Here is a 144179-nt window from a genome sequence, read left to right on the forward strand (position 1 = left end):
AGAAAATGACTCTCAGTCCCTACATGGGTCATATAGATGGCCATCACCACTCACTGGGTCTAGGGTGTTGAGCCATTCTGGTTGATCAGCCTGAGTCATCTTTGCACCCTGCCCCTAAACATTGATATTGACATTCTTACAGGACACATAGAGTTGGAGAAGAATTCTCTAAAGGCACCAGGAGAAGGGGGTTGGGAAGTACATGGAGCAGATGAAGCTCTAGCAAACAGATTTTTTGGGGATCCACCATTCCCCAGATTCTCAAGGGAACTGTTTCAGAAAGGTCAACAAAAGTTTTCTTAGGAGCAAAGGCTATGTTATAGATCTCCTAGTAGATTGCATGAAACACTCTCCTGGCCTAACTCAAGAAGGCAGAGTACTTGGTTTTCACACAGTAACATATTTTTTCATCTGTACAAGTGTGCTTTGAATACTCCCTCTGCAATATAAATGTGTTTGGCCTTTGGGCTCACTTCATCTGCATAGCCTACTGATAGGAAAGTTGTCAATTTACTTGGAACAAATAAAGACAATTCTGTTTTCTGTAAAATATAATTTGCACATGATATGATTTGATCACGGCTGCCCTTCTGTGAATGTGCGTTCCTGAATGACTGTCACGAATTTTATCAATCAGAACTCAGGAGAGTACTAATCCAGAGAGATGTCCAATCCACAGTTGTTTGTTCTTGGCCTCAATCTCAGTGCCTGGGAATTCTTCAGTAGCAGCACATGCACCATGGCTTAATATCTTTACAGAATTACGTGAACACACAACTTTTTTGTCTTTCTTTTTAGAATTAAAATAAGTAATATTTTAGGCCATTCTAAAGTGGAGACTAATATTTCCCAGGACTGATAGAAAACTTCTCACCAGGAAAATAGAAATGAGATGATAATTTGTGCAGAGGGGGCCTTCAAAGAAAAAAGAGTAGGCTTCCATTGCTTTTAATTAGGGAGTCTATTTTAATGCCCCATTGAGGATCTTTTTGATGGCACATTAGGGTCCATTGGGAAGGATATTAATTAAGCTCCAGGGTATTCTGTGTTGGAGGTCAAATGGGATGAGCTGGCATTATCGAGCAGCAAGGAAGAGAGGAAAAGTGGGAAAAGATCCCGAAAGCCAGGTGTACTGGTTCCAGTGCTGGCCAACCACTTTGTCTGAGGGGAGCAATGTTGTATCGATAGCTCACCAGCTGTCCAGTCCTTCAGGGAATAGAATTCTACAACTGGGAGAATTCTACCTGCTATTTCCTCAGGACAACTGTAACATTCAGGGGACCTGTGCATACCTAGGTGATAAAAGCTATATTTCTCACCTATGGGTGGAAACTTGGCTTTTGGGCTTACCCTGAACTGTGATAATAGGGAAGGAACTTTACTTTCCATATGCAACATTTTCAATTGAAAATTGCTGGGATGGTACAATTGACTGTGAAGGAGAGTCGAATACCAATGTCAGCACCATTCCCACTCATCTGGGATAGACTCCATGCCCTTCCCTAAATCACAGGGGCTGAAGCCTGCGAATGGTATTTTCCAGAATTTCTTGCAGCAAGGTTTCAGATTAGATTTAATCCATGATGGGCACTAAGGTGTGGTTAGAAAGTGGGCAGATGAGATCAGATGGGTTCAGGGTGATGGGGAGAGATCTGTGAAAGGATACAATGTACAGCTAGATAGGAGGAATAAGTCCTAGTGTTCTATACCACTGTAGGATGACTATAGTAACAAAAATATATAGTTTCAAATAGCTGCAAGGAAGATTTGAGACAATGAATTTGCTAATGACCCTGATTTGGTTGCTGTACATTATACATATGGAAACATTACTGTGTACCCCATGAATATGTTCAATTAAAAGTAGTTTTACAAAATAGTCCAAAAAAAGAAGAAGAAGAGTGGAAGCAAAATCAATATTATTGCTCCTCTGGCAGTTGTGGGCAGATGCATGGGTTTTGGCCTTTGCTTGTGAGCCTCTGCAGTGGCCTGCAGGTGTTAACCTTGAATGATCTGTCTCTTGCTGCTGGCAGTTGTTCTATCAGTGATTGTTCTGAGACTTCTTTTTGTATAAAAATGGCATATTCTTTATTTTGCATACTTTAATTTCAGAACAAAATGAACAAAATAAACAAAAAACCCCAGAATATATAACATCCAATTCTGCTGTCAGAGTAGGGAGGGAATGGGAACTTGACACCCTTGTTTCCTGCCTTCAACGCAAGGACAGGAGAAAAAAAAAAACAATAGACATCAGCAGGAGGAACCAAGTGGGGCTGCCATGGGATCCGTGGGGACACTACACAATGGTGAATTTTCCAACTATGAATTCCTAATCTACTTCTTCCATGCGAGACACATCCTTGTCACCCTCAAGAGGGGCGATCTCATCAGGAACCACAGCACTGTGTTCCTCTGCTGCCACTTAATCTTCATTGATACCTAGACCTAGCTTGATCATGCAGTAGATGCGGTTGGAGTGGGTCTGGGGATCCTCAGGGGAAAAGCCAGAAGAGAGCAAGGCAGTTTCTAATGGCAGCACCACCAGGTCCTTGACTGCCTTGTCATTCTTGTCTACCTCAGCCTTTTGCTGCAGCGTCTCCACAATGGGGTGGTCAGGGTTGATCTCCAGGTGCTTTTTGGCCATCATATAGCTCATGGTGGAGTTGACCCGAAGTGCCTGGGCTTTCATGATCTGCTCCATATTGGCTGTCCAGCTGTAGGTGCTGGTCACAATGCAGCAGGGTGAAGACACAAGCCTACTGGAGATTGTCACCTTCTCAACCTTCTTATCTAAGATTTCTTTCATGAGCTTGCAGAGGTTCTCAAACTTTGCCTTCCTCTCTTCCATTCTCTTCTTCTCTTCATCCTCAGGTAGTTCCAGACCCTCCTTGGTAACTAAGTCCAGGCTCTTCCCATCAAACTCCTTGAGTTGCTGCACACATAGCCATCAATGGCTCAGTCATATATACCACCTAGAAGCCCTGCTTCCACACTACCTCCACAAAAGCTGAGTTGGCAACCTGCTCTTTGCTCTCACCAGTGATGTAATAGATGGACTTCCGTATCTTCTTCATGCGAGAAACATACTTGACAAAGAAGTCATCTCATCTCCAGACCAGGAGCTGTGATAGCACAGCAGCTCAGACAGGCGGCATAGGTTAGTGGAATCCTTGTGGATCCTAAGCTTGAGATTTTTAGAGAATTTCTCATAGAATTTCTTGTAATTGTCCTTGTCTTCCACTGTAGCTCAGCAGCAGCTCAAGGCACTTTTTTTTATTATTATGGCTATACTTTGAGTTCTAGGGTACATATGCATACCTGCAGGTTTGTTACATATGTATACTTGTGCTATGTTGGTGTGCTGCACCCATCAACTCGTCAGCACCCATCAACTCGTCACTTACATCAGGTATAACTCCCAATGCAATCCCTCCCTCCCTCCCCCCATGATAGGCCCCGTGTGATGTTCCTCCCGGAACCAAGTGATTCATTGTTCAGTTCCCACCTATGAGTGAGAAATACGCGGTGTTTGGTTTCTGTTCTTGTGATAGTTTGCTAAGAATGATATCAGCTGCAACGTCCCTACAAAGGACACAAACTCATCCTTTTATGGCTGCATAGTATTCCATGGTATATGTGCCACATTTTCTTAATCCAGCGTCTGTCACTGATGGACATTTGCTGATTCCAAGTCTTTGCTATTGTGAATAGTGACGAATAAACATACGTGCATGTGTTCTTTATAGCAGCATGATTTATAATCCTTGGGTATATACCCAGTAATGTATACAAGGTCATGGTACATCAGTTCTAGATCCTTGAGGAATCGCCATAAATGTTTTCCATAATGGTTGAACTAGTTTACAATCCCACCAACAGTGTGTGCAGTTCTATCTACAACCCTCTCCAGCACCTGTTGTTTCCTGACTTTTAATGATCGCCATTCTAACTGGTGTGAGATGGTATCTCATTGTGGTTTTGATTTGCATTTCTCTTGATGGCCAGTGATGCATGAGCATTTTTCATGTGTGTTGTCTCTTTGAGAAATGTCTGTTCATATCCTTTGCCCACTTTTAGATGGGGTTGTTTGTTTTTTCTTGTAAATTTGTTTGAGTTCTTGTAGGTTCTGATATTAGCCCTTTGTCAGATGAGTAGATTGGTGAAAAAATGTTCTCCCATTCTGTGGTTGCCTGTTCACTCTGATGGTAGTTTCTTTTGCTGTGCAGAAGCTCTTTTAGTTTAATTAAATCCCCATTTGTCAATGGCTTTTGCTGCTGTTGCTTTTTGGTGTTTTAGACATGAAGTCTTTGCCCATGCCTATGTCCCAAATGGTACTCAATTTGTGGTTTTCTTTCTAGGATTTTTATGGTATTAGGTCTAACATTTAAGTCTCTAATCCATCTTGAATTAATTTTCGTATAAAGAGTGTAAGGAGGGATCCATTCAGCTTTCTACTTATGGCTAGCCAATTTTCCAAGCACCATTTATTAAATAAATCCTTCCCTGGCTTCTTTTGTTTCTCTCAGGTTTGTCAAAAGATCAGATGTATTGTAGATGTGGTATTATTTCTGAGGACTCTGTTCTGTTCCATTGGTCTATATCTCTGTTTTGGCACCAGTAAATTACGCTGTTTTGCTACTGTAGCCTGTAGTATAGTTTGTCGGTAGCTGATGCTCCAGCTTGTTCTTTTGACTTAGGGATTGTCTCTATGATGTGGGCTCTTTTTTTGCTTCCCCATATGAACTTTAGCAGTTTTTCTAATTCTGTGAAGAAATCATTGCAGTTTGATGGGATGGTATTGAATCTATAAACTTTTAAGTAGTATGGCCATTTTCACTATTATTGACTTTCCTATGCTTTTAGTGCGTGTCTCATTTGTTTGTGTCCTTTTATTTCCACTACAGTGGCTTGCAGCTCCTTGAAGAGGTCCCTTACATCCCTTGTGTTGGATTCCTAGGTATTTTATTCTCTTTGGAAGCAATTGTGAATGGGAGTTCATTCACATCAGCCTCTTGTTTGTCTGTTACTGGTGTATAAGAATGCTTGTGATTTTTGCACATTAATTTTGTATCCTGAGACTTTGCTGAAGTTGCTTATCAGCTTAAGGAGATTTCAAGGCACTTCTTAACAATGTTTCTGTGAATGACTTTCAAGATTTTGTTCTGCTGGAGCATTTCTTGGGAGATGTTCAGGGGCAAATTCTCAGAGTCAACCACACCACGGATAAAGTTGAGACACTCTGGTATCAACTCATCACAGCTGTCCCTGATGAACACACGATGGACATAGAGTTTGATGTTGTTCTTTTTCTTCTTGTTCTCAAAAAGATCAAAGGGAGTCCGATGAGGAATGAATAACAGTGCCCTGAATTCCAACTGACCTTCTACAGAAAAGTGCCTGACTGCCAAGTGGTATTCTCAGTCATTGGTGAGGCTCTTGTAGAATTCTCCATACTCCTCTTGGGTGATGTCTTCAGGGTTTCTGGTCTAAACAGGCTTGGTCTTGTTTAGTTCTTCTTGATCAATGTATTTCTCTTTGATCTTCTTAGTTTTCTTCTTCTTACCCTTACCACTGTTATCCTCCTCATCTGAACCCACATCTTTGATCTTGGGCTTTTCTTCATCATCTTTATTTTGCTGCCTTATCATCCTCTTTCTCTTCCTCTGCCTTATCATCACTAATTTCTCTCATTCCTTCTCCAGATAAAGGGTGATGTATCCCAGCCTAGCAACTGAGAGTGCTTCTTCACTACTTCTTTGACCCGCCTCTCTTCTAAGTACTCTGTCTGATCTTCTTTAAGGTGGAGGGTCACTTTGGTACCCCTGCCAATGGGTTCACAGTGAAGGAACCTCCAGCAGAAGACTCCCAGGCATACCATCATCATTGGGCTTTGTGATCACAACCACTTTCTCTGCTACCAGGTAAGCAGAATAAAAGCCAACACCAAATTGCCCAATCATGGAGATGTCTGCACCAGCCTAAAGAGCCTCCATGAATGCTTTGGTACGAGACTTGGCAATGGTTCCCAAATTATTTTTTGTGATTTGTGAGATCAGCTTTGGTCATGCCAATGCCTGTGTCTACCAAAGTCAGGGTACGTTCCTGAGTGTTGGGGATGATGTCAATTTTCAGCTCTTTCCCACTGTCCAACTTGGAAGGGTCTGTCAGGCTCTCATAGTGAATCTTGTCCAAGGCATCAGAAGCATTAGAGATCAACTCCTGAAGGAAAATCTCCTTGTTGGAATAGAAGGTATTGATGATGAGAGACATGAGTTGGGCAATTTCTGCCTGAAAGGCAAAAGTCTCCACTTCCTTCTCTCCATGGTGCACTTCCTCAGGCATATTGAAAAGAAAAGGCTTGCACATATTAGAGAGTAAGGTGGGCTGGTTGTCCAACACACAGGCAGCACAAACGCTGTGCCAGAGTGACTCGAGAGCCATTCTGTGACTTTTTCAACTTCCGGGTCCTCCAAGAGCTGGGGAGAATCTGAGAGCTGGAGGGAGCTCTCTCTAGTTCTTTCCTCCTCGTCTCTTCTAAGGATTTTGTTAGCATCTCTTTCCCTTTTTATGTGAAATACCTGGAGTATATTTTTCTGACTGATGCTGACTACCCCTAATAAGATTTTACATAAGTAAATGTGTCTATGAGTGAGACAGAATGTAAAACATGAGATGTTTCAGACAGAAGCCTGAGGAGGGCTTTGGAAAAATATAAACTGCCATAAATATTGCTTTTGATTAGGCAGCTATTTGGGGGACAGAGAGCCTATCAGCATTTCTAGGCAGTCACTGTTTCATGTGAAAGAATGTACCCAATATTAGAACGTAATTCTATATTTGGAGTGCTACAAAAACAAACAAAACATCTCAGGATACTATTTTGTTAATGGAAATTCCTGAAAACAAAGCTCAACAAAATCGTGGGAGGTGGTGACACTTGAAAAACAGAAATGATTCTAGAGGATTTTAAGGAGAGAGGGCCAAGAAGGAACTTTACAATCTCCGCTGGTCTCGGGATGCTCCCCTTTTCAGGCCCATGTGCAACTGCTATCTTGTCAGCAGGGTCCTTGCTGAACGTTGTTTGCTATAGTACTCACCTTTCCCCTACCTTCACATCTGGCCCCAGCTTCCATCTCAGCTTCATGTCTCTCCATGTTATTGGTGAGTGTCTTGACTATAGGTTGTCCAAGTTCTTGATGTTTTGAACAAAGAATTGGACAAAACACACAGGAAAGCAAGGAGAGAATGAAGCAATGAAAGCAGAGATTTATTGAAAATGAAAGTAAACTCCACGGGGTAGGAGTGGGCTGATCGACAGCTCAAGGACCCTGGTTACAGGATCTTCTGAGGTCCAAATATTCTCTAGAGGTTGTCCATTGGCCACTTGACGTACACCCCAAGCAAATGAAGTCGTGGCCCGAGATCAGTCTGATTGATTGTGGAAAGCAACCAATCAGAAGCTGAAGTGAAGTTACAAACTTATACCCATGCAAATGTCTAATTGCCAATTAGAGGCTAAATTGAAGTTACAAAGTTACATGCCTATGCAAATGAAGACTTGGCACACAATTAGTCTGACTGGTTGTGGAAAGCAACCAATCAGAGGGACTTTCAATTTTCCATCTGCCACAAAGCAAAAGGGGAGGGAGGGATTTGCAAAGGGAGTAGCCTCTGGTCCTTTTGTTACTTAGGCATGAAAAGTTGGTGTTTTCCTTTCAATTTATTTCTAGGAAGTCAGTGTGAATCGGCCTTAGGTTCCCTGCCACCAGACCCTATTCTCCTGCCTCAACCATGGCATATGGAACAATCTGATACCTTAACTATGTATTTTACTGTTTGTCTCTCCCCACTGAATTCCATAAAGTTAGACATGTTGGTCTGTTGTGTTCACTGCCATATCCTCAGTAACTTAAATTGTACTTGGCACCTAGAAGGCACTCAATAAATACTTGTCGAAAAATTGAACCCCACTACCCAAGATACAACCACAGCTAATTTGTTTTCTTTCCTTCTTATATAAATGTATATTTAACAGTTCTATATGGAGGGAATCTTAGATTCTTAGTTTGTTTCTATATATTTTTCCCCCACTCAGCCTGAAGGAGTGCCCCTCAATGGAAAAGAAAATGAAAATGCTCATTATTTTTCAAGGACTTTAGGTGTGGAGTGGACGGGTGAGTGTAGCATGGTACGTAGCACTTGTTTAGTCTTCTCGCCCTATTTCTTGCTGGGCTGTTATGCTGGTGTCTGAAAAGAGAAAGATACAACAATTAAAACTAAAGTAAAATTACGCGTCGCTGAAATGCCTGAAAGATATTGCTTACTGAGACAAAGCCGTACAGATAGTAGATATTTCTTCTACCTTAGGAGGCAGCAGTCTGTCTTCTCCAGGCTGGGGTTAGGCACAGGGGCCTGAGTGTGAGCCAGGGGATCCATCGCCTGGAGCAGGAAGTGGCAGAGGGTGTCACCTGAGCAGGTCCAGCAGGGGAAGACAGCAAGACAGGCTCTGTCCCACAGCCAAGAGGACTTGGTTTCCAAACAACAGCCTGTATGTTTTCAGGCACACAGGAGACACTCCGTGGAGACTTTCAGAAGGGGTTGAGAGGAATTTAGGAGGCAGGGGCTCCCACAGAGCCTGACAGTCCTGTTTTCTCACTATTATTGTAGACTCTATTTTGCTGTCAGGCTCGGGTGGCTTGAGAAGCCACAGATGATACCTTTGCTGCTGCTGCTGCTCCTACTGCAGTGGTTGCAGATACTGTTACCATGTCCCTTCCCCCACCTGGTGTCACCCCTGTTCTCCCACAAATATGGTACTATGGCACCTTTTAATATGGCTGCTGAAGGGAATGTATTATGCTAATTAGATACTTGGTTCTCTTTAAGGTCTTTGTCAAAGTGGTATTATTGGGCTCTAATTTGTCAGTGAACACGAATCCTAATTGGAGGTCTGAAATCTTATGGTAACACGTGTTGTCCAAACAATCCAGATGACTGAGAACAGCCCTGTCTGATAGGACTTTCTGCACTGAGGGGTGCAGGAGCCACCAGCCACGTGTGGCTATTGAGCCCTTGAATTGTGGCCAATGGGATAGAACTGGAATTTAAACTTTATTTATTCATAATTTTAAATAATATGAATTTAAAATGGTAGTATCCACATGTGGTAGTGCAAATCTAGAATATATATTTATGTTTTAAAGACTATAATCTAAATGAAAACACAAAATTTAAATGCAATTGTAATTCTTGGAGGACAGTAGTCTAGGCGACATCTGGCTTAAGACCTTCTGTACCTTTGTGCTCATGACCATTGATGATTTTGATGGCTGATCCTTGATATTTAGGAAAGGGATGCTTTTGTCTCATCCCAGTAAAAGGATAAGCTTATTTGCAAATTAAGAAAATGACCACAAGGTAATCCCAGCACTTTGGGAGGCCAAAGTGGGTGGGTCACTTGAGGCCAGGAGTTCAAGCCCAGCCTGGGCAACATGGAGAAACCCTGTCTCTACAAAAAATGCAAAAATTAGCCAGGCATGGTGTTTTGCTCCTATGGTCCCAGCTACTTGAGAGGCTGAAGTGGGAGGATTACTTGAGCCGGGGTGGTGGAGGTTGCAGTGAGCTGTGATTGTGCCACTGCACTCTAGCCTGGGCAACAGAGAAAGACCCTGTCTCAAAAAAAAGAGAAAGTGACCACAGGATAAAGACATTGTTATTAGTCGAGGTTCTCCAGAGAAACAACCAATGGGACACACACACACACACACACACACACAGATTTATTATGAGGTTGGCTCACATGATTAGGGAGACTGAGAAGTGCCATATCTGCTGTCTGCATGCCTGGGTCCAAAGGCCTGAAAACCAGAGAAGTCAATAGTGTAGGTTTTAGTCCAAGGGCAGGAGAAGACCCACGTCTAAACTTAGACACACAGGAAGCAAAAGGGGCAAATTCCTCTTTCTTCTGCCTTTTTGTTATTAACACATTGGATGATACTGGCCCACATTGGGGAGGGCAATCTACTTTATTGATCCACCAATTTAAATGCCAGCCTCATTCAGAAACCCCCTCACAGGCACACCCAGAAGTAAAGTTTAATCTTGGCACCCCATGATGCAGTCAAGTTGACAGGGAATTAACTTTCATACCATTCATCCAGTGTATCAGCAAGAGATGGATTCTCTGGATGTGCTGAACCAGTTTCTAAACCTCAAAGACTGATGACCAGAGCCAGGATCATGATGCATTCCAGAAGGAGATGCCCCATGAGGGCCCGCAACTGGCTGGTCACCCTCTGAAGTCACCTTGACTTCACTGCCTATAATGTTTTTAAAAAATCAGGCTGGGCGCGGTGGCTCATGCCTGTAGTCCCAGCACTTTGGGAGGCCGAGGCGGTGGATCACGATGACAGGAGATCGAGACCATCCTGGCTAACACAGTTAAACCCTGTCTCTACTAAAAATACAAAAAATTAGCCGGGCATGGTGGCAGGTGCCTGTAGTCCCAGCTACTCAGGACGCTGAGGCAGGAGAATGGTGTGTACCCAGGAGGTGGAGCTGCAGTGAGCCGAGATTGCACCACTGCACTCCAACCTGGGCGACAGAGCGAGACTCTGTCTCAAAAAAAAAAAAAAAAAAAAAAAAAAAAAAATCAGTGATAATCACTGTACCTAAGAAGACAATTACTGCATATTGAATTGTCACTATAGACCAGGTGTTTCACTATGTGTCATTTTATTTTTCATTTAATTCAAGTTTACAGTGAGCAGTAATTTTACCCTTATTTTATACATGGATCAACTGAACCATTTTGCTCTGGTCTCATAGCTAGAGTGAAGCACTTGGCCTTGAACTTGGGACTTTGGTTCCTAAAGACAGGATTCTTCTTCTGTGCCACCTAGCCACCAAAGATACACTGAAGGTAGCATGAGGAAGTCAGGAGATGTAGTTTTATGCACTTGCATTGAGATGAACCAACTCTTCTAAAGCAACAAAGAATAAACTACCATAGTTCCCCTAAAGCATACACCCACTTAGGTTTTTGGCTTCCATTTTATAGAGCATATGTTTAAAATGAGATCTTCTGCAGAGTCCTCTTGTGAGTACTTTCATTGTCTTTGAGAGATTTATCAAAAGTTATTCATTTCTACCAGGCTCTTGTCTACAAAGAAACTATTTGTTGTTCACAGAGGCCCTCCAGTTGCAGGACTGGGAAACAACCACAGCATTTTCTGGATAGTCTGAGTGAGCAGAAGTGAGTCCTCTGGACACACAGGTTACCTTTGGTCTTGGACTTTGCTCAAGCGTCAGAATGCCAGAGCAATGATGCTGCCTTTTGCAGCTGTACAATAAAAGAGACACAAACCAGAAATTTTATATGACTAGAGGTAAGGGAACAGAGTGGTTGACGTTTTCCCAGCAGTCCTGGCCCCAGGAATTGTGGGTGGGTTATTGACAATAAGCAGAGAATGCTGCTGAGAGGAGCCATTCCCAGAGCATCTGACGTGATGTTTTCGTTCTGAAGACATGGTCAAGTCACCTTAGTGTTCAGTCTGGGGAGAAGCCTGATATGGTTTGGCTGTGTCCCCACCCAAATCTCATCTTGAATTATAGCTCCCATAATTCCCATGTGTTATGGGAGGGGTTGGTGGGAGATAATTGAATCATGGAGGCAGTTTCCCCCATATAAGTCCCAGATCTGATAGTTTTATAAGTGGTTTCCCCTTTCACTTGGCTCTCATTTCTCTCTTTGCTGGCTGCCATGTAAAACTTGCCTTTGCTCTTCCTTCCTCTTCTGCCATGATTGTGAGGCCTCCAGCCATGTAGAACTGTGAGTAAATTAAACCTCTTTCCTTTATAAATTCTCAAGTTTCAGGTATGTCTTTGTCAGCAGTGTGAAAAAGGACAAGAATAATACAAGGCCCTTCTGTGCTGTGCCGTGTGTGATCACGTTCCTTTGAGCTTCCTCTGAACAGATTCTGGATAGTGCTCTCAGAAGTGCTTCTGACTCAGATTTTACTCAGCAACCATTTGGATCTGAGAGGAGCTTTCTTTATTTTCAAAAGAGTCCTTTCTGGCAGAGTGGGTTGTGGTGGAGAGAGTGTGGATTTTGGAGTTGGGCAAACCTGGTGTCCATCCTGTCAATATCCTTGGTTAGTCCTATGACTTTGGGGAAGTCATTCCTCCTCAGCTTTACTGAGGTGTAACTGACACATAAAAATTGTATATATTTAAGATGTACAATGTAGTGACTTCATATATGTATACATTATAAAATAATTATCAGGCCGTTTAATTAAATACATATATCACCATTTTTAAAATTTTTTTATTTATTTATTTCCAAAACATATTATACTTTAAGTTCTAGGTACATGTGCATAACGCAGGTTTGTTACATATGTATACTTTGAAAGCTATGTTGTTGTGCTGCACCTTATCAACCTGCCAGCACCCATCAACTCTGTCATTTACATCAGGTATAACTCCCAATGCAATCCCTCCCTCCTCCCTCCCCTCCCCCTCCCCCATGATAGGCCCCTGTGTGTGATGTCTCCTTCCCGAGTCCAAGTGATCTCATTGTTCAGTTCCCACCTGTGAGTGAGAGAACATGTGTTTGGTTTCTGTTCTGTGATAGTTTGCTAAGAATGATGGTTTCCAGCTGCATCCATGTCCCTACAAAGGACACAAACTCATCCTCTTATGGCTGCATAGTATTCCATGGTGTATATGTGCCACATTTTCTTAATCCAGTCTGTCACTGATGGACATTTGGGTTATTCCAAGTCTTTGCTATTGTGAATAGTGCTGTAATAAACATACGTGTGCATGTGTCTTTATATAGCATGATTTATAATCCTTTTGGGTGCAATATACCCAGTAATGGGATGGCTGGGCCATATGGTACATCTAGTTCTAGATCCTGAGGAATCGCCATACGGTTTTCTCTATAATGGCTGAACTTAGTTTACAATCCCACCAACAGTGTAAAGTGTTCCTATTTCTCCACATCCCTCCAGCACCTGTTGTTTCCTGACTTTTAATGATCGCCACTTTAACTGTGATGGTATCTCATTGTGGTTTTGATTTGCATTTGATGGGCTACAAAGTGATGATGAGCATTTTTTCATGTGTCTGTTGGCTGTATGGATGTCTCTTTCAGAAATGTCTGTTCATATCCTTTGCCCACTTTTTGATGGGGTTGTTTGTTTTTTCTTGTAAATTTGTTTGAGTTCTTTGTAGGGTTCTGATATTAGCCCTTTGTCAGATGAGTAGATTGCAAAAATTTTCTCCCCACCCTGTAGGCTGCCTGTTCACTCTTGATGGTAGTTTCTTTTGTTGCAAAGAAGCTCTTAGTTTAATTTGAGATCCCATTTGTCAATTTTTGGCTTTGCTGCCGTTGCTTTTGGTGTTTTTAGACATGAAGTTCTTTGCCCATGCCTATGTCCTGAATGGTACTCACTCTAGGTTCTCTAGGATTTTATGGTATTAGGGCCCTAACATTTAAGTCTCTAATCCATCTTGAATTAATTTTCGTGAGCAAAGAGTAAGGTTGTGCTGATCCAGTTTCAGCTTTCTACTTCTATGGCTAGCCAATTCCTTCCCAGCATCTACTATTGGGGCCATTAGGGAATCCTTTCCCCATTCTCTTTTGTTTCCTTCCCAGGTTTGTCAAAGATCAGATGGCTGTAGATGTGTGGGTATTATTTCTGGAGGACTCTGTTCTGTTCCATTGGTCTATATTCTGTTTTGGTACTCAGTACCATGCTTTGGCACAGCCTTGTAGTATAGTTTGGAAGTCAGGTATGATGTTCAAGCCTTTGTTCTTTGACTTAGGATTGTCTTGGTGATGCGGGCTCTTTTTGGTTCCATATATGAACTTTTAAAGCAGCTCTTTTCTAATTTCTGTAGCAAACTCATTGGTAGCTTGATGGGGATGGTAATAATCTATAAATAACTCTGGGCAGTATGGCCATTTTCAATGCATATTGATTCTTCCTATCCATGAGCATGGTATGTTCTTCCATTTGTTTGTGTCCTCTTTATTCTCAATTGAGCAGTGGTTTGTAGTTCCTCCTCTGAAGAGGTCCTTTACATCCCTTTGCTATTGATTCCTAGGTATTTTATTCTCTTTGAAGCAATTGTGAATGAAGTTCATTCATGATTTGGCTCTCTGTTTGTCTGTTACTGGTGTATAAGAATGCTTGTGATTTTTGCACATTAATTTTGTATCCTGAGATTCTTTGCTATAGTTAGTTAACAGCTTAAGAAGATTTTGGGCTGAGACAATGGGATTTTCTAAATATACAATCATGTCATCTGCAAAGAGGGACAATTTGACTTCTTCTGTTCCTAACTGAATACCCTTGATTTCTCTTGCCTGATTGTTCTAGCTAGAACTTCCAACACTATGTTGAATAGGAGTGGTGAGAGAGGGCATCCCTGTCTTGTGCCACTTTCAAAGGAATTTTTCCAGTTTTGCCCATTCAGTATGATATTAATATTGTGGGCTCTATTTTCAAGTAAATAGCCTTATTATTTGAGGTAATGCCTCCATCAATACCTAATTTATTGAGTGTTTTTAGCATGAAGGGCTGTTGAATTTTGTCAAAAGCCTTTTTCTGCATCTATTGAGATAATCATGTGGTTCTTGTCTTTGGTTCTGTTTATATGCTGGATTATGTTTATTGGATTTTATAATGTTGAACCAGCCTTGCATCCCAGGATGAAGCCCACTTGATCATGGTATGCTTTGGATGTGCTGCTGAACTGGGTTTTGCCAGTATTTCATTTGAGGATTTTTGCATCGATGTCTTCTACTTCAGGGATATTTTGGTCTAAAAATTCTCTTTTTTTTGTTGTGTCTCTGCCAGGCTTTGTATCAGGATGATGTTGGCCTCATAAAATGAGTTAGGAGGATTCTCTCTTTTTCTATTGATTGGAATAGTTTCAGAAGGAATGTCACTAGCTCCTCCTTGTAATTCCTCTGGTAGGAATCTAGCTGTGAATCCATCTGGTCCTGGACTTTTTAAGTAGGCTATTAATTATTGCCTCTCAATTCTGAGCCTGCTATTACCTTATCTTAGGGATTCATCCTCTTCCTGGTTTAGTCTTGAAGAGTGATAAGCGCCCAGGAACATCCATTTCTAGATTTTCTAGTTTTATTTCATAGAGTGTGTTTTATAGTATTCTCTGATGGTGAAGTTTGTATTTCTGTGGGTCGGTGGTGATATCCCTTTATCATTTTTTATTATGTTTATTTATCTTTCTCTCTTTTCTTCTTTATTAGTCTTATACTGGGTCTGTTAATTTTTTGAAAGATTTTTCTAAAACCAACCTCGATCACTGATTTTCGAGGCTTTGTGTCTCTATCTCCTTCTAGTTCTGCTCTGATCTTAGTTATTTCTTTTGCCTTCTGCTAGCTTTTGAATGCATTTGCTCTTGTTTCTCTAGTTCTTTAATTGTGATGTTAGAGTGTCAATTTTAGGTCTCTTTTCCTGCTTCTCTCTCTCTTTTAGGCATTACTTAGGTGCTATAAATTTCTACACACTGCTTTTAAATGTGTCCCAGAGATTCTGGCATGTTGTATCTTTGTTCCTATTGCTCTTAAAGAACATCTTTATTTCTTGCCTTCATTCTGCTATGTACCCAGTAGTCATTCAGGAGCAGTAGTTGTTCAGTTTCCATGTAGTTGAGCCGGGTTTTGACTGGAGTTTTAGTCCTGAGTTCAGTTTGATTGCACTGTGGCCCAGAGACAGCTTGTTATAATTTCCGCTCTTGTACATTTGCTGAGGAGTGCTTTACTTCCACTATGTGGTCAATTTTGGAATAAGTGCAATGTGGTGCTGAGAAGAATGTATATTCTGTTGATTTGGGGTGGAGAGTTCTATAGATGTTCTATTAAGTCTGCTTGCTGCAGAGATGAGTTCAATTCTGGACATCCTTGTTAACTTTCGCCCCTGCTGATCTGTCTAATGTTGACAGTGGAGCATTGAAGTCTCCCATTATTGTAAGGGAGTCTAAGTCTCTTTGTAAGTCTCTAAGGACTTGCTCTATGAATCTGGGTGCTCCTGTATTAATGCATATGTATTTAGGATAGTTAGCTCTTCCTGTTGAATTGATCCTTTTACCATTATGTAATGGCCTCTTAGTCTCTTTTGATCTTTGATGGTTTGAAGTCTGTTTTATCAGAGACTAGTATTGCAACTCCCTGCTTTTTTTTGTTCTCCATTTGCTGCAATCTTCTCCATCCCTTTATTTTGAGCCTAAGTATGTCTCTCTGCATGTGATATTGGTCTCTGAATACAGCAGACTGATGGACCACTCCCCATCCAGTTTGCCAGTCTGTGCCTTTTAAATTGAGCATTTAGTCCATTTACATTTATTAATATTGCGGTCCTGATCCTGCCATTATGATATTAACTGGTTATTTTGCCTCTTTAGTTGATGAAGTTTCTTCCTAGCCTAAATGGTCTTTTACATTTTGGCATGTTTCTTTTGCAATGGCTGTTACCGGGTTGTTCCTTCCATGTTGAGTGCCTTCAGGGTCTCTTTGTGGGCAGGCCTGTAGGACAAAATCTCTAAGCATTTGCTTATCTGTAAAGGATTTATTTCTCCTTCACTTATGAAACTTAGTTTATTTTGGATATGAAATTCTGGGTTTAAAATTCTTTTCTTTAAGAATGCTTATCATTGGCCCCACTCTCTTCTGTTTGTGTAGGAGTTTCTGGCCGAGATCTGCTGTTAGTCTGATGTATTTCCCTTTGTGGGTAACCCGACCTTTCCCCTCTATTGCCCTGATTTTTCCTTCCACTTCCAACTTTGCGGACCCGCGCAATTATGTGTCTTGATGCTCCTTTCCGAGGAGACCTTTGTACGCTCTGCATTTCCTGACTTGAATGTTGGCCCGCCCTACTGTTGTAGTTCTCCTGGATGATATCCTGGAAGAGTGTTTTCCAACTCGGTTCATTTTCCCTCACTTCAGGCACCCTAATCAGACGATTTGTCTTTACATAATCCCATACTTCCTTGTGGTATTTTGTTCCGCTTCCTTTTTCTTTCTTTTTTCTTTTGGTTTCTTCATTCATTCTTTGCCTGACTTGATCCTAATCGCTGATAATTTTCCAGTTGATCGAGTCGTTACTGGAAGCTTGCATTTTGTCACGTATTTCTTGTGTCATGGTTTTCATCTTTTCATTTCTCATGAGGATCTTTCTCAGACATCACTTGAAGCCATCAATTCTTCCACTCTTTTCCAAGATTTCAGCTCTCAAGCTTTGCACAATTCTCCTTTAGCTCTTGAGAAGTCTGATGACTGAAGCCTCTTCTCTCATCTCACAAGTCATTCTCCATTAAGTTTTGATCTGTTGCTGGCAATGAGCTGCAGCCCTTGCCAGGAGATGCTCTTATTTTTTTGAATTTGCTTCTTTTCTCTGGCCCTGCCTTTTCCCCCATCTTGTGGTTTTATCTGCCTCTTGGTCTCTTGATGATGATGGTGGATTCTCCTCGATGGGAAACTTTTAGTGTAGGTGTCCTTCCTGTTTGATAGTTTTCCTCTTCTAATAGTCAGGACCCTCAGCTGTAGGTCTGCTGAGATTGCTTGAGGTCCACTCCAGACCCTGTTTGCCTGGGTGTCAGTAGCAGAGGCTGCAGAAGATAGAATACGCTTGAACAGCAAGTGTACCTGTCTGATCTTTGCCTTGAGGCTTCCCTTTCAGGGGTGTACTCCACCCTGTGAGGGGTACACCTGCCCCAGGGGGATGTCTCCCAGCTAGGCTACCTAGGATCAGGGACCCACTTGAGCAGGCAGTCTGTCCCTTCTCGTGATCCCAACCTGCTGGGAGATCCACTGTACTCTTCAAAGCTGCTGTGACAGAGTCGCTTGCATCTGCAGAGGTTTCTGCTGCTTTTGTTGTTTACTGCTCTGTCCCAGAGAGGTGAAGTCTTGGCAGAGACAGCAGGTTTCTTGAGCTGCTGTGAGCTCCCACCGCCCCAGCCTCCCAGCTGCTTTGTTTACCTACTTGCCTCTGTGCACATGGGCCTCCCCAGCCTCGGCCAAGCTGCCTTGCCGAGATCGCAGGACTTCAGATAGCAATGGAGGGAGGCCCTGTGGCGCGGGAGCTCCCCGCCAGGTGTGGATATAATCTCCTGGTGTGTGCCTGCTTGCTGGGCAAGTGCAGTATTGGTGTGGTGCTATCCGCATTTTCCAGGCGTTGTGTGTCTCAGTTCCCCTGGCTAGGGAAAAGGGATTCCCTTTCCCGGCGCTTCCTAGGTGAGGTGATGCCTCGCCCTGCTTCAGCTCTCGCTGGTCGGGTTGCAGCAGCTGACCAGCACCGATTGTCTGGCACTCCCTAGTGAGATGAACCCAGTACCTCAGTTGAAAATGCAGAAATCACCGGTCTTCTGTGTCGCTCGCGCTGGGAGTTGGAGACTGGAGCTGTTCCTATTCGGCCATCTTGCTCCGCCCCTCGCTTTTGGTTTCTATATCACCGTTTTTTGTGTATGTTACGATAATGGTTAAGATCTACTCTCCAGCAAATTATTAGTGTACAATACAACATTATTAAGTAGAGTCATGCTGTACATTATAGTTATGCTGTACATTAGATCCTCAGAACTTACTCATCTTCTTTCTGCAAGTAGGAAAGTCATTTCTGAATGGACAACTGTAGTAGAGCCTTCTGGTGTTATCCATATCTAGGTATTAGACCATGAGGGGAAACAAACACTGAGAAGCCATGTGGCTCCTGGGAAACTCCACTGTACCCTTGTGAGAAGATGAGAATGAAAAAGGCAAATAACATGTCAGAAAGAGTTTTGACCTTGCAGACTCTGAAAGGATCTTCAGCACCCTGAGGAGTCCCCAGATCACACTGAGAACCACTGTTGTAATATTTCAAATCTGTATTTTAAACACAAATCTGTATTTAATTTAAATAATTTAAGTTAAATACAAATCTGTATTTTAAATACAGATGTTCTCTCTGTCTGCAACACTCTTCCTCACACATTTTCATCTCTCACTCCCTTAGCACCTTTGCATAAGAAAGGATCTTTGCTACCTTTCTTAATAAAGTTTATCCTGACTACCCCATTCAAGTTGCAATCACTGCCCCCCCACCATCACTACTCAAATTGTTCCTTATTCTGCTCTATTTTTTCCACAGCACTTATCACCTTCTAATAGTATATTGTTTATTTATTTATTTACTGTAATATTATATAATTTACTTATTTACTGTCTATTCCCGTTAGAACATGAGTTTCATGATGGATTATTTTGTTCATAGATCTATTCCCAGCAACTGTAACCATATCTGGCATGTAGTAGGTACCCAACAAATATTTCTGGGAAGGAAAGAAGGAAGGAAGAGAAAAAATTCCATGAGATTAGATATGTTTAAAAATATTTTACTTTTATTGATGAATAATTATATATATTTATTAAGTATAATGTGACATTGTGATATATGTATACACTGTAAAATGTTTAAATCAAACTAATCTACATACCTATCACTTTACCTACTTACCATCTTTTTATAGTGAGAACATTTAAAATCTACTCTTTTAGTAACTTTTAAGTGTGAATACATTATTATTAACTATAGTTGACATGCTGTGCAGTAGATCATGAAAACTTATTCCTCTAGGCACTTTTATTTTATTTTAAGTTCTGGGATACATGTACAGAATGTGCAGGTTTGTTACATAGGTATACATGTGCCCTGGTGGTTTGCTGCACCTTTCAACCCATCATCTAGGTTTTAAGCCCCGCATGCATTAGGTATTTGCCCTAATGCTCTCCCTCCCCTTGACCCCCACTCTCTGACAGGCCCCGGTGTGAGATGTCCCCTCCCTGTGTCCGTGTGTTCTCACTGTTTAACTCCCACTATGAGTGAGAACAAGCAGTGTTTGGTTTTCTGTTCCTGTGTTAGTTTGCTGAGAATGATGGTTTCCAGCTTCATTCTTGTCCCTCCAAAGGACACAAACTCATTCTTTTTTTATGGCTGCATACTATTCCATGGTGTATATGAGGCACTTTGTTTTATTTGGTGCTGTTATCTCCATTGGCTAGAACAATTCTGTGAACATATTGGTGAATGAATGAACAAAGTGAAAATCCAGCCTTTTTAGGTTGTCAGATCCCATACTTAAAACCTCTAGACCTTAGAGATGATTCAGAAAGTTTTTACTGGGCCATGTTTTACTAGTGGTGAGATAAAAACAAGAGTTTCTGCATGCTTTTAAGTCTCATTTTACTTACTCATTTATTATCAAAGGAAGCATAAATTGAATGAGGATGAAAAACCAACAGATGCACCTGGCCTGTAGGTAGCCTGGAACCCAGCAATGTTAGTTCCCTTTCTTTTTCTTAATTTAAAAAAATTATTCATTTTTAATTTTTATATGTTCTATTTTTTTGAGACAGTCTTGCTCTGTCACCCAGGCTGGAGTGCAGTGGCGTGATCTCGGCTCACTGCAACCTCCACCTCCCAAGTTCAAGCGATTCTCCTTCAACCTCCCAAATAGCTGGGACTTCAGGTGAGTACCACCATGCCTGACTAATTTTTGTATTTTTAGTAGAGACAGAGTTTCACCATGTTGGCCAGGCTGGTCTTGAACTCCTGGCCTCAAGTGATCTGCCTGCCTTGGGCTCCCAAAGTGCTGGGATTACATCTGTGAGCCACTGCACCTGGCCCAGTTCCCTTTCTTCTTCTTCTCATTTTCCTCTTTGTTTTTTGTGATCTTAGTGCTAAGAGGGCCTGCATTCCAAGGTGTTCAGGCTTTCTTAGAAGCGAATGCCTTTGAAAGCTGATCAGCAGGGCAAGTTGAGTCTTGAGTATAAATCCTGTTGCTAAAAGCCCATTAAATTTGGCCTGAGAACTGTGGCATGAGGTGCCTTAAAAGAGCAAAAGGCCTGCCACTTCCAATCAAACCTGATTTTCCCTTTGACCTCTCTCACAGTTCACTTCTTGGCACTTCCCTAGGGCATGTGTGTCAGAAGCCAGTGGCAGCCAAGCAGTAAGTGTTAGGAGTGAAGTCTTATCAGTTGTTAGCAATTGCTATGCAAATATACAAGGTTGGCATTGTCATTTCCACATATGTTAGGTGCTAGAAACAAGGGCTCTTTGAAAAAGAGCTCTTTAAATGCCAATGTCTAAATTAGACACTAACTTTAATGGTCCTTAGACTTTTTTATGTTTATCATAATTATTTTGGTACATTCTTCCTCTGGAGTCATTCTTTTATTTCTATTGTAACTCCACATTAGACTTGCATCGTTCATTCAGGGAAGGGAGAATGTAGAAGAAAGAGTAGGCGAGACTCGTACCTAAATGATGAAAGATCTGTGCTGTCACTGCTGCTCACAGGGACCACTCCATGGGAGCTTACTTTGTGTCAGACCCTGGTCTAAGCCTTTACACACATTAATACTGTACATTTATATATATATATATATATATATATATATATATATGAATAACTTTAATGCTTATAACAAGGCAACTGGAAAAATATTATTATCATTTCTCTTTTACAGATGAAGAGAGTGAGCACAGACAGGTTAAGTAAATTGTTCAAGGCCACACAGCGTGTGAGTAGGGAAGAGGTTTCCAGCCAGGATTCGGAGCCTGGATGCTTAACCAGAAGAGACAAAGAAATGAAAGATTCTGGAATTCTATTATATCGAGGACTTTCATGTGGAAAGAATGAGGCAGTTAAGATGGTGACCTGAAAGGACAAGGAGTATTGGACAGGTAGAGATGGGAGAAGAAAGGGCACTTTAGAGAAGTGTTGTCCAGTAGCACATTCTGCAGTGCTGAAATTGTTCAATATCTGTGTCATCCCATATGATAGCCACATATGCTGCTTGAACACTTGAAATATGGCTGGTGTGACTTAAGAACGAACTTCTAATTTTGTTTAATTTTAATTAATTTAAATGTACACAGCCACATGTGAATAGTGGTAGTCATATTGGGCAGTGTAGCCGTAGGAAACACCAGCACAATGATCATATCACAGAACACCAAGAGACCTTCGTTTGTAGGTGTGAGTAGGCCGAGTGAAGGATAGTAAAAGAGCTGCGGGAGAAAGGCTGATGGTTGTCTGATGGCAGATGTCACAAGAGGAATCAGATTTATTTTGAAGACAATGAGGGACTGGTCAAAATTTCAGATGTGGAAAATAACTTGATAAACCTTGTGCTTAGGGAAGAAACAGAGGGCAGGATACATTGACAGATGAACAGGTGGGAACCTGGGTGGCCAATTTTGACAGTATTGCAATCAGAATTCTTTATGAAGAATTTTAGTATGATTTTTAGATTTATTATACAAACCAGGGAAAATAATTGGTAAATAGGTAGCATCTTACTTTTCATTCTTTTGGGTAGTGTAGCCTTATTTGCTCAACTGTAACTATAATGTTTAATTCTTAGCACAAACTGTTTATTGTAAGTAACCAGCATGAGTGGGCTTAAGCAAAAATGCGTCATCATTAAAAAGACTGTTACGTAGCTCCTGGAACCCAGCAGCAGTGGGGCTCTCAAGGGACTGGAATTAAGAATTGGAAAGTGAGCAGGAACCTAGGCAGTCCTTATTCTCCCTTCGTTTTTGCCTTTTTGTACATCTGTTTTTATTCTCTCTCTGCCAATTGCTTGCCTTGCTTCTCTCTACTCCAGTGGGAATATGATGACTATTTTCAAGGTCTTGAGTTTACATCTCCCCGGTTGCAACCACATGCAAAGACTGTCTCAGAATCCTAGTTCAAATATAAGGAGCTTGGGTCAGGCATCCATTTTGGTTCCAGCAACCACAGAGAGAGATATAGAGTCAGAAACACAAACATGTTTGCCAGGGCAGCAGGTGAGGAGATGAATTCTCAGAAATGGAAGGTCTTTGTGACTTGGGCAGTAGCATAAATGGTGATTATTACAGTTCCCTATTGCTATGAAAATGTTGACTGAGCTTGGATCCCAGTTGAGAAACACAGAGCTAATAGGCATTTGGGCCTACAATAATTACAGACAGGAGTTCAAACCACAATGAGAGCTGGCAGTCAGAATTTAAACAGAACCCTGACTGATCAGCTTTGCTAATTTTTCTTTCCTGCTGAGCCCATTAGCTTATCTTTGGTCTAATTTTTGTAACACGTGCTCCAGTCTTAGAAAAGCATTTTCCCCTGGTTAGGATAAAGACGACTTCTGCTGTTTCACAAGTTACACAGAAAGTTTCTGAGCACTTAATAGTACAAGAAATAAGATCTGAGAGATTGGTCCTTATTTTGCAACATAATGGAATAAGTATAGAAATGACTGCCACACGTTGATAATCACCTCTAATATTTGAAACACCTTTTTTAAAAGGTACTGAAAATTATTATATATTAATAGTAGTAAATGCAAGTAGAACTATTTAAATAGAATTTTGGAGAGAGTAGAGACCATGGTGGTGTCGTAATATATCACAACCTCATGTTATTTTGAGAGGGACAATAACTCTGCCATTTTGGCCATCCCTTAATCCTTTAAGAAACCAGGTGACAAAAGTGCTACATTTACCACTTGTAGAGCAACAAGGTATTTTTTTATTTAATATAAAACAATGTATATTTTTAGGGTGTGGACTCTGTAAGCATTAGGTCAATATTGGAAGGAACAGGATCATCAAGATGGCTGACTAAAGATGCCAACACTCACCTACTCCATAAAGAAGAACCAAAACAACACATAAATAACTGCACCTTGAGTAGAGTATCTAAGGGAGAACACTGTAACTCAGCAAGGAAGAGATGAAAACCCTCTGAAGCACAGAAACTCGAGATGACAGCATAGAAAGAAGCAAAAACACCCAGCTGAAATTGGCTTGGAACCAAGGAAGACTTTCCATTGTGGGAAAAAGGTATTCTGGGGAAAAGGCCTCCAGAATTACCCCATTACCGGTGTGAATACTTGCAATTCCAGCTACAGCAGAGCCCCATAATCTTGGCAGGCCTTGAGCCCAGTGCAGGAAGCTGTCTGGAGTTCATGTGGGTGCATTACTCCAGAGAAGGAACTCATGCTAGGTCCTCCTCACACTCCACCACAACACACTCCCTGGAATGCAAGTTTTTATGGTTTGGTGCCATTTTAAAAACAGAACCACTGCTGGAATCCATTCTATTCTGGAGCCAAATACCATCTGCATCTCCACATTCTTGGGGCTGTGCTATCATTTCACCACACCCTCACAAAAACCTGAAATGCCATGGACCCAGCTAGACCCAGCAGTACAGCTGCAACATTGGTACCTGAATACACACAGCACCCTATGCTCCAAGTAATGGGCAGCTCAGCACAGTGAAGAGGATGCCCCTAAGACTGAGAGAGCTGACACATACTTTCCACAAGGCCTGAGAACTGGCACAAGAACTTGTCCAATGCCTGCTACTGCCAGCATTCTCACTGTCTGAATTGCCTGAGCCACTGTGCATTGTTTGTGCTCTTCAGTGACTTGGATATGAATTCTAAAAAGTCAAAGAGAGAATTATAAAAACAACAAAGAAAAGCATCAAGTCACATGCAAGGAAATATCCATTTGACTCACAGCAGCTTTCTCAGCACAAACCTTACAGGTCAGTAGAAAATGGGATAATATAGATGATATATTTAAAGTGCTGAAAGAAAAAAAATACTTAGCCAAGAATACTATGCCCAGCAAAGCTATCATTCATATATGAAGGAGAATTAAAATTTTTCAGACAAGTAAAACTGAGGAAATTCATCACCACTAGACCAGCCTTGCAGAAAGAAACCCTACATTCAGAGATGAAAGGGTGATAACTACCATTATGAAAATACACACAAGTATAAAACTTACTAGTAGGGAAAATATATAAATGAGAAAGAAGAAGGAATAAAATCTTATCACCATAGAAAACCACCTAACCATAAAGATAAAATATAAAAGACCAAGAAAGAAACAAGAGATATACAAAACAACCAGAAGACAACTAACTAACTGAAAGGAGTAAGTCCTTACCAATTAATAATAACCTTGACAATAAATGGATTAAATTCCTTAATTAAAAGTTACAGACTAGATGAATAGATTAAAAATACCCAACTATATACTGTCTACAAGAAACTCACTTCACCTGTAAAGACACTGAAAGAACGTACTGAAAGAGAAGGAATGATAAAAGGTATTTCATGAAAATGAATACCAAAAATGAACAGAAGTAGTTATACTTAGATGAAATATACTTTAAGACAAAAATTGTAAAAACATACAAAAAGGTCATTATATAATGCTAAGGGGGCCAATTAAATAAGAAGGTATAACAATTGTAAATATATATGCACCCAACATAGGAGCACCTTGATATGTAAAGCAAATGTTATCAGATCTAAAAGGAGAGATAGACTCTAATACGATAATAGTTGGGGATTTCAACACCCCACTCTCAGAATTGAGCAAATTATCTAAACAGAAATCCAGCAAAGAAACATCAGGTTTAAATTGCACAGTAGACCAAATAAACCTAACAGACATCTACAGAACATTTCATCCTCTGGTTGCAGAATACATATTCTTCTTATCAGCACATGGGACATTCTCCAGAATAGACTGTAAGTCAGCTTACAAAACAAGTCTCAACAAATTGTTTAAAAATTGAAGTCATATCAAGTGTTTTTTCTGACAAATACCGAAATAAAGCTAGAAATCTATAACAAGCAGAACTTTGGAAATTGTACCAAAACATGGAAATTAATGGCCAGTGGGTGAAGGAAGAAATTCACAGAAAGGAATTAAAAAATTTCTTGAAATAAATGAAAATAGAAACACAACATGTCAGAACTTATGGGATAGAGCAAAAATAGTATTAAGAGGGAAGTATATAGCAATACATGCCTACATTAATTAAGAAAGCTTTCAAATAAAAAACCTAATAATGGATCTCAAGGAATGAGAAATGGAAGCATAATCCAAACCCTGAATTAGTAAAGAAACAGCAATGATCAGAGCAAAAGTAAAGAAAATAGAGACTAAAACTACAGAAGATCAAGAAAATAAAAGGTTAGTTTTCTGAAAAGATTAAAACATTGACAATACATTTTCTAGATTAATTAAAAAGACAGACAATCCAAGTAAATAAAATCAGAAACAAAGACATTACAAATTATATCACATAAATACAAAGAATAATTAGAGACTATTATGAGCAATTATATACCAACGACTTGTGAAACTAGAGAAAACTGATACATTCCTGGACACATACAAACTACCAGCATAGAACCAGGAAGAAATAAAAAATTTGAACAGACCAATAATGAGTAACAAGATTGAATCTGAAATAAAAAGTCTCCTAAAAAAGAAAAGCCCAGGATAGAAGGGCTTCATTGCTGAATTCTACCAAACTTAAAAAACAAAACAAAACAAAACAACAACAACAAAAAACTTTTCTCAAACTTAAAAAAAAATGAATGAAGGAAGTTATTCCTAATTTGTTCTACAAGGCCAGCATTACCTTGATACCAAAACCAGGCTAAGACACAATGTAAAAATAAAACTACAGGCTGATATGTATGATAAACATAGATGCAAAAATCCTCAAGAAAATGCTAGCAAACCAAATCTAACAGCACGTCAGAAAGATTATATGCCATGATCAAATGGGATTTTTCCCAGAAATGCAAGGAGATTTCAACATATGCAAATCAATAAACATGATACATCACATCAATAGAATAAAAACCAAAAACCATATGATCATCTCAATAGACATGGAAGAAACATTTGATAAAATTTGACATTTATTTGTGATAAAAATCCTCCAAATTTAGGTATAGGGGAAATGTAGCACAACACAATAAAGGCCATATATGACAAACCTACAGCCAACATCATGCTGAACAGGGAAAAGTTGGAAGCTTTCCCTCTAACAACTGGAACAAGGCAAGGATGCCCACATCAACACTTTTATTCAAGATAGTATTGGAAGTGTTAGCCAGAGCAATAGGACATGGAAAGAAATAAAGGGCATCCAAGTTGAAAAAGAAGTTAAATTGTTCTTGTTTGCAGACGACATCATCTTATATTTAGAAAAACCTAAGACTTCAACAAAGAACTTGTTCAACTGATAAAAAATTCAATAAAGTTGCAGGATATGAAATCAACATAAAATAATCAGTAGCATATCTATACACCAATAATGATCTAGCTGAAAAAGCAATTAAGAAAGCAATCCCATTTACAATACTACAAAAAAGTCTAGTAATAAATTTAACCAAGGAGGTAAAATATTTCTATAATGAAAACTAAAAAACACTGGTGAAAGAAATTGAAGAGGGCACACCCACAAACAAATGGAAAGATATCCCATGCTTATGAATTGGAAGAATTAATAATGTGAAAATGAGCACTATACAGATTCAATGTAATCCTATTAAAATATTGGTAACATTCTTCACAGATACAGAAAAGAAATCTTAAAATTTATATGGAAACACAAAAGGCTTTGTATAGCCAAAGTAATCCTGAGCAACAAGAACAAGGCTGGAGGCATCACATTACCTGACTTAAAAATATGCTATTCTACAAAGCTATAGTAACCAAAACAGCATAGTACTGGCATTCAAAAAGATACATAGACCAACAGAACAGAATAGAGAACACAGAAATAAGTCCGTATGTTTACAGCCACTTGAGTTTTGACAAATTCACCAAGAACATACGTTAGGGATAGGCCAGTCTCTTCAATAAATGGTACTGGGAGAATTGGACATCACAGAAGAATAAAAATAGACTCTTATCTTTCACCATAAGCAAAAATCAACTCAAAATGGATTAAAGGCTTAAACTGAAGACCTGAAACTGTGAAACTACTAGAAGAAAACATAGGAGAAATGCTTCAAGACATTGGTCTGGGCAAAGATTTTTATGGATGAGACATCAAAAGTGCAGACAACAAAAGTAAAAAATAGACAAATGGAATTATATCAAATGAAAACCTGCACAGCAAAAGAAACAAGCAACAGAGTGAAGAAATAACCTGCAGAATGGGAGAAAATACTCACAAACTATGACAAAATATTAATATCAAGAATACATAAGGAACTCAACTCCACAACAAAAAATCAAAAATCTGATTAAAAAGGCAAATGAACTGAATAGGTATTTATCAAAAGAAGATATACAAATGGCCAATGGGTTTATATAAATGGTCAGCATCACTCATTATCAAGAAAATGTAAATCAAAACCACGATGAGATATCATCTCATCCCAGTTGGCATAGCTATTATTAAAAAGACAAAAAATATCAAATGCTGACAAAGATATGACAAAAAGGAAACTCATATACATGGTTGGTGGGAATGGAAATTCATGCAGCCACTGTGAAAAACAGTATGGAGATTCCTCAAAAAACTGCAAATACATTACCATATGATCCAGCAATGTCATTAGGGGTATGTGTCTAAAGGAAAGGAAATCAGTGTGGCAACAAAATATCTGCAATCCCATATTTATTGTAGCCCCTTTGCGGGACTATGAAACTACTAGAAGAAAACATAAGAGAAATACTTCAGGACATTGGTATGGGCAAAAATTTTTATAAATAAAATCTTGAAAGTACAGATAACAAAAGCAAAAAATAGACAAATTGTATTACATCAAACAAACACCTCTGCACAACAGAAGATACAATCAACAGAGTGAATAAATAACCTGCAGAATGGGAGAAGATATTTACAAACTATGCAAAGTTTGTGCATGTGCATTGTAGCATGTGGATTGTGCATGTGGATTGTAGCACAATAGCCAAGATATAAATTCAGCGTAAGTGTCCATCAACAGTTGAGTAGGTAAAGAAAATGTAACACATACACACACACGCACACACACACATACACACAATGAAATACTTTTCAGCCATAAAAATAATGAAATAATGTCATTCACAGCAATATAAGAAAGTCTGGAGGACATTAGGTTAAGTGAAATAAGCAAGGCACAGAACAGCAAGTACCACACAATCTCACTTATATATGGAAGTTAAAACAAGCTGATCTTATAGAGAGTAGCATAGTGGTTACCAGATCCTGGGAAGGGTAGAGGAGCAAGCAGGATGGCAAGAGTTTCATTAATGAATACAAAATTACAGCTAAATGGGAGGGATAGTTCTAGTGTTCTAAGCACCTTGGAGTGACTATAGTTAACAATAATTTATTGTGTATTTTTATATAGGTAGAAGAGTGTATTTTTAATATTCCCAACGCAGAGAAATGATAAATGTTTGAGGTGATGGATATGCCAATTATTCTGATTTGACCATTACCCTTTGTATACATGTGTCAAAATATCACACTGTATCCCATAAATATGTGCAATAACTATGCGTAAATTAAAAATAATTTTTAAAACATGAGAAGGAACAGAAACAAGGAGTGAATGCCAAGGGTAAAGGACCAGCATTTTTAACTCTACCATATTTATATGAAGGTTACATATACTTTGCTCCAATTTGATGATCTTCACAACCTTTATCTATGGTTCATTTACTTATTCAGCAAATATTTCTTGAGCATCTACTATGTGTCAGGTGCTATTGTAAGCAGGTGAGAAATATCAGTGAGTAAAACAACATTCTTACCTCCTGTATGCTTTCATTCTAGTATGTGTTGACACCGTGAGGGAATACATACAACAAACAATAAGCATAAAGAATAGGTAAATTATGTCATATTTCAAGGTAATGCTGTGGGAAAAAAGTAGGGTGGGTTAAGGGGATCAGGAGTCCTTTTGGTAGAAAGGGGAGTGGGTTGCATTTTAACATAGTCATCAGGCCAGGTGTGGTGGCCCATGCCTGTAATCCCAGCACTTTGGGAGGCCGAGGTGGGTGGGTCACCTGAGGTCAGGAGTTTGAGACCAGCCTGACCAACATGGTGAAACCCTGTCTCTACTAAAAGTACAAAAATTAGCTGGGCATGGTGGCGGGTGCCTGTAATCCCAGCTACTCGGGAGGCTGAGGCATGAGAATTGCTTAAACCTGGGAGGCCGATGGATTTTGCAGTGAGCCAAGATCACGCCACTGCACTCTAGCCTGAGTGACAGAGCGAGACTCTGCCTCAAAAAATAATAAATAAATAATAAATAAAAATAAACATGGTCATCAAGGTAGAACTTATAGAGAAGATGACTTTTAGCAACGATTTATAAGAGATAAAGGAGGAAATGATTTGAGTACCTGAGTAAAGACGGTTCCAGGCAGAGGGAACAGCCAGGCCAATGCCCGGAAGAGGGAGAGTGACTGTAATCTTCAAGCAACATCAAGGAGACTGATGTCGTTGGAGTGCAGTGAACAAGAGGGAGTGTCTAAGATGTATTCAGATAAATGAAAGGGTGGGTGGACAGCACTGAAGTGGGGCAGATCATTTAGGGATTTTGAGGCCACTAGAAAGTCTTTTTTACTTGACGTGAAATTGAGAGCCATTGAAAAGTTATGAGCAGAAGAGTGACGTGATCTGACCTATGAAATTTTGGAGGCATATTTTAGCTATAGTAAAACGCACAGGTCTTCAGAGTATCATTTGACATATTTTGAAAAATGTGAAATCTATGAGACCATTATGTAAGTCAAGATATAGAGCATTTCCCTCACTCTAAATTTCTCTCATTACCCTTCCTATGGTCTGAATATTTGTGTCGCCCTAAAATTCATATGTGGAGGCCTAATCACCCAATTAGATAGGAATAATAGGTTTGGCCTTTAGGAGGTGATTAGGTCATGGGGGCAAAGTTCTGTTGTAAAGGATTAGTACTTTGAAGAAGAAGCTAGCGAGAGCTTATTCACCCTTTCTGCCTTTCGAGGATGCAGGAATTGCCATTTATGAAGAATGGACCCTCACCAGACACTCACTCTGCTGGTACCTTAATCTCCCCAGTCTCTAGAACTGTAAGCAATAAATTTTTGTTATTTATAAATACCCAGTCTAAGATATTTTCTTATACCAGCAGGAATGGACTAAGACAATCCTTTATTGTTTTGATTATTTCATTATGTGTGTTATTTCCTTCTATTTTCTTTGTGTTGAATTTGCTCTTCTTTTCTAGCTTCTAGAAGTAGTGGTTTAGATTAGGGTTGACAAACGTTTTTTATAAAGGTCTAGATGGTAAATATTTTAGGCTTTTGGGGTCATACACTCTGTTGCAACTGCTTAACTCTGCCATTGTAGTGCAAAGCTGTCATAGACACTGTGTAATCAACTGAGTATGGCAGTGTGCCAATAAAACCATTAACAAAAATAGGCAGCAGACTGAATTTGATTTGGAGGCCATGGTTTGCTGACCTCTGGATTAGATCATTGGTTTCTGAATCTTCCTTCTTTTTTATTTTGGCCATTGCATTTTTTTAGTTCTAAATTTCCATGTAGTTTTTCTATTTCCTTATTTATCTGCTGAGATTCTCATTTTTTTTTCAGGAAAGTCTGTAATTGTTCATTGAAGCACATTCATAATGGCTGATTTAAAATCTTGGTCACATAATTTTATCATCGGTATTCATTTTGATGTGAGTATCTGTTGTTTGTCTTTGCTCATTCAAGTTGAGATGTTCCTGGTTCTTGAAACAGGGATTTCCTAGTGAAAAGTTGGACATCTTAAGTGTTATATCATGACAGTCTGGATCTTAATTAAATCAGTTATAGTTAAACTCTTCTGACACCACTCTGGTGGGAGAGGCGGCAATCGACCTTCTTCTCTCCACCATTCAGAGTTTTCTCATTTTTTTTTTTTAATATAATATCCAGGGGTTTGGCTGTATTTAGTGGGAGAAATAGGGAAGAAGACACATGCTGCATCTTAAGAGAATGCATTTAATGTATCCATTTGTTTATTTATTTTGAATTAAAATTTTAAATCTTTTTTAAGTTCAGGGGTACATGTGCAGGTTTGTTATACGGGCAAACTTGTGTCATGGGGGTTTGTTGTACAGATTACTTCGTCACCCAGGTATTATGCCTAGTACCCATTAGTTACTTTTCCTGATCCTCTCCCTCCTCCCACCTTCCACACTCTGAAAGGCCCCAGCGTGTGTTGCTCCCCTCTGTGTCCATGTGTTCTCATCATTTTACTCCCACTTAAAAGTAAGAACATGCAGTATTTGGTTTTCTCTTCCTCCAAGAGTTTGTTTTTTTTTTTGTTTGTTTGTTTGTTTTTTAATTATACTTTAAGTTCTAGGGTACATGTGCACAACGTGCAGATTTGTTACATATGTATACATGTGCCATGTTGGTGTGCTGCACCCGTTAACTCGTCATTTACATCAGGTATATCTCCTAATGCTGTCCGCGCCCCCCCCAACAATAGGAGCTGATGTGTGATGATCCCCTTCCTGTGTCCAAGTGATCTCATTGTTCAATTCCCACCAATGAATGAGAACATTTGGTTTTCTGTTCTTGCAATAGTTTGCTGAGAATGATGGTTTCCAGCTGCATCCATGTCCCAACAAAGGACATGAACTCATCCTTTTTTATGGTTGCATAGTATTCCTTGGTGTATATGTGCCACATTTTCTTAATCCAGTCTGTCACTGATGGACATTTGGGTTGATTCCAAGTCTTTACTATTGTGAATAGTGTCGATAATGGCTTCCAGCTCCATCCATGTCCCTGCAAAGGACATGATTTCATTCTCTTTTATAGCTGCATAGTACTCCATGGTATATATGTACCACATTTTCTTTATCCAATCTGTCACTGATGGACATTTAGGATGATTCCATGCCTTTGCTATTGTGAATAGTGCTGCAGTAAACATACATGTGTGTGTATTGTTATAATAGAACAATTTATATTCCTTTGGGTATATACCCAGTAATGGGATTGCTGGGTGGAATAGCATTTCTCTTTTTAGGTCTTTGAGGAATTGTCACACTGTCTTCCACAATGGTTGAACTAATTTCCACTCCCACCAACAGTGTATAAGTGATTCTTTTTTCTGCAACCTCACTAGCATCTGTTTTTTTGTTTTGTTTTGTTTTGTTTTTTACTTTTTAATAATAGCCATTCTGACTGGTGTGAGATGGTATTTCATTGCAGTTTTGATTTGCATTTCTAATAATCAGTGATATTGAGCTTTTCTTCATATGCTTGTTAGCCGTATGTGTCTTCTTTTGAAAAATATGTGTTCATGTCCTTTGCCCCTTTTTAATGGAGTTGTTTGTTTGTTTTTTCTTGTAAATTTAAGTTCCTTATAGATGCTGGATATTAGACCTTTGTCAGAGGCATAGTTTGCAAACATTCTCTCTCCCATTCTGTAGGTGGCCTGCTCACTCTGTTGATAGTTTCCTTTGCTATGCAGAAGCTCTTTAATTAGATCCCCTTTGTCAATTTTTGCTTTTGTTGCAATTGCTTTTGGCATCTTTGTCATGAAATCTTTGCCAGTTCCTATGCCCTGAATGGTATTGCCTAGATTGACTTTCAGGATTTTTATAGTTTTGGGTTTTACACTTAAGTCTTTAATCCATCTTGAGTTAATTTTTGTATATGGTGTAAGGAAGGGGTCCAGTTTCAATCTTCTGCATATCACTAGTCCATTATCCCAGCATCATTTATTGAATAGGAAATTCTTTCCTCATTACTTATTTTTGACAGATTTGTTGAAGATCAGATAGTTATAGGTGTGTGGCCTTATTTCTGAGTTCTCTATTCTGTTCCATTGGTCTAAGTGTCTGTTTTTGTACCAGTACCATGCTGTTATTTGTTACTATAGCCCTGTAGTATAGTTTGAAGTCAGCTAGCATGATGCCTTCAGCTTTGTTCTTTTTGCTTGGGATTGCCTTGGCTATTTGGGCTCTATTTTGGATCCATATTAATTTTAAAACAGTTTTTTTCTAGTTCTGTGAAGACTTTCAATGGCAGTTTAATAGGAATAGAATTGAATCTATAAATTACTTTGGGTAGTATGGCCATTTTTATTATATTGATTCTTCTTATCCGTGGACATGGGGTGTTTTTCTATTTGTGTGATCTGTGATTTCTTTGAGTAACATTTGTAGTTCTCCTTGTAGAGGTCTGTCACCTCCCTAGTCAGCTGTATTCCTAGGTATTTTATTTTATTTTATTTTTTTTGTGGCAATTGTGAATAGGATTGTGTGCTTGATTTGGCTCTTGGCTTGACTGTTGGTGTATAGGAATGCTAGTGATTTTTTCACATTGATTTTTGCATCCTGAGACTTTTTAAAAGTTGTTTATCAGCTTAAGAAGATTTTGGGCTGAGACTATGGGATTTTCTAGATATAGGATCACGTCATCTGAAAACAGGGATAGTTTGTCTTCCTCTCTTCCTATTTGGATATCCTTTATTTCTTTCTCTTGTCTGATTTTCCTGTTTAGGACTTCCAATTCTATTTTGAATAGAAGTGGTGAAAGAGAGCATCATTGTTTTCAAGAGGAGTGCTTCCAGCTTTTGCCCGTTAAGTATGATGTTGGCTGTGGGTTTGTCATAGATGGCTCTTATTATTTTGAGGTATGTTCCTTCAATACCTAGTTTATTGAGATTTTTTTTTTTTTTTTTTTTAACACGAAGGGGTGTTGAATTTTATGGAAAGGCTTTTCTGGATCTATTGAGGTGAAAATGTGGTTTCTGTCTTTAGTTATGTGTATGTGATGAATCACATTTATTGAGTTGGGTATGTTGAACCAACCTTGCATCCTAGGGATAAAGCTGAGTTGGTTTTGGTGCATCAGCTTTATTATGTGCTGCTGAATTTGGTTCACCAATATTTTGTGGAGGATTTTTGCATCAATACTCATTGAGAACACATGTTCATTTAATGTCATAAATTTCCCTCTAAGGACTGTTTTAGTGGAATCCTATAAATTTTGATAAATTATGTTTTCTTATCATTTAAATGAAAATGTTTTTCCATTTTTTTGATTTCTTGTTAAACCTCTGGATTATCTAGCAATAATTTACAAATATTTAGGGATTTTCTAGATGTCTTTTGTTACTTATCTCTAATTTAATTCCAGTGTGGTTTGAGAATGCACTCTAAATTCATTATTTCTTTTGAATTCATTGAGACTTGTTTTATGATCCAGCATATGATCTATTTTAGTCAGTGTTCCATGTGTTCCCGAAAAGCAAGTATATTCTGATGTTACTGGACATGGTAAATGCCAGTTAGGTCAAGTCAGTTAACAGTGTTGTTCAGCAAATGAAACATTCAAATTTAAACTCAGAGCATAGGGATGATGACATGTTCGTTGTTTACCCAGGAGAATTGCTATATGTTGACTTTGAAGCAGTTTTCACAGTGGTTGAGGGGGTTTCAGGTCTCTAATGCATCACCCCTCAGTTGCCAGGAAACTATCTCCACTTAGCGCCCCACTGCTTAACACTCCCTATGCCTGGTCAATAGATGAAGTTCAAGTCCCCTTAGCTCACCTCCAGGTTGCTATGTGACCAACTTACCTGGATATCTTTAGCCCTCATCATCCCCACCCACCTCCCCTGCACAGAGACCACTGTCCTGATCTTTTAAATGACTCATAGGTCTCTACATGCCTGTGTTTCTGTCTCCTCTAGGTCTTTGCATAGGCTTTTGTCTTCCTGGACGGACTTTCTCATAAGAGTACACCTCATCTTTCAAAAGCCTGCTTAGTAGAGCCTTCTATGATGCTCCCTATAAAGAATGAATCTTTTCACTCTTTCCTGGGAGTACTTTGTAAATATCCCATTGCAGAACTTCAGCAGATAAGCCAAGGGAATCTCCACTATGTGCAGGGCACTGTGCCAGGGGCTAGGACTCACAGGTGAGTAATATTTGGTTTCTGCTCTCAAGAAGTTTGTGGCCTGGTCTTCTTACTATGCCATAATGGAATTTTTAGCATATATGGCTAACTCTTGCTAAATTGCTTCCTGCTACACCTAATGGGGACAGACCTCTGCCTTCTAATATTTTTCTTCTGAGCACCTAGCATCAGACATGACACATAATAGGGGCTTACACACAAGACCAATCAAGTTATGCTAAGAATAAGACCTTCACTCTTAAGTCTTGTTACCATCAGTGGTGGATCTGGTGACTAAATTTATACCCTCACAAATTAGAAGTAGTTCCTCTACATTCTGGAATTATACTTAGAGTCATGTGCTTATAGGAACTTCTTTCAGAAATCAGTTAATTAATCCAATATTTCTAAAAATGTGCTTATGTTAGACTGATGGAATACAAAATAACTTTTGGTAGAAGATGGATTAATTTTTTAATATTTATTTTGAATGTACATTAGAAAAATATACATGGCATACTTATGATTTCACAGACATTTTTTAACAAGTGTGTAAGCATAAAGACAAACATTAGATAATTATGTTTTTAAAAATAGAATGGGTAATAGGAAGGAATGGTAGAAATCATGAAGGCAGTACATGAATGAGAACAGTTTACTTATTTTATAGATGCCCACTAAGGCAAGAAAGAGTTTTACTCAGGGTCCCAGAGCTTGAGAGTGGCCAAGCAGGAATTAAGTCTCTGACCACATCACCCTGGTTTCCAGTTGGAGAACTTTCTGGGACACGGTCCTAGCTCTGGGTGGCTGCAGAGAGAAGGACAGACTGGAGCATAGGAATTTGGGTGTAGGCACCAGGTGTCCCATTTGGAGCTGTGGAAGAGTGTGGGAAAGAAAGAGGAAACCAAAGGGAACAGAGACGACTGGGGTGTGATAATAAGCCTTCAGTTTCAGCTGGACAGCTAACACCGGTGGGTGGCCTCTCCCCTGGTTAACGCTCCTCTCTGCGGGGCTGGGGTAGAAGCTTTGCTTCAAGAGAGGCTGCTGCCCTTACCTGCATATTAATGTCAGTAGACCCCAGTACCAGAAAAGGGCCAAATGAAGGATTTTTTTTTCATTCATATCCAGACAGTGTCTCTTTTTAATTTTGTTACATGATGTAGTACTCTTTGGTGTCTTTGGAATAGAGGTATGTTTTCATCCTGCTGGGGAAACTTTTCTTTGGGGACTGGATTGGAAGGGATACAAGAAAAGAATCCCACTGTCCTTCTGTGTGCTGCACCCCATCCCACCCCTGCCAAAGACTGCAGTGAAGAGCAAACTTGGCCCTACCCAGAACTAGTTTTTGAGAGGCATCTGACCTCATCTGTGGGGATCTGTGAGCTATCTTTGTGCTGGAGTTGGCTAGCTCTTCTTGGAGTGAATGTTGTTTTTGGGTTCCTTGATTTCCTTGGAAGGGTCTCTTCTTGAAGGTAGATCTTTTAAGCCAAGATTTAATGCCAAAAAACCTGCCCTCCAGGCTCTCACTGGAGAGCACTGCATTTTTCATTTGTTCAATAAATCTGTATTAAGTACTTGTACATCAGGTGCTATACTGGGCCCTAGGGATATGATGGAGAGAAAGCAGGTAAGATCCTTATCCTCTTCCATTCTGGTGGGGAGACACCAATACATGGATAAATGCATAAATAGTGTGCAGATTGTCATTGGCCATGACAGGTGAGCTGGAGAGACCTGTTTTAGAGGGGTTGGCAGACTCTTTGGAGGAAGTGATAGTGAATTGTGACCTGCAGAGTAAGGCGGCAGCGACCACATGAAAAGATCAGGATGGAACCCTCTCAGAGAGTGAGCAAGTACAAGGGGTGGGAGGTGGGGAAGAGTTTGGCACCTTTTCCAAAGGCCAGTGTGGCTGGAGTGTGGTGGGAAGAAGACCCTGGAGAGGTGAGCAGGAATTAGACTGTGCTGATCCCTGCAGGCCATGGTAGGGAGACTGGACTTTTGTGAAAAGAGCAGCAGGAAGCCTCCAAAAAAAATCAACACCAGTGCTTATGGAGGAGGAAGTGGGCAATGCAGCTCCACTGGGGCTGACTTAATCCCAAACACCAGGAAGACGGACGTGAGGCTGTGTCATCTTGTCCTGTCTGTCCTGCTGGATTTTGAGTAATATTTGCATCTTTTATAGAGAAACTCTCCAATATTAGCCTTATAGGCCTCATTCTATATAATGAATCATGTTGAAGATTTAAAGCTTTGAAATAAGTCCAATGAGAAATTTCCTTTACAGTCCAATACTAGGAAAAATTATTCCATCTTCTGAAAAACAGTATGTGTTTTTACTTCTCTTTGACATAAAAACACTATAGAACTGCCTTTAGTTTCCTTTCTCCTTTGGTTGCCTGGATGCTCAGGGTAAAATCCATAACCCCTGTCCGCCAAACAACTGTAATATAGCCTTCATGATCTGCATATTTGGATTTTCCTATTTTAGTCTTGACTTCCATTCGGAAAAAAAAAAAATTCTTCCAGTCCTGATTTTTTTTTTTTTCAAACCCCTTCTGTATTGAATCAGGCATACATTTCTTTTCTTCTTTCTTTCTTCTTCTTCTTTTTTTTTTTTTTTAAAGTTCACTTTCCCAAATGGTCCTCTTAATGAATCATGCCGTCCTGCTGTGGCCCAGGCCAGAATCCTTTCCATTCTCTGGCTTCCTAAATTCCCACTTTGAGGGCCAAGGAAGTCCCATGTCCTCCACGAGCCCTTCCGAATTGCTACCGCCCTCCAAACTCCTGCAGCTCCTCTGGTGAGCACCATTCTGCTTAGTCCTGGGCCAAGCCCTGACTTGCATTTTTCTTAAATGGTTTCCTGTATGTTAGTCTTCTCTCTCTAATTAGATTATATTTTTAAAGTCAGGGACCAGAATGTAATAAAACTTCCATTTACTGAGTGCCTATTCAGTGCTAGTCTTTATAAAAATTTGCTTCCTAATGCTCTCAATCTATGAGGGAGGGATTGTTTCTATTTATAGACAAGAAAACTGAAATTTGGAAGTTGACTGTAAATGTGACCAGAATACAAATGGGTAGAGCCGGAAGTCACACCCTGCCTGGCTCCAAAGCCCATATCCCTGGGGCCACAGGATTCTTTACATTTCTGAACTTACTGTGGGCTCCCAACAAAAGCTGCCTCTCATGTCACCATGGGGCCATCTCCTACCTTCTTTCTGTGGCTTGAGGTTCTTCCAACAGACAGTAGATTTTCATTTAGGGTAAGAAATTATATTCTAATGCAAATAACCCTACAAAAAGTCACATTCAACACTTCAACACAGAGTTTTCAGGCACCTAATGGGGACTGGGTCCCATCTCAGATGTTTGGAAGGACATGGAGGTGAATACATGGTCTCTGTCCTCAAGGAGCCCACGGTCAAGGGCTCAGGGTAGGTTCTTTCCTGAGCATTTGCTTTAGGGGCAGTGAGAGGGTGCTGCCCTTGTTAAAGTGACAGAGAGACAGGGGCAGGCAGAGAGGCCACTGGTCAAGTCCTGGGTTATTCTTTAGTTTATTCATTCAAGACATATTTACTGAGTAAGTGCCTGATGTCATCCAGGTTGTTCCTGGCACTCGGGAGATGGTAGGGAACAGTACATTTCCACATCCTCTTGGAGCTGATGGCCTGGAATGGATAGAAAGATCAGGAACAAAACAATTAAACAGACCATATTCTACATGAGGGGTTGATATGTAGTGGAGGAAAATAAAGAGGGAAAGGGCATATATATGTGCATGAATGTGTAAGTGTATAGGGGGATAGGGAGCAGCAATTTTCAGTTCAGGAAGGCCTCACTAAGATGGCATTTGAGTAAAGAACTGAAGGAGGTGAGAAAGCAAGCCACAGGGATCTCTGGAGGAAAAGCATTCCAGGCAGAGGGGAATGATGGTAGGACAGACCTGTGGCAAGATTGTGGCTGGCATGTTGGAGGAACAGGTAGGCAAGTGTGCCTGGACTGGAGGACATAAAGACAGAACAGTGGGAGATGAGGGCAGGGATGAGGGCCAGATGGCTCCATGCCTGGTAGTCCCTTTGAGGAGTTTGGTTTTCACTCAGAGAGTGATTGAGAGTCACTGGAGGCTTTGAGTGGAGGAGGAACATGATATAACTGACTCACTATGGCCGCTGGGTTAAGAATGGACATAAGTGGTTCTATGCAATGAATTATGTCCCCTCAAAAGTCATGTGTTGAAGCCCTAACCTCCAATGTGATAGTTATTGGAAATGGGGCCTTTGGGAGGGAATTAGATTTAGAGGAAATAATGGAGATGGGGTGCCAATGATGGGATTAGTGTCCTTATAAACAAGGGAAGAAAACCAGAGCTCTCTGCCTCAGCCCGGTGAGACAGACAGAAGACGGCTGTCCACAGGCTAAGAAGAAAGCCCACACCAGGAACCAAGGCTGCTGGCACCTTGAGCTTTGACTTCCCAACCTCGAGAATAGTGAGAAACATATGTCTGTTGCTGAAGCCACCCATTTCATCGCATTTTGTTATGGCAGCCAGAGCTGACTAAGACAGTGGGGCAGAGCTGAAAGCACGGAAACCCACGAGGAGATAAATGATGGTGGAATAGAGTGTACCTGGGAGGTGGTGAGAAGTTTCATTCTGGATATATTGGAAGGGAGTGATATGGGTTGTAAAACAGCAGATGAAGGATGACTTTGAGGATTTGGGCTGATACCATGGAAGGATGGAGTTGCCATTAATGAGATGAAGATACCAGGATGAACACATCTGGGGAAAAGAACAGAGGCTTATTTGTGAGTATGTTAAGATTGGACACCTATTAGCTATTTCAAGCAGAGATGTTGAACAGGTTGGGGGTATATTTATGCAGAGTTCAGAGGAGAGGCTCCAGATTGGAGACAGGAACCTGTGCTCGGATTCTAGCACCAGCATTTGGGAGATTCACATACTCTGAGCCTTATTTTCCTCATCTGTAAAATAAACATAATAGTACCCTTAACAGTAGAGAGAAAGAGAGAGGATAGAAAGGAAAGATGGCTGTGATGTTTAAAAAGGTTTTGCTTTGTACAAATGCAAAAGATTGTCATTGTTTCCCCATCTGCCCACTTACCAGTGCAGGCAAGTGAGGTCAATTTAAGGCTCTTCTTTTCTTTTCTTTCTTCTTGCTGTCATACAGGCTAGAGTGCAGTGGCTCAATATTGGCTCACTGCAACCTCTGCTCCTGGGTTCAGGTGATTCTTTTGTCTCAGCCTCTTGAATAGCTTGGATTAAAAGTGTATGCCACCACTCCTGGCTAATTTTTGTATTTTTAGTAGAGATAGGGTTTCACCATGTTGACTAGACTAGTCTCAAACTCCTGGCCTCAAGTGATCCACCTGTGTTGGCATCCCAAAGTGCTGGGATCACAGGCATGAGCCACCACGCACAGTCGAAGCTGTGCTTTTCAAAGTACACCCCAGGTTCTGCCTACATTAGAAATGTAGACTTTTAAAAATTTCTCCACAAGAAATGCAGATGCTTGGCCCATTTTGACCTACAGAATCAGAATTTCTGAAGATAGTATTCAGGAATTCATTTTTCTGCCTCTCCCTGGCTGATTTTCATGCACCCAAAAGCTTAAGAATTATAGGTATATGGAGAAAAACACTTCCACCAACATGAGGACATCTTAAATTATAAAAAGTTTAAGTTGCTTCAGAGTCTAAGGAAAACTTCTTTAAGAAGTGAATATGCTTAGAGGATAATCAGTGTCTTCTACCATGCAAAGGTAACAGGCTAAGTTAGGAATGGGTGGAAGACTTGGGCAGGCTGACCTCTGGGTGGGGGCATAGGAGTGGGTATTAGTCAGGCAAGGGTCAACCTGAGCAGATCAGGGGTGGTAGAACCTGTTAGTGGTACAAAGCATGACCATGGCCAAGTCAAGTAATGCAAATTAAATTTTTAAAAGTGAGCATGAAGCTAGAAACTGAATGGGCTGTTATTAGGATACAGCAAGAAAGCAAAGTCAGGAACAAAGCAAGAAAGTCCAAGAGGGGCCAGAAGGTGGACCTAGAAGGAAGGCAACTGGTGGTGCTTGCACTGACTTCCATTGACAAGATGCACACAAGTGGGGTGGGCTGGTTTCATGATTAGAATGAAAGCTCTCTGAGGGCCAAGTTCTCTCTGCAGTAGATTAGCCCAGGGTGATCATGCTAGAGGTGGAATCTGATCCATCTCATTCTTGTCCAGCCCCAGTGGCTAGGCCTTCTTGCAAGATCAGCCTTTCTTTGTTCTCCTCAGTTCCTGTCCTCTCCTTGCTGAGTACTCCTCACCACCACGTAGGTGGCAATTGATCCATAATAGACATGTTTTTATTATAGTAATAGTACCACTTTCTGCAAAAAAGAGCAATGCAATTTTGTTAATGAAAGTCATGTGTTGAGACAGGGTTGGATGGGAACTTCTGGGTCTGGCTTGGCTCTGGCTCAAAACCTTCCGGGAAAACACAAACTTTCAGGGACACACCCAGAAAGCCCCATTTACCTCTGTCAGGCCCATCTGCTTTGCATTAGAAAAATAGTAACAGCCCTCTCCCAGTGCCCTTTCATAAATATAAAATGTGTAATAAAATAGTTATTAGAAGGTAATCAATGGTGCTTATGTTTTCTTTTGTGAGGACATTGATGGTGAATTCCCACTAATCCCATCAGCAGCTGGGTCTGCAGGGAATCTTTTCTGTGTGACTGGCCAAAGCCCACTGTGCTCTATGGCTCTTGGTAGGTCAGAGGACAGCACCCCTGACATTTCCCTCTTATTTCCAATTCTGTAGATCTTTATTCACATTGGTGAGGAGTGAGAAGATTGACTTCAGGGGTTCCCCAGGGGAAAACCATACCTACTTAATAGCTTTAAGATTGGGATGAAATGAACTAACATTGATAAAGGGTTTAAGCCCTAAATATGAATCGCATTGCCAGGGCATAGTTCCCCTTTCCTCACATCCCCATCTTGCCTTGTTTACATTGTTGGGATAGTTCAGGGCAACTGGAAGAATATTAAATAAATGAAGGGCACTTTTCAAGAAAGTCCAAACCTTCCCTATTGAGGAAGCCCACATGACTTTCCCGTTCTCTCTCAAAGCACTAATTGAAGGTTCCTCACAATTCAAAACTTGATCAGAGAAGATAACCTATGAAGGCTTTTAGAGCTTGATCCATGGTATGTGCTCAGTATGTGTTACTTTAAAAGGCTTTATTAGATTTTGTTTTTGATTTATTAATTTAAAAAATAATGATATTTGTCTTTATCACCAGATTGCAAAATCTTTGGAAATAAAAAACTGTGTATTTTTTTTTCACTTCTTTTTTTTTTTTTTTTTTTCGGTATCCAGCGAGGTATTGGGTGCATAGTACAGATTAATACATGTTTCTTGATTGGTCAGTGATGGCAACAACCATATTTAATTGTTTATATATGTATATTTATTTTAAGTTCAGTAAACCTTTATTGACAGGCACTTTGCCAAGTATAGAAGAAACTTATATAATAATATGAGCTTTGAGAACTTACTCCATGCTAGAACTTTATGGGTATCAACCCTTTAATCCTCACAATAGTCTTACAAGTGTCTGACTCACAGACTAAGGAATGAAGATAATATGATTATGGCACCATGCTCTTCACCATTGCAACACAGCTGTTTGATGAGTACCTGAGGTCTGGTCTTGCCTCTCAAAAAGCTTCCCATCAAATGTGAGTCAGGGCTGGGAGTGGAAGAGATATGTAAGTAGACATATGCCAGTATCATGATGTTTAGTGGGATGGAAGGCTGAAGAGACTGGCAGGGACCATATTCTCAGGGCTTCAAATGCTCAGGGAAAAGTTGGGTCAGCTGGCCTGGAAATTCCATAGAATGAGTTCCACAAGCTTTAGAGCTCTCTTCTTTGTTTGCTAATGATGGGCTTCATTTTTCCCTTGTGAAGTCAACTGGCAAAGTTGAGGGAGTTGTCTGGGTGTCATGTTGGAATCAAAGACTCTCAGATCTATATTTCTTAGAAGCTGTGGTTGGGCTCCCATTCAGTGCACTCATCCTGGGAGAATGACACCTATCTTTGCTTATAAAATGGTTTGGCTGTGTCCCCACCCAAAATCTCATCTTCAGTTGTAATCCCCATGTGTTGGGGGAGGGGCCTCATGGGAGGTGGTTAGATCGTGGGGGCAGTTCCCCCATACTGTTCTTGTGATAGTGAGTGAGTTCTCATGAGATCTGATAGTTTTACAAGGGGCTTTTCCACACTTTGCTCCACACTTCTTCCTGCCTCCATGTGAAGAAGGACATGTTTGCTTCCCCTTCTGCCATGAGTGTAAGTTTCCTGAAGCCTCCCCAGCCATGCTAAACTGTGAGTCAATTAAACCTCTATCCTTTATAAATTACCCAGTCTTGGGTACGTCTTTACTAGCAGTGTGAGAATGGACTAATACAGCTTACATGCTCTCAGTATTGAAGACCTCACTACTTCACCAGATGGCCTATTCCATCACTGGACAGCTCCAATCCTGAGCTAACATAATTTTCTTTCATCAATAACATGATGATGCTCTGCCTTTTCCCATATGTCAGCTCTTTCTGGGTTCCCTGAAGCAAGTCTTCCACAAGACAACATTTACAGATCCTTTTATTGTTTCTCACAGGATGTGGTTTCTAGACTTCATTCATCCCTTTATTCATTCAACAAAAAAACACTGGGTTAGATTCTGGGAATGCAAAGATGGTTTAAACCTTGGCCTGCCATCAAATATTTTATAATAGTTAGAGGGAGAAAGACATCAAAACAATGACTCCCTGGGCAGTTTGATAGGATTGATACAATTGCTGCTCAAGCGAGGCCCTGCAGGAGCACAGAGGAGAAAGTTCTTCTCCTAGGAATGTTATCTTCTGGGCCTTTCTAATGAGAGTGCTCCTCCTGGCTCCTTACTTACAGTGCCTCCATTCTTCTCTTTACATCCTCTTGCCCCTAGATGTCATCACAAAAAACAATGGCTTCAAGGAGCCCATACATGCAAATCAACTCCAAAATCCCTCTCTCTGGTTCAAACACCTCTGCTGAACTCCAGATCTGGTTGTTTATCTGCCTTCTGGATCCCATCATTGGTGATCCTAGAGCCACTTCCAGCTCAACACATCACCAACAAAATTCACGTCCTTTCCCCCAAAACATTCTCAGAGAGGTTAAGGCAACTTGGACTGTCAAAATTCTCAGTTTTTCTGCCACTTGCCACAGACTTTGGGATAGGAAACGAGATGGGAGATACCCAGTCTTTCTCTCTTGTTTTGCGTATTTTCTCTGTGGTGCCCTCTTCAACCAAACTGCATTCAATATTTCAGTGCACCTATCTGGGAGCCTCTTGTGTCAGTAAGAAACCAAAGCTGGTGACGTCTCCTTCCCTGAGGCTTTGGACTTGAAGCCTCAGCTTCTGCATGTGAACCATGACAGCAGAAAGATATATTCTCTGGGCACAGAGGCCCTTTCAACCCTCACTAGATATGCAGTTCTGTTATTCTTTTATAATAGTTTTCCACCAGAGACTGAAACTGTTTTAGTCTCCCATGTATCCCCTGCTTTGGAGCAGCACTTGGCTTATACTTGATACTCAACATCTGCTTAGTGGTTGAACAAATTCTGTCTCTATACCAGGCCATAATGTTTCTTTGAAAGTGCATATATTTAAAAGTGAGCCCTAGAATGCTGAGTTTGAGAGTCAGGCCAATTTTTGAGAATGCAATTCAATTCCCCATCCATTTATTGAGCAATTACAACGTCCCAGACACTGTGCTGTATCTCACATGTCCGTGTGAAGAGATCACCAAACAGGCTTTGTGTGAGCAACATGGCTGTTTATTTCACCTGGGTGCAGGTAGGCTGAGTTCGAAAAAGGAGTCAGCAAAGGGTGGTGGGATTATCCTTAGTTCGTATAGGTTTTGGGATAGGCGATGGAGTTAAGAGCAATGTTTTGGGGTCAGGGGGTGGATCTCACAAAGTACATTCTCAAGGGTGGGGAGAATTACAAAGAGCCTTCTTAAGGGTGAGGGAGATTACAAAGTACATTGATCAGTTAGGGTGGGGCAGAAACAAATCACCATGGTGAGATGTCATCAGTTAAGGCTATTTTCACTTCTGTGGATCTTCAGTTGCTTCAGGCCATCTGGATGTATGCGTGTAGGTCACTGGGGATATGATGGCTTAGCTTGGGCTCAGAGGCCTGACATGCTGGATATGGGGGTTTCATCTAGGAATAAGACACAGCCAGGGGTCTCAGGCAGCTCATAGAGGATGAAGGTAGGAAGTGGCAGGAGAGGTGGGACAGTGCAACACAGTAGCTGTGTAGCAGTGTTATTGGTGCAAGGCATGAAGTGCTGACACAGGGGAGAGGAGGGGGCAACTAACTGTGGGTTTGAGGGGAGGTCAGTGGGCTGGCAGGGTTCAGCTGCACAGACCCCGAGTTCCTCAGTTGACTTTTGGAGCACTGAGGATGCCTTCTTCATCTCTCTTGGGTAGAGATGAAACTTCTTTTAGTTTCATCTTTCACCTTAAAGACAAGTAGAATCTTGAATTAGAATACCTGAGAGAGAAAGAGCTGTGAGAAACATTCAGTCTCCTGGATTTCCATCTTCCTTTTCGTAGCGGAAACTTCAACCTAAATCTTACCAGGACACCCATTTTGTAACATGGATCCAACCAGAGTCTCTCTGACAGCTTGAAATTCCTGATCTAGGCCAACGCTCATTTTTCAGCTGAGAATAACGACCCCTAAAGCCCCAGAGCACACGAGTGGCAACTTTGCAGTGGCCGCGGGTCTGAGTCCAGGGCCCTTGCCCTGCGCCCGGTTGTGGGCGGCTCAGGTTGAGAGCCTGTGGGACAGCCCGTCCCGCCTGAGATTAACCATCAGATGGGAAAAACAATTACATTTTGCACAGGCCAGATCTGCTCGTCCCATTCTCCCTCCCTGCAGGCGATGTCAAAACACGAGGGCAGGATCCTGCTTCTTCTCACGTTTTAAAAACATACAGTGGACTTGTGTTTACAATACTGCCAAGGGATATGACGCGGAACGGCAGAGCGCACCGCCCCCTTGAAGGAGCCACCCTCTCCTCGCCGGGGCTCTCTCCTTCCACGACCACAGCGCTCTCCTTTGGGCTCCAGTTCAGAGATTCTTGCCAGGGGATGTCGCTGAGCTTCAGGACTTAAACAATACTATACGTTGTGCAGACAAGCAGCACCAATAACGATCTGCCCCTTGGATCAGAGCCACGGCTGTCTGGTCACCCAGCCTGGGATTCTTCCGGTGGGGAAAGCAGGTTAGGCCTCAGAATTCCAGTTCCAGACCCCGTTTTGTGCTTCTGTGCGGCTTACACATGGGCTTTTTAGTTTTCTTGGCCTCGGCTTCCCCATTGGAGAAATGGCAGAGCTATGAAGCTTTGAGCTCATCCACTGGTTTTCATATTTGTGTGTGTTGCAGTGAGATTTCTTTTTGAAATGGAGTCATGCAGGCAAATTTAAAATATAAAATTGATGAAAGCCAAACTTTCTGGTGAAGGCAGGAGGAGAGGTCTGGGTTACCATCCCTTCTACTCTGGGGGCTCTTCACATTCTCTGTGGATTTATTGGGTCCTCAGAACATGGTTGAATAGATGAGCTTTCAGATCCTTCTGGCTCAAACATTCTGTGATCCCATATACATGCTATAAATGCTAAGTCACAGTTGTGATTGTAAAAATATGTGTGTGTGTGTGTGAGAGAGAGAGAGATTACAGATTACAATTGGGCATTTTATTTTGATCAAGACATTGTATTTTTAACTTACTTTTTTTAAATTATAAAGGTAAGGCATATTGATTCTTAGAAATCAGATTACTATAAAATAAAAATCACATGAAATCTTGCTCTTCTGAATTGAAATTATGTTGAAATGTGCCTCTGCCACTTACAGGACTTTCCAGGTTAAATGAGTGCAGCTTAAAAGACAAATGGATGAGTCCACTTGGCTTTGCTGTTTGGGAGATGATCATATTTTCCTTCATCTGTGCATTCCTTAACAGTAAACAAATCATGTCTGTGTACTGTGACCCAGTTGATTCTTAAAACCAAAGGGAAAAGAAAAGAGATAAAGGAAGTGTGTTTCAGAGAGAGAGAGCGAGAGAAACAGAGAGAGAGAGAGAGAGAGAGAGAGAGAGAATGCCAGAGATCACACAGTGAGGAAGGGAGGAGTCCAGATGAAACCCCCCAGGTGGCTTCCATCTGAGACAACGAATCCTTCCCTCACTGCTGCTTGGATTCCTTTTCTTTCTCTTCAATTTTCTTTTGTTTTGTTGCAATGCTGGGCAGGAGCTTTGTGTTTTCATCTTGACCTGGATTGCCACCTCTACCCCAAATTTATTCCTACACCAATTCCCTGTCCTCAGTTCTCCAGTTCACATCTCAGACTTTCAGAGTCCAGAAGTAGAGCAGCTTTGAAAGCAAATTCACTGTAGGATAAATGATGAATGTGGTCATTGGCACTCAACACCAGTACCACCCTTCTTATGTGTGCCATCCTGCACTACAGGGATATAAAGAATGACACTTCCCAGACTCCCTTGCAGCTAGAGTGTGAGCTATGTTTCAGTTAGTAGATACACTCGTTTGACATTTGGAAGGTGGAAGTGAAGCAGCAGCTCCATGTAATTGATGGCAAATCAAACACAAGTCAAGAAAGCTTTCTACTTCCCCTTTAAAGTTTATGAATGGACCCTTTGAGGTCAATTCCTTGAACAACCATCCTCTGCCATACACATGATCTCACTGACTTTCCTGAGTTTCAATTACTTGCCAAGCCATAAAGTGGAAGTAAGAAGAATACCTACTTCTAGGGACTTTGAATGTCAAATGAGATTATGCCAGGGAAGTAGTCACTTGTGGTTGACAGTATAGAAGCTGAGATATTTAGTTCCTTTTTCACTTCTTTGCTCCAGGCCTTGGCACACCTTACCCAGGGATCCAGTCCCTGCCTGAAGTAAACTTAAAGCCAATACTGGAACAGTGTTTCCCAAACTGTTCCACAGAAAACATGTTACCATCTCCTCAGATACTAGGCTTCCAAGCACACAGTTTGGGAAACATTATCCAAGAATATTATTCCCAGAGAGAACCTTAGAGATCTTTTAATTTACAATCCCTTATTATAGGGAGACTGAGGCCCCAGAAAGGAAAATGAGCTTTGTAAGGTTACCTAGCACGCAACTTGTAGGAGCATCCTGGTCTTCTAATTTTTGAGTCAAAGGTCAGGTGCAGTGGCTCACTCCTATAATCCCAGCACTTTGGGAGGCTGAGGGAGGAGAATCACTTGAGGCCAGGAGTTTGAGACCAGCCTTTACAACAGAGTGAGACCTTGTCTCTAGAAAAAAAAAAAATCAAATAATTAGCCAGGCATGGTAATGTGTACCTGTAGTCCCAACTACTCAGTAGGTTGAGGTTGGGAGGATCTCTTAAGCCCAGGAGGTTGAGGCTGCAGTGAGCTATGAACATGCCACTATCCTGTAGCCTGGGCAACAGAACAAGATCCTGTTTCAAAAAAAAAAAAAAAAAAGAAATTAAGGTCGAGAGCAAAAGTTACCAAATTTCTCTGAGCCTTAAATTTCCTATCTGTAAGATGGTTATAATAATGCCTGTTCTTCCTACCTCATGTGGGATAAGTGACAATAAAATGTTATTGTGAAAGTGCTTTAGAATATATAAATATACGGGGGGAGAGAGAAGAGCCATCCCCACACACACAAGCACATTTCAAAAGTCTTTATGCAAAAGTATGGCTTTGTTAATGATCTGCATTTCATTTAGATTCATTAATTAATTAACCACAGTTTTACTGAGCACCAGCCAGTTGCTATTTCAGTGCTGGTCATAAGTGGAGAACAAGAGAGACATGGTGGCCACCTTCCTGAGCTGATAATCTGAATAAGGTGGAGCTGGATGGCAGAGGAAGAGACAAAGAGGACAAATATACAACAGATAAACAAGAGAATTTTGGAAAGTGCTGAGTGCTCTGAAGAAGTGAAGTAGGGTGTTGCAATCAAGAGAGATGTGGCGATTTCAGACCAGGTGGTCAGGACGGCCTCTCTGAGTGGGACCTTACATTGGTCTTAGAAGCAGATGGGAGGGTCTAGGAGCAGAGCAGTTCAGGCAGATGGAGGGCTGGAGCAGAGGCTCCAGGTGAGGCAGCAGTGGTGTCAGTTGAGATCCTATAGGGAAAAGAACCCCACATCGCCAAAGGCCATGTAGCCCAGGGCAAGTGGCGTGGAGAAAAGGAAATAGGTAGCAGCTTGGAGATCTAAGTTCTAATCCTAGCTTTGCCACAAAGTAGCTGGGTTGCCTTGGACATGCCATAATATAGCCCTGGCCTCAGTTTCCTTGTCTGTCAAATGGGAATACAAATCCTGTCCTTTCCCAGAGGTATGCTATGAGGGGGCATGGAGTAGGCGTGACCTGCCTGAAACACCCAGCTCCCGTGTGTAGTGATAAAAGCCAATCTGTCTCAGTCCCCTCCAGGAGTCCGTGCTGGAGGGATGAGGGGCCTCCAGGCCATCCACCGACATGCACAATGCAAGCCCTGTGCTGGCCCCATGGACAACAGGCGCATGAGAGAGGGTCTGCTTTTTCTTTTCATGGACTTGAGACTTCAAGCCTTTGGACTGAGTGCCAACAATAATTCATCAGGAACGCTTTACAACTCAGCATTACAAAACCTGTTAGGAGACAGATCGCCCACAGGACAGCCTTTGAGAAGGAAATGTGTTCAGGGCTGGTGACCTCAAGATGATTAATGATTTTTAACAGAGTGAACTCTGTCCTCCCCCTCCCATGTACTGTGTTCGCAGTCCCTGCCTCCTCTGACTTGTTTGCAGGAGAAAGGGGAGGGGGAGAGAGAGGAGGGGAGGGGAAGGAATGGGTAGGAGCAGGGGATGCTTGAAGGCAAAGCCCACCAATCATAAGGAAAATGCAGGAACAAGAGCACTCTGTCAGAAATGCAGAAATGTCTTATTGTTATTGTTTTACTTTTTAAAAATTTATTTATTTTTTGCAAACACAGCAATGGAGGCTTTATATCTTGAGATCTGTGTAATGTGTCACAACTCCAGTAAGCTTTTTTTGTGTTAGGATTTTTGCACAGTGCCTTGTGCTTTCAGCCATTGTTATTATTATTATCACCTCTCCATCCTCACGGACACAAACCTTGATGTTATTGAATATGGGATGTGTTGGAAAAGGTAATCATGATTTTACTTTTTGATTTTTAAAGTCATGGTAACTTGATTTTTATGTTATTAGATTTAAAAAATTACAACAGTGATATATGCAGTTTTAACAAACCAAAAATACAGAATTATTGGAAGAAAATTTCTAATCTTTCCCTATACCCTTGTTTAGTCCCAAACCCCTGAGATCATCAATATCAAATCAGGGCAATCCTTTGTAGTACTGTATACATTATTAATCCAGAGTGATGTCCTCATACATGATCCTATAGAACATGGATGTTCAAACCAAGAATAATGGCAGGCCTATACAATTTTGAGGGAAAAGCAAATTTATGATGATAAGATGATCGCTAATATTTATTGACTATTTATATTAAAAATACTCTTACATTAACAGTATTCTTTAGAGTACCTTTATATTACAGGTACTCTGTTCTAGTGCATTACATGTGTTATTTAGATAATAATTACTGTTTATTGGTTACTTACATTAAAGGTACTCTGTTCTAGTGCATTACATGTGTTACTTAATCCTCATAAGAGCTATTGAAGGTATTTAGAAATATTCTTCCCACTTCACAGACGAGGAAACTGAGCTATGCAGTAAGCTTGGAAGTTGGAGAACCAGGATTGGAGTTCAGGAGGTCTCACTCTCAGCCCTGTGCTCTGCTGGACGAGCTTTTCTTAGTTGTAAGTCTTTCTCATATAATCTTTCTTAAAACTCTGTTTACCTCCCTGAATGTCTGCTTGCAAGTCTTTACAGACAGCAAAATAAATGAGAGGGTAGCAAGTGAATGATTAAGGATGAAGGTTCCACTCCCCCATACCCTCTGTGATTGCTACTTCTTCTGTGGGTCCTCATTCTGGGTGAGACTCAGTTTCATGAACACGTATATTTTTCTCCTCCTAGAACTGTTTGTAAAGTCTCATTAACTGTAAAACCACTTCTTGATATTTTGCCTGACTTTCAGGTGCTTCAGCAACATCCAAATAAGTTTGAGAACCACTCAACTTGACCCTGAGATTTTGTATGAGGTGTGTCAAACTCACTCGTCAGCATGCATCTTGTGATTGTGTTATAAAAGCGGCCAGAAGGTCAATATACAGCAACATTTTTAAGAGCACATTATTTTTTTTAACCATTTATATTTTCAGTTTTTAAAAAAATTTTTTATTTTTTCCTTCCAACTTTTATTTTAGGTTCAGGGGGTACATGTGCAGGTTTGTTACATGGGTAAATTACGTATCATGGGGGTCTGGTGTACAGACTACTTCATCATACAGGTACCTGAGCATAGTACCCTATAGGTAGCTTTTTGATCCTCACCGCCCTTTTACTCTTCACTCTCAAAGAGGCTCCAGCTCACGACTGTAATCCCAGCACTTTGGGAGGCCAAGGCGGGTGGATCACGAGGTCAGGAGATCAAGACCATTCTGGCTAACACAGTGAAACCCCGTCTCTACTAAAAATTTAAAAAAATTAGCCAGCCGTGGCGGCAGGTGCGTGTAGTTCCAGGTACTCGGGAGACTGAGGCGGGAGAATGGCGTGAACCCAGGAGGCAGAGCTTGCAGTGAGCCACTGCACTCCAGCCTGGGTGACAGAGAGAGACTCCAACTCAAAAAAAAAAAAAAAAAAAAAAAAAAAAAAAAGAGACTCCAATGTCTATTGCTCCTTTCTTTGTGTCCATGGTACTCAATATTTAGCTCCCATTTATAAGTGAGTGTGTGGTATTTGGTTTTCTGTTCCCATGTTAATTTTAGGATAATCCTGCTGCATCCATGTTGCTGCAAAGGACATGATTTTGTTCTTTTTTATGGCTGCATGGTATTTCATGGTGTATATGTACCACAGTTTCTTTATCCAGTCCATGGTTGATGGGCAACTAGATTGATTTCATGTCTTTGCTATTGTGAATAGAAGAGCACATGATTTTGAGTTAGGATCTTGTTAAATCATACCTCTTCCATGTAGTAATTATGTGACATTGGGACTCAGTTTCCTCACCTGTAAATTGGAAATAATTGCACAATTTATTTTATAGGGTTGGAATCAGGATTATTGGAAAAAATATCTGTGAGTAAAACACTTAACACAGGGTGTGGCATGTAGCAAGGACTTAATGCACAGTAGCTGCTGTCAATGAAATCAATAATTTATGATACTTGCTCACATTTTTTCCCTCATCTTCACTAATCCAGTTGGAAGAACCATCATCTGGAACTCATTGATAGTTTCACTTTAGACTGAGTTGATATTACATGACCTTTTACAAGTTTTACAGACCTCGATGCAACTTGGCAGACATTATGGAAAAGGAAAACTGGGCAACTTGTAAAGCACATGATTTGTATACTTTTTAATTGGGGAGCCAGAAGCTAGGAGAGAGGCATGGAGATGCTTTCTGACAGCCATCAGAAGGAGCCACTCAGATGACAACTTGACGGGTTACTCTCACATTGGCCAGATCCTGTGAAATGGATCAGTTGAGGTGGTAGCCTTAGTTTAGTTGTTGGATGAGATGTGTTTGTTCTAAAATAAAATTACTAGGCTGGGCCACCCTTTGGAGGATACAAAAGTTCAACCTAAGTCTTAAACATGCATGTTCAGTCTCTGCAGAATAAAGGGCTGTGGGTGAATGAGAGTTTGAACTCAGTTTTCATGGTTTTCGGGGAGACCTATCCAGGTTACTCTGGTAATGGGAGGTTTATTTTAAGGAACTCACAGTGGATAGACTTTCACAGGAATGCTAGTTTAGCCAAATAAGCAAGATATTCTTGATCGCACAGTCCTATCAGTAAAAATATTGAGACTGCATGCTAATATACATCTGTGTGTGTGTATGTGTACACTTAATTATAAATTATGTACTATTATAATGTACAAATGTAGCTATTATCATTAATTAATATCTCAAAGCACATTATCCATGAGTGAGGTCCATCATTAATGATAGAGGGTCTAACTGTATGTTTCAAATAGTCTTTGTATCAGTTTTTTGGGGGGGCTGTCATAACAAAGTATCACAAATTGAATGGCTTAACCAACAGAAATTTATGAAGAAAGGCAGACCCTGCTGGTGGGCTGGAAAGGGATGAGTTGTAGCTGTTTGCCACAGGTATGGTTGCAACTGAGGTGATGGGAGCAAATGCAGGCACCAGAGGTATCTCTTGGAGAGGTCCATCTTTAGTGCATCTTTTTCCTTCATTCCTACCTCTGCTGCTTTGGTAATGCATTCATCTTGTATCTCTTGGTCCCTTCCAGCTGGTGTCTCTATCTCTAGGATTCATGTCCCACTCAGCAGGTTGAGTGATTTTTTTTTCTAAAACAGAGTCCACCACACTAGTCCCTTCTCTTTTGGTGTCCAGTTGTCTGTAGGAGTGGGACAGCCACAGAGATGACAATGATATGGGCTACTGATCAGATATGCCAAGCTGGGGATTAGCTGTACTTTCCTGAGAGCTAAGAAAGAAAGCACATCAGAATGCAAGTGCAAACAATAACATTTTCTGAAGGATGGCCTCAAATATGCTCTCTTATAAAATAAAATAAAAGTAAGAGAAAAGCCAAGATGGCTGACTAGATGTAACCAGGAAGTACCCCCTCCCACCAAGAGACAAGACCATGGAAAAGAACCATACACTCTGAGCAGATCTTTGGAAGGAAGGCATTGAGAGTAGATGGAGGGAGGACACAGACCTTGGGCTGAAGGAAGAGGAAGCTGGAAACTGCACAAAGTTGCTGAGTACCAGAACTTGTTCCTGGCCCCAAGTGGCTCCTGGGGAAGAGGTGAATTAAGTAGGCATGGAGTGGCCCATTCTCACCACAAATCTCTGCAATTACAGCTGCAGATGACTTCATAACCTCCATAGACATTAGAGTTGACAGGGAGAGCTTCTTGGAGAATAAGCAAGAACAGGACTCCAATCCTGTGTGGAGCCCAGTGTTTGGAGTGGGCATGGCTGCAGTGGAGCATAGCCAGGGATGCCCATTCCTCAAGGTTTGCCATGCTATTCTAGGTGGCTTCGGCCTTTGTTGACTGTCAGACATGGACGAAACAGGGCTATCTTGCCTGAGGGGTAAGACCAGTTTGATCTGAGCATCCTCTATCTGCTGGCCCCTCCCAGGGTCCCTGTGATTGACCACACCTGCATGCAGTACAGCCTCAGCTGCCCAACGGGGGTGCTTCCCAATGGCCATCTCCATAGCATCTTCACCAGCAAACTCTGCCTAACCATCAGAGAGCTTTGACAGAGACACCCCTGCTGGCATGTGCTCACCTGCAGCTTCCCCCACTCCTTTGCCAGTGTGCGTAGATCTTGCCACCACTATCCTGCCCTTGCCTTCACAAACATGAATGCGGAGACCCCACAGTGCTGTGGCCCTGCTGCTGTTGGTGTGTGCATCCAAGCATGGATTTTGCTGTCGCTAACCCCAACAAAGCACTTTTGCTGGCACTCCCCATCAGAGTGTTGTTGCCAGTGAACTGGAAATAACTTGGCCCCTCCTTGCTCAACTACAAGGGGCTAGAGAACAAAGCCTTGGGCCTGGTCCCAGTTCTCCAGAGTTAGAGCATGCAGTCCAGGAGTACTGAGCTGAGCCCTGGCCTCCTGAAATCACCCAGAAACAATGGCAGTTGACTGAACTTAAATTATACCACAGTCACACCCTCAAGGGCTTAAAAAATTATAAAAGGGAAAAGCCCCATCCAAAGGAAAGCAACTTCAAAGATTAAAGGAACATCAGCCCACACAGAGCAGAAAGAATCAGTGCAAGAACTCTGGCAACTCAAAAGGCCTGAGTGCCTTCTTTTCTCCAAATGAGTATACTAGCTCCCCAGCAATGGTTCTTAAACAGACTGAAATGGCTGGAATGACAGATGTATAATTCAGAATTTGGATGACAATGAAGATCATTGAGATTCAGGAGAAAGTTGATATCCAATCCAAGGAATCTAAGGATTCCAGTAAAATTATAGAAGAGGTGAAAGATGAAGTAGCATTTTAAGAAAAAACCAAACTGATCTGATAGAGTTGAATTACTCACTGTAAGAATTTCATACTCTAACCATAAGTATTAATAGCAGAATAGACCAAGCTCAAGAAATAATCTCAGAACTCAAAGACCAGTTCTGCAAATTAACTCAATCAGAAAAAAAGGAAAAAAAAAGGAATGAGCAAAACATCAAAGAAATATGAGATTACATTAAGAGACCAAACCTATGACTCACTGGTGTCCCTGAAAGAGAGGGAGAGAGGGCAAGCAACTTGGAAAACATATTTGAGGATATTGCTCATAAAAATTTCCCCAACCTCACTAGAGAGGTCAACATTCTAATTCAGGAAATTCAGAGAAACCCTGCAAGGTACTAGACAAGATGACATCTCCAAGACACTTAGTCATCAGATTCTTCAAGGTCCATGCAACAGAAAAACTACTGAAGGCTGCTAGAAAGGCCTTTATTCAGTATTCTTAAAGAAAAGACTCTAACCAAGAGTTTCACATCCAGCCAAGAACACTACATAAGAAACCTGAGTGTCTTTCTCCTTAGCTTCATAAGCTAAGAAGAAATAAAATCCTTTACAGACAATCAAATACTAAGGGAATTCATTGCCATCAGACCTTTCTTACAAGAGATCCTTGAGGGAGTTCTAAACATGGAAATGAAAGACTATTGCCAGCCACAACAGAAACACACTTAAGTACATAGACTATTGACACTATAAAGCTACTACACAATGAAGTCTATGTAACAACCAGCTAACATGATGACAGGATCAAATTCACACATGTAAATATTAACCTTTAACAAACATTGGCTACCCTGCCTGCCCCCACACTTAGAAGACAGAAAAACTGGCAAATTGGATAAAGAAGCAAGACCTAACTGTATGCTGTCTTCAAGAGACCCATTTTACATGGGTGATGACACTCGTAGGCTCAAAATAAAGGTATGAAGAAAAATCTATCAAGCAAACAGAAAACAGAAAAAAGCAGGAGTTGCTATTCTTATTTCAGACAAAACAGATTTTAAACCAACAGTAATAAAAAAGTACAACAAATAGCATTACATAAAGATAAAGGGTCCAATTCAACAAGAAAACTTAGCCATTCTAAGTATATATGCACCCAACATTTGAGCACTCAGATTACTCAGATTAATAAAACAAGTTTTTCGGGACCTGTGAAGAGACTTAGATAACCATACAATAATAGTGGGAGATATCCACACCACACAGACATTATTAGACAGATCACTGAGGCAGAAAACTAATAAAGACATTATAGACCTAAGCTCAACACTTGACCAAATGGACCTAAGAGATATCTGTAGAACTTTCCATCCAACAACAACAACAAAATAATATATTCTTCTCATTTATACATGGCATATACTCTAAAATCAATCACACATTTGGCAATAAAACAGTTCTCAACAAATTCATACCAACCACAATATCAGACCACAGTGCAGTAAAAATAGAACTCAATACTAAGAAGATCTCTCAAAACTATACAATTACATGGAAATTAAACAATCTGTTCCTAAATGACTTTTAGGTAAATAATAAAATTAAGGCAGAAATCTAGAAATTCTTTCAAACTAATGAAAAAAAAAAAAAAAAAGTAAACATTGCCAGAATCTCTGGGACACAGCTAAAGTAGTGTGAAGAGGAAAGTTTCTAGTGGTAAATATTAACATCAAGATCTCAAATTAATAATCTAACATCATATCTAGAGGAATTAGAGAAACAAGAGTAAAACAACCCCAAAGCAAGCAGAAGACAAGAAATAACCAAAACCAGAGCTGAATTGAATGAAATTGAGGTGTGATAAGTCACACAAAAGATCAGCCTGGTGTGGTGGCTTATACCTGTAATCCCAGCACTTTGGGAGGCTGAGGTGGGCAGATCATGAGGTCAGGAGATCGAGACCATACTGGCTAACATGGTGAAACCCTGTCTCTACTAAAAATACAAAAACTTAGCCGGGCATGGTGGCAGGCACCTGTAGTCCCAGCTACTCGGGAGGTTGAGGCAGGAGAATGGTGTGAACCCAGGAGACGGAGCTTGCAGTGAGCTGAGATCGTGCCATGGCACTCCAGGCTGGGAGACAGAGTGAGACTCCATCTCAAAAAACAAAAACAAAAAAGCATACAAAAGATCAATGAAACCCAAAATTGGTTTTCTGAAGGAATAAATAAAATTGATAGACCACTAACTAGACTAATAAAGTAAAAAAGAGAGAAGATCCAAATAATCACAATCAGAAATGACAAGGGAGACATTACCACTGATCCCACAGAAATACAAAACCCCCTCAGGGACTATTATGAACTAGAAAACCTAAAAGAAATGGCTAAACTCCTGGAAACATACAACCTCCTAAGATTGAACCAGGAAGAAATTGAAACATTGAATAGATCAATAATGAGTTAAAAAATTGAATCAGTAATAAAAAACCTATCAACCAGAAAAATTCCTGAACCAGATAGATTCACAGCCAAATTCTACCACATGTATAAGGAAGAGCTGGTACCATTTCTACTGAAACTATTCCCAAAAGTTGAAGAGGAGGAAAGTCCTCCCTAACTCATTTTATGAGGTCACATTCTGATACCAAAACCTGGCAGAGACACAATGAAAAAAGAAAACCTCAGGCCAATATTCCAAATGAACGTAGATGAAAAACTTCAACAAATTACTAGCAAATCAAATCTAGCAGCATATCAAGAAGCTAATCCACCATGATTCAAGTCGGCTTTATTCCTAGGATGCAAGGTTGGTTCAACATACACAAATCAAAAAAATATAATTCATCACATAAACAGAACCAAAACCAAAAACCATATGATCATCTTAAAATATGCAGAAAAGGTTTTTGATAAAATTCAATATCCTTTCATGTTAAAAACCTTCAACAAACTAGGCATTGAAGGAACATACCTCAAAGTAATAAGAAACATACATGAAAAACCTACAGCCAACATCATATAGAATGGGCAAAAGATGGAAACATTCCCCTTGAGTACAAGAACAAGACAACAATGCCAACTCTCACTACTCATAATCAACACACTACTGGAAGTTCTAGTCAGAGCAATCAGGTAAGAGAAAGAAATAAAAGGCAGTCAAATAGGAAGAGAGAAAGTCAAACTATTTCTCTTCCCAGATGATATGATTCTATACCTAGAAAATCCCATTGTCTCTGCCCAAAGCCTCCTAGATCTGATACACAACTTTGGCAAAGTTTCAGAACACAAAATCAATGTACAAATATCAGTAGCATTTCCATACAACAATAATATCCAAGTTGAGAGCCAAATCAAGAATGCAATCCCATTTATGATAGCTGCGAAAAGAATAAAATACCCAGGAATACAACTGACCAGGGAAGTGAAACATCTCTATAATAAGAATTATAAAACATTGCTCAAAGGAATCAGAGATGACACAAATAAATGAAAAAATATTCCATGCTCATGTATAGGAAGAGTCGATATTTTTAAAATGGCCATAGTTTCCAAAGGAATTTACAGATTCAGTGTTATTCCTTTTAAACTACCGATGATATCCTTCACAGAATTAGAAAAAAACTATTTAAAAATTCATATGGAATGAAAAAGGAGCCTGAATAGCCAAGGCAATCCTAACCAAAAAGAACAAAGCTTAAAGCATCACATTACCCAACTTAAAACTATACTAAAAGGCTACAGTAAGCAAAACAGCATGGTACAAAAACAGACACATAGGCCAGTGGAACAGGTTAGAGAACCCATAAATAAAATCACACACCTTCAGCTACTGATCTTTGACAAAGTTGACAATAATAAGCAATGGGGAAAGAACTCCCTATTCAATAAATGATGCCAGGGTAATTGACTAGTTAAATGCAGAAGACTGAAACTAGATCCCTTCCTTTCACCATATGCAAAAATTAATTAAGATTAATTACTTAAATGTAAAACCTAAAGCTAAAAACCCTAGAAAACTAGGAAATGCCATTCTGGACATAGGCTTTAACAAATATTTCATGACAAAGACTCCCAAAGCAATTACAAAACAAAAATTGACAAGTGAGACCTAAAGAGCTTCTGTACAGCAAAATAAACTATCAACACTGTAAAGAAACAACTTAGAGAATAGAAGAAAATATTTGTAAACTATGTATCTGGCATAGGTCTAATATGCAGAATTTATAAGGAACTCAAACAAATTAATGAGTAAAAAACAAACAGCCTCATTAAGAAGCAGACATGGGACATAAACAGACATTTCTCAAAAGAAGACATACATGAGGCCAACAAACATATGAAAAAATGCTTCAGCATTACTAATCACTGGGAAATGCAAATCGAAACCACAATGAGATGTCATCTCACAACAGTCAGAATGGCTGTTATTAAAAAGACAAAAAATAACAGTGACAAGGTTGTGAAGAAAAGGAAACACTCATTTTCCTCATATTGAGGCATAGGATCTGTGGAATCTTTCTCAGTTCAAGCATTCTGATTTATAACTGTTTTAAATTTAGTGAAATCTTTCTAATCTTAGATTCCACGGACTTAATGTTTCTTACCTCCCATCAATTCATCAGAGAGCTTTTAGGAAAAGATCTGTAGCAGGGATCCTAAGTTGTCAAAGAGAATGTTTTATAACATTAAATAATGATGATATATTAACTATGATATTTTACAGAATCAGGAAATATTTAGCTTATGTAAATGAGTGGAAACACAGACAAAGATTTTTGTAGAAGCCACTTGATAGTGTTATTCATCATCTGGAAAAACCAAAAGTCCCCTACAAGTCCAACTTTAAGGAATGATTGGGTAAGTTTCTAATACATGAATTAACTAAAACTGAGCATCTGCTCAGTGCTGGCCATGTCCTTGGTATGATTGCTTTTGGAATGTTTTATTTTGGAATTCATCTTCCATCAGTGGAGCAGCCCAAGCAGCCATGTGGAAATGACCAAGGGTATCATTTAGTACAGATACCCTTCCAGGGTCTCATGGTTTTGTGAGAGCAACATCAAGTGAACAGAGACAAGTTTCCCAAGTGGGGAAGCATGCAATATTATGGGGCATCTTTCCCAGATGTCAAGGTGGGAGAGGCAAAACTTGTGGGATCAGGGAAGATTTCCAGAGGAAATGCAGGCACTTGTATTTTAGACAGAGAGAAGAGCTTCTGCAAAGGCCCCCTGGGAAAGGTGAACTTAGGCATTTTGGAAACAGAAAGATCCTCATGTGGCTGTAGTGCAGACTATGGTGTTTTGGAATCATAATGGATGGTGCTGTAATGGTAACCATGATAAAATATTTTGATTTCTCCTGTGAGAAATGGGGAAGCACTGGAAGTTTCTCATTTTTTCCCCTCCCATGAGGAGAGAAAACCATATTTGTGAAAAACTTTCAAGGATAAAAGAAAATAAATATGGTAGGATATTAAAACAACAAAGAGATTACATAATTCTGTATCTACTGTGATCTGTTTTATGTAAGGATAAAAAATATGCATGAGAAAAAGCCTGAGGAAAATAATGGCAAATGACAGCAGTGGTCTCCTCTGAGTGGTGGGAAAATGAGTCACTTTTCTTTCTATGCTTTTACTGTTTCTTACACTGTCTAACTTTTCTTTTTCTTTTTCTTTTTTTTTAGACATAGTTTTGCTCTTGTTGCCCAGGCTGGAGTGCAATGGTGTGATCTCAGCTCACTACAACCTCTGCCTCCCGGGTTCAAGTGATTCTCCTGCCTCAGCCTCCCAAGTAGTTGGGACTACAGGCGCCTACCGCCATGCCAGGCTAACTTTTGTATTTTTGGTAGAGACAGGGTTTCACCATGTTGGCCAGAATGGTCTCGAACTCCTCACCTCAAGTGGTCTGTCTATCTTGGCCTCCCAAAGTGCTGGGATTATAGGCATAAGCCACCATGCCCAGCCTGTTATACTGTTTAAATTTTCTACTGTATGCACATATGATTTGGGGTGTCAGAAAAATATAGAAAAAATATCTTGAGGTTGATGAAAGATAAATGCTATCCACGCATTTGTGGAGCCTCTGGGTGGCCTGGTTTTGGACCCATCCTGAACTGACTTTCTCTTGGGGCTTTTCCCCCAGGCAGAGTGGGGGCTGAAATGTGCCTTCCCTCTGTGTCTTGACCAGGGCTCTGCTGTATGTCTGAACACAAGCCTCACTCCTGCCTAAAGAAAACGAGAAATTTAGACAGACCTGAGAGATCTAGTGAGGGATGGTTATGGAGTGTGGGGAATTCAGGGAGAGGTTGGCATGAACAGTTACACTGCTGAGGAGAGCTCAGTCTCTGTGGGCGCCACTGAATAAAGAAGAAAGAAAGAGAGGTGGGCCCTGACACAGAGTAATGGGCAGGAATGATCCAGAAACAAGATAAGGACACAGAGAGGAACAGAGGAAGGAGAGGGACAAGGAGAGAAAGAGGCAGAACTAAATAGAGAAGTAACACATCAAGATGTGTGCATTAAACGTGTGCATTTTTTTTTTTTTGGTATATGGACTCTACCTCCATAAAGCTAAAAAAAAGGATCATAGATGAGAACATAACATGCAAAACTGTGAAACTTTTAACGAAAACACAGGAGAAAATTTTTATAACCTTGGGTTTGTGATTTGTTTTTAAATACAATACCAAAAGCAAAGTCAATGAAAGAAAAAAAATAAGTTGAATGTTACAAAAAATAAAAACTTCTGCTCTAAAAGAGGTGGTGCTTGAGGGTGGGAGGGCAAGAAAGAAAGACAGTGAAAGGATAGAAACATAAGAGAGACAGAGATGAACAGAGGAGGGAGTTATAAGGCCATGGAGAAAGAGAGGCAAAGATGGAAGCAAAAGAGGCAGCAAGACAGGTGCTGACTGGCAACAACAGGATTAGAAAGGCAAGAGCTTTGGACACAGAGACACTGTAACCAAGAGCAGAGGACGGAAGAGCTGGAGAGAAGGAGGGTAGATGCTCAGACCCAGAGATGATCTGGAGACACAGAAAGATGGAGATAGAGATAGGGCTGGCAAGAGAGGCAAGGATGGGATGATGTTGTGCAAAGAACGTTTTTGCAAGACACATTAGAGCAGTGGTCCTCAACCTTTTTGGCACCCAGGACCTGTTTCATGGAAGACGATTTATTCATGGATGGTGCAGGTGGGGATGGTTTTGGGATGAAACTGTTCCACCTCAAATTATCAGGCATTAGTTAGATTCTCACAAGGAGCATGCAACCTAGATCCCTCACATGCACAGTTCACAGTGGGGTTCATGCTTCTATGAGAATCTAATGCCTTCTGTGATCTGAGGAGAGGTGGAGCTCAGGCAGTAATGCAGTAATGCTTGCTCACCTGCTGCTCGCCTCCTGCTGTGTAGCTCAGTTCCTAACAGGCCACAGACCGGTACCGGTCCACAGCCCAGGGGTTGGGGAACCCTGCATTAGAGGCCTTTGTTTTCTGTGTCTGCATGGTAGTTACGAGCAAGTATGTTTCAAAGACATGCAGACATGCAAAGGGCTTGTACTGAAACTCATTTCTTTCCTAGTGGCACCCTCAAAATGTTAGCAATATTATAATAAGATGAAGAAACTATTTGTATAGCCTTTTATGATTTATGCATCTCTTTAATTTCATCATTGTTTTACTCAATCTTTTAATTAGATTTTTAATGCTCATTTTACTTATGGAAACTGAGGCTCAGAGAGGCTAAGCACTTTGTCCAGGTGGCATAACTAGCAAAGAACTGAGCAGCAATGAAAACCCCAGCTGTCTGTTCTCCTGATTCAGGGCGTTGGTGGCTATTTCATCTTCCTGTCTATTGTCAAGACTTTAGTGAGCTGGGTGCATAGGGGCTTCTGAAAACAATTGAATGCATCAGTAGTCATTAAACACCAACTGTGTGCAAAGGTATTGGGGAGGTAGTAATTCAGTGCTAATCAAGATTTGATTTCTATCCTCAAAAAGCTTATGGGAAAACTAAATTAATGAAAATACACAAAAGTAACTCAGCTGTCCCTTGGGACTTCAGGTAGACTTAGTTTGAACATCCAGCCTTTTTGGTGGTGAGAATCTAGAGCGTTTTCTTGAAATTTCTGCAAATTCTTGATCATCTTTCTCATGGCCTCCTCTGTTTCTGTTCCTGCAACTCTGGGTACCATCTGGGATTGGATCTGGGCCAGTTGGGAAACAGACCTTGGCTCCTTTGCCATTTTATTTATTAAAAAATATCTACTCGTATGGGTACATTTTGTGGGTTTAGTAACTTTAAGAAATATTTGAGAGTAAAGGATAAGAATTCTGGTTTTTAGCACCCAGCTTTTCCCACCTTGTAGGCTTCCGACGTTAGGTTTGATGTTTTCTAAATCACCCACCCCAGACAGGTCTAGACCCCATTGTACATGGCTCCTCTAGTGTAAAAGGTTCAAGCTCACTTCACTTGAACCTCAACCTCACCTGGCTGGCCTAACCTTCCCCAGATCTCCTGATATTGAGGGAAATGCATTTTCCCATATTTCATTACACATGAAACAGTCAGAGACCCACCAAGGTATCAATGATGAGGTCACTGTGAGGCATAAGGAAATGAGGATGATGGGAGCCAGTGGGGCAGGAACACTGGAGGAGGTGGCGCCAGAAATGAGTTTCTCGAGAGCTCCGGAGGTCTCAGAAGGGAGGCAGAATGTGCTTCTTAGGATGTGCGGGCTGCTGGGACAATACCCAACCCATGCTCTTCTTTCTCTGTGTCATTAGATCCTGGCTGGAGGGTAAGAGCTGCAACTCTTACTCAGTCCTGGCCTAGAGATTTTTCTCTCCCTGAGCAGTTGGCTGGGAATGGTAGGAGGTGGGCAAGGAAGCTTGCATTTGTCTATCTGGAGGGTCTGGGCTTTCTCTGGTTTTTTCTTTTTTTTTTTTGAGCCGAAGTCTCACTATGTCGCCCAGGCTGCAGTGCAACGGTGCAATCTCAGCTCACTGCAACCTCCGTCTCCCGGGTTCAAGCAATTCTCCTGCCTCAGCCTCCTGAGTAGCTGGGATTACAGGCACCTGCCATCACACCCATCTAATTTTTGTACTTTTAGTAGAGACTAGGTTTCTCCGGGTTGGCCAGGCTGGTCTCGAACTCTTGACCTCAGATGATCTACCCGCCTTGGCCTCCCAAAGTGCTGGGATTACAGGCGTGAGCCACCATGCCTGGCTGAGCTCTCTCTTACATATTTACTTTCACTTTCAGAACTAAGAAATCAGTCTCTCCCCAGACTAAGACAGAAAGGCAAATGTGTTCGTGTCACATCTGTTTCCAGCTGCCTTTCAGCATAGCTCATCCTTTTACACAGTCGATGGCTTGATATTTACCAAATGCAACAATGCATGCAGCCCTGAATGGAAAACACTCCAGGGCCTCCTTCCTGGGAGGGTATGATCTCACTCGGGGACCCTTGAAGTCCTTGGGCATGTCTGTCTTCTGTGTGCAGCCAAGTGAGTTTTTTGTTAACATGTGTGAAAAATGTTCCTGAAATATGTCCGGAGGCTTTCCACTGACTTCTGCTAACACAGGTGTTATGTCTTCTGGCCCGAGTCAAATCCACAAGTTTACATTTTAATTTTTCAGTCATTCATTTTGATATATGCTTAATATTCATCAGTCATAAGTGAGTTTTAAAAATAGGACCCTTGAAAAGAGAGGGAGGAGAAAAACATGCAGGCAAGAGTGCTGGGTTAGAGTCCAAAGACCTGGGCCCTGAGCTCCTCCCCAGCCTCATCCTACATGCAACAACTTGGGCACCTCGATTTTGCTGACCTCCATATCCACATCTGTGAACTGTGGATAACAATAATCTCCTCTTATTGCATTTACAGGCTAGTTGCTGATGTACTTGAAAGTGCTTTGAAAACTTTAATATATGAGACAAATGATACTTGTTAAGCACTCTGTGCCAGGAAATATGGGAAGCATCTTGCAGAAACTATTTAATTGAATTCCACAATAACTGTATGTGGTAGGTACTATTAGTTCTATACAGGTGAGGAAACTGAGACTTTGGGAGATTCAGAAAATTATCCAGGATCATACATTTTACTAAGAAAATATTAATATAACCCTTCTAATCCTTTAGCGCATCAGTGTTTATCTTTCCTCCCTTTTTTTCCTCTTGTTTTTCTTATTCTCTTCCTCTTTCTTCTCCTTTTTTTCTTCTCATTCTTTTTTTCTTCCACCACCATCTACTTCTTTTTCTTATTCCTCTGCTGCTGCTCTCCCTTTGTCTTCTTCCTCTGCTGCTGCCCTCCTTCCTTGTCTGTGTCCCTCTCCTCCCTCTACTCCTCCTTCTTTTTCTTCTTCCTCTGTTTTACTTCCTCCTCCCTCCTTTATAAAGTGTATAGGGGGTCGGGTGCAGTGGCTCACGCCTGTAATCCCAGCCCTTTGGGAGGCCGAGGCGGGCGGATCACAAGGTCAGGAGTTTGAGATCAGCCTGGTCAACATGGTGAAACCTTGTCTCTACTAAAAATACAAAAATTAGCCAGGTGTGGTGGTGAGCACCTGTAATCCAAGCCACTTGGGAGGCAGAGGCAGAGGCAGAGGCAGAGGCAGAGGCAGAGGCAGAGGCAGAAGAATTGCTTGAACCCAGGAGGTGGAGGGTGCAGTGAGCTGAGATCATGCCACTGCACTCCAGCCTGGGCAACAAGTGCAAGACTCTATCTAAAAAAAAAAAAAAAAAAAAAAAAAAAAAGGAGTGTGTAGGGAAGTGTGATAATCTTTAGAGCTGTTTACCAAATGCTTCTCCTCATGGTAAATGTGTACTTCCTGGTCCTTTTTGAAATCAGCTATGGCCATGACTTGCTTTAGCCAATACCATTTGAACAGAAGTGGCCTGTGTCCCTTCTGGGCAGAAATTTAAAAATTCAGTGCAGATTTTGCACATTCCCTTTTCACGTTTGCAAGCATGGATCTAGGTGAAGCATCCCTCAACTTAGATCGTTGAGTGATTAGGATGACAGAGCCCTCTTTCCATTTCCTCCCATATCTATCTGCACTGGAGGTGGGCATAAAGGCAAAATATTAATGTGTTTGTACCTCAGAGATTTTGTGGCTGTTTGTTACTGCAGCATAACTGAGGCCATCCTGACTGATAGGAGAAGCAAACCTGCTTGGACAAGCAATAACTGGGAAAAGGATGGATTGTAATAGGAATAGTACTGGTTGGAGTGGGAGTCCCAGATTTGTCAACTTATGTGGTGAACTCGGGCATCTCAATTTATTATATTGGAAATCAAGGAGGGATAGATCCCTATTTCTCAGTCATGCTCTGGAGACAGAGCTCTTGAAGGTCCTATTATTTCTAGCAGAATTCAGGAGTTATTGTGTTAAATGATAAATAACTGTTTATGATATTCTGCTAAGTCTCATTCATCTAAAATGAAATAAAGACAGGAGACAAACATTAAATATGGTAGAAAAATGTTTTTTAGGAAAACTTAAATTCAGTAATTATTAATATACTTGTTTAATTCCCCCTAACTCAAACCACACTACCTACAGACTAGGAAGATTTTATGAATTTTTAGATTTCCCACTGGAACACCTTGCCTAGCACCAAGACAGAAGCATTTTGCGGGGCTGTGATTCAAGAATTTCCAGACTATATGAATGATTTCCTATTTCTTTTCGGCTATCATGCCCCAGAATTCTGAGTCTGTGGATCCCAAACCTTTCCTAACGTGTTTTTGGAGCTCCCTTTTAGCGAAAAATGCCACTTGTGACTAGTGAGGTGATAGATGACTAAAATAATTGACTTTGAAGACTTACAAAAAATGATAAACAATCCACTTAAGCCATCCCATTACTGGGTATATACCCAAAGGATTATAAATCATGCTGCTATAAAGACACATGCACACGGATGTTTATTGCAACACTATTCACAATAGCAAAGACTTGGAACCAACCTAAATATCCATCAATGACAGACTGGATTAAGAAAATGTGGCACATATACACCATGGAATACTATGCAGCCATAAAAAAGGATGAGTTCATGTCCTTTGTAGGGACATGGATGAAGCTGGAAACCATCATTCTCAGCAAACTATTGCAAGAACAGAAAATCAAACACCGCATGTTCTCACTCATAGGTGGGAATTGAACAATGAGATCACTTGGACACAGGAAGGGGAACATCACACACCAGGGCCTGTTGTGGGGTGGGGGAAGTGGGGAGGGATAGCATTAGGAGATATACCTAATGTAAATGACGAGTTAATGGGTGCAGCACACCAACATGGCATATGTATACATATGTAACAAACCTGCACGTTGTGCACATGTACCCTAGAACATAAAGTATAAAAACAAACAAACAAACAAACAAAAAACAGAAAGAAAGGCTAAGGTGCTTGTAGGCAGAGTGAGTGAGGAGGCAGGTGTAATGTGAACTGCAGAGGGAGCACTGGTAGTTCCAGGTCTCTCCATTTCTTCAGATTGGCCTACTTCTGTCTATTACCTCAGGCACTGTCTCCTCTTATCTGATCTGTTTTCCTAATTTCCCCAAAAGTATCCTTGCTGCCCAGGGTCAGGACAAGGGTGAGGCAAGGTAGGCAGCTGGGGCATTGCATTTAAATAAGTACTCATTCTAAGGTAGAGGGAACAGCACACGTAAAGACCCTAGGGCAGAAGTGGCCTTACATGCTCAAGGAATGGAATAGAGGCCAGTGCATTTGGTGTGCTGTGGGAAAGATAGGAGATGGGAACAAAGTCCAGATTATGCAGTGCCTTGGAGACCACAGCAAGGGCTTCAGATTTTACTCAAAGCACAGTGAAAAGATATTGAGGAAGCTTTTGCAGAGGAACGATATGGTTAGAATGGTTAGATAAATATTTTTAAAATATTATTCCATCAGCTAGGTAGAACACAGTGTGGAAGGGGCATGAGTTGAACAAAGAAGACCAGTGAGAGGCCACAGTGATATTCAAGGTGAGAGATGCTGGTAGTCTGAACTTGCGTGAAAGCAGGAAGTAGAGGACAAATGCAATATGTATTGTGATGAAATAAAAATACATATTGATTTCATTGTTCAGACATTGTTGATTATTTGACTGTGAGTATGTATGTGTGTATGGTGGGGAGGGTTTGGTGGAGGGAATGGAAAGAATCATGAACTCCTTGCCTAAGTCAGAAGACAAGGATGCCACAGACTAAGGAGAGGAGAACTGGGGCAAGGGAGGGGAAGAACAGGTTCAGACTTCAGGCAGTAAATCAACGAGACTCTTCTAGGCATTCTATGTTTGAGGTAATGATTAGGCATCTGAATGAAGCTGTCACATAGATAACTAGAGTGTGAGGAAGAGGCAAGGGCTGGAAGTATAAATTTGGGAGTGAACCATGTACAGACAGATTACATTTAGGAGCAATTTCTGCTTCTGGCCAAGATGGAATAATAGGGACCAGATTTACCTTCACACATAAGAAAATGGAAAACTGTAGAGAATATAAGAAAATGTTTTTCACATACTAGACATTAGGCAATGCAGGGCAGTGATCCCTAAGAGTAGGGAGGCATGTGAGGTGAGCTATGATTTTCTCTGCTTACTCCCTGGAGAGAGTTTCCAGGATGTGATGCAGGGATGGGTGAGCTGAGCAGAGTCTGTGGTTTCCCTAGTTGAGATGACAGAGCTGGGAGCTCTGGAAGGCCAAGGCGAATGGATGCTTGTGTTGGAGAAGGGAGAACTGCACGGAGAGAATGTGCTGGTGATCTACAGTGGACCCAGCTGGCCTCAGGGCTGCCCCTGCTCCTGGCTGACCCAGACACCAGTTTGATATCTGCTACATAGCTTTCTTAGTCATCTTCTATGTGTGGCAGATTCCTGGTCAGCCCCAGGTTTCATGAGTTTGATGCTGGATCCCATCCCATCACACTCCATGGGCCTCTGCCCATCTCAGTTATGAAGTCTTGACTGCCCCTGCTGGCTTTTGACCCAGTGCTCTATAGACCTCATTTCTCATACCACTTATTGCTAGGTGCTTCTCTTCCACATGTGGCCTACAGGGTTGCATACCTTGTTAAAAAATATGATTATTTTTTCAAGTCTTTCACCTCCTTGGTTAGATGCATTCCTAGGTATTTTTTTTGTAACTACTGTAAATGAGATTGTGTTCTTAATTTGGTTCTCATCGTGAACACTGTTGGTGTATAGAAATTCTTCCAATTTTCGTATGTTGGTTTTTTATTCTGAAACTTTACTAAAGTCTTTTATCAGATCTAGGAGTCTTTTGGAGGAATCTTTAGTGTTTTCTAGGTATAATCATATGGTCAGTGAACAGAGATAATTTGAATTCCTCTTTTCCTCTTTGGATGCCTTTTATTTCCTTTTCTTGCCTAATTGTTCTGTCAGGGGCTTTCAATATTATGTTGAATGGGAGTGGTGAGAGTGGCCATTCTTTTCCTGTTCCAGTTTTTAGGGAAAATGCTTTTAGCTTCTGCCCATTTAGTATAATGTTGTCTGTGGGTTTGTCATAGATGGCTCTTACTAAGATAAAATATGTTCCTTTGATGCCTAGTTTGTGAGAATTTTTGTCAAGAAGGAACATTAGATTTTATCAAATCCTTTTTCTGCATATATTGAGATAATCATATGGTTTTTGTTTTGTTTTCAGTTTATGTAGTGAATTGCATTTATTGATTTTCGTATGTTGAACCATCCTTGCATTCCAGGAATAAAGCCCACTTGATTTTGATGAATTATCTTTTTGAGGTATTGCTGAATTCAGTGTGCTATTTTGTTGACAATACTGATGAAAGAACTCAGTGATGACACCAACAAATAGAAATACATTTCATGATCATGTATTGGAAGAATCAATAATTTTAACATGTCTTTACAACCCAAAGCAATCTTCAGGTTTTTTTTTTTTTAATACTTTAAGTTCTGGGATACATGTGCAGAATGTGCAGGTTTGTTACATTGGTATACACATGCCATGGTGGTTTGTTGCACCCATCAACCTGTCATCTACATTGGGTATCCCTAATGCTATCTCTCCCCTAGTCTCCCACCCCCTGACAGGCCCCAGTGTGTGATGTTCTCCGCCCTGTGCCTATGTATTCTCATTGTTCAACTCCCATTTATGAGTGAGAACATGCAGTGTTTGGTTTTCTGTTCTTGTGTTAGTTTGCTGAGAATGATGGTTTCCAGCTTCATCCATGTCCCTGCAAAGGACAAGAACTCATTCTTTTTTATGGCTGCATAGTATTCTTTGGTTTATATGTGCCACATTTTCTTTATCCAGTCTATCATTGATGGGCATTCGGGTTGGTTCCAAGTCTTTGCTATTGTGAACAGTGCTGCAATAAACATATGTGTGCATGTGTCTTTATAGTCAAATGATTTATAATCCTTTGGGTATATACCCAGTAATGGGTTTGCTGGGTCAAATGGTATTTCTGGTTCTAGATCCCTGAGGAATCATCACACTGCCTTCCACAATGATTGAACTAAGTTACACTCCCACCAACGGTGTAAAAGCATTCTAATTTGTCCACATCCTCTCCAGCATCTGTTGTTTCCTGACTCTTTAACAATCACTATTCTAACTGGCATGAAATGGTATCTCATTGTGGTTTTGATTTGCATTTCTCTAATGACCAGTGATGATGAGCTTTTTTTCATATGTTTGTTGGCCACATAAATGTCTTCTTTTGAGAAGTGTCTGTTCATGTCCTTTGCCCACTTTTTGATGGGGTTTTTTGTCTTTTTTCTTGTAAATTTGTTTAGGTTCCTTGTAGATTCTGGATATTAATCCTTTGTCAGATGGATAGATTACAAAAATTTTCTCCCATTCTGAAGGTTGCCTGTTTATTCTCATGATGGTTTCTTTTGCTGTGCAGAAGTTCTTTACTGTAATTAGATCCAATTTGTTAATTTTGGCTTTTGTTGCCATTGCTTTTGGTGTTTGAGTCATGAAGTCTTTGCCCATGCCTATTTGCTGAATGATATTGCCTAGGCTTTCTTCTAGGGTTTTTATGGTTTTAGGTCTTATGTTTAAATCTTTATTCCATCTTGAGTTAATTTTTGTATAAGGTGTAAGGAGGGGACACAGTTTCAGTTTTCTGCATATCGCTAGCCAGTTTTCCCAACACGATTTATTAAATAGGGAATCCTTTCCCCATTGTTTGGTTTTGTCAGCTTTGTCAAAGATCAGATGGTTGTAGATGTGTGGCATTACTTCTGAGGCCTCTGTTCTGTTCCATTGGCCTATATATCTGTTTTAGTACCAGTACCATGCTGTTTTGGTTACTGTAATCTGTAGTATAGTTTGAAGTCAGGTAGCGTGATGCCTCCAGCTTTGTTCTTTTTGCTTAGAATTGTCTTGGCTAAATGGGCTCTTTTTTGGTTCCATGTGAACTTTAAAATAGTTTTTTCTAATTCTGTGAAGAAAATCAATGATAGCTTGATGGGAATAGCATTGAATCTGTAAATTACTTTGGGCAGTATGGCCATTTTCACAATATTGATTCTTCCTATGAATGAGCATGGAATGTCTTTCCATTTGTTGGTGTCCTCTCTTATTTCGTTGAGCAGTGGTTTGTAGTTCTCCTTGAAGAGGCCCTTCACATCCCTTGTAAGTTGTATTCCTAGGTATTTTATTCTCTTTGTAGCAATTGTGAATGGGAGTTCACTCATGATTTGGCTCTCTGTTTATCTTGTATTGGTGTATAGGAATGCTTGTGATTTTTGCACATTGATTTTGTATCCTGAGACTTCACTGAGCAATCTTGAGTTTTAATGCAATTCCTATCCAATTACCAATGTAATTTTTCATAGAATTAAAAAAAGTAATTCCAAAATTTATGTAAAACCAAAGAGCCTGAATAGCCAAAGGAATCCTAAGCAAAACAAAAGCAAAAACAAACAAAACAAAACAAAACAAAACAAAAAATACAAAAAAACCCAAAGCCACAGGTATCACATTACCCAACTTCAAACTATACTTCAAGGCTATAGTAACTGCTTATATATATATATCTCAATGGAATAGGTTAGAGAACCCAGAAACAAAGACACATCTGCAACCAACTGATGTTTGGCAAAGTTGACAAAAATAAACAATGAGGTAAGGACACTATTCAATGAATGGTGCTGGAATAACTAGTGAGTCATACGCAGAAGAAAAAAACTAGACCACTACCTCTCACAATGCACAAATATTAACTCAAAATGGATTAAAGACTCAAAGGTAAGACCTCAAACTATAAAAATCCTCAAAGAAAACCTAGGAATAATTCTTCTGAACACCAGGCTAGGCAAATAATTTATAACCAAGACCTCAAAAATGAAATCAACAAAAACAAAAACAAAAAGACAGTTGGAGCCTAATTAAGTTAAAGAGCTTCTCCACAGCAAAGGAAGCCATCGAGAGAATAAACAGACATCCTACATAATGGGAGAAATTATTTGCAAACTACACATCCAACAAATAACTAATATCTAGAATCTATAAGGAACATAAACGACTCAACAAGAGAAAAACAAATAGCCCCATTGAAAAATGGGCAAAGGGCATGAATAGACACTTCTCAAAAGAAGACATACAAGTGGCCCACAAACATATGAATAAATGCTCAGCATTACAAATGATGAGAGAAATGTAAATTAAGATCATAATGAGATATCATCTCACACTAGTCAGAATGGCTATCACTAAAATGTCACAAAACAATAAATGTTGGTGAGAATATGGAGAAAAGGGAATGCTTATACACTTTTGGTGGAAATGTAAATTAGTTCAAACCCTGTGGAAAATAATTTGGAGATTTTTCAAAGAACTTAAAGTATAACTACCATTTGACCCAGCATCTCATTACTGGTTATCTACTGAAAGGAAAATAAGCCATTCTATCAGAAAGGCACCTGCACGCATGTATTTATTGTAACATGAGAGCAAAGTCATGTATTCAACCTAGGTGCCCCAAAATGGTGGATTGGATAAAGAAAACATGGTACCTATGCTCCCTGGAATAGTATACAGTCATAAGAAAAGTGAAATTGTGTTCTTTGCAGCAACATGGGTGCAGCTGGAGGCCATTATCCTGAGTGAACTAATGCAGAAACAGAAGATCAAATACTGTGTGTTCTCACTTGTAAGTGGGAGCTAAACAATGGGTTCACATGGTAATAAAGATGAAAACAATAGACACTGGGGAATCCAACAGAGGGGGAGGAGAAAAGGAGGCAAGGGTTGAAAAACCACCTATTGAGTACTATGTTCACTATTTGGGTGATAGGTTCGATAGCAGCCTCAACCCCAGTATTATGCAATATATCCATATAACAAACCCATAGAGGTACACCTTGAGTCTAAAATAAATTTTTAAAAATATCTTTTATATCTCCTATTGCTATTTTTATTTTTTAGATAAGAATGAGTGTTTAAATATTACTTCACTGTCATCTTGATTGGCAAGTATTGGAACAATCTCAGTCTTTGTCTTCCTGGATCCTACTGCGGTGTTTGATCCTCTTTCTTGACATGCAGTCTTCTTTTAGCTTTCATGATACCATTTCTCCCAGTTTTCTTCTACCTCCCTGGCCTTTCTCAGTCTCTGTTAAATGATCCAGAGATCCAGCAATTCCACTGCTGCAGGTGCTTTATCATTGCTACTGACTCCAGCTCGGGCTACTCTACTTGCATGTTTGTTAGGCACGCCCACCTCAACAAGTTCAAGATCATTCCCTATAACATTCACCTCAAACCTGCTCCTCCACCTGTATAATCTAGTGTGGTAAATGGCACCCTATAAAATCATATATTTAAGATAGAAACCTGAGTGCTATAACAGATTCCTCCTTTAAAAAAGTTTGGCTCAGCTACTCAATCACTGTCTCATCAGTTTTGCATCTGTAACCCACTTATATCTTGGTCTGTTAGCTCTTGTCTCAAGGTGAGCCTTTAATTGTAAACATAGACAAATAAACAGCAGTCTGGAAACAAACAACAAAAAAAAGCAGAACAAATAAAAATGAAAACATTTTAAACTATTACTGAATCTTCTAAAGAATCCCCCCAAAATATTCCACGCATAATGCACAGCGAACTTTGAAATCTGCTTTTCTCATTTTTGCCTTTCTCTGTTTTTATTTTTATCTATAGCTACATGTCTTTCTTCCTCTATCCTATACCTGAAGAGTTCCTTTTTCCCCTTTCCCTGAAAAAATTCCTCTCTTCAAACCCAGCTTGCAACTATCCTCAAACCCAAGATCTTTTACTACCCTTTCTCATTTGTTGTTTCATGGTTTACTCTGGACTCTTTCTGATGTAAATCAATTCCATAACCTTATGTACCTCTCAGATTTCTCTCTCATTCCTACTTCTTTTAGCAATACAAAAGACTAAGAATTGAGTAGATTCACAGACATGTCCTTGGGAAGGAGGGAAGTATTAAAGAGGAAAAATGCATTTATTTCAAATTTAATATTTTTCTTTATTTACTGTCCAAACCCAGTTAAATTTCTTTCCTGTTCATTCCCTTCTCTCCATTCCTGGCTGTAGCAATTATAGCCCAGTGTCAAGGACTGTGAAGGGACTGAAATTTCCTCCTAATTGTAGGTGAACAAGACAAACCATCACAGTTTCATGGATGCTGGTAGAAGACTCAAGACCCAGGAGTCAAAGACAAAGGACAATTTATTGTTCACAGTATAAGCAATCGCCAGTGTCAGCATTATTGTGTCATTTTCCCAAGCACCGATTCCCACAGGATAATGCACAGAGAGCCAGAAGACACCTGCATACACAGTGAGGTGCAGTGCAGGAGAGACACCCTGAGTTTGGGGAAGCGAAGTCTTTTATAATGGGTCGTAAACATGCCTACTCTTTGCTGGAGAGCAGGGTAGGAGTTAGATAATACCGCTATCCTCCACAGTTGTAAGCACACCTTCTCTTTCTTCTGGAGGAGACACGATCTATTATCTCCCAATGCTGTTCAATATACAAAAACCCTTGAAGAGATGGTCTGGAATAGAGAGCAATCAAAGCCTCATTTACAAGACTTGTAGACACATAAGGAGACCCATGAAGGTTTCTCTCTCCTCACCTCCTCAGGACAATTGACATTTACTGTTGGAATTTTACAACATCTGCCCAAATGCCCAAGTTTTTCCTAGTCTTACCCGCTTCCAGCACATCCTCCCTCTGCTGCAAGGGTAATCTTTCATAATGCAAGTAGTGTCATGCAAGTAGCATTGCGTACAATTATTCAATGACTGCTTATTTTCTACAAGATAATTTCCGTAATGTGCCACGTAAAACATTTTTTGATTTGACATTTGTCTGCCTTTTCAGTCTTCTTTTCCATCCTGTACTGAAAATATTTGGCATTTAAAACACGATTATAATCTTGCATTTAATATTATAAATAACTATTGGAGCTACTTCCACAAAGAAAGCAATTTACAAGTTATTGGACTTGAGATGGCCTTTATAAACGTATAAACTATTCTTAATAAAGTCCACTTCAAATTCCATTTGTACTGTTTGTGTGTAAATATGTGTGTTGGTGTGTGTGTTAATGACAAAGGAATTTAGAAAGAAAATTATTCTGTAAGGCCAACAAATAGAAGTACTATATATTCTCTGTTTATTTACATTTTTTTCTACAAGTATTCTAGGCCTTGCATAGATCAACTGTAGTCAAACTTGTCTCCTGTCTGATTCTAACAATGACCCCTTGCTCTGATTTGCCACTGGGGTTTAAAACCCCTCTCTCAAGTTCACACAACTGTCCCTTCAGGGGCTTTGCATTTTTTCTCAGTCTGAGCTCTTTTAGACAAATGTCAGTTTTTTTGCCATTAGCCTTGTGAGAATTCCTGAAAATAAATAAACAGCTTGGAGAAGGAAAGCCACTATGGGAGTGGAGAATATGAGTCAGTGCCATGGTTGGCCGGGGGAGAAATGAACTTTTAGTTTACATTGTAGGTTTCTTACTTTAAGACTTGAAGCTGGGAGTGGTCTTGGAGTCCTGCTTCCTGACATCTACCCTCAGACTAGAAATCCGTGCCAGGAAAGGGGTGATAAACCAGAGTTTATGGGGACCATTTATGATATATTGACACATCGAGGTGATCTTTATAATAATTTTAAGTTTATTGATTTTTAGGAAGGATTGAAGCATTTTATATCGATTGCATCAAGAGAAACCCAGGCCTCCTGTAAAATGGACCTAACTCTGCTGCCTCCTATTTCCCATTACAATCCATGAAGGATTTATTAGTCTTGCACTCACTGGCTGAGTGACGTTGGGTGAGTCACTGTCTGAGCTTCAGCTTCCTATCCATAAAATGGGAATAGCAATACAATGGGATTGTTGTGAAGACTGAAATAAAACAAACACTGTTATATGGAAGAGTATTTTAAGCTATAAAATGCTATAAAAAACTAGGAATTTGTATTCTTTGGCTCCTAAAGTCCAGACATTCTGTCTTATGCTACTCAGGTTTGTCTTCCACCTCTAGCAGATTTACATTCACAGAGCAAAAGTCATGAACATTTATAAAAATTTTTTTTTTTTTTTTCCCCCTCAACTGTGGGGAGATGTTGGCCAAAGCGTAGGAAGTTTCAGTTAGACTGGAGATCTATTTTACAGCATGGTGACTATAGTTAATAATCATGTGTTATACAATTGAAAATTGCTAGGAGAGTGGATTTTAAATGTTTTCATCATAAAAACTGGTCAATACATGAGGTGACGGAGATGTTAATTCAACTGATAAATCATTCCACATTATATACATATGTCAAAACATCAAGTTTTATACCATAAATATATCCAAGTTTTTATATGTTAATTAAAAATAAAAAATAGTAAGAATACAGTTAAAAGAGGAGTTTTGCTATTTTTAAAAACTATAGACATGTAATTTAAAAAGATGGGTAGTATTAGTATTAATTTTAGTTCTTTCCCTGGTATAGGATAAACTTGATCAGGTTATTATCCAGCTTTGCCTCTTCACCCTTACTAGACTATGATGCCCTCAAGGGCAGCAATTATCTCTTTATTCCCCCAGTTCAACACAGCGTGTTTGTGAGTAGATTGTCAGTAAATGTTTGCTTTAAAAAAATGCACGAACTGCAACTTCTCCATCTTTAAAGAATGAGAGTAGGGGCTGGGCACGGTGGCTCACGCCTGTAATCCCAGCACTTTGGGAGGCCAAGGCAGGTGGATCACGAGGTCAGGATTTCAAGACCAGCCTGGCCAACATGGTGAAACCCCGTCTCTACTAAAAAATACAAAAATTACCCGGGTGTGGTGGTGGCCGCCTGTAGTCCCAGCTACTCAGGAGACTGAGGCGGGAGAATTGCTTGAACCCAGGAGGCAGAGGTTGCCGTGAGCTGAGATCACGCCACTGCACTCCAGCCTGGCAACAGAGTGAGACTCAGTCTCAGAAAAAAAAGGAATGAGAGTGGGACTTCTTCAGGTTTCTTCTAAGCAAGGCGTGTGACTCATTGGCCGGTTGTGAAATGAATTTTGTAGGCCATAACTAGCATTTGAAATGCAACAGAAGGTAGTAGAGTAAAAAATTAAAGTCAACTACACATAGCAAGGTAGGGATTGCTTTGTGAAACCTGTTTCAGCTGTGAAAACTGTTTCATGCATGTATGTTTGTGTATAGTATGTACAAGTGGCAGAACAGATTTCTTATTGTTCATTGTGGCCAAAAATGTGTGAAAAACAGTGGACTGGTCCTTCTATTCCTAATATTACATTACAGCTACTACCACCATCATAATATTTTATTTATTTATTTATTTATTTATTTTTGAGACGGATTCTCCCTCTGTCGCCCAGGCTGGAGTGCAGTGGCGCCATCTCGGCTCACCGCAAGCTCCGCCTCCTGGGTTCACGCCATTCTCCTGCCTCAGCCTTCGGAGTACCTGGGACTACAGGCGCCCACCAACACGCCCGGCTAATTTTTGTATTTTTTGTAGAGTCAGGGTTTCACCGTGTTAGCCAGGATGGTCTCAATCTCCTGACCATGTGATCCACTCGCCTCGGCCTCCCAAAGAGCTGGGATTACAGGCGTGAGCTACTGCATCTGGCCCATAATATTTTTTATTTGATTACTACTTTACATTGTGCAAGGACTGTTTATACCCCCTCCCTCACATAGTCCTCTGTTATAACCTAGGATGGGGAGGAATATGTTATTACTCTTTCCGTTCTTCTTGTGGTAGAGGAAAGACTTGTATCCACAACTCCACCTTCTAGGATGGACTGTCTTTGTTTGGAGAAACATTTAAGTAAGTCCTGGGAAGGTTGGCTGGAGAAGACATGCTCTGAGGACAAATGGAACAGGTTACCATCTTCTCCAGGTAGAATGTGTTGTGGGAGGCAGGTGCCTGGGTGTGGAGAGAGTCCACTGAGGCTGTATGGAGGAGGGAGAGAGAGATAACCCTTAAAGGAACCCTTGGAGAGTATGGGTTCTGTAGTGGAATGTTTGCATGATCTGACCTCCTTCCCAGGGCTCTACCAATCTTTGGATAAGTTCTTTGCAAAGCCATGAACTTCCAGCTGTTACTGAATTTCTTGTGGAGTCTGGCACAGATGCTGATTTCTTCATCAAGTTGTTGCCAGAGTCAAAGCAGAAACAGCATGTGTGGATGAAGAGACAGTGAGCATCTGGGTTATATAAAGATGAAGACACCGAGGGTCAGGGAGGCTTGCTGACAGAAGCTAAGTATTGACTAGAGGCTCTCAGTACGCTTGGAACTAGATGACATGGAAGGATAAGATCAATTTTGTTTCTTTTTAACTGGTATGGCTCTATGTCTCTTGGTCACCACATAGTGTTTTCTTGAGGTTCTGTTGTGGTATCAGCTATGGATGGGTACATGAGTGGACTAAAAATGGCCCACACATGAGTGGGAAAAAGGTCAACAGGAAAGTCACAGCCTGCCTTAGGCAGGGAACAAACATGTCTTTATCTCTCTCTTTTTTCGGTACTGGAAATAATACAGAATTGTTGATGTGTGTACAGTTGGGTGGAATTTTCTGCTGGTGCTGAAAACGAGGAAATCCATATTATGCCTCCTGCTGCTGCACCACAGGGATGAATAGTGAGACGTCACCCTCAGGTTGCTGATAACTGCAGTAGGCATCTTTGTGGAGTGTCTACTGGAGGATGGTGGGTGTCTCTGAGTTTTGTCATTATAAGGAGCTATGCTACAGCTATTACATTAGGAAAGCAACAGTAAGTACCATAAAAATACATTTAAAAAAATCCCAAACAAACAAACACACAATAAAACTAAGCAATTTCAGACAAAGAGACAGAATTCTCATCAATTAGGCACTTCAGTCGCAGGGTCTGTTTCTATATCAAACATCTGTTCCTATGCAGACTGGGTTAAAAACAGATTATGATGGGACATTGAGAGGACTTGAGACTGATGTAGTATTAGGGCAGCAAAAAGGTTCAGGCACTGAACAAGCTGTGATCAGAGAGGCAGGGCTAATGTCAAAGATCCTCTGTACTGCAATGATTCCCAAATTGCTGTAGTGGTTGGGGGTAAGTGTTGCAACTTCCAAGAAGACTTTATCAAGTGACTTCTGCTTCCCCAACCCTGATAGATTTTAGTGAATTTCCCCCCTGTGTCATCCCTCTCCCCACCTCCTTTTCCCTTATCTCAACTAGCTGAAAATTACTACATGCAAAGGAGTATTACTCATAGGCATGTGTGTGTTTGTAGCAGCATGGTGGCATGAAAAAGCCCAAGAACTCATGGATTTTTGTAGTGTAGACATTGTTTTACATCACATGTGTAGAGACCTGTATAGAGTTCTGTTTTCCATGGATTTATTTATTCTTAACAACTCCTATCAGGTATAAAGATCTTCTCTGGCTACTGGAGTTGTTTTGTTGCCTCCAGAGTGGGCAAACCAGGTAAGCAGCTTCTGCCCCGACAGAATCACACCTGAGCAAGGCCAACTCTTGTTGAGGTGCTCTACAGTTTACAAAAACGCCTTTGTAAACCCCCTAATGCTGTTCAAATGTAATTGGAAATTATTTCTGCCGGGCCCCAACCGTCTTCTACACTCAATAAGTCACTGCATGCACAGTGGTCTCTTTATGAAATTCCCCATCCTGCATTTATGAGTATGTAACTTGATACAGCTTTTTGGTGCCTTCTTTGTCTGTAGGTAAATAGCTCAGGGGGAGTTTACAAGCCTTTCCCCCATGTCCCAAGAACAGTCATCAGCAACTGTGAGTCTTGGATTGAGGCTTTTCCCATGCATTCACATCTTTTATTTCTGAACCTCACAGAATCCCTGTGGTGAGATAATGCCTATTTTATAAATAAAGAGGTAGGATAATGTCCATTTTATAGGTTAAGAAACACAGGTTGTGAGAGGCCAAGCTACTTGTTCAAGGGCTTTAAGTTGAGGTCCATTGACCCCCAGAATGCCCCAGAGAGTCATTAGACTGTCAACCCATGAGGTCAGGAATAAGATCTGTCTTGCTGATTGTTGCAACTTCAGAAAGTAGTGTGGAGCAGTGCTCAGTAATGCCTGCAGAATGAATGAATGAGTGGATGAACGACTGACTGAGTGAGGATCAGCTGCAGTGTTCAAATCCCTCGTCACCTAGCCCGGTGTCTGTCACGCAGTAATGCTCAGTGGGTATTTGCTGCAAGAATGGGTGAATAAAGAAATGTGTGGGTGCCTCTCTGAGGGTCTGACATGGGGGCTGGAAGTTCTGTGCTCACTTCTCTGCACTCACCTCCAGGTTTTGCAGCTAAGGATATGTCTTTGGCTCATTGTTGACTCTTTCCGATAGTCTAGTAGAAGGCTCACCTGTGGTACCTGGGAGCCTCCCTGTGCTCAGCACACACAGTGGGGCAGCAGGAACACACACCTGTCAGAAACATCTTTCCTTTGTGGAAAGCAGACCTGGAATGTGACTTGAGCCTCCCAGAAGTACATTCTCCCCACCTCCATCTCCTGGGGCTGTATATGGGAATCTTCTACCCCACAGGCCAGCAATAAAAAATCAACTGTCCCTCTCAGAGAAGGGGCATCTCTGGGAACTCCAGTCCTCAGGCCTGGTCGTATTTATTGCCAGCCTGCTTCAGAGCTTCACAAATCCCAGGGGGCCTCACTGCTCTGCTCCAGATCTTCAAAGGACTGTTGATACTTGATCTCCTGTCCCAGTTAATCGGCTGCTCCATGCATTCCCAATATCATCCCTATTTGCAACTGCATGGTTGGAATGCTTTTCCTTGCTGTGGCTTTGCCACTTCTATGCTGAAGGAATGAGAAAGAGATCCACTTTTCTTTTGTCCTGCCTGTTCTTCCTGTGTCTGGAAAACTCAGACTGCTTGGATCTACTCCCACTACCTAGGGTTTGGCCTTACTTTCCCACTTTCTGGCCAGTTGATGACTCAGTTTCTTTAACTGTAAAATAAGCACCCCAAGACTTGTCCTGCCCATCATGCTAAATATTGGTTTTCTTTAGAATTACTCTTGCTTCCAGGACATGTCTAAAAGTGGCTTGTTTCAATAAACTTTTCTTGTCATTTCCCATTTTCTCCTTAAATGATTAAGGCGCAAATGATTGATGCTAACCAAAGATTGATGGGTACAGTGGTTACTCAGTGCCAAACTTTTTAAGAAGCTACCCCAAAAAGGCCTTTGCTCATCCTTTGGGTCTCTAAGAGGGGATGAGAGGCAGTTAATATCGTTCACACCTACTATGTGTGGAACATATTAGCCCATTTGTGCATGAGATCTTACATAACCTCCAGGGCGGTTCCTTGGATAGCATAATGATCCTGTTGTGTTGCTGAAAACACTAATGCTCCATGAAGCCAGTACGTTTTTGAAGCTCATGCTATTAATGTGTGTGGAACTAAGGGGTGCACCCACATCTCCCTAACCTCAAAGGTACAACTGTCATCTCTGCCTTATCCATCTTTCCAGAAAGAAATGAACAATAGAATACATGTATGAACTAGTGTCATCAATGCCATCAGGCCTTATGCCCAAGGGGATCTACATACAATCTTTTGAAACAGGATTAAGTTACATGATTTATCATGTTGTCCAAAAGGAAGAGTTTCTGTACATTTTGAAAGAAGGTGCTGAGTGTGTGCCCATGTGTAACCTCTTGAGCTATGCCATTTTTATGATGTTTTCAATTTTAGCATGACAATTTTCAAACATATGGAAAACTTGAAATAGCATAATAAGCACCCATGTTTTCCTCATCTAGATTAGCAGTAATGCTCAATTTTCTATGTTCATTTTTCCCCTGCTAAATTATTTTGAAGTATAGTTGTTGTGAGATTTCACTCGTAAATATCCCAATATGTATTTCTAAGGAGTAAGGGATCTTCCAATATAATTTTAGTACTATTATGACTCATAAGAGAAAAGTTCCCCATATTAAGATGAGAAAATGTTCAGAAATGCATTGAGTTCCAGCCAAGTAGACTATCTTGTGGCCCTGAAGCATGGCCCATTATTTCCTGATCATGCTATGTGCTGAGTTAAAGAACTTCAGTTTTGGAGGGTGAATTCCTGAAGTGCCAAGTTAGAAGGGGCTGGGGATAGTCTTGAGAGAGAGTATGACCGGACTTCAGCCTCTAGGTTACACCTGTATTTGATGCTTTGCATTTTTCATCCCTGTATTCTCATGCTACTGATAAAGACATACCTGAGACTCGGTAATTTATAAAGAAAAAGAGATTTAATGGACTCACAGTTCCACATGACTGGGGAGGCCTCACAATCATGGCAGAAGGTAAAAAACACATCTTACATGGCAGCAGACAAGAGAGAGAATGAGATCCAAGTGAAAGGGATTTCCACTTATAAAACCATCTGATCTCGTGAGACTTACTCACTATCATGAGAACAGTATGGGGGAAATCACACCCATGATTCAATTATCTCCCACCAGGTCGCTCCCACAACACGTGGGAATTATGCGAGCTACAATTCAAGATGAGATTTGAGTGGAGACACAGCAAAACCATATCAATCCCCTTTCACACACATTATGCCACTCAAAGTGCTGATAATTTTTAGGCCCTCTGTTCCCATGAGAATCTGGGCAGCATAGCTAGATGTGGCCTACTTCAAACTTAAAAATCTTTCCTTAAGAATACTATTTATCTTTAAAAATATATAATTCCTGCTTCATAATCTCTCCATGTGTTTTTAATATGCACTCATGAATTTATTTGCTAATTTGTGCAACAACGAATATATATATTCATTCGTATTTTTAGTAGAAATGGGTTTTCACCATGTTAGTCAGGCTGGTCTCAAACTGCTGACCTCAGGTGATCCAGCCTCGGCCTCCCAAAGTGCTGAGATTACAGGCGTGAGCCACTGCACCCGGCCAACGAATATTTTTTTTGAGGACAAACTACGCCCAAGCACTGGATACATATTCGTGAACAAGTCAGACTTAAGAGATGGGGTATTTTTGTTTTGAGGCTGCCGATCTCAAGAAGCAGGAGGTGTCCAAGGGCATTGACCAATGTACCTGTCTGCTGAGGCACCGTACTTGTTAGTTAGCTGCTGGTGGCTCTTAGTCTAGTTGGCGGAGAATTCAATTCATTAGTTATTCACAGAGCTGCTGTGTGTTGGACTTAATAGTGAAACTTTGGAGATGAATGAAGTTGGTTCCTGGGCTCTGGAGAAGGCAGATGTGTGGCAAACTAATTATACCATAATGTTATGGGGATCTTTGGTGCTCACAACCTCCAGTCTTGTGTTTCATAGGATCTATTAAAATTCGTTAATTCATTCACTTAACACTTATTTATTGAGAACCTCTATTCTACATGCTGGAGATAATAAGCAAAGTAGACTGAGTCCCTATCCTTGTGATGCTGATGTTCTAACATGGAATCATAATAATCCCTTTCACAAAACTGTGTTTGCTAAGTGGCTTATAGTTTCATAAGGCTTACAGACTTATCTAATTTTCATACAGCATTCCATGGACTAGGCAAGGTAAGTCTTCCTGTTCCAATTTTATAAGAGAAGAAATTGAAGTTCCAAGAAATTAAAAGGCTTGTGGATAAAGCAACAGACTCAGTTTCAAGTAATGCTCTTTTTTTTCTCCATCACATGAATGCACTTACTGAAATACCTGGGGGCCATGTGTTGCACTAGGCTCTGTCCTGGGGATGCAGGGATACAAAGAGGACTGATCCTGAATATATAGATTTAGTCTCAACTTCTCTGAGATTCAGTCTCATAATAAAGCCCACAGAGAACATTTAAGTCTCTTCCTCTCTCCTTTCCTCTATCCAGTCCTTCCCTATCTTTCTCTTCGGCACCATAGTTCAACCACTTGGTCAAACCCACATTCTAGGGTTAGCCTTAGTTTCTCTTTTATCACATTTACCTCCCAGATCTTGTCAACTCAGCTTCCTAAATAATTTCTGAATGTATCCAGTTCTCTATATTACCACTGTGACCTTCATAGTCTGATCACCATTTTCTCCCATTTCGACCTCTGTACTACCCTCCAAGAGATGTGCTGGTACTGTCCTTGCTTTCCAAAATGCAGACTTAGTGAACATTGAGAAAACTTAAGTCATTGTGCTTCTCTGTTTAATATCCTATAAATAACTCAATTCCTCTTAGAACAAAATCCCACCTCTCTCCCATGCCCTACAAGGTACTACATAAGCTGATTACTTCTTTCCTTACATGCATCTTCTATTATCCCCTCCTCTCCCTGAGATTACAGCTACACTTTCATGCAGCCACCCTGGTGCTCTTTCTGGTCCATGAGAACTCCAAGCTGATTTCCATTTTAGGCCCTTTGAATGAGCTGTTCCCTCTGCCTGGGTTGCTCTTTCCCTTGATTTTTACCTGGGCCAGAACCCTCTTATCACCTGATTCCCAGATTTAATGTCACTTCCTTAGAAAGACCTTCTTTGACCACCCTATCTAAAGTAGACTCTAATACTTTATCACGCCACCCTATTTTAATGTTCTGCAGTATACTGATCACTATCTGATATTCTGTCTTGTTTACTGGCTTGCCTACCTATTGCCTGTATTCCCTAATGTAAGATAAGCTTCAAGAGAGTGAGAACATTGCCATGTTCTTTAATCTTTGTATCGTCAATGCCCAGAACAACAGTAAGTGCCCAATAAATATTTTTTGATGGAATGAAATAAAGAAGTCAGGACTGTTGCTCTCCAACTTCGAATAAACTTTACCTGCTCATTGCTTAAAGCATTTGGTTATAGAATCTGACCAGGTCAGAGCCCATGTGCATAAATCTCTGGGCCTCATAAAGGAGCAGTCTGAGAGGCGAAGGCACTAATTCTCCATTATGAACCTAGTGAGGGTTCTATTGGTAAATCTTGTCACTGGCTCTTAGGTAATAAATATTCAATGAGAAGCCACTTCAGGTTCAGTGGCTGCAAGTTTGCTACCTTAAATCCAGGTAATAACTCTGTGACATGAAATGTAACCACTTTATGGTAGAGCTGAGAAAATGATACTCAGGGACACGAGTTAACCTGCTCACAGTTACGTGTCTAGTGAGAGCCAGAGCTGGGATTCGAACCCAGGGCCATTCTACTTGAGTCATCATCTTGCTCTACTGCCCTGAAAGCCAAAGACACACTTGACAGCAGGTCTTTTCAAGTTGAAGAAAGAAATATACAGGTGACCAGGAAAGCCAGGGCACATCGGAGTGGTTGGTATTGAGACTTGTGGTGTGAACGGAGGAATCATCTCGGACAACCCTTCTTTGAGTGTTGTTTCTATTTTAAAAGAGCAATTCCCCTACAGAGTGTGGAAGGGCCTTCCTTAGAGAGGGCCCAATTATAGGGGCGCCACATTCAAAATGCAAGAATGCCTGATTTGTGCTTTTTTAAACAGTAAAAAGAGCTCTGAAACATATTAAATTTTTATGAGGTGTGTTTCTGACTAAAAATTTTTTTGAGCAAATAATCATACAAAAAGAGTAGACCACATACTTAAAATTAAAACCTCCAAATAAGAAAAATATTTATTAAATAAACTTACACCAAGCCACAGTGACCTTTTGAATAGGCTTTCTTCCTGAAATATTGAGCCAGTTCAATTCTTGGAATAATTTTAGTCAACAAGTTGATGGGTCATTATTAGAGAATGACAACGTGAGTGGTGTCACCTATTGTCAAGTGGGAGAATCCTGGCCTCAGAGTGAGAAGATCTGGTGAATTTAATCCTGTCATTAACTGTGTGACCTTGGGAAACTAGATAACCCCTCTAGACTACAGTTTCTTCATCTTTAAAATGGAGATATTAGTATATCATCTTGCTGCCTCTTAAGGTGATTATGAAAATGAAATGACTAATGGATACAAAAGCACTTTGAGAAGCATAAAATATTTATTTATGATATTAATGGAGCTAGCTAATTATTCTAGCAATACTAATAAGTAGATTTATTTGCAATGCCCAAGAGATGGAGGCTTTTATTCTTAGAAATTATTTCCATTTCCAAGAACTTTGAAGGCTTTCATCCTAGGACACATCATATTTGTTATTTGGTCCCTGCTGCAAATCTTGTCTATTTCCTTGGGCCTGGATATTTGCCAGACTTCTGAAAGTTCTTGCCTGCAGCTTTTTTTTTCCCTCCAGGCCACCCTATTATCTTCATATTATTTGCCAGCTCAAACGTATTCCATGATTCCCTATTGACCACCAAAAAGCCTACCTACTGTGTGAGCTTGCAATTTGATCACCTCAGTTCTCCATCATTCAGTCCAACTTGGCTCCAACTAGATGGACTTATTCTTTAACTTCTGTGTATACATTATATTTTTCCATTGCTCTAGCCTGAATATTTGTGTTCCCTCAAATTCATATGTGAATCCTAACTCCTGAGCTTATGGTATTAGGAGGTGGGACCTTTGGAAGATGCTTAGGTCATGATGATAGAGCCATCAAAAATGGGATAAGTGCTCTTTTAAAATGTACCCCAGATAGCTGTCTCACCTCTCTGCCATGTAAGGACCCAGCTAAAGGGTGTCATCTGTGAAGCAGAAAGGAGGCCCTCGCCAGACATTGAATCTTACTGTGCCTTGTTCTTGGACTTCCCAGCCTTCTGAACTGTCAGCAATACGTTTCTGCTCTTTATAAGCCATCCTATCTAGGATGTTTTGTTATAGTAGTTCAAATAAACTGAGACACATACCTTCTCATCTTTATATCTGCTGCTCCTTTTTCTGGGAATACTCTCCGTTCTCCCAAAAGTCTATCTCAGGCTTAGCCTAGGGCTGCATCTTTCCTGCTATTCCATTTTTTCAATTCTTTCATGACTTTGGTCACCTCTTGTTTGATGCATTCTCTCAGACGGGGCTCATTTATCTATTGAGAGGCTGGGCAATCAGGCTTTTCTTCAAAGTTTTCCCAAATTAATTTGACACAGCTCACAGTAAGTAATATGTTTCACATTAAGGCTCAGTACACACACGCACACACACACATATACATACCACACTTAAAGTAAAAAAAATCAAGAAACATAATGATCATTATGTATAACATACCCTGGTGTTTTATTCTATTCTTGTCCCTCATTTAAAAAATCTAGTTGCAACCTACTACATTGATTTTAAAAAACACTAATTTACAGTGTTAACTTTATGAATAGAATTATTTAAAGGCCTCGCTCTTGATATTCAAAGCTAAGCTTTTGGAGTTAAAATAGAAGTTTTCTCTTAAGATTTGGGCTTGCATTTGAAAGTTTTGGTAGCTTTCTAGAAACCATTGTGGGCAACTTTGGGATATTATATAACATTATCTTAAATGGAAAATAAAGGAAACTTTCTTTTAATTAATTCTATATCACTTATGTCTCCCTTTATGAGTTCTAAATTATTTATTTGCTACCTTAGTTTAGAAATATTTATTAATTGATTGGAAGCATGGTAAATAGAATGGGATCGCCTTTGATCTTTGAACAAGGATTCCCATAAAACCACCATGAGACAATGATTCTTATACTAAAAACTCCCTTGACTGTTATTGCACATGGTTTCAGTCTTATAACTTCCTTTCTTTTTCATAGACATACCTCATTTTTTTCTTTTGCTTTCTTCATCTTTTTATCTCTCTTTTATTTTTTTCTTATTTATCCTTACAAGTATTTAAATGAAAGTCACCAATATTTTCCTGATTTTGAAATACAACAAGCTCTTTTAAAATCCCATATTACTTAACCACTCCCTACAGTTAGGTACAATTAATCGCCCCCTCCTTCTCATCTCTAGTTTCAGTGGCACTATGTTAACCTGAGTTTCCATTTTATCTCTTGATAAATATCTAATTGATCACTCCCTCTTATATTCCTGTATGGCTCCTTCTTTTCTGCTTGATGTTAAATATTGGTGAGTCTTAGAGATCTGTCCTTTGCCCCATTTTCTCTTCTCATTGTATCCATTCTTCCTCCATAATCACTTCTATTCTTGAAACACTGTAGGCTGATGACTATTAAGTTTACATTTCTGGCTAAAATCTCAATAAATACTCATTTAATAAATGGAATGAATGAAAATCAATTCTACTCTACATCTAGAATCAAACATCAAAGGTACTTGGACTTTCATTTTGATATCTCATAGCACCTCGAATCCAGCACATCTCAATAAAGAGTCATCTTTTCTTCCTCCCTAGGTCCTATTCCTCCCTCTTTGTTTCCTGTCTCAGTCAATGAGTTCTAGAAGGCTAGAAACTGCCCTGGACTACTCCCTTCACTTCTCATTTAATTGCTTACCACCTGCTGTCAGTTCTAGCTACTAAATATTGGTCAGTTTTTCTCCTCTTCACCTTACCTATTGTCACTCTGTTCAGAGCCTTAGAATGTCTTGCCTAAAGTATACCAGCGGACCCTCAGCTGACCTGCCATCCTCTAATACTGTCACTTTTCCTTTGATTCCTCCATGCTCAAAGTGTTAACTTTACACATTGTATTATATCAACTATAGGATAAATTTTATAAGCAGCATATAAGTGCTCATAATATGACCCCAGCACATTTATTTTTAGGTCTAGTCATTGGAGTTTAAAATATTTTTGTTATTGCCAAAGGGATTTTTATATTTTATAATATATTATTTTTGTTATATAGAAAAAATTATTTAAAAATATGTTTTTCAAAGTTGGTCCCATTATTGAACTATCCTATTAGTTCAACAGTTTTTCATTCAATTACTTTTGTGCTTTACAGGTATACTATGATATATTTTGTAAATAAATATAGCTCTGCCCTCTATTTTTAACATTTATGAGTTATTTCTTTATTGCAGTGTATGGTATTGTTTAAAAGTTCCATAAGCATGATAAATAAAAGTAGAAGTACTGATTGTTCTTGTCTTATCCTTGACTTTAATAGGAATTTATCTGAGGTACCACAGTTGGGGATGATTCTGTTAATTAATTTTAAGATCAATACCATATATCTTGTTAAGAAAATATTCTATTCTCTTTAATTAAGATTTAAGATAAACAGTGAATTTAAAATTTTATCACATAATGTTTAAACATTTGTTGAAATAAATTTTTTTCTATTAATTTATTAAGGTGATCAATTATATATAAACAACATGTTGTTAGAGGTAATGTATGAATCTGGAGTAACATTAGATGGGAATTGGTTTGAGGAACTGGGAATATCAGAGTCTTATCTCAAGTTATTTCCATTCTTCCTAATGAAGTTTCTAAGAAGAAAATATGCACAAGGAATAATTACAAAGAAGATCATATGATAATTTAAAGAACCCTGGAGGGTAAGCCTGGGTCATAGTAAACACCAACTTTTCCTAAGCTAGTTAGGCTGCCTGCTAAAGCAGGCAACTGTTCTTTCTATTTTATTGTACTCAACACCCAGCCCATGTGTCAGATCTTTACCCTCTGGTCCCACAAAAAGAAAACATAGAAGAGAATAGATGGTGTTCTTTGGAGAAAGGCCTAAGTTAGCTTGTGAGTTCTATTGTGGAGATCGAAAGAAATAAAATGCAAGGCAAGTTTATTGGAAAGATTTCCTAATATTAAGCAGTCTCACTTTCTGGAATAAATTTGTTAATGAATCCTGTTGGTTCTTCAAAAATATGTCCAGGATCTGATATATTCTCAACACCTCCACTATTCCATCCTGGCCCTGGAAACTATCACCTCCTGCCTGTATTATAACAGTAACCTCCATGGTGCTCCATTGTTTTTGCCCTTATCCTGAAAATCTATTTTTCACTCAGTATCCAGAGCGACTATTTTAAATTAAAACATAAGTCAGATTATGCCACTCCTATGCTTAATAGCCTCCCATCATCCCTGTCTCACTTGCAAAAGCCAAGGTTTTTCCAATGGCTTGTAAGTCCCCACCTGAGTTGCTCCCCAATACCTCTCTGATTTTGTGTTTCCTATTCTCTCCTTGATCACTACAGCTGCATTAGGCTTCCGGAGTACATCAGGCACATTTTACCTCAAGGTCATTCTTCCCCCTGCCTTGGATAGTTTCCTCACATGCATGTGGTGATCAGTACTCTGCTAAATTCTCAACATGCATCCTTTGAAGATCTTCAGAATTTTCTCTCTGGACAGTTCTGTTCTTTCTGATACTCTTTCCTAAAAACTTTCATGGCCTTGGTCTCGCCAAACTCTCAGCATCACATTCTCAAATCAGCTCTGCCTGTGTTCTTTCTCTCTGCACCCCAGTCTAGAGACTCTCTCCAAGAAGTAACCTCACTTAATTTGTTTTCTGTCACTCAGGGATCACTGCCATTTATCACCAGTGACTTGAAAACCATTGTTTCACATACTTCCCCCCTACCCAGATTTTCAGTTACTTTAAATGGAAGGGTAAATCTGGTTCCTGTTACACAATTTTGCCTAAATGCAGAACCCCTCAGCACTTCTTAATTCACTATCCTGCTTTAGCTTTTCTCCATAGTGCTTATTAACATCCAACACATTCTCTATGTTACCCATTTATTTACCTGCCATCTGTCTTTCCCCTCACTAGAACGTAATTCAACAAGGGATCTGTACTTGTTCACAGATGTATCTTTGGACCTAGATTAAGGGCTGGCACATTGTAGGTACTCAGTAGTTATTTGTTAAGTGAATGAATGAAGAATGTACTGGAACCAGGAAGAATTTACTCAGGACCATCAGGCCATGGATCTACTTCTACAAGAAATCCCCAACGTCAGCAGGATCTGCTTCTGAGGGCTGGATACTCAGTCAGTGGCAAGAGTCTATCACCTCCTCCATCAACACTTCTCTTTGTGGAACACGTTCTCACTCCTCTTGCCATCTCCCATAAAGGGCTTTGCTTACCCAACACTCCTTAGCTGGATCACAACTCCGAGAAGCATAGCTGGAAGGTTTTAAGTTTCGTTTCAAAATATAATCATTTTACAACCAAGCATACATATGTATGTGTTTCTTCTCTACACCCAAACCTAAGCAGCTGCTACTTAATCCTCATCTCTTTCTTTGTATAAAACATGCATGTAAAAGGCCTTTTTAGCTCATGAGGGTGGAAGTTCAGGTGGGAATGAATCCAAGGGAAACTTTGGACTCACTCAGCAGGGGTGGGCTAGCTAAATAACAGCACCTTTCCCCACAGACTTTCCCTTGTCGTAGCTCTGTGCAAGGATTTCCCATCTGTCAGCTGGTGCATCCAGCAGTTACTCACTTGAGGAATCTAAGTTAAGTGCGGCATGTGTGGGAGTGTGTGCATGTGTGTGTGTGCATGTGTGTGTGTATGCATGTGTGTGTGTATGTGTTCATTGGAATGTGTGGGGGTTTCTGGGACAACTTTTCTCTACTTTTATTTTTATCTGCCTTTCATTTAGTCTCTGCCTTTGTCCCACTTAGATTTTAATTTTGGTCTCAGGCTTTTGTCATGGGAGTCTTTGCTTTATTGATTCCTTTTCATCCTTTAGGTATCAGTGCAAATGTTTCTTCTTTAGAGAGAAATTTTCTTTTCACACTGATTAATAAAAAAGTTTCTCCTGTTTCTATTAGGGGCTTCACTTAGGGGAAACTGAAAATTAAAACAGAGTAGTTAACTGTCTAGCTAAATGTTGAAGGTATGTTCAGTATGCCCATAGAACCATTCCATTTACTCTCTGCATTGCAGTTACAGCATTCTGTAATTATTCAGTTTGTTTATCTATTTACTTGTCTCCAACTCTGTATATAAAATCTACAGGAAGAAGAACATTGTTGTTCTTATTCACTTTCTTTTCTCTTGTGCCTTGTGTAGGGCTTGACACATAGTAAATGCTTAGAAAATATGTACCAAATTAATTGATTGATTGATTCACTAAGGGAACAAGGGACAAGAATACTAACGAGACAGTGCAGAATTGATATGAATTGCACATATTTGTATGGCTGGGCTAGGTTTTGCAAGGGCAGAGGGGAGATTTAGGGCCAAATCAAGCAGGCCTTGTATACTCTGCCATGGCCACGATTGGACTTTATTCTGGAGATAATGTGAATCTATGGAAGAGCTTACATAAGAAAAGAGAAAGTCAGTTTTATGTTTCAAAATGATCAATGTGTCTGGGGTGGTGAATGGATTAGAATAGTATATGACATGCTGCAAAGGGACCTGTTTGGACACTGTTGAAGTTATCTGGGTAACAGATGATAAAACTCCTACTTAAGGCCAACAGCAGTAGAAGCGAAAAAATATTTGAAAGACTTTAGATAGGAAAAACAAGTCTTGATTGAAAGTGGGCAATGAATAAATTGGAATAAAAAAGAATATAAAGAGCACTCAGAAGCTTAAGTGGGTCAAACAGAGCAAAGAAACACTGACATAAAGTGAGTCTGGTTTGGGTATCAGTGAAAATGGTAGAATAAGGGCCTCTGAAAGTCCTCTCCTCCATAAAAGCAATAAGAACAAGCGCAAACATTTTCAGAATTAACTTTTTAAAAACTGCAGAAATTAATAAAAGGTTTGGGGAAAATTCAGGGAACATTTAAGAAGAACAGCTGAATTTTAAAACCTGATATGAACAGTGCAGTGTTAATTTTTCCTATTCTCATCCCTTCATTTCCAGCTCCATGGTAACCTTGAAAACCAACAGACTATGAACACAGTAAAAACCCCAGGCTTGGCTGCCACTAGAGGGGGCAAAAGAGGGTTGGAACTCTCAAAATCCTGTTTCTGGAGAATTGTTATTTTTTTTTGACCTGCCTGGTGGTTCCCTGGAAGACCCCATTCTCAAAGCAGTCTTATTTAACTGATTCAGAGATCACCTAGTATGAATAGCTTTTTTCTTAGGGTCATTTATGAAAAACAATTAGGAGCATTTGTTTAATATCATGGCTGCCTGTGGTAGTGAATAATAGTTGGGGCAAATAATAGCTTAACAGGAAATGCTTGAAATGATGTCCACAAAGGGCTCTGAAGAGCTCTGACACATTCCTGAGTATCTAGAAGGCCATGTGCATGCTGTGGTACGTATGAATGCTCAGGGAAGGCCTAGAAAGTTCTAAGCTCTCACCAGTGTCGGACTTTGAGGCTTCACTTAGGGGAAACTGAAAATTAAAACAGAGTAGTTAACTGTCTAGCTAAATGTTGAAGGCATGTTCAGTATGCACATAGAACCATTTGTCAAAGACTTGGGGGCTTATTGGTTCCAGGCACTTAAGGACATCTCTGTTCAGTTGACCACTATGTTAACAGAGCAGAGACTTCCGTGTTGATACATGTCAAAGAGTACAGATTTTACAGCACTAGTTCAGAAAAATTACTAAACAAACAATAGAAATAACAGCAAACAGTAACAACAACAAACCCTGGTTGGGGGCAGAGGGTAGAATCCAGGATTGCCATATTACCTAAAATGTTCAGTTTTGACAAAAATTATGAGATATGCACAGAATCCAGAAAGTATGACTCTTACACAGGAAAAAGCAGTCACTGGAAACTGTCTTTGAGGAAGCTCAAATGTTGGACTTGCTAGAGGAAGACTTTAAACAGGCTATTTAAAGTATATCTAAAGAGCTAAAGGAAAACATGTTTAAAGAAGTAAAAGAGAGCTGAAGAATGAGTTTTCAACAAATGGAAAATATCAGTAAAGATAAAAATAATAAAAAGCAGCCAAATCAAAATCATGGAGTTGAAAAGTGCAATAACTGAAATAAAAAGTCACCATAGGGACACTTGAACAGGTGGGAGAAATAATATACAAACTTAAATGCAAGTAATTGAAATTATCTGTTCTGAGAAACAGAAAGGGAACAGAACAACAAAAAATGAAAGGAGCTGGATAGACCTGTGGGATACCATCAACCATACTAGTATTCACATAGTAGGAGTCTTCAAAGAGGAGGGTGGGGAGAAAGAGGGGGAGAGACACAGAGAGAGAGAGAGAGAGAGAGAAAAGAAGAAGAAGATGAAGGAGGAGGAGGAGGAGGAAGAGGAGGAGGAGGAGGAAGCAGGGAGAAGAAGAAAGAAGAAAAAGAAGAAGAAAAAAGAAGAAAAAGAATAAAGGGGAGGAGGAGGAGAAGGAGGAAAAGAAGAAAGGAAGAAAGAAAGAAAGAAAAGAGAAAGAAAGGGAAAAGGATGAGAAGTGTCAGCAGAAAAGGGGGAGGAGAGGAGAGAAAAAGGGAAAGGAGAATGGGCAGATGGGATATTTGAAGAAATAATGGCTGAAAAGTTTCCAAATATGATAAAAATATATTAAGGTGGACACCCAAGAAGCTCAATGAAATCCAAGTAGTGCAGACTTGAAGAGATTCACACTTAGACACATCACAATCAAAGACAAAGAGAGACTCTTAAAAGTGGCAAGAGAAAAGTGAATGGCCATGTACAAGGGACCCTTAGTAGGATTAACAGCTAACTTCTCATTAGGAACTGTGATTCCAGAAGTCAACTGAATGTTTATTCAAAGTGATGAGAAATAATACTGTCAGCCAAGAATTCTGTGTCCAGCACAACTATCCTCCAAAATTGAAGGTGAAATTAAGACATTACAAGATAAACAGAAACTGAGAAAATGTGTCACTATCAGACCTGTTGTACAACAAATACTAAAGGAATGCTGTAGGCTAAAATAAATGACACTAGAGAGTAACTCAAATCTGCATAAAGAAATAACATCAGTAAAGGTTACTAAATAGGTAAATACAAAAGAGAGTATAAATGTATTTTTTATTTGTAACTTTTTTCTTCTGTATAATTTGTAAGACAACTGTATAAAGCAATAATTATAAATCTATGTTGATGGTCATATGACACATAAGGACAATTCGTATGACAATAACTGCACAAAGGAGAGATGAGGGAACAAAGTTTTATATACTATTGAAATTAGGTTGATATTAATCTCAGCTAGAATGTTATAAGTCAAAATACAATATTGTAATGACTGGAACAACACTAATACATGACTTAAAAAAAAGTGAAAGAAACAAGGGGAATAAAATAGCAGACTAAAAAAATACCTACTTAACACAAAAGAATGCAATGATTTAAGGATAGAGAAACAAAAAAGACATAGGAAATGGAAAACAAATAGCAAAATGGCATACATAAATCATACCTTATCAGTAAATACATTAAATGTAAATGTATTAAATACTTCAATTAAAAGGCAGGGATCCACAGGATGGATAAAAATTATCTAAATATATGGTGTCTACAAAAGACACCCTTAAATTCAAAGAAGCATGTAGGCTGAAAGTAAAATAATTTAAAAATTTATACCATTCAAACAGTAACCAAGAGAGCTGAGTGACTATATTAATATCAGACAAAAAGACTTTAAGTAAAAACCTGTTACAAAAGACAAATGATGGCATTATATATTAATAAAAATGTCAATTTACCGTAAGATATAATGATTATAAACATATAACTAAAATAAACCTAAAAACAGTGTCTCACAACAAATGAAACAAAAACTGACAGAATCGAAGGAAGATACAGGCAATTCAATAATAATAGTTGGAGATTTTCGTGCCTCAATTTGAATAGGACAATTGGGAAGAAGATCAGTATGGGACTAGAATACTTCATCAATGCTAAAATTCAACTAGATTTAATAGGCATACACAGAACACTGCACAAAAAGAATCAGAATAAAATAAGTCTGAAGTATGGAATCCCATACGAAAAGTATAATGAGTTGGGACTGAGAATAATTAGAGAATAGAAAATAGGAAGCCAAGATGGGTTTAAGAAAAAGGAATTTGTAAAAGGCAAAGCGGTTCACATGTTTGTGTCTTCAGATCTTGAAGACATTCAGCTGAGCTTTCTGATATGATTTTCTTTCATCAGGATACACCCCCCACCCCCACTTAATCACCTTAGTCATAATCTCTCCTTCCCCTTTACAGATAAACCCTGGTGTCTAACACATTCTACTTTCATCTCTACCCTCATCAAGAGGTAAGCTTGCAAAAGTGTTGAGACTTTGAAAGACTGAAGATAAATAGCTCAGAGATATCAAATTTGGAAGTATTTAAGAGATTACTAGCCAGTTCTAAAAGGATGGCACCTAAACTGGCAGTCCAGAAACTGCCAGTGTATTCTAAGTACCCTGGCTTGCATCTAAAGCATAGGTTTGTTTCCCATTGCAATACAGAGATTCAGCACTATCCATGCCTATGGGTGCCTGAGCATTTTAGTACAATGGTTAAATGCTAAGTTTTTGCTGTAGAACCACATGTATATATGGAATTAATTCTGCCACTTAATATATGTGTAGTATTGCACAACTTAATCTCTTTAAGCCTTAGAATCTTTATTTGTAATAATAATAATATCTATCTCATTGTGATGTTGTGAGAATTAAATGAAATAATAATGTAAACTGTTTAGCTGAGTGTCTTTTGTGTAAGGAGTTAATATCCTTACCCAGATTAAATGTTCTTTAAAGGAACTAAGCCTCATTAGACTGGGATTTAGATCTCTGTCCAGGAGAAATCATGCTTTTAATTTAGGCATTTTTTTTTTCCTTCTGGAATCTTATTGCAACTGGTCAAGCTATATTAGAAATGAAAACCTATTGTACTAACCACTCCCAAAGGACTCATTCCTCCTTGCTAATGTAATCCAGGGAGCAGAGGCATGAAATAGTTAAATAGGAAAAATTCTGACTTGCTCCACACAAGGCAAATACTTATTAACATTACACAGGAAATATCAAGTCACCCTGCTTCCAGCCAATGGAGCAAATCCATTTGTATGTTAGACCCCCCTCAGTTGACCATTTTACAAAAAGTTGTCAAATATAAAACTGGCCTTTTATTACCATAGCAAAAAAGCTTAGAGAAAAGCACAAGCTGAAACTGAAAATATGACCTTGACTCAGGAAAGGAAGTGGCAGATCACAAGGGAAGAAAACAATGTGGGGCCCTAAGAGGGTTAACATAGCCTGGAGGAAGACGAAAAATCCAGAGTGGACCAGAGCTGGGAGTCTTTCTTTACTCTGTCCAGCTAGAAACTTTCTAACATTTCTTAGCAAGGAAGAACTAAAATTGATAGGTTTTTCTTTAATGAATACAAGCTTAGATTGTCAATGGAGACAACTATAGCTAGTTTTCAACATAAAGCATGGAAGTCAATCTTTTAAAATTAACTGTTATTATAAAAATCCTGAGTTTAAGACCCCTCCACGCATTGCTCTGTAGAGACACCTGAGCTGCTTGAACAGCACTGTCTATTTCAGTTAAGATTCTGGCGCCAGAGTGAGGAAAACCATGTGGGTAGCAGTTTTCAGAGTACTTCTTTAGCCAGTTTACTTCTGCTTAATGACAACAGTGGACTTATTCTCTTGTACACCCTCTGCATCCTCCACTGTAATGAGAAACCCAGACAAATAACTTTTTAAGGTACCCCAAGTTCTAGAAGCCTCCAATTCTGCCATAACATTGACATAAAACTTTTAATCCCCAACTGGTAGTGAATCTAAGCAGAGGAAAAAAAAAGAGGCAATGTGAAGTGGGTTCCTCCATACTTGGGGAAGGAAACTCAAACAATTTCCTAGTGACCTCATACAGCTTGGGCACAGAAAGGAGTGAGGAATAAAAGGTGATAGAAATAAGATTTACATTGATATATTAGGTGAGGGTTACTGGCCGTGGTCTGCCTTTTCAGTGGAGTTAGAAGCTGCTACAGGATATTTTACCAGTTACAACCTATGTATGTGAGAAGGAGCCTCCTATTGGGAACTTTTCCAAGGTCTAATAAAGCTGTGCTTTGCTCTCTCTGACCTTGGCCCAGCGACAGGTAAGTCCCACAACTTCTACCACCTTATAAACACTGAGATGGGCCATGAGAAAGGAATATAGAGGCTCTATTTAGAGGATTAGGTCAACAAGCAGGCAGAAAAATGTCAAAACCACTAATCTAATTTACTGATGCTCTTAATGGGAGAATATAGGAAAATTTTTTGTCATGTACTGCAAATATGGCTTCAGCACCTTCATCCAGAGAAGCCCAAAGTTAGGGAATTGCACAAAGAACAAGTAGTGTTACTGACCCAGGCAGAGAGTGGAAATGAAGGGAAGAACTCATAGGTGAGCTTGGGTGACAGGCTTCTCTCCTTTCCTTTCTTTTCCCTTCCCTTCCTTCCTTCCCTTCCCTTCCCTTCCCTTCTCCCTTCCCCTTTCCCTCCATTTCTTCCTTCCTTCTCCTTCCTTCCTCTTCCTTCCTTCCCTTCCTTCCTTCTTCCTTCCTTTTGATAATTTGTTTACTGGCGATGATAAGACCTTTAATAATGATGCCCGTTTATTAATCGACCATTGAAAGAATTTTATCAAGAACCCAGGTAATGAGTAATGAACAACACCTAGTTCCTACTCTTTGAGAACTCTCAGTTTGCTTTAGCCAACAGTGTAGAATATGGTACAAATGGGCCAGCATCGTCAGTGAAATAGAGGTGAAGTAAGTCACTTTCCAAGGGCAGTGAGAAATAGTTAACTAACATGGTGACAGTTGAACTGGGTGAAGGTTGATTTGGAGACACTTATGTGATGGTGTGGAAGGAAGACTTTCTAGCTATGTGGCATGGTATGATAATACAAAAAAGGGTGATGGTTTTGAAGAATGGTGTGGTCTTTAGTCTCACCGGTCCATAGGGTTAGGAGGAGGATGTAGGCATTATTAGAAGATAAAACTGATTAGATCTGCTTGGTGCAAGATCATGGAGGGTCTTTCGAAGTAAATTCTTCAATTAATTCTGGCTGCAGGAGATCATGAGGAGCACTTAAGCAAGGATGGAGTGGGGTGAAGACTTGAGTTGCTTTGCATTTTACAAAGATCATTTTGATAACTGGTGGTGGATGGAAACCAAGAGATCAGATAGAAAGTGGTTGCAGTGGTGTGTGAAAAGAGGGGTGTGGGAGTGAAGCAGGAAATGATGAAGGGAGAGCACTCTATATCCACAAGAGTAAATAGACATGTGTATGATTAACTGTAATAGAGTTTGGAGTAAACACAGAGAATTAAAATGAATGCAAGAGGCACAACACCCCTAATGGTGAGGTTCTTTTTAAGCAGCTCCTCATGGGCAGAAGCCTTCTTGATGAAGCAAGTGAAGTGACAACTGCCAATAAGTCTTGGATAAATCTCAACATAGTAGACACCCTGGAGCTTCTGGAAGATCTTAAGATCAGCTGACTAGCAAACAGATTACTAACAAAGATCTCTTTTCTGGCAAGAAGGGAGTTGTTTTGGCTTTCAGAAGCCCTTCTTACAAAAACACCCAGAACAAAATAAAATTGACATTTTTTTTTTCCTTTGTCCTGGAAGCTAATGTTGGTTTTGAAGAAGATGGAAAGTCTGTACATCTAAGCTGACCTCTCAGCCAGCTGTACTTGCAAGCCTCAGGCCTCAGTTTTCCCATGGTTGTGAATCGTCAGCAATACTAGGTCCTAGCTATGCTACTTAAGCAATTTGTGACTCTGGGTGTGTAACCTTCCCTCTCAGGATGAATCTGTAACAACAGGAGTTTGTAGTCAGTGCTCTTTTAGATTTTCTCTGAAACTCTTACTCTTTGTCACTCCGGATCTAGCCTGGCATGCATTGGGAATACCAATAAAGGTTTGAAACACAATAATAAATAAATGGAGCCAGGTGCCTTGGCGGGATCACTTGAAAGATGTTAAGTGCTCATATCACAAAGCCCTGGGGCAGCCTCACTGGTGGCAGCATCCCCTAAGGTTTTTGTCTGTTTTCAGGGTGACATTCTTCTCTCAAGGTTTTGGGGATACAGGAGGTGAGAGAAGACTTTATTCCTGAATCATGGAAATGAATACACTGAAATCAGATCTTCCTTCCCGGTGTGGATTTGTTCCCAGGTGTCAGTCTGCAGCGTTGGGTCACCGACCAGCTGCAATGCTGCACAGGTTGTATTTTTTTCTTTGCAACATTTGGTGGAACGTTTCGGGCTGGGGTGAGGGGAGGATTATCTGAACCAGATGTTTAGGGGCTATCTATCTGACACAATTGAGGAATTAGTTTTAAGTGATTATCCATGTGACCAGTCTTGGAGCACTCACCTTTCTGCGCCAGGAAAGCAAGGCTTGGCTGGCTACATTCTAAGGAGAAACAGCAAGGAGTGTTGAGGACTGTGTGCATGGATATACTTGTGCTTGGAGACTGTTTCCAGAAGACAGTTCATGAGTCAAGTAAAAGCAACTACAAGAGGTTCCCCAGAAGATGGGTCTCAGATAACTCTGAAGAGACCTAGAGCCAGCGTGACTGAGGAATTGTAAACTGATTCTATGTGCTCAGGATAGCACAGACTTACAGGAAAGTCACTCTTAGGAGGCAACTACTGATGGCTAACGAGGGTCCTGCAGGAAAAGCTACTGAGAATGAACCTGGATGCTGAGCATGCCAGCTGAAGGGGTGTGGTTAGGTGGCAATCAAAGGCCACCTATCCTGCTACCCTCTCAACCTTACATAGTCCCTATAGCCTTGGTTCAATGTGAAACTCAAGTTGTGCTTAAGATAGCGGGGAGAGAGGGGTAGGGAATCCTATATTGACTGATATGAGCCTCATGGTGTGAATAGGGGCTTTGAATAAAAACTACATAGAATTTTACAAGAGAAAGGCACATTTCTTGCATACATGGATTCTTGTCTTTTGATTTGCATCTGCAACAAAAATGAGTAAAATGAAGTGAGAGAGTTGCAGTGGCTGGAAGTCCCAGGGGGGTGTTTCAGGGACACTAAAGATGGAAAGGCATCACAGACAAGGCCAAAATCAAGATTAAAAGATGGCTTCAGCTTAGGTTTTAACACGATGCCAATAAAAATCTGCCCTTTGGCCCTTATGTTGACCTCAAAAGGCTACATACAAAGAGGATGACTTTAAACCTGTAATGGTGGATTTGGCTTCCCTGGGAGGAAATACACAGGCATTATTCTGCTCGTCTTTATTCCCTCTGTCCTCTCTGGCCTACAGTCAAGCAGATTCCCATTTTCCTCTGTGGGAGGGATATTTCACTGGAGAACAACAGCTCATTGAGGGCGAGTGGTGTTCACTCTGAGTCATCCTCGTTGAGGCTTTGTGGGTTTGGTTTTATTCAGCCTGTGTTGCCATGACGAAGTACCATAGAGTGGGTAGATTAAACAACAGAAATTTATTTGTCACCATTCTGGAGGTTGGGAAGTCCAAGATCTTGATCTTGGTGCTGGCCAATTTTGTTGCTGGTGAGAGCTCTTTTCCTGACTTGCAGACAGCCGCCTTCTCACTGTGTCCTCACCTGACCTGTGAACTCTGGTGTCTCATTCCTTTCTTATAAAGACACTAATCCTATTGGATCAGGGCCTTACTCTTATGATATTGTTTAACCTTAATTATTTTAAGTTAGGCCCTATCTCCAAATGTAGTTATTGGGGGTTAGGGCTTCAACACGTGAATTTTGATGGCACAAATTTTCAGACTGTAGTATCATCCCTGTGTGTGGCTAGAATATAGGACACCAGAGGGTGGGTGGAGAGGAGACGTACTGGAACTTCTTTCTTCTACCCCTCCAGCAGGCAGAAACACTGCTTGTCAGCATGCCACCTTTGGTTCTTCACCAAGACCAAAGGAATTCGGAGCCATTTTTATGTGTAGAGCACTGTAATATGTTCTTAATATGTTAACATTTTAAATCTCACAACAGCCTCATACTGAAGAAACGATTACTACTCCAACCTAACAGCTGGTAGATACAGAAAGGTTAATGATCATATAACACCAAGATCTATTCTAAGCATGTTATATGGTTATATATGTTATATGCATTTAGTCTTTACAATATATGTTATATATATATGTTATATGCATTTAGTCTTTACAATATGTTATATGTTATATATATATGTTATATGCATTTAGTCTTTACAATAGCCCTAGGAAGTTGTGAAAAAAAAAATTAGCCAACCTTTAGAAATAAGGCAAAAAGAGGGTTGCACATTCTTTTAAAGTCACACTCAACATTGTCAAATGAGACCGCTATGACCTCTCCAAATATGTCCACACTCTAATTCCTGGGTCCTGTGAGTTGTTGTGTTACAGGTAAAAAGGACTTTGCATATGTAATAAAGCTGATAGAATTTAAGATAGGGAGATTATCCTAGGCTATCAATGTGGACACAGTCTGATCAATTGACCCTTTAAAGGCAAAGAACTTTCTTCAGCTGGTGTGCATCAAGAGCAGAAGGGGAATTCAGAGATTTGAAGGGCAGGAGGGACCTGAGTTGTGTTGTTGGAGAGGGACACATAGAAAGCAGGAGAAAAAAAATGCAAACAGCCTCTAAGAGTAAGGCCACCTGGCTGAAAGCCAGTAGGGAAACAGGAACCATAGTCCTACAACTAAGTATCATGGAGCCTACAAGTGCTTTCTTCCTAGAGCCTCCTGATTAGAGCTCAACTGGCTGACACCTTGGTTTTGGCCTTAGGAAACCTGAAGCAGAGAAACCAATTGAGCCGACCTGGATTTCTGGCCTACAGAGCTGTGAGATAATGAATTTGTGTGTGTGTGTGTTTTAAAGCTGCTGTTTACAATAATTTGTTTCAGCACGAACAGAAAGCTAATATACTCACTTGAGAACTCTCTAGGGCCAGTGCTGTCCACTAGAACATTGAGCTATGGCCAAAATGCTCCATTCTGTCCTCTCCAACACAGAAGCCACTAGTCACAGCTGGCACTGAGCACATAAAATGTGGCTACAGTGACTGAGAAACTGAATTTTCAGTTTTATCTATTTCTATTTAATTTATATTTAAATTTAAATAGCTACATGAGGTTAGTAGTTACCATATTTGACAGTGCAACTGTAGGGTGTGTACCTGTGTATCACTTACTATTGGCTAAATAGGGCCCAGACTCTTTAACTTATTCATCAATGTGTAGGTTTTTGTCTGATTGAGATGCAAATGTTTTTGGTCTAGTGGAAAAGATAACTCCAAAGTTTATGAACATATTTCCTCTATGACATTAACCAGTTTTGTATCTAATCTAACAATCTTATTCTGATATTCTAGTGTCTATAAAATGTCAGTTCTTCAAATGCTCTTTGAACTACTTTTACCCTGTTGGTTTCCTACTTAATGAGTTAGAGCTTTGAGAGCTATGCAATCTATACTTGTATGTGTCATGTTTTTAAATTTTCTTTGAAAATTATGCTATTATTAGATACTTCTATTATCCTTGTTTTACCAGTGGTCAAACTGGACACAGAGATGTTAAATTGTTTTTCTCTCTTTTTTTTTTTTTTTTTTTTTTTTTGAGACAGAGTCTCACTCTGTTTCCCAAGCTGGAGTGCAGTGGCGTGATCTCGGCTCACTGCAAGCTCCACCTCCCAGGTTCACGCCATTCTCCTGCCTCAGCCTCTCTAGTAGCTGGGACTACAGGCACCCACCACCATGCCCGGCTAATATTTTTTGTATTTTTAGTAGAGACGGAGTTTCACTGTGTTAGCCAGGATGGTCTCAATCTCCTGACCTCGTGATCCGCCTGCCTTGGCCTCCCAGAGTGCTGGGATTACAGGTGTGAGCCACGGCACCCGGCCTGTTAAATCATTTTTCTAAGGTCACATAGCTGATGAGGTACAGCCAGTATGACTCCATAGAGCACACTCGTAACTAGTGTACAAAAATGTCTTGGTTTGTTTGAACATTGATTGAAAAACACAACATCAGGGCATCTATGGGGTACACTTCCTGGAATGTGTTTCAAGGGAGCCCTGGAAACAGCGAATGTTCATAAGGCAGAGAGATGCCTGGCTGTGTGGGGTGGTGAGAAGCACCCAGGGTCTAGCACATGAATATTTGAAGGTTGTGCTAGGGAAGGGCTGAGGCTATTTCATGCTGGCTGTTTTTCTTGATGTGCTAGGGCTAAGTTATTTTGGCTTGGTCTTGGTGAGGAATCTGTAGAGAGAAGGTATCAGAGCTAACAGCAGTAATTAAACAGTTTCCCATTTCATGTACTGTGACATCCATATGCAGAGTTACACCCAATAATTGTTGGAAAAGATTTCCCTCTTCCCATCATGATAACGTAAATTGATGGAAGTTGTATTTCTCTGGGAGGTGGCAGCTCTATGCAAGGGTGACTTGATCTGTTGCTGTAGCCACGTGTCAGGAAACTCCACCACCAGCAGATGAGAGATGCTCCGCTCTCCACAATTAGTCTAACTTTGGATTTCCCCATGTTTCCATGCTACTTTCAAGCCATGATCTTTGGGTGACATTTGATAAGTCTGTCCATTTCCCTTAGAATTCCAAATATGTTATTGTCTCAAAGGTGGACCACTATGAAACTTAGTTTCTCTTAAAAAGAGAATTGATTTGTGAAGTGTATGGACTTTTATTTATTAATAATTAACAATTAAAAATCATATATATTTTTGGAGTACAATGTGATGTTTCCACACACACACACACACACACACACACACACACACACACATATTGTGGAATGATTAAGTCAAATTAATTAAAATATCCATCACCTCCCATATTTATCTTTTTGTGTGTGTGGTGAGAATATTTGTAGTCTACACTCTTGGCAATTTCCAAATACACTCTACATTATTTATTATCTGTAGTCACCATGCTGTACAATAGGTATCCAGAACTTACTCATCCTGTCTAACTGAAACTTTATACCCTATGACCAGCATCTATTTGCCCTCTTTCCCAGCTTCTGGTGACAATCAGTCTATGCTCTGCTTCTGTAAGTTGACCTTTTTTAGAGTTCACGTGTAAGTGAGGTCATACAATATTTGCCTTTCTGTGCTTGTCTTATTTCACATAATGTAATGCCCCGCAGGTTCATTCGTTTTGTGACAAATGACAAGACTTTCTTCTTTTCTTAGGCTGAATAGTATTCCATTATGTTTATATACCACATATGCTTTATCCATTTATCCACCGATGGACACTTAAGTTGTGCCCATATCTTGTCTATTGTGAATAGTGTTGCAATGAACATAGGAGTGTGTATAGCTATCTTTTGACGTATTGATTTTATTTCCTTCAGAAGTAGGAATCATATGGTAGTTCTGTTTTTCATTTTTTGAGAAACCTCTATACTGTTTCCATAATGGCTGTACTTACACCCAATAACAATGAACAAGGGATCCTTTATCATCACATTCTTACCAACACCTTGTTTCTTTTTGGTAAAAGCCATTCTAACAGGTGTGAAGTGATATCTTATTGCACTTTTAATTTGCGTTTCCCTAATGAGTAATGATGTTGAACATTTTTTCATATACTTGAACATTTATGTGTCTTCTTTTGAGAAATAGACATTTCTATACTTAAATAGACATTCCAGTGCTTCACACACATTTAATTTACTTTTTCATTTTGTTTTATTTTAAAGTTATTTTAATTTTTTAATTTAATAGATGTCAGAGTACAAGTGGTTTTTGGTTACATGGATGAATTGTATAGTGGTGCACCACGGGATTTTAGCATACTCATCACCCAAGTGCTGTACCTTGTACCCAATAGGTAGTTTTTCATACCTCACCCTCCTCCCAGTTTCCACTTTTCTGAGTCTCCAATGTTCATTATTGTTTTCCTCTGTGAGGAATGTCAATGGTTGTTTAGTGGGAATAGCATTGAATCTATAAATTACTTTATAGAAAATAGCCCTTACCACCCATTTTCATGATACTGATTTTTCTGTCCATGAGCATGCAATATTTTTCCATTTGTTTGTGTCCTTTCTGAGTTCCTTGAGCAGTGGTTTAGATTCTCCTTGAAGACGTCTTCATTTCCCTTTTTATCTGTATTCTTAGGTATTTTATTCTCTTTGTAACAATTGTGAATGGGAGTTCATTCATGATTTGAATCTCTGCTTGTCTCTTGTTGGTATTTAGTAATGCTCGTGATTTTTGCACATTGATTTTGTATCCTGAGACTGCTGAAGTTGCTTATCAGCTTAAAAAGCTTTGGGACTGAGGCTATGGGGTTTTCTAGATATAGGATTATGTAATCTTCAAACAGAGAAAGTTTGCCGTCCTCTCTTCATATTTGAATACCTTTTATTACTTTTTCTTGCCTGATTGCCCTGGCGAGAACTTCCTATACTATGTTTAATAGGAGTGGTGACAGAGAGCATCCTTGTTTTGCCCAGTTTTCAAGGGGAACACTTCCAGTTTTTGCCCATTTAGTATAATATTGGCTGTGGATTTGCCATAAATGGCTCTTATAATTTTAAATTATGTTCCATCAATACCGAGTTTATAGAGAGTTTTTAACATGAAGGGATGTTGAATTTTATCTAAAGCCTTTTCTGCATCTATTGAGATAGTAATATGGTTTCTGTCTTTATTTCTGTTTATGTGATGAGTTATATTTATTGATTTGTGTATGTTGAACCAGACTTGCATCCTGGGGATGAAGCCAACTTGGTCATGGTGGATAAACTTTTTGATGTGCTGCTGCATTCGGTTTGCCAGTATTTTATTGAGGATTTTTATATCAATGTGCATCAGGGATATTGGCCTGAAGTTTTCTTCTTTTGTTGTATCTCTGCCAGGTTTTGGTATCAGGATGATGCATGATGCTGGCCTCATAAAATAAGTTATGGAGGAGTCTCTCCATTTCAGTTGTTTGGTGTTGTTTCAGAAGAAATGACACCAGCTCCTTTTTGTATTTCTGGTAGAATTCAGATGTAAATCTGTCTGATCCTGGTTTTTATTTTATTTATTTATTTATTTATTTATTTATTTATTTAATTTATTTATTTTTGGCTGGCAGGCTATTTATTACTGCCTCAATTTCAGAACTTTCTATTGGTCTGTTCAGGGATTTAATTTCTTGCTGGTTTGGTCTTGGCAGGGTGTATCTGTCCAGGAATTTATGTATTTCTTCTATATTTTCTAGTTTATTTGTATAGATGTGCTTATAGTATCGTCTGATGGCTGTTTGTATTTCTGTGGATAGTGGTGATATCTTCTTTATCATTTTTTATTGAGTCTATTAGATTCATCTATTTTTTCTTCCTTATTGGTCTAGCTAGTCTATTTTATTTAATTTTATTAATTTTTTAAAAAAATCAGCTCCTGGATTCATTGATTTTTAAGGTTTTTGTTATGTCACTATCTCCTTCAATTCCACTTTGATCTTAGTAATTTCTTGTCTTCTGCTAGTTTTCGGGTTTGTTTTCTCGTCATTCTCTAGTTCATTTAGTTGTGATGTTAGGTGTTGATTTAGTATCTTTCTCGCTTTTGATGTGGACATTTAGTGCTATAAATTTCTCCCTTAACACTGCTTTAGCTGTGTCCCAGAGATTCTGGTCTGTTGTGTCTTTGTTCTCATTGGTTTCAAAGAACTTCTTGATTTCTGCCTTAATTTCATTATTTACTCAGGAGTCATTCGGGAGCAGGTTGTTCCATTTCCATGTAGTTGTATGGTTTTGAGTGGGTTTCTTAATCTTGAGTTCTAATATGATTACACTGTGGTCTCAAAGACTGTTTGTTATGATTTCAGTTCTTTTGCATTTGCTTAGGAGTGTTTTACTTCCAATTATGTGATCAGTTTTAGAGTAAGTGCCATGTGATGACAAGAAGAATGTATATTCTGTTGATTTGGGGTAGAGAGTTCTGTAGATATCTATCATGTCCACTTGATCCAGAGCTGGGTTCAAGTCTTGAATATCCTTGTTAATTTTCTATCTCAATGACCTGTCTAATACTGACAGTAGGATGTTAAAGTCTCCCACTGTTATTGTGTGGGAGTCTTGGGAGTCTCCATTTCTTTGTAGATCTCTAAGAGCTTGTTTTATGAATCTGGGTGCTCCTGTAATGAGTGTATATATATTTAGGATAGTTAGCGCTTCTTGTTGAATTGATCCCTTTACCATTATATAATGCCTTTCTTTGTCTTTTTTGATCTTTGTTGGTTTAAAGACTGTTTTGTCAGAAACTAGGATTGCAACCCCTGGTTTTTTTTTTTTTTTTTTTTTTCCATTTGCTTGGTAAATTTTCCTCTATCCCTTCATTTTGAGCCAGTGTATCTTTGGATGAGAGATGGGTCTCCTGAATACAGCACACGGATGGGTCTTGACTTGATCCAGCTTGTGATTCTGTGTCTTTTAATTGGAGCATTTAGCCCCTTTTACATTTAAGGTTAATATCGTTATGTGTGAATTTGATCCTGTCATCATGATGCCAGCTGGTTATTTTTTGCATTAACTGATGCAGTTTCTTTATAGTGTCATTGGTCTTTGTACTTCAGTGTGTTTTTGCAGTGGCTGGTAGCAGTTTTTACTTTCTATTTTTTGTACTTCCTTCAAAAGCTCTCGTAAGGCAGACATGGTGGTGATGGATTCCTTCAGCATTTGCTTGTCTGAAAAGGATTTTATTTCTCTTTCACTCATGAAGCTTAGTTTGGCTGGATATAAAACTCTGGGTTGGAAATTCTTTTCTTTAACAATGTTGAATATTGGTACTCAATTTCTTCTGGCTTGTAGGTTTTCCACTGATAGGTCCACTGTTAGCCTGATGGACTTCCTTTTGAGGTTACCTTGCCTTTCTCCCTTTCAGTGCTTAACATTTGTTCCTTCATTTTGACCTTGGAAAATCTGATATTATGTGTCTTGGGGTTGATCTTCTCATGGAGTATCTCACTTTTCTCAATTTGAATGCTGGCCTGTCTTGCTAGGTTGGGAAAGTTCTCCTGGATGATATCCTGAATTATGTTTTCCAACTTGGTTCCATTCTTCAAGTCTCTTTCAGGTACCCCAATCAGTCATAGGTTCAGTCTTTTTGCATAGTCCCATACTTATCAGAGCTTTTGTTCATTCATATTTATTTATTTTTCTCTAATCTTGTGTATTTTAGAGAAATCTTGTGTATTTCTCTAATCGCTCTCTTATTTTAGCAAGATGATTTCCAAGCTCTGACATTCTTTCCTCTGCTTGGTCTATTCAGCTATTGATACTTCTGGTTGCATTGTAAAGTTCTTGTGTTGTGTTTTTCAGCTCCATCAGGTTATTTATGTTCCTTTCTAAACTGGCTATTCTGGATAACACTCTTGTAATGTTTTATCTTCATTCTTAGCTTCTTTGCATTGGGTGAGAACATGCTCCTTTAGCTCTGCAAATTTCATTATTACTCACTTTCTGCAGCCTACTTTTGTCAATTCATGCATCTCAGCCTCTGTGCAGTTTTGGGCCCTTGCTGGAGAGGTGTTGCAATCATTTGGAGGAGAAGAGGCACTCTGGCTTTTTGAGTTTTTGGTGTTTTTTTTTTTTTTAATTGATTCTCTCCCATCTTCACGAGTTTATCTAGCTTTAATATTTGAGGCTGCCGACCTTGGGATGATTTTTTTGTGGGGACTTATTTGTTGATGCTGTTGTTGTTGTTGCTTTCCATTTGCTTGCTTTTAACAGTCAGGTCCCTCTTCTGTAGGGCTGCTGTGGTTTGCTGGGGATCCGCTTCAGATCCTATTCACCCTTACCCGGGTCCCTCCTGCACCTGGAGGTGTCACCAGCAGAGGCCACAGAACAGCAAAGATGGCTGCCTGCTCTTTCCTCTAGGATCTCTATATTTAATTAACTTAGATGATCACAAGTTCCCACAATAGGCTGTCTGCAAGCTTGAGGAACAAGGAGAGCCAGTTCAAGTCTCAAAACTGAAGAACATAGAATCTTATGTTCGAGGGCAGGAAGCATCCAGCACAGGAGAATGATGTAGGCGAGGAGGCTAGGCCAGTCTTGCCTTATCACATTTTTTCTGCCTGTGTTATATTTGCTGGTGACTGATTAAGGGTGGGTCTGCCTTCCCCAGCCCACTGACTCAAATGTTAATCTCCTTTGGCTACACCCTCACAGACACACCCAGGATCAATACTTTGCAGCCTTCAATCCAATCAAGTTGACACTCCATATTAACCATCACAGGCACCAACTAATGCCAGCAGGAACGCTACTGTATAAGGTGTTTGGTGACCCCTGTTGGGGTGTCTCATACAGTCAGGAGGCACAGGATCTGGGACCTGCTTAACGAAGCATTCCAGCTACCTCTTGGCAGAGGAGGTGTACTGCGCTGGTGGGAATCCCATTTGTCTGGACTGCCTGGAGTCCTCAGAGCCAGCAGGAGGAAAGGCTTAAATTTGCTGATCTGTAGATACCACGGCTACCCCTCTCCCCAAGGTCTCAGTCCCAGGGAGATCAGAATTCTGTCCCTAAACCCCTGGCTGGAGTTGCTGAAAATCCTGCAGGGAGCCCCAGGTTGGTGAAAAGAGGTAGGTCAGGGTCCAGTCTAAAGAGGCAGTCTGGCCATGATTGATCTGTCACAGCTATTGTGGTGCACTTGGGGAATTCCTCCTGACTCCAAACCGTTCAGTCTCCCTGGCACTGGCAGGGGAAAGTCAGCAGACTGGAACTGCCGTGGTGGCTGCTGCCCCTTCCCTCTGGGTGCTCAGTTGTTTTAGGCTGAAGGCAGCCATGGTGATGGCCGCCGGCCCTCCCCTGGGGAGCACAATTATCTTAGGTGGCAGACAGCGGCAGTGATGGCAGCCGCCCCTCCCTCAGGAAATCAGTAGTCTTAGGCAGCCTCCAGCTTTGTGGCCACCAAAAATCTGCACAGCTCTGTGCTTGGATCCCAAGGCCCTTGTGGCATGGGCCCATGAGGGAGCTCTCCTGATCCATGGGTTGCACAGACCCGTGGATAAAGCATGGTTTCCTGGGTGGGGTAGCATAATCACTCACCACCTCCCTTGGCGGGGAGTGGGAGTTCCCCTTGTCCCGTGTGGCTCCCGGGTGGGCTGTGGCACCACCTTTGACTTTCCTTTCTCTCCATGGGTCGCGCCAACCGCCTAGTCCGTCTCAATGAGAGAACCTGGATACCTCAGTTGCCAGTGCAGGATTCACTTGCCATTTTCGTTCTTCTTGGTGGGAGCCTCGGACTGCAAGTGTTTCTAGTCAGCCATCTTGGCCTCTTCCCCTGATGGTTTTTATTGAAAATGTCTGTCTGTTTAGAAAAGTTTTCATTCACATCCTGAATTTTTAAAAAATGTCTTTATATTGGCTCTTACCTTTCTCTTGTATTACCTTGACTAACTTAATAATCAATCTTTTGAATTCTTTTTCTGGTATTTCAAAGATTTCATTTAGTTTGAATCTACTGTTGGAGAGTTAATGTGATCTTTTGGAGATGCTATAGAATCGCATTTTTTCATATTGCCAGAATAATTTTTTCTGGTTTATTTTTATGTGGGTAGACTATTTCTTCTAATTATTCTTAAATTTATTTTTTATTTCATTGGATATTTAAATTTTTTTTTCCCTTGAGGATGTGACTTATAGTTTATTGTCACCTAGTTTCAGCTCTAGGTACTTTCAGTGGCAAAGACTGTATATGTTTCTTGGTTATAGAGAATCTTTGTACAATGGCTTTCACAGATACTGGTTGTCGTAGCATTGTGTTGGGTGTGTGAGCAGGTTCACTGTCTCCTGTGGGGCTAGAGTATTTGCCCACTTTTTTTTTTTTTTTTTTTGAGACGAAGTCTTGCTCTGTCGCCCAGGCTGGAGTGCAGTGGCCAAATGTCAGCTCACTGCAAGCTCCGCCTCCCAGGTTTATGCCATTCTCCTGCCTCAGCCTCCCGAGTAGCTGGGACTACAGGCGCCCGCCACCTCGCCCGGCTAGTTTTTTGTATTTTTTAGTAGAGACGGGGTTTCACCATGTTAGCCAGGATGGTCTCGATCTCCTGACCTCGTGATCCGCCCATCTCCTCGGCCTCCCAAAGTGCTAGGATTACAGGCTTGAGCCACCGTGCCCGGCCTTTGCCCACTTTTTATTGGGTTGTTTTCTTGCTATTGAGTTGTTTGGATTCTTTAAATATATTGAGTATTAACCCCTTGTTCCGATGTATGCTTTGCAAATATTTTCTTCCACTTCGTAAACTGTCTCTTCACTTCATTATTTCCTTTGCTGTGAAGAAGTTTTTAGTTTTATGCAATCTCATTTGTCTACTTTTGCCTTTGTTACCTGTACTTGTGGGGTTATAGCTGAAAAAATCTTTGTCATGACTGATGTCATTTCTTTTTTTTTTTTTTTTCCCTATTTTCTAAGTAGTTTTACAGTTTCAGGTCTTATATTCAACTCTTTAATTCATTTTGATTTAATTTTTATGTATGGGGTAAGATAAGGGTCCATTTGTATTCTTTTACATGTGAATATCCAGTTTTCCCAACATTATTTGTTGAAGAGACTGTCCTTTTCCCATTGTTTGTTCTTGGCATCTTTGTCAAAAACAAGTTGACCATAAAGGTGTCAATTTATTTCTGGGCTCTCAATTCTGTTCCACTGGGCTATATGTATGTTTTTATGACAGTAAGATGCTGCTTTGTTCACTACAGCTTTGTAGTAGACTTTGAGATCAGGTAATGGAAGGCTTCCAGCTTTTTATTTTTTTCTTTTTCCTCAAGATTGCTTTGGCTATTTAGGGTCTTTGCGGTTCCACACAGATTTTAGAATTTTTTTTTATTTCTGTAAAAATTGTCATTGGGATTTTGATAGTGATTGCATTGAATTTGTAGATCACTTTGACTCATATCTATTTTTGCAAAGGGATAAAATATTAAAAATGTTTTTTGAGAAACACATGATATCAGTGAGAATAGCTACTATTTTGGAGGCTTATATCACATGATAAGCACACACTTGCCATTTTGTCTAAATTGCCTTACTTTTCATAAAGACCTTAAGGAGTATTTTTTTCCATTCTATAGATAATGAAACAGAACTATAGGAATTGATGTGGTAACAGGGGTAGGATGCACCTCTTGCTAAGTATAACCCAAAGCCTGTGCTTTCTGTGTATTATATAAAGTATAAAATTAAGCTTAGGATTCACTTTTGTGTTCCTTATACCTAACACAATATTTCAGTTTGTTGGTGCTTCATAAATATTTGTTGAATAAGTGCTCAGTGATTGAAAAGTGTACAATTAATTAATTCATTCCTTCTTTATTCAATAAATATTTATCTGGCACTGGTTGTGTGCTGGGTGCTAGGTGCTTTGGCTTAGAAACTAGGGGTACAAAATGAAACAGATGCCTTCACTGCCTGTAAGGAGCTCATGGTCTGAGGCAAAGGGCAAGGGGTTTTCGTTATTGAGAGCTTATCAGTTCTGATGATACCAATTCAGATACAACTCTTTAATGAAAATTATAATTTTCAGTAGGCTGGTGATGATTATTATTTTATTATGTCTTCCCTTTTCATCCCTGATCTTAGAGTTAACATGACACTTCCCAGACTTAACGTGCACATGACCCACCTGGGGATCTTGGTAAAATTCAGTCCCTGATTCACCTGGTCTAGAGTAGGGACCAGAAGACTGCATTTCTAACCAATTCCCAGGTGATGCTCAGGAGCTTTGGGGCTCAAATAAATCTTTAAGAATTAAAATGATAAAATGTCACCTTCTCTATTGTGCAAATTCCACCATTCTCTCTTCTTTTGCTGCAGAAGATGGAAATACAATACTTGTGATAGAACCCCTAACTGAAATATTATGACTTCATTGTATTCTTAGGCTGAGCTAAGAAACAAACAGCATTAGAAATTTAAGGGCCACTTCTCTGTTCAGTTTGGCTAGGCTCTAAGTTTGGCATGTCACCGTTAGAGTCTTTCTCCAACGTGTGGCATATCAAAGCTTTGTTTTTCCTCACATCCCTGTTTGCCTTCTTCACACCTGCCTTTACCGTCTTCAGAAGAGGTCAGTGGCTCTGACAGATGTGGATTAGAATAACTCAATTAGGATCAATAGGCCTGCGTCATGTTCAACATCTGGCTGATACCCATTTTCAGAATAAATATATCATTTTATTTTTGGTAAAAATGCTTTTCAGATGAAAATGAAAATTACAATGGGAAATTGTGGCTGGCAAGGGAAAAGAACCATTTTGGGTAATATCTCTCATAATTGGAGTAATTTTGACAAACTCAGACATTGTAGAATTCCCACACATCCTCTCCCCCAACCAACTCCCTACTCCCAACGGGTCAGAGAGGAGTGCTTTCTAGCAGGCAAAAGTGTAAGCTATTCTTCCTTCTCTGGTCCACAGAAATGATGTTAAGATTCATGGCAGTCAACCTTACTGTTCCAAACAAACATGTTTTATTCGAATGACCAATTAGAAATTTTATGGTTTAAGCCAGGAACAGGGTAGAGCTGAGGCCAGGGAGTTGGGCATAGTATTCAATCATAACTTTGTTTTTGATTTCTACAGTGACATAAAATGTGTACTATATTCTTTGGGAACAATTTGATCAATAACTTAGGCTAAAAATACAGCAGATTTCTTTTAATCACCTGTTCATATTAGGAGCAGTTACAAAAATAGTTTTTCCTTTTAAAATATTGGGTTACCCTGTGATCTCTGACATTATGGATGCTTGGTGCTCTTATAGCAGGGGAGGGCTTTTCGTGATGTGGGTGTGCATTTGTGTACATGTGTACATGTGTGAAGATGTGGACCTGCCAACCACCGCCCCCCAACCATGCTAATCTGGTGGGTTCATGTTACTAAAGCAGCCCCTTCAGTGGTCTTGGGTCTCAAGGGTGCTGGTATGGAGACTTATCTTATGGAGCCAAGTATCCCTGGTAGAGTTGTTTGTTCCTACAAGAGGAGGGGTGATGTGAGCAAGTGCTTTAGAACCAGACAGACCTTAGTTTGGATCCCAACTCTGCTGCTGCTGTGTTATGTGGACAGCACTAGGGTGAGGCAAGGGGGACTTGTAGGATGTACATTTTAAGGTGGTCACACTCAGGTGACAACCTTGCACTCGCACAACCCTGAGTGTGCATATCTCCTTTAATTTTGCACTCAGGTGCCTTGCTTTCCTACCCTAGTCTGGCCCTGGTGTGTGACCTTGGACGAGTCTCTGTTTCTATTTCCTCATAAGTAAAATGGGTACAGTAAGAATCATCTCATGGGATTGCCATGAAGCTTGAATAAAAAAAAATCTATAAATTTATTGACAAATTGTCTGGATCTATGACCAAAAAATGGTAGCTATGATTGAGTTTTTTTTGGAGACAGAGTCTCACTCTGTCACCCAGGCTGGAATGCAGTGTCGCGATCTAGGCTTACTGCAGCCTCCACCTCTGGGTTCAAGCAATTTTCGTGCCTCAGCTTCCCAAGTAGCTGGGACTACAGGTGTGTGCCACCATGCCTGGCTAATTTTTGTATTTTTAGTAGAGATGGGATTTCATCATGTTGGCCAGGCTGGTCTTGAACTCCTGACCACAGGTGATCTGCCCACCTCGTCCTCCCAAAGTACTGGGATTACAAGCCACCACTCCCAACCCAATTGATTTTAATTAATCTTTTGCTGGGCATCTTGACTAATCCCCTTTAGGATACCTAAAGTTAATTCCCTTTATCCTAAGGAGGAAAAACAGAATTGAGGAATATTTAGAAGTGCCTCGTTTAGGATATTTTTTTTCTTTTGAGTTATTATTTTTTTATTTTAGGAAATAATTTATCTAAAAGCTAGTGGCACACATTTCAACTACTCACAGTTCAAGCATAAAGTGTTGCACCAGTAACACCAGGAATGAAATGTGTGTGTATATAGTTACAGGCAAGGCAGGTCTGGAGGCTCCCCTGAGAGCAAGCACTTCATTTTCAGGAGGTCAGGAGACCGAAAGTCTCACCCAGAGAGTGAAGCACCCTGTGACTTAGGCTGGATGCATAAAGTGCCTGCTCCCCCCTTGGTCCAGGATGGAGCCAGAATGCACTGCCAGCTCCGACTGATGGTGCCTCATCACTGTGATCACTCACTTAGCACACACTCACAGCAGCTTAAATTTCTGCTTGAACAGCCATGCACTTTTTTCTTCCTACCCAGTTTTTCTTTTGTTTTGCTTTTGGTGGGAAGCTGACCAAGGCATTCATGGTGGGGATGAAGAGGGAAATCTGTTAGAATACTGGTATGGTAAGATGAGAAGCTCTGAGGGGCTTAGGTCTCCCAATTGATATTCTTGCCATGTTGCTCTGAAGAAAATAAAGCCTCATGATTTTTTAAACTCCCATTTTTTTTTCACAAAGTTAACTAGATAAAGACCAGTTAGTACTGATTCCACTAGATACCCTTTTCCCTCTTTTACGTTTTGCTTCAAACTTGGTTGCTAAGGGACAATGACAATGATTGAGTTATAGTCTTTACTTCTATTCCATCTGAATGTTTTGTGGCCATCATTGTAGGGGTTCTCTATTTCAGTTTCTTGATCTTTAAAATAGATAACTTAAATTCTGGATTATACTTTTGTAGGATGAACAAATTCTGAAGCCACTCTGTGTGTGTGTGTGTGTGTGTGTGTATGTGCACATGTGTTCATGTGTGTGTGTGTGTGTGTGTGTCTGTAGGGAATGTCTCCTAGAGTTGTAGGCTATCATAAGCCTATGTTTATTGATAGATTTACAAGCTATACATTCAATTCTAGGCTAATTATCATTTAATATGAGTCAAGACAATTTCGCTCCTCTCTAGTCCTGTTTCTATGACAGACATTGCTAATCAATGGCTGCATTTTTTGTTAAACCTGGATTCTTGCATTCTGGAGCTCTATACAGCACCTGCCAATTGATCAGACTTGTTTTACAGAATGGAACTTCTTTGCTACTCTGAGCCTAGCAGGGATGAAAATGGGAAGGAGAAAACTTTCTTGGCCTGGAGAAACCTAGCAGCTAGTTTGATAGGTGAGACCTATGTAATACCATTTAAGTGGAAGTCAAAGAAATGCATAACAAACATACAAAGACATGGGAGATCATGGGGGCAGAAACTAAGATCCCAATAGAAATTCAGAGAAAGCCCATCTGACCTGGAGGATGTCACTTAGGTGGCTAGCTTCACTGGAATCATTCAGGTGGTGTTGGGGGGCAAGTGAAGGAGAGGCAGAGATGAACTCCCAGACAGGGAGAGCTGTGGCAGGAAAGAGCCCATAGTGGGGATCAGTGTGAGGTTGACAATGGTCATTAATTGTTGTTAAGGTAAAAATACATGTTACTCAATTAAAAAATATGTAAGTTAGATTAATCTATTCTGATTAAATGTGACTAAAAAGACTATGCTAGATCTATCTACTTTAAATGCTTATTTAATTGTAACCTACAAGTAAATTTATTCTCAACACTATTAAGAGCCTTTAGTCAATTATACAGATGACTATATATATCCATTATATAAAGTAACTTATAATTATCAGACACTGTCCTGGGCAATTTGCATATGCCATTTAATTGATTGATTTATTCATCAGCTATTTGACTACCTAATATATGCCCTGTGCCAGAGGCAGGGTCCAAGTAGGAAAGAAATAGACCTTCTCTAAGACTGTCTCAGACTAGAAGGCAGAAAGTCTCATAAGCAAACTATCTGTAACACCTATATTACACTTGTACGTAAGTAGAATGTCAGAAATACGAAGGGTGCACTAGGGAAAAAAATCTTTCATGTCCCTACCAGTTTTATGGAGTAAATGTTGCTATCTCCATCTTACAGATGAGGACACCTAGGCTCGGAGAGTTGGGAACTAGTCAAGAACTCAAGTTAATCAGTCACGGCTGGGAACGAACCCTTCACCTAATGCTTTTTCCTAAAAGTGGATCGCTTGGATTCAGGCCTAGCTTTGTTACGAGCAAGAGCGGGAGCATATCGTTTCACCTCTCTGGGCCTCAGTTTCCCCTTTTGTTAAGGTAAGAAGCTGAGATGTGGTACTATCTAAAGTTCCTTTCCTCTGGGATAACTCACCTGTAGTCCAGATTTGATCTCAGTTTAGCACCACTTCTGGAAACTTATGGGTTGCTCCTCATATTGTACAGACAATTTCTCTCTGCTCAAACACCTGATAGATATTTCTCAGAACAGGAGATAGTTGCCTTTGGTGAAGGCTCCAATCCAGGACCATTCATTTTTTAGCCTGGCTTTATTGATGTGTAAATTGGAATTAAAAAGGCCTGCTTGTAGGGCTGGGAAATAAAAGAGAAGTAGTTTAAACTGTTTATGAGCTATAGCTTTATGATGTCTTTTCCACATTCTCTCCTTTTTTGGCTGGAGATTTTCCCTAATTGGGGACATTTGTTTTAGAATTTGGCATCTCTGAGCCTTGAGAAATGGAGCTTCTTTATTAAAGAGCGGTGTATGCCACAGGCATCTCAGGCCAAATGGTTTAGACTTCTCTCTCAGGATCCAGGTTGTAATTAAGGGTGTAGATTAATTGTAACAAGGTGTCAGAAAATGGTTCGTAAATAAATATGACAAACTGAACTCAACACATTGAATTTATAAAAAGTTTAAGTCAGATCCCTGAACGAACATGGATCCTTCTGTGTTCCAGCTGAAAGCTAAACTTGTGCAAAACTTTGCATGAAGGCAGTCCCAACTGGCAGGAACTTGAAACATAACCCAATATGCTGCCCTGATGGAGAAATAGAACAGACTGCTTATGGGGGTCATTTGTAAAAAGAATATATAATCATTTTCTAATCTCTCTGATACATATTTCTACAAATAACACTGGGGACAAGTGAAAACTTTTATGGTTCATAAGAATCAACTCCATGAAACATGAGTTTCAGACTGGGCTGGCCTACGCATGTCTGAATCCCTGCAGAATCTTTGAAAATAAGCACAGGCTTCCCCAGAGATATCAGAGGTCTCTTATCTGTCCTGTGTTTTATGCGCCTTCTTTTCTCCATCCCTCACAGCAGACAAAGACAACCAAAGAAAATCGAGCCAATTCAACATTTGCTACATTTATTCTTTCTCTCTAATTCAAATATAGTATTCAAACAGAATGTTCCCTCTCTCTTTCTTTTTTGGCTTGGCCAGCATGAAAATGCTAACTCATTTTAAAGGGAAAGTAGGCAGTCATAAATGGCAGTGTGGTGTTGTGGAAAGAATAAGAATGGCTTTGGATTTGTGCCTGGCCTAAAACGTTGGCTGCTCTTTCTACCAGTTGAGGGAAGCTTTGGCATGCTACTGAACATCTCTATGCCTCCATTTCCATCTCTGCAAAATGGGAAGGATAAAAACTAGCTGGTAGGTTTGTTGTAAGAATTAAATGATATCATAAATTTTATATTAATGAAAAATGTCTCCCCCAATCCTGAAGGTTTGGATGGTTACATACAGTAAAACCACGGTGGCAAGAGAAGCAAGAGACAGAAATGCAAGGAAATGGGAAGGGATTGTATCCCTTCTGGACTGAAATATTCAATTGCTAGGTAAGACTCTCCTGAGCTCCTCCCTTGCAACTGGCTACATTTGAGGTTGTGGCTGCCTCATTAACCTGGTCCCCAGAGTGAACTCTGATTAGCAGAGCCCCTTGCTGACCTTGATGGACATGTAGTGTGATAAAAAAATAGATCTCTGCTGCTTTTTTTTTTTTTTTTTTTGAGATGGAGTCTCGCTCTATAGCTCAGGCTGGAGTACAGTGGCACAATCTTGGCTCACTGCAACCTCCGCCTTCCAGGTTTGAGTGATTCTCCTGCCTCAGCCTCCCCAGTAGCTGGGACTACAGGCACACGCCATCATGCCCAGCTAACTTTTATGTTTTTAGTAGAGGCAGGATTTCACCATGTTGGCCAGGCTGGTCTTGAACTCCTGACCTTGTGATCCACCCGCCTTGGCCTCCCAAAGTGCTGGGATTATAGGTGTGAGCCACTGTGTCTGGCCAAATGTCTGCTGCTTTAAACCACTAATATTTGGATGTTGCTTGTTATCACAGAAGAACCTAGCCTATCCTCACTGATATAGTTAATCTTCAGATTGCTGAATTTCTCTTTTTTGAAATTCATAGTATCTTTATGGTAGGCCATGTTCATCGTCTTTCAAGTTTCTGCTCATAAATTCTGCATGAACTATTTGGAATGATAGAGTGATTTGGCAGTGACATGTCCAAGAGAACTCTTCTCAACTGCAAAAACTTTTTAATTATTTGAAGTAAGCAACACTGAGTTTTTTGGCCAGTATGTGCTCCTGGAAGGCCAGTCAAGGTTCTCTGAAAAGACATTTTATTCTGACTTTATGTGTTAAGGTCTCTTTGCTTTGTATATCTGGTCTTAATTCTCCTTTGAAATGTAGATTTGGTATTTATCCAATTAATGACTTTGTTTGAATTTTTATAGGCATCTCAAACTTACCTTGGCTAACGCGCTGCTGATTGTTTCTGAAGTTGTATACCACCTACTCTGCACTTGCTCTCTGCTAAAGTTCAAATGAAATTTCAATTCCTTACTTGGCCTACAAGACCATGACTGTCTCTGATTCCTCCATCCTCAATCTCCTCCTTGTACACTAGAATTTAGTCATACTGACTTTGCTTCTGATTCTTTTTTTTTTTGGAAACCTGTGTTTTATTTTATTTTTATTATTATTTTTTTTCAATTTTACTTTAAGTTCTGGGATACATGTACTGAATGTGCAGGTTTATTATATAGGTATACATGTGCCATGGTGGTTTGCTGCACCCATCAACCAATCATCTAAGATTTAAGACCTGCATGTATTAGGTATTTGTCCTAATGCTCTCCCTCCCTTTGCCCCCAACTCCATAACAGGTCCCAGTGTATGATGTTCCCCTCCCTGTGTCCATGTGTTCTCATTGTTCAACTCCCATTTATGAGTGAGAACATGCAGTGTTTGGTTTTCTGTTTCTGTGTTAGTTTACTGAGAAGGATGGGTTCCAGCTTATTCATGTCCCTGCAAAGGGCATGAACTCATTCTTTTTTATGGCTGCGTAGTATTCCATGGTGTATATGATTCTTAAACACAGACATGTCATTGCAATCTCTGGTTGTCTGCACGTTCTGGTTCCTCTGCTTGGCTCCCCAGATCTCCCCATGGAAATCTTCTTTTCATCACTAAGTTACCCCTTAGGGAGCCTCCTTGACTGCTTAAGCTGAGGCATTGCTTTCCCCATTCCTACAGATAAATTCTCTACCACATTATACCACATCTTCTTCACAGCACCAGCATTTTTCAGTACTGGAATATCCTACATATTTGTGTAAGTTTTCACAGTCTGCCTCCTCATCTTTCCTTAGAATGTAAGTTCACTGAGGGCAGGGACCCTGTTGTTTTCACTTCCGTATCTAGAAGTGAAAGGTCTAGAAGAGCACTTTCCTAAAACATAGAAGATGTTAATAAATACTGGTGACATAGGCTTGGTTAGGCACAGGAGTGTAGTTATGCATGTCTCATGAATATTAATGCTTCTTTCCCCCATTACAGTTTTGAGGGCAAGGAATATCTATTGTCTGAAATATAGCAAGTGTTTAGTGAATTCCATTAACGACATTCATTAAAGGAATGCCTATTAGGAGGTATTGGGAGCTAAGGCATTGGGCACAGAATTAGTCTTATCTCTGCTTGACCCCCAAAACTCTCAGGATCCAATAATATCTACTCATAGTTTTCAATTATTGTATACATTTTATGTATCAGGCACTGCAAAATGCAGTATACACTGCATTGTCCCATTTTACCCTCACGCCTACCCTATGATGCTCTATGGGATGTGTTTCCAAATATATCCTGGCCTTTTCTCCATTGAACATGGTATCATGGCACTTCCTGATCCCCTTATTGGTGGGTGGGGCTTTGTGACTAGTTCTGGCCATGAACTATGAGCCAAAGTGGCAGTGGGGCACTTGATTGCCACCTAGAGGTCTTCTAGAACTCATGTTCCCTTTGTCACAGCCACCAGAAATTTGTGAGCCCTACCAGCCTGAGCTCCTGTTGATACGAGGAACAGAGCTCCCTAGCAGACCCATGGTGGACATCAGTATGATTAAGAAACACTTCCATTGATATTTCAGGACATGGAGAGTTGGGGATGATTTGTTATTGCAGCATAACATGGTACACCCTGACTGATTTTATACATGAGATACTTTATGCTTAGAGACGTGACTTGCCCAGAGTCACTCTACTAGCATGTGGGCCACCAGGACAAGAATATTTTTTATTGTTTACATGGTCACTGTATTTTTGACAAGTACATAATGTAGCTGGTACAAATTTTACTAATTGGTTTTGTAAGGAATGTTATATTTTTAACTTCACTAAATCAATCTTAACCTGACTTCAACCTCCCATCTCACATACTCGAGGGAAATTCAGGTTCACTGAGGAAATTCAGTGTTACTCTGATTATTGGGCCTCTGCTTTCCCTTCCCTGGAATTTCATCTCTGGAAGGCATAGTTTTGAGAGACCTACTTGATGTCATGATTATCCCCAATGGGCTGCATGGTCCCTGAACGCCTGGAGACATTACTGGTTCAGTGCCACACTTAGGCATAGGAATGAGCTCAGCCCTGAATACCCCTGGGTCCAGAGACTACATCTCTCAAAGGTCCTGAAACCTCCCTTAGGACTGCAAAGGAGGGGGCTTTACATTCCCATTACTCTTCAGATCTCAGTGTTCTTCCCTCCTCCTTCCCTCTCTTCCTTCCTCTGTTCCTTCCCCCAATCTTTGTTGAGTACCTACTGTAAGCCAGGCACCACCCTTCAGGTTGAGGATAGAGAAGGGGGAAAACCAGAAATTCCCACCCTGGTGATGCTCAGTGGCAAGAAGTCAGAGAGACAGATAATAAATAAAACAAATAAGTGAATTGTATCAAATTTTGAAAGAGTTTGATGATACAGAGAAGCAAAGTAGGGAAGAGGGATGAGGGTGTTAGGAGGCAGTCAGGGTGGGCCTCACATTTTGCCCAAATGCAGAGAGCAGGTGATAAAGCCCACTGGGGGCTGTCTGGAAGCAGAAACTTTTAGGAGAGGGAAAGGGACCTGCAGAAGCCAAGGGACTGAAATGGCTGGCAGGTGTGCCTGGGAAGAGCGAGGGGCCTGGCTGGGAGCGAGATGAAGGCCCCAGGGCAGATCAAACCCCACCTTTTATATGGAGGGAAGTGGAAGCCACAAAAGGATTCTGCACTGAGGTGTGATGTGATTTGATTTCCATTTTAAAAGGTGGGTCGGGGTATACAGGGCAAGAGCAGAAATAGGGAGACCACTTAGGTGGCTTTTCCAATAATTTCTTTCTAGTACTGGCCCACTTCCTCCTCTGTCCCCTTCAAAGGCCCCCTGCTCTCCTCCCCACTCCCATCCTGGAAAATTGGCTGCCCTGTCTAAAGTGAAAATTTTCGCAGAAACCAGAAGGGACCTCAGCACCTGCAAGCACCTTCTAAATTAAGTCTGGCCCCTGAGGTTAGGGGACACAAAGTTTAACTGACGTTGGAGAGAGAGGGAAAAGTGCAAAGACCAAAACACAAAGAGACCTCACTTTTTCTGAATATTTCAAGCAGAAGCAACAAAATGCTAATCGTCTCAATAAATATTCTGCCCCACAGATGTTGAGTGTTAACAGGAGCTCAAAGGTGGTACAGGTACCTGAAAAGGCAGAAAGAACTCAGGAAGAAAAAAAATCATGAAAGAGAGTATGCGTGTGTGTGTGTGTGTGTGTGTGTGTGTGTGTGTGTGTGTAGGTGTGTAGGTGTGTAGGGGGAGCCTCTTAAGGAAATTAAGGTAGAGTCCCAAAGGTAAGGCATTTTGGATAGTGCTGTCAGGTGAAATGCAGAAGGACCAGTAATATTTGCACTTCAGATAAGCAGCAAATGATTTTTAAAATGAATTTGTTTCAAGTATTTCATGGAATGTATACTGAAAATTATTTATTGTTTTCTGAAATTCAAATTTGCATTTTTATCTGCTAAATCTTTCAACTCTAATCTCACATGATGTTGAGTGCCAGCCGTGGTTGAAGACTACAGCCTGATTCCCCAAAAATGTATGTCCTCTACATAAAGAAAAGGGGGTTGAGGAGAGTGGAATTCTTGGTAGAGGAATGATATCTGAACAATGGCAGGGCTTGAAATAGCCTGGCCCATTTTGAGGTGAGAGAAGAAGAAAATCATGTTAATTGCATGAAGGCACTTCACCAAGTGCCTATGGGTAAAATGTACTTCAGGTCCGTTGCTTTCTCCTTTCTTACTTTCCCTCCATCTAGGAGAAACATATATTCGTTAATGACCAGTGCTAATATGACCAGTGCTAACATCAACCATAACATGGTTTATTTGTCTGTACATTGCATTTTCAATTTAATTTGATAGTTGGGATATGGTTATTTCATGAAAAAAAAAATCCCACTGTTTTCTCTTGGGTCCTCAGATGGTGTGTATTAAATTAAACATTCACCTAAGCGTTGTTGACACAAGGGGGAAGTTTCTGACTCAAAGGACCCCAAACCGGGAAAAGGAGACTTCACATGAACGCGGTATCTCTCTCCTTGTTACACAGGCAGGGTCTCCTGTGGCCGTTTATTGTTGATGGGTGAACACAGCCATACTTGAGGCTGGTAACTATCATGTACCTACTGGGAAGCCCATTCATAATGCACGTATTTCAGATGTTTCCTGCATAGAGCATTTATCCTTTTAATACTTGACCTATAGCACACATGTGTGATGACTCTCATCTATAATGTGTTCTGGCTTCATGGACTTCTCTTTGCTCCAGTGGAAGCTATTTTAAGGGACTTTTCTTGGACTCATGAAAATGCTCAGTTTAAAGGAGAGTCCCTGAAGTGTCTGTCTCCTTAAATTTTCCATACTACAAGGAAATTGGATGTTGCACATCATCCAGTTTCTTCAGCTTTGGCTGGGTAAGCATTTATTGAATGCCTTCCAGGTGTTAGCCCCTGGGCTTGGGAGACAGGATGGGGAAATGGGAAGGCCTCTAGTTATTTCACAGATCGTGATTAGAATTCAGGTTTCAAAGACATTTCTCTCTGATACTGGCTAGTTTCGATTATGAACTAAGATGTCAGTCCTAATCCTAATAATGCAAATGCTAATACTAAGCCAATACTTATACTGACACCAGCACTAATACTTGTACTAATACTGATACGGATACTGATAGCAATAGAATTGCCAATAGCAATTCCAATAGCAACACCCATTCAAATACTGTGTCTTAGTCAGGGTTCTCCAGAGAAGCAGAACCCATAGCATATATAGAGAGAAAAATATATATAGAGAGAAAAATATTTAAGAAATTGGCTCACATAATTATGGAGACTGGAAAGTCCAAACTCTTCATGGAAGGCCAGCAGGCTTGAGAGTGAGGGAAGAGCTATATGCAGTTCATGTCTGAAGGCTATCTGCTGACAATAGTCCTCTTATTAGAGGCAGATCAGTCTTCTGTTCTATTTAGGACTCCAACTGATTGATTGAGGCCCACCTACATAATAGAGGCAGTCTGCTTTACTCAAAGTCTACTGATTTAAATGTTAATTTAACCCCAAAATACCCTCTCAGAAACATCCAGAATAATGTTTGATCACATACCTGGACATTGCAACCCAGCCAAACTAACACATAAAATTAACCTTCACACACTGCTACTGACACTGACTTAAAAATAGTGTATTAATGCTGTATCAGTCAGGGTTCCACTAGAGGAAATAACCAGTAGGAGATATGTATATAGATGTATATATTATTTATTACATATAGACACTATATATGTATGTGTGTATATATATATAAACACACACACATCTATATGTTGAGAGAAAAAGATTTCTTGCAAAAAGAATGGCTTGCAGTCATTGTGCGGGCTCGCTAGCCAAGTCTGAAATCCAATGTGGCTATCAGGGTGACACAGGAGACAGCACTCCAGTCCAAAGGTGGAATTGTTTTTCCAGGAAATCTCACCTCTGCTCTTAAGACCTTTCCACCAACTAATTCAGGCCCACCCAGACTTATGTTTAGGATAATCGTTACTTAAAGCCAACTTTATAGATTATATAAAGATTATATAGATTGTAGAGATTAATCATATGTACAAAATACATTAGCAGCAACAGCTTGCTTAGTGTCTGATTGACCAAGTGGGTGCTTTAGCCTAGCCTAGTTGCCATGTAAAATTGACTGTCACAAACGTATACAGTTGGCCCTCTGTATCTGTGGGTTTTATATCCATGGATTCAACCCACCACAGATTAAAAATATTATTAAAAAATTGAGCCTGTGCTGAATAATGGCAGAGTTTTTTTCTCGTCATTATTCTCTAAACCATATAGTATAACAACTATTTACATAGCGTTTGCATTGTATTATGTGTTACAAATATTCAAGAGATGATTTAAAGTATATAGGAGGATGTGCTTAGGTTATATGAAAATACTACATCATTTTATGTAGAGGACTTGAGCATCGGTAGATTTTGGTATCCATGGGAGGTACTAAAACCAATCCCCCATGGATATTGAGGGACAACTGTCTAAAGCAGTAAGCACAGTACTTGGCATATATATGTGCCAGTCATTTCTAGTGAGAATAGTGAGAGATACAAAGGCAGACTGTGTATTAACCTTGATTTTAAGAAGCTTATGATAGAGTAAAGAAGATATGATTAGACACAAGTATGTACATGACTAGTCTATAAATAAACCAACAGCTTACACTTACTGAACCTTAGGATGCACTAGTCACTGTGTGAAGAGCCTCACATAAATTTTTGTTTAATTTTTTTTTTTTTTTGAAACAGAGTTTTACTCTGTCGACAAGGCTGGAGTGCAGTGGCAGAATCTTGGCTCACTGCAGCCTCAACCTCCTGGGCCCAGGTGATCCTTCTGCCTCAGCCCCCTGAGTAGCAGGGACTACAGGTGTGTGCCACCATGCTTGGCTAATTTTTGGATTTTTGTAGAAACAGAGTTTCACCATGTTGCCCAGGCTGGTCTCATACTTCTGAGCTCAAACAATCTGTCCGTCTCAGCCTCCCAAAGTGTTGGGATTACAGATGCGAGCCACTGCACCCGGCAAATTTTGTTTATTTTTTATACCACGCTATGAGATACATGCTATTTGTATTTTTCAGTGGAGGGAACTAAGGCTTGGGAAATTTAAGATATTTTCTTAAGATCATGTAGCTAACAAGTCCCACAGTGAGGACACTCCTGGAACAATCCAGCTGTCTTAGCCGAGATAGAAAGAGCCGCCTTTGGCGGCAAGGAAGCAGAAGAAATGCTCAGGGGAAAGTCAGAGATGGGGACGGTCTTGGGGGAGGTGGCAGCGAGCCAGACCTTATGATTGGGGGAGGACTTGAGCAGCTAGAACTGAAATGAAGGGCTGAGGAAGGGCAAGGGGCTCTCTCAGGAGGAGGCCAAAGACCTGCAGAGAGGACATATATGTGAGAAGCAGGGGCCATGTGGCATTGTCCTTCATCAAGGGGATGTAAGAGATGAGACAGGATGCATGGAGACAGCAAATTCAGTGAAATCTGTCAAATTCATGACATTTTTGGTTTTGAGTAGATTTCCCAGGGAAACCACTAAGGAACTGAAATTGGTACTTTGGTTATCAATGGGGCCACTGTGGAAGCACGTGTAGACCCAGGAACCCAGGAGGTTGAAGCCATTCGTGGTATGGTTAATTAATGTTAATGGTAACAGTGAGAAGAGAAGGAAGAGAAGATGAGGGTGAAGAAGGAGAGAGAACTCTGAGAAGGTCACTTTTGCAGAGCCTGTAATTTCTGTGGCTCATTTGTAGGAAAGTGAGCTTGCATGATATGCTCATGTAACGTGTAACATTTCAGGACACGTTCTCATTGTTTTCTTAAGTTCCTAAGCCCTAAGAAAAATCACAGAAAAATGGAGGATTTGAGTATCTGAAAGCTGTTAGTCCAATTTGGCCGAGGCAGCTTTTTGGGTGCAAAATTTATAAAATGCCTTGAAAGTATTTTCCACGGCACATTCGGTGACTTCACTCAAGTCCTGCTTAAATGGTCTATTTTGGTTTGAGTTCATAAAGCCCCTCTCTGCCCCCCTCCTTTCCCTGCTCAGGTTCACGTCCAGATAAAACAGCTAACTCAAATATGGTGTAAAAATACAAGTCCCTTTTAGCCTGGCCTTTCATGCTGCGCCCCAAAGTGTGCCTGGGTGTTGAAAGTGAAAAGGGGTGGGGCTGGGGGAATGTGTTTTTCCAGCTCAAGTTATGAGAGTGGGCACTTTCTTGAGCTTGTAGCGAGAGCAATCGCACCATTGCTGCAGTGGAAGGCATTCAGGATGATGCCTGCATGCAGTGGTCGGTTGAGAGCTGGAAAACCTGCCAAAGTCAGCAGCTGGAGTAAGTAGAGTAAATCAAGTTAAGAGGCAATGGGACAAGATTTTGGAAAAGGAAAGAATACATGGGTCAAACCATTAACCAGACCTGCAGGGTTAAGATGATGAGATATAAATTGACTGGTATTTCCTGGGTTTAGGAAAGGAAGTCTGGATGGGATTTATATCTGGTCCTCTGGCCCCTGAAGCTCTCTGGTGCCTCACTTCCCCACCCGCCTGCCTGCCTGCCCACTGGGCCTCAGGTGTGGGGCAATTAGAGCAGGACAGGGCGCAAGCCAGAAAGCTCTGGGTTTTGCAGCTATAAATACATTTATCCAACCCGTCATACTCAATTAGTCCTGGAGTGCCCATAATGCAATGCTCCTCATGCAGGCTGCACCGAGGACTCCATGGGGCTCTCAGACCTCTCCTTTCTGATACTTTTAAACCTTTGCTCTTCACATTCTGACAAAAATCTGTGGAACATGGCTCTGCCCCTGTTGGAACCCTGACAGCCAGAAATAATGGCAACGTGGGGCTTTGTGAAAAGGGATTGTGGCTTCAGGCAAGCATGGAGGTTGGTTTGGTCACAGAAGGACACTTCTTCTCTTACCTGGTTTTGCTGACTCAGATACTGACAGAAGAACTGTGCTATAGTCCATGTTGTCCTGAAGGCTGACAAAGCATTTTTTTACTCATGTGTTTTTTAATTTTTTTTTTTTAACTTTCCAACTGTCTTGTGACAGCAGTAGCAGTGCTTCATCTTGCAGATGAGGAAATTGAAGCTTAGAGTGCTTAAGTGGCTTGCCCATGGCCACACGAGCCAAATGCAGCAAAGCGTGGATTATGAGGTTGATATCATTATCCCCATTTTACAGATAAGTAAACTGAGGCTCAGAGATGCTATAAAAGTAATTCAAGGGAAAATGGAGAGTGAATGTCAGATCTAAGTCTTAAACATAGGTCTGACTCCATGGCTCAGTGAACTCCACCAGCTCTCAAGTCCTGTCCTCCCCAGTGCTGTCCCCCTACAAAATGCCTGACAAAGAATCAGGAAGTGGGGAACATGATTGCTGCTTCCCTTACCCACCCCACACACATAGAACTGCTCTATGCTTTGCTTCTCATGATCATTCTCTTATGTATCCATGCATTGATTAATTCACTCCCTCAATCATCACCAAGTGCTCATTGTGTCAGGACCTGAACTGGGTGCTGGGGACCCACCTGTCAATAAACTCTAAACCTAGAAGTCAGCCTTTATCCTTGTTTTTCCTTATTCTCAATATCTCCACACCTGTTCCATTTCTGATCCTGTCAGTACAACCTCCAGCCTAGAAGCCATTCCTTTCTCTCCTCTCCAAAGCTACCATCCTATCCCAAGACCTCATCATTTTAGCAATAGCCTCCTAACTGATCTTTTCCTATGTCCACTAATCCACTCCCCACACAGCAGCCAGAGGGGTTTTCCAAAAGCTAGATAGGGGCACTTTACTCCTGTGCTTCAAATTACCCAATGGCTCTTCATTGCACTTGGGAAAAAACAACAAACTCCTTACCACAATGGGTAAGACCTTTCGTAATCTGCCCCATTCCCATATATCTCTGATCTCATCTCCTACCAGTCTGTTCATGGTCTCCCTCCTGAGCTCATCACACTAGCATTGCATCTGTTACCGCTTTGCCTTGGCCATCCCCCTGCCTGGAAGACTCTTTACTGCAATGTCTTATCATTTGTGTCTCAGGTCTAGTGTAGACTCTAGAAGTGTTTCTTGGCATCCTACCTAAATGAGCTGCTCCATCTTTTGCATTCCTCTATTTTTGATTCTCTGGTGTCATTTATCACTCTCTAGTACCATTTGCAATTTGTTTATTTACTTTTTCTGCCCATTAGAATGTAATTCCATGGGGACAAGGGCTGAGTCTTCACTGCTGTGTTCTCGACACTTAAAACAATATTCGTATGTAGTAGACAGTAAATATTTGTTGAACAAATAAGATGCATAGTTATGATCCCTGCCTTTGTAGAGTTTACAATCTGGTTGGAAAGATGAAAACATTCAAGTACAGTATTTGTTCATATTACCAGATGCTTGCTAACTCATTTCAGAGTCTTTCTCTAATTCTGACTGCTGTTTTCAGCAGCTGTGCTTTATCTCCATTTTTTCATGCTGGCTGCAAGTGCCCTTTGTTCACATTTCAGGAGAAGGGAATCAGAGCATAGCTACTCAACAGATTTTTTGATTGGCCAGTCACTGTGAAAGACTTCTGCAGATAATAAAAACTTGAACATCCCTGTTCTATGGAACTTAAAGACCCAAATCTTCATGACCTTTATGAGCTTGCACCTAAAAGTCCTAATTCTGCTCTTTGTAGTCTTCTAGAATATGTCTGAAGCCCTGTCTCCATGCAACCTTTGAACTAATGTATGTTCATTTTTGAAATTTTGTAAAACAGTCAAGTATAAAGAAGAAAATAAAATTACCTTTACCCCCATCTGCCAGAGATAAAGGATATTAATGGTCTTTATCCTTCCTATATAAATCCATCTGTCTCTATCTGTCCATCTAGAATTTTTCACAAACTTGGGGTCATGAGGTGTTTACAAAGTGGTATGTTTGCAGAACAGGAGAATCAAAAGGAGAGACTGGAAAGAGATAAGGGCTGTGAGCAGGCAGGCCAGTCTCATGTAGGGCCCTGTAAGCCACAGGTGAGAAGATAGGCTTTGATTCTAAGTGCAATGGGGAGCCATTGGAGAAGTTAAAGGAAGGGAATACCACAATGAAATTCATGTTTTGCGCAGCCCATTCCCACTGTCTCCCCACAGTGGAGGCAGGAGGTTAGTTAGGGTCAGTCACAGTTGTCAGGGTGAGAGATGAGGGGATGACCAATTGGGAGGTGGATGGAAGTGGCAAAACGTAGGGGATTTGCTACTGAATTGGCTATTGGGATACAAAAGAAAAGAAGAAAATCTTTATTGGCTTTCATTTCATGATGCTCTAGGTATTCTAACTATTTTAAGAATTGCATCTGATTAAAGACACATTCAAAGATATTAGAAAAGATTTGCAAACGTAACAGACAAGGCTAGAACCTGACCTGCAATAGTATGATATATTGCCATGATTAACTACTTTCATAAGAAAAGATGATGACAATTTGATCACTTCATTTTAAGAAGGGGGAGGTGCGTAGGTGTCAGTGAGGGTCCTTCTGTCCAAATAAGCATGATTAACTTCAATTATAGCAGGCTTTGGAGAACTGTGCAGGTCTTTTAGTGTGTTTCAAAGTATTTCATTTAGACATTTTAGAAAAACATACATCTCTATTCATAGTAATGGTTACTGTTCTGATTTATAAGTTCTGTTCCACTGTAAATCATTCAAAACTCAAAAATTAAATTTTATGGCATAACACTTCGATGGCTGTAGGCCTGAGCAAAGGGCAGGAGGAATGCAATTTTTCTTACTGCCAATTATGATTGGACTTCTTTTCGTTATGTCTTTAAGAAAAAATAGAGCAGATGGTTTAAGTGCCATGTATAAGAGAGGCACACTAATGCTCTGTTAAGAAAAACATTCAAAACTTGACTTTTAGAAAATGGTATGCTTTTCATCATTGGCTCAATCTTATTTAGTTTTAGAATTATGTATCCTAAGCATACTAAAAATTTAATATAAATTCCCATGTCTAAAGTATAGATGGATGTCTGTGGGGCTTGGCCATTTAATTGCTTTGGGTGCAAACATGAATTATTCAGTTATACCTACATGAGCAGGAGTGGGTCTTTATACAAACGTGCCCTCTCTTTCCTGACATTGCACAATTCTTTCTTCATACATATTTTTCCCTCCCTTACAGGAGGATGGGATTAGTTGGGCTTCCTCATTTGAGGGTCGGAAGGAAGCCACATTTATTGAATGACTACTGTGCTCTAGGCCTATGCAGGCTCCTTTATATGCCCTCTCATTGAATCCTCTTTACAATCCTGGAGTTGAGCCCAAGAGTCCTAGTTTTACAGATGGTAAAACAGAGTTAAAAATGTTCAAAGACTTGTTTGCTTACTTACAAGGGGCCATGGTCTGAATATTCGTGTCCCGTCAAAATTCATGTGTTGAAATCCCAACCCACAAGGAAGGGGCACTTTTGGGGGGGTGAATCATGTGGGTGGAGATTTCATGCATGGCATTAGTGCCCTCAGAGGAGAGACCCTAGAGAGCTCCCCTGCCCTTCTGCCATGTGAGGACACAGTGAGAAAGCACCTTCTATGAGGAACAGACCCTTAACAGACACTGAATCACTCCTGCTGGCACCTGGGTCTTGAACTTCCCAGCCTCCTCAGCTGTGAGAAATAATTTTCTGTTGTTTATGGTATTTTGTTATAGCAGCCTGAATGGGTGGAGACACGGATTCTGAATTAGAGACTCAGGATTTGAACTCAGACCCACTGAGTACCATCCTGTGCTATTTCCTCTTCACCATGGTAGAAATGAAACCTGGTCCCTTGTAGCCATTGTTCTCATTTTCAGCTGAAGCCACCACCATATTCCTGCCTATTGGCCTGACACATAATACTTGGGGATTCTTTTCTTAGAGGAGATTTGGTGTTGTAATTTGCTATCCAAGTTGTTAGGGGTAAAATAAAGGAAAACTGGAAAGAAGTAATTTAATCAGCATTTACTGGGCAAGTTCTGGACACCATGCTCTTTGCTGGGGGAAGTGTTTCCAGGGGTTGCTAAAATGGGTTCTGTGAAGTCCCTGCTTGGAAGACACACTAGTCAGAGGGAGCACTAACTGCAAAGAAAATGCAGTGATTTTGGAATAGAGGCTGGGAGCAGGGAGAAGATAGCAGACTATTTTGCTTAGGCTTGGGGAAGGAGGGCTTCATGGAGGAGGTGGCATTTGGACTGGACTTTGAAGATAAGTAACAGAGAAGGAGAGCAAGGAGGAAGGGAGTTTAGGTTCAGGGACCAGCCTGAGGTTTGCTTGCCCCTGAGTGATTGAGGGTGTGTGTGTTTACTTGTTCTCTTATCTCTTGCCTCTTGCTTAGGGAGAAGATTCTGTCAGGTTCTTGTCTAAGAACAGAGGCAGGTCAGAGCCTGGAGACTGGGTCTGGGATTCTGTCCTGAGGAGACACAGGTTTCCAGAGAAGCAGGTTCACCTTAGGAACATTGAGGTCAGTTACAAGGAGAGACTGATGCCCAGCTGCTGTGTAGAGCTGGATGGCCAATGAGCCCTGTCAGTTTACCAAACTCTGGCCATGTATAGATAATTTATTATAGCTTGGAACTACTGTTAGCTTGGAACTACTGTCTTATATGAGAATAGATTTATATAAGTTTACATTTCATGTTGAGATGAGTAAAAATATTTTGCATCCCAATAATCATCATCACAATCACAAAACTCTCTCTCTCTCTCTCTCTCTCTCTGTGTGTGTGTGTGTGTGTGTGTATGTGTGTGTGTGTGTGTGTGTGTATTTAGAGACAGGGTCTCACTCTGTCACCCAGGTTGGAGTACAGTGTTGCTATCATAGCTCATGATGGGCTCAAACTCCTGGTTTCAAGCAATCCTCCAGCCTTGTCTTCCCGAAGCACTAGGATTATAGATGCGTGAGCCTCTGAACCCAGCAAACAATACATTCTTTAGATTATAAGGCAATGAACACTTTGCATATCCTATGGTATACATCAGTCAAGTGCATATTTATCACGACTTTTTCAAGACATCCACATATCCCTTTATTTACAACCTTCTTTCTTCAAGAAAGGATTTGCAAAGATTAGACAGTATTTCTAGAGATAACAAAACTTAAAATGAATTGGAAAATTTAGGCAAAAGGAAAATAAAAGTCAGAAAGGGAGATGGTACCAGAAATGGTGTTGGTACAGAAAAGATATGCCATAATATCCCGTGCTTTTGTGAGAGAGAGGGTTACAAATTTGATTCTAAAATTTTGGCAGCTGGTGATACCATTTCATTAGATTGGTTATTTAATATGACACCATTATCAACAAGAATATTATTTTCCATGTACATATGTCACCTCCCATCCTTGATTGAGAATCCCCTGGGGGCAGGTCCCAGGGTACATTCATCTTTGTACCCAATGCCTTATATGTTAAAATGATTGAAAGAAATGAATGACTAGATGAATAAATAGGTGATTTGGACAACACAATTAATATTGTTCCCATTTTACAGATGAATAAGAAGGGGTGGATCCAGGTCAGAAGCAATGCCGTTTGACGCCCAGTTCAATGCTTTAGCTTCTGAATCCGTGATCCTTTTTGTCCTCATTCAGCCTTTGCAAATTCTGCAAATGTTGAGGAATGAGGTGTTACTCAGACAAGGCTGAGCTGTTTGTTGCACATGTCTACATTTGGCTGAAATGTGTATCATGGGACACAAGCTCTTTGATACTTTCTTTTTCTTTTCTTTTCTTAAAGTGGGGAATTTAGTTTCTCCCAGCCTTTGTTCTTTTTCCATAATCATGCATTGCCGAATAGCTTTTCTTTAATGACCATCACACCAAATAGCAAATATTAAAGAGGGAATATCAATGAGTTTGTGAATCATGTGGTGTTTATGTAGAAAGTCTTCCAGAACACAGTCTTCCAGAATGCACAGAGTTCTGCAAACTATTAAGGCTCTCTAGTGTAGTTATTATCTTTCAAGTCAGTCTTTGCAGCCTACTTTGACTTCAGTGACTATAAACACTCTTACACAATAGGTACCTTAAGGCAACAGCTTGTGCCAGCCCAAGTATTGCAAATGCTCTCAGTCTCATGTTCGGTTCTTCCAAGAAAAATCTGGATTCTGGGCTGATGGATCAAAAGTTATTTTCCGTGAGCAGAAAACACAGTGGAACTTTTAACCTTTGCTTTATACATTCCAAGCAAGGAGAATATCCATCTTTTTGTATTCTTAATGCAAAGGAAGTATTTATTTTATGGGGACTATTAAAATGGGTTTCCTATGCAATGTGCTTTCTAGAACAGACCATGTATATTACATAAAACAGACATACTCCCATCCCAGGAGAATATCTGGTCTTCTCACCCCTCTGAGCTTTGATCTCGACAGAGTGATGCTTTTGCCTCTAGCTGGAAGATTCATAAATCTGAAGGGAGGAAGAGGCTGACTTCTTGGCTCTTCTCTCTCTTAGAGACTCATGCTCAATTTATCAAAGGCTCCTTCCACGAACACGCCTGTAACACCTCAACATCCTTGTAAGGATTCTGTGAGCTTTTCCCCTCTGCCCTTTTGGGTTTTAAAGACTGACACAGCTTCTGGTATGAAGGGGATTTGTGAGGTTAATGGGATACTACTAGGAGGTTTAAGTTTTTGCCTGAGTGTGTGTTGAATGGCGACTTAAGAGGAATGTGTACTTTTGTTGCAAGAAGATTCTTTAAGCTGAGATGGGCTATAATAAGGGCCTAGGCTTGTGTTTTCTGCAATAAGAGGATCTCTTTCAGGCAGTTGTCCTAGGGCAATTAGCCCTATTCTAAGTTACTCATAAAATTTTGACTCTGGAATTTTATCTTTCAATTTTAAACATCTCTTACAAAGCCCACTGAAGTTCAGAACCCTGGGATTTATAACGAACAAACCTATTTTCTCTGAACTTCCATTTTTCCAAGGAGATCAATAACTCTCCCAAGTCAGACATTGTGCAGAAACATTCTAATTTCTCTCTTTTCCTCATTTTGCTGAACTTCCTCTTCTCCTAGGCCTTAAGGTTCATCTGCCCCAGTTTGCCTGACTTTAGCATCTCCCTGAGACTACACTAGGGTGTTTTGGGTTTTGTGAAAGGTTGGTGTGGCAGAAAGAGTTTTGAAGCCAGATAATTTTGGTCATAGTTCTGGCTTAGTCATTTCCTAGCTCTGTAGTTTTGAACAAGTTACTTAATTCTCTAGTTTTAAAAAAATTCTGTTGAGAATTAATAACCCTGGCTTTGCTGGGTTGCTGTGTAGATGAAATGAGATAGCACGTGAAGAGGCCAACACACTGTAGGCACTCAGTGAAGGTCACTTTTTTCCTTCATTGAAGGAAGGGTTAGAAAAAGAGGAAGGGGGTGGTGAGATTTGTGTTTAGAGCCATCACTCTGACTGTGCCATCACGTGTGCATTGGAGGGGTGTATGAGTCATCTGATGCTGTGTAACAAATTACCCTTCAGTGGTTTAAAACATATATGCATTAGCTGACAGTTTCTGTGGGTCAGGAATCCAGGAATGACTTAGCTAAGTCCTCAGGGTTTCTCATGAGGCTGCAATCAAAGGGAAAGTTCAAGTGGGGAAGAACCGAACCCACTTCCTGGCTTGGGTAGTTGTGGGTGGGATTCGATTCTTTGAAGATTGCTGGATTTCAGACCTTAGTTCCTTTTTGGCTTTCAGCTGAAAGCCACTCTCAGTTTCTTGCCACGTGGGCCTCTCCATAGGGCAGCTCAAACACTGCAGTTTGTTTCGTCAAAACCAGCAAGGGGAAGAGTCTATCAGTAAGACAAAAGTCAGAATCTCATGTACCCTATTCATGGAAGCAATACTCCATCACATTTGCTATGCTCTATTGGTTAGAAGCAAGTCACTCAAGGATATGAGTTTACACAAGGAGAGGTGATGTCACCAGGAGGTGGGGATCATTGGGGGCCATCTGAGAGCTTGTCTGTTACTGAGAGTGTAAGTGAGAGACAGAGATGCCCAAGTTAGAAGACTGTTGAGCCTCCCAGGTAGGCAATGGCAGTCAGAACAAGGGTGGTGACAGTCCGAGTAGAGAGAGAGAGGCACATATGTGTCATGCATTTAGGAGACAGATGAGATGGGAATGATAAAGTGAGGATAAAGGTAGCTCCCGGGTTGCTGGCTTACTCATCTGTGGGTGAAAGGTGGTGAGAATCTCTAAAGGGGAACTAAGAAGGTTGAGAAGTACTTGGGAGGGGCAAAATGATGAGTTTAGTTTTAGTCCTATGTTTTAGAGACTACAGCTGTCATGTTTGTGGCAGGGCTGGAAAGCCTGGCACTCACTCCTGTTCTAATGAAATTTTATGCAGAATCCCAGAGTATAAAACAATAAAGAGTGGAGTTGTTCTGGTTGACCCTAGGATGGAGATCTGCGGGGTAAAGCCAGCTGAGGCCCCCTTCACCTCTGCAGCAGTTCCTTTGGAATCATATTGGTTTTGGATTTAAATATACTGACTTGGGGTTTTAGCTACTCCATATATCCTTTTAAAATCAATATGGTATAAACCGTTTAAAAACAGTACAAAAGCAAGTAAGGGTACTGAAAATTCATAAGCTTTTGTGCAAACTGCAAGTGTTGAGAATCTGTGTGTGCACAACAGACTTTTCCCTTCTCTAGGTAGAGCCCAGTGGCAAATAAGGCTCCATGTATGTGACTTGAGATGTCTCTATCTGTCCTTTTCTCCTGTGATCCTAAGGAGACCATAGTTTTCTAGAAAGGAGATTTGGAATCATTGCTTCTACCCACTAGAATCTGTGATCTGCCTACCCAGTTTTTTTTTTCTTTTTCTTTTTTTTTTTTTTGAGATGGAGTCTTCCTCTGTTGCCCAGGCTGGAGTGTAGTGGCGCGATCTCGGCTGACTACAATCTCCGCCTCCCAGGTTCACCCATTCTCCTGCCCCAGCCTCCCGAGTAGCTGGGACTACAGGTGCCTGCCACCGTGCCTGGCTAATTTTTTGTATATTTTAGTAGAGACAGGGTTTCACTGCGTTAGCAGAACGGTCTCCATCTCTTGATCTCGTGGTCTGCCCACCTCGGCCTTCCAAAGTGCTGTGATTACAGGGGTGAGCGACCGCGCTCGGCCCTTCATTTTCTTTTTACCAATTCCCTATCTAAGCTTTGTCTTTTTGCACACAGTTGATCCATATAAGCAAACAGCCATGGTTTTTAAGTGGTTGACACAAGTATGAGACTGTTATTAAACTGGGAAACACTCCCCGCATTGAGAGAAATGCCTCAAAGGGTACAAAGAATCACCTTAGGGAGTTAGAATGTGGTTTTTAGGGACCTGAGCATGAACTCTGGTTGCAATAAGTCCTAGCTTGTTTCACTAGTCCCAGTTCAACTGAAGAAGTGGAACTGGTAGGCTATTAAGAGAATTTATTGTAAGGAATTTACTTACCTGATTGTGGGAGATGCTAGGCAAGTCTGAAATCCATAGGGCAGGCCATAAGGAAGGGCATAGGCACCTTGCAGGCAGGAGCTGAAACTGCAGTCTGCAAGCAGAATTTCTTCTTTGCCTGGGCTCTGCTCTTGGGGCCTTTCAACCAATGGAATTAGCCTACCCTGACTATTTAGGACAATCTTGACTCAAAGGCAACTGAAACAGGAATTAGTCACATCCACAAAATAATTTCACAGTAACACCTAGATAGGTGTTTTACGGAATAACCAGAAACCATAGCCTAGATACGTTGACCCATCAAAGGACTGTCATGCTGGGTAAATTTGGGGAAGCCTCTGGTTCTTTATCTAGAAAGGTGGAAGTGAGAATACCTACCTTGCAGAGTTACCAAGGATTAATTGAGATAACTTGCTTCTCTTTCCACTCCTTCTGCCCCTTCTGGCCTTACTTCAGGCTTTGTTATGAAGACAAACCTGCCCGTCTCTACCGAATTGTGATGTCTTAGTGATGCTGAACTTTTCGTGATAAAGAAAGTGGAATTCACATTTGTGCTGACAATGTCCATTTTGCTATTTACTAACATCCAAATAATTCCAAATTCTCAGTCTGTATGGGTACAAAGGTTGCTTAAAATCTCTGTAAGTAATGAATTTCACCAAAGTTCTGTAAGTTTACTGACATAGACTGTCACATGCGTATACATATGTCGTTATCAGTGATTCATATTATTTCAGGGAACATGGGACAGTGTTTCTGATGATCAGAATCCCACACAGACAGTGGACCTAGGAAGAAGCCCAGGCTGGGGGTGAAAGTTGAGAGCAGAGGAAGCTATGGATTCCATATTTTTTTCAGGATTATAAAAATGATGAAGGGCGCCAGGTGTGGGGCTCAGATGTGGCCTGTCACTTCTCCCCTATGGGCTGTAATTTCCCCTTATGCAAAAATGCGCACGTTGGCTGAAGTGACCATATACTTTGCTGTCTTATCTAGTGTATTTATGATGGTGAAAGAGGGCATTGTTAATGATCATTCCAGGACATTCGCTCTAAACTGGCTCTATCCAGGTTGCACTGGGTCCTGTGGTCACCCTCACATTGAATAAGTTCCATGAGCCCATAAATCTCTAGGGAAGATGAACATTTACTAAGCCCCTTCCATATTCCAGGTCCCTTACTTACCATATAATTTACATATCCACCAAACATTAAAATGATCTATTTGAGGTTTGCCTTTCCCACTGGCCTCGGCACCCCTCAACATCAGGGCCATATCATGCTCTGTACAGTGCTTGGCATGGGAGAGTTTTCCATCCATGCGTGCTAAGACCCCTTACTTCTCACATAACCCTGTGGTGTAGGTAGTCATATTTCCTCCCCGTGGTTGGGGAAAGGGAGGCGTGCAGGGATTTCCATCCTATGGAGGGCAAGCCTGTGGCATGTGCCAGGCTGCCAGTCAGAGCTGTGGTTCTCTGGGCTCCAGGCCTGGGCTTCTCCCACAGGCACATGTTAGCTCTGATTGATATTAAAGGTCGGGCAAGGTCCTTTATAGGCCACGGGAAGTGAAGCTTAGTTCTTGCCAGGGGAGTTATTATGGCTGGTATCACAGGATTTACAGGCCCCTGGAACCATGTCATGGGGCTTTTGCGTTTAAATGGAGGCAATTCATAGGATCCAGAAGACCTGTAATGTTTATAAGAATCGCACAGTTAATTCTCAGGTGCCTCAATTCAAGCCTTCGTTTCTCGGCTGTTGTAAGATCCAGGCTGTCAAAGTGAGTATCATGCTCTAATTTCTGCGAGAGACCAGAGAACTAAATACAATCTCAACACTGAACTAACAACACAATTCTCCAGACTACTCTGAAAACGTGAAAAATGACCTTTATTCCTATTGTTATCCTAGCTCTTACAGTAAACCAAAGCTTACTGCCAAGACATGGAACTTGAGAAATTACAGTAAATAATGTATTTTTGGAAGACAAATGAAATATCAAGTGTTTAGTAGGAAACAGCCTGGAATTGTGTAGCTGACTATTAACTTTATGTTTATAGTGGCTTAAATCTCTGTGTGTGTCTCTGTGTGAGAGTGTATATATGTGTGTATGTGAGTGTGTGTGTGGGTGATGTATGTATGTGCATATGTGTGTGAGTGTGCATGTGTGTATTTGTGGGGTATGTATGTGTTTACATATGTGTGTGTGTGTGTGTTTGTGCATGTGTGAATGTGTATGTGCGTATATGTGTGTGTATGTGTGTGTGTCTACTTTCACTAGAGACATCAGGGAAGCCCTCTCTGAGAAGCTTATGCTTTGTATGAGGGAGACAGCCTTGCAAAGACAGAGGGTTTATTAGGTTCAAAGCCCTCAAGCTGGAAACAAGTGTGCCATGCACAGGAATATACTGAAGGGCAGTGGAGCGAGAACAGAGTGTTCCAGGTGGGGTGGAGGAAGGTGAGATCAGAGGAGTTGCAGGCTTAGATCACACAGGATCCTGTAAGGAGTCTGAGTTTTGACTAAGGCTTATGAGACACCTTTGGAGGATTGGAGGATTTTGAGCAGGAAGATAACATATTCTGACTTATACTTAAAACATACCACTTTGGCTTCTATAGGAAGGCTAGAGAGAAAGCAAGAAGGCCAGTTAGGAGACTGCTGCTGGAGTCAAGGAGGAATTTGTGTAGGAGGGAGTGCTGAAGACAGTGGGAAGGGCCTACACTTGCTTTCTACTTTGGAGGTCAATAACTATGCTGATGAATCGAATGTGAGGGGTGAGAGAAAGAGAAGAATAAGAGATCATGCCTAGGTTTTGGTCAGTAGAGCAAGGTAGTCAGTGCTACCCTTGGCAAATATGGAGAACACTAGAAGCAGAACTAGTTTCAGGCTGGAGGGTGATGGAAATCAAGAATTCTTTAGCCATGTTAACTTTGAGAAGCACCTTCCCTTCTATTCCCTGCCCTCCCTCCCTAACCAGATTTTCCTCTTTTTTCTTTTTCTTCTTCTATGTCTTCCCTGAAGGCCTACCCACTATTTTGGATGCCAGAGGAGAAAGTGACAGAATGGAATTTTTGCTTTCAAGTAACTGATAAACTAATGGGAGTGGCAGATGCATAAATAGTGTGGGGTATTGAGGTAAGTGTTCTAATGAAGGTTAACTCAATTACCATAAACAGAGAGGGAAGGAAGTAGCTAGCTCTGGTATCTTCAAGGAATCACATAAAAAACATAACATTTCTTGAGTTGTCTGAGCTCTCCTATCTTGTATTAAAATTCTTATTCCATTCTCTTGACGCTTAACTTTTAACCTGGCAGCTACTCATTGATTCTTTGGTTATATTCACTCTTATATTTCCTGGATTGAGATTCTGGCTCCCCTCCTGGCTAAGTTTCAACCTATTCACTTCAGAGTAACAGCCAGCTGAACCTGACCTCTGGTTCCCATCTTCAAGCACATGTTCCTGCGAGTGGACCCTCATGGGCAGGGTTTGGGGAAGGCTTTACGGAGAAGGTGAGTCTGGAAGAAAGCGTAGGAATAAGCTAGGCAAACAAGGCAAAGTCCTCATGGCTGCCTGGCTCCACCTCTGGGTGTAAAAAAGCACAACACCTTTCTCCTTCAGTACACCGCTTCTCTCTGCCAGTTGCCACTAGGGAGAATAAATGATTAAAGTTGTTTAGTAAGAAGGCAACATGGTCTAATCAGCTAGGTTTTGGGCTGAGTATGACAAGGTGATAACAAAGGTGCTTAGGATATTTCCTGCTTTTGAGGAACTCAACATTCAGTGGAGGGAACAGCCAGGTAGATTGTTGATCCTGTGACCTGTGATACTTGTTGCAGTCAATCTCTTTCTATCTCTCTTTTCTCTCTCTCTCTCTCTCTCTCTCTCTCTGTGTGTGTGTGTGTGTTTATTATGGGAATTGGCTGACATGATTATGAAGGCTAAGTAATTCCATAATCTGCTCTTTGCAAGCTGGAGACCCAGGAAAGCCAGTGGTGTCACTGAGTCTAAGTCAGAAGGCCTGAGAACCAAGAGTGGGACAGATGAGAGGATAGGGAGGTGCTGATGTAAGTTCTGGCATCTGAAGGTTCAAGAACCAGGAGCTGTGAAGTCTGAGGACAGGAGAAGGTGGACGTCCTAGCTCAAGAAGAGGAAGCGAATTTATCCATTTGCTGACTTTCTGTTCTATCCTGCTCTCAACAGATCAGACGATGCCCACACACATTGCTCAGCGCAGATTTTCTTTAGTAAGTCCACTGATTCTGTGCTGATCTTTTCCAGAAGCACCCTCACAGACACACCCCAAAAATAATCTTTTAGCAGCTACCTGGGTATCCC

At 40.5% G+C, this 144179-nt stretch overlaps 1 long non-coding RNA gene and 1 pseudogene across 2 annotated transcripts; one reads left to right on the forward strand and one right to left on the reverse strand.

Annotated features, from left to right (window-relative positions):
• Nucleotides 1-2317: 2317 nt before the first annotated feature.
• LOC101009847 lies at nucleotides 2318-7524 on the reverse strand (annotated as a pseudogene). The gene is made up of 2 exons (XR_004182846.1): nucleotides 5105-7524; nucleotides 2318-3249 (listed from the first exon to the last, which is right to left on the reverse strand). The product of XR_004182846.1 is annotated as a heat shock protein HSP 90-beta-like (transcript).
• A 39385-nt stretch (nucleotides 7525-46909) lies between these two features.
• LOC103884221 lies at nucleotides 46910-101860 on the forward strand. Its single transcript, XR_002521937.2, has 5 exons — nucleotides 46910-47135; nucleotides 51654-51761; nucleotides 77222-77364; nucleotides 97455-97506; nucleotides 101301-101860. It is a non-coding gene; the product is annotated as an uncharacterized LOC103884221 (long non-coding RNA).
• Nucleotides 101861-144179: the final 42319 nt, after the last annotated feature.

Source organism: Papio anubis, chromosome 3 (genome assembly GCF_008728515.1).
Source record: "Papio anubis isolate 15944 chromosome 3, Panubis1.0, whole genome shotgun sequence".
NCBI lineage: Eukaryota > Metazoa > Chordata > Mammalia > Primates > Cercopithecidae > Papio > Papio anubis.